At 34.2% G+C, this 139,750-nt stretch overlaps 1 protein-coding gene across 1 annotated transcript; it reads right to left on the bottom strand.

Moving 5' to 3' along the window:
- Positions 1-28,785: 28,785 nt before the first annotated feature.
- Positions 28,786-119,677, bottom strand: LOC132558027 (glutamate receptor-like). The gene is made up of 18 exons (XM_060222546.1): positions 119,593-119,677; positions 118,461-118,610; positions 65,699-65,944; positions 54,387-54,580; positions 50,610-50,663; positions 49,804-49,965; positions 49,045-49,242; positions 47,151-47,258; positions 45,578-45,685; positions 42,456-42,528; positions 41,934-42,073; positions 40,018-40,373; positions 35,005-35,203; positions 34,199-34,446; positions 31,311-31,422; positions 30,800-30,931; positions 29,262-29,387; positions 28,786-28,902 (listed from the first exon to the last, which is right to left on the bottom strand). The coding sequence occupies exons 1-18, from the start codon at positions 119,675-119,677 to the stop codon at positions 28,786-28,788; spliced, it is 2,808 nt and encodes a 935-aa protein (XP_060078529.1).
- Positions 119,678-139,750: the final 20,073 nt, after the last annotated feature.

Genomic DNA, 139,750 nt, shown 5'->3' with positions numbered 1-139,750 from the left:
GTAACGAAGATCGTTGGCGTACAAGAAATGTTTAAAATAGATGGTATCACATCAACAGATGTATTATTTGTGGATTGTACTTGAAAAAGATCAGGATCCTTTTCATTTTCATATCGATATATTCGCATCAGAAAACAGCGTTGTTGGCATTTTCTATCCACAATGTATCCCTGGTTTATGATAATATCAGAAAAAAATAATAGAAGAATTGAATAATAACAATCCACACGAAGCTTATTACTATGTATATCCAATGCGTTATGGAAACATGTTTTCACCATACCATTTGCATTATGATACATATCATAATGCTGTGAATCACTGATAGTTAATTACTATTAATTGATAATAGTATTAAAACCACGTCTGTATTGTACTTCTAATTATAAATATATCCATTTGTTGTTGGTGTACTGATCTGATGATAGTTTACCAACAGATAAACCGGCACTGATATCAATTCCCTCATCGTCAGAAGGATATCAGATAATCTAAATCGCCATTTTTTCAATCGGGATCGTAGATACTTATAAAAAAATATTGATATTTGTGATATTTGACTAGAGACTTGCTCTTTCGGAGGTCATATGATCATTAAATTACATTTGTTTATATAATATGATAATATATTATAATAATGTAATGTTATTTTAATGTATTTACGTCTTTACTATGTTTTTTTTTTAAGTTTTGATTTCTATGGCTTCGTAAAGCCATTAATTGTTTATGATTTTGAAAGCAGACACGCCGGCTTGGATATGTATGTCCATCTCGTCAGAAAGGTATGATATACTTTAATCTGAATTGCAGCTAGTGAGTTTAAATCTTTGTAGTAATGTATTCTGATATGTCCTTTCTCTTTTCTAAAGAATGTTTTAGTAGGCCACAGACATGACGCCCAATATCAAACTATTCACTTTGCTGATGTCATTTCGTTTGTAGATGGTTGATGGTAAGTATTATAGAAAATACAGTTTCAACTCAGTATTTATTTTAATTTATTTGAGACCAACAAAACGTTTTCAGATGTAAAAAATAATGAATAATGATAATAATAGTAAAATTTATATTAACTTCGCAAGGTTGACTTAAAATAATCAACCAATGAAGACCGTTTGGTAAACCCATTTCGTCTTTAATGTTAAAAATAAAGAGTTTTGATATGTTTTATACTAATCAGAATTAACATAGAAAACTATCGACGTGTCATCAGAAAGTTGATCCAAACTCAGATAAGAAACTAGGGTAAAAATGAAAAAGGTCGTTGCTTCATCATTGAGGTCCGCCATTTAAATCTCGATTAATCCAAGTGAGTAAGGAAAGGTAGGTTTCGAAATGAGAAACAGATAAACAACAACGAATAATCCTAATGCTCGGTAGAAGGAATAACTCGATTTTGCGACGTATGTAATATTTTTGGTTGAAAGATTACATTTCATTGAGGGCGGATGCCACATCTTTGCTCTAATGTTTATCGTAGTATACGGATCATTATTTCACCGACGCGAAAGTTATGATCGTTACTCGGACAAACGTCATTTTCCCTCTTCTACTACTATTTTGTGATGCGTCGTGTTTTCAACAAGGTTTCAGTTACTCGTTATTAATTATATCATTTTTGTAATTGTCATAAAATCCGAAAGTTTTCATTACTTATGAGTCAATTTTCTGCATATATACTATAAAAGTATATGCCACTTTGCATCAATTTGATCGTTCTAATTGTTTACGCTTAAATTCTGTAGAATAGTGGCAATATGTTATAATGAGAATATTAAGGCATACGTGTTGACTTTTTCGATATCACCTATCAGCTTGCGACACAGTGTCGGTACTTAGTGCCTATAGCTAATTAAATGGGTTCCGCTGATTATTTTTGAAATTGATATTCAGATATTGTGTGCTTCCACTTTATTGAAACGAGTCGTTATATTCATATATGTTCTTGACCAAACTTTTTCATCCGTTGGTTATGATTTGTATTAGTGTTCAAATGAATATCTATGGATTAAATTAAATTGTGTGAACATCCTTCTAAATCTTTCATCATAGGTAATTTAATGGGTTCTTCTCTAGTTGGCCTCGAAGATCTCTTGCAGATGCCAAACGAATGTGGAGAACACATTCTTGGAAACTTTGCTCTAAGTATATTCATTTTAAATTACTTGCGTGTCACTGATCGTCTCCCGTCAGGGATTAAGACAGAAATAGAAGAATTACTAACATCTCGATAAGGCCAAATACATATATATTTTTTGTATGTCTGTTCGGAATTAGATTACCATAGATATGTTTACCAGCAGTAGGCTTAAACAACACAATATGAAGGTAAATCTACAAGTTACCGTCTCATACGGGTTTTAAAATTTCTTAAGATCAATTTCGATTTTCCTCAACTAATCCCAGAGGAACGAAACCACAGTGATAACAATTTGGCTTGCTGGTATCTAATTTTGAATTTGATTGATTGGTGTGAGATTTTGTGTAAGTTTCGCAACTAGGAAGCTTTGTATTTCCTCGGTGTATATACGTATATGTCTACGGCTAGTTGCCTGATATGCCAAGTTCCATAAGTACATTTAAATCTTATTGTATCATGTGACATTTAGACAATTACTGCATTGAAAACTTTTCATATACCTTTTTCAAGGTATCAGAAGGAAATGTATAACAGTCGTATGGATGGATCATCTAGCCAGTTTGGAGACACAGATCCTGGTGGAAGCATATATGGCAAGCTTCGTATGTTAGTGTGAGTTGTTCGTTACTTAAAAGAGTATATTTGTTATGTACATATCTTTAATCGTCAGTGACTAATTCAGATAGAAGTAATAAATAACTAGCATAAAAACCCACAACTGCAACTAAATGTAGCGCGGGACGTCCAAACGGGCCAAACATTTACAATATGAGCAGGGGGCCCTCGGTAAATGTCCTACAGGGTAGCGCCAAGCATCTGCCACAATACCCAAGTTTAGATAAAGTTAGTATGGGTCGTCGAGAAATACAATTCAACACCAATTCTTAGATTCGGACGACATTATTCAGAATCATCAACATGTAAGATAATGGTATCAGTTCACATGAACAGCACGTGCCATCATTCTCATGTATTTGATTTTGGATTTTAATTTTGTTGACAAGTTGGTATTTTGGCATTAATGTTTAAACTGAATCCATTGTAATTAATATGTTATGGCCTGTAATATGGTACTGTAAGGTTAAACTTTCATCTATATATTCATTAACTATTTTTCCGGATACAGTTGTCGCCCTTCAAGCGTTAGCGGGTCTGGCAGAGTTGCTCTATGATGATAACTCTGTGTCCACAGTTAACGTGCAAGCTTCGTCCGGTTCGTTCAGCCATGTTTTCACGATTACAAGTGAAAATGCTCTGGTTCCTCAGATGGTTAAGGTATACACATAATGATATATACATATATAGCTATTTACATTTAAAATTTACTACCACTTGACCTCTGTCAATAAATTTGAACGATATCTACCCCCCCCCCCCCAAACCCAACCCCAACCCTAAAAAAAATGTTTGTATCAGCCGTTTCGTTTACCAACGAAATGTTCCCAAGGAGAGGAACTCTTATCTGCAATTAAAACAAACTGAAGTGTGTTATACACCAAAATATAAAAGGAATTTATTTCATTGTAATTCCGAAAGCTGTTTATAAATTCATTAACGGGAAATGTCATTGGGTAAAAATTAGGAATGCTGATTTTTGAGATTATGAGCATTAAACTGCAGATGTGTCTTCCTTTCCAATGAAATATGGTTATGCTTATCACCGGGATATATGTATTGTTAAAATATTTTAATTCATTCGAATATTGACATAGTTCAGAATATACACATGTACTTAAAATGATCAGATATGTGAAATGATGAAATTTATCGAATTATGGGAATTTTGCACACCGTCTAGATTTTCAGCCTTTAAGGCTTCAGAATTTAGATATAGGTTAATATATCAACATACAATTGTTTCGTCTTAATGAAGCACTTTTTTCGAGGAACTATCATTGTGATGAAGTTTCCTCTACCATTACAATATAAGGATTGCTTTTCTCTACGTAGATCAATGCATATTGATGGTTGGGTAACTAAATGGTGTCTGCTGAGCATTAGCGTTGAATTGAACCTAAATGCTTATAAATGTTGGTAACCGACCAAATTTTGGATGCATATTTCGACATTTATTTCCAGTAATCAATTGATTATCAGCAAATAGAAGTCACCAAAAATATTAAGATAATAGAAGACAGTTTTTGTACTTGAGCTCTGTAGAATCTCTTGTTCAAACGGAAGTTATTTCAGATTAATATTGAAGATGATATCTTAATTTGCTTGATTGGATATGTTGCTAAAGAAAACATGTTGTGACCATAAGTTATAATTATCGGAGTTATGATTTGATTGTCTGTCATAGAGCGATATGAAATACTTAAACATTTTTATTATCATTCTCTTCCATAACAAGATTCCATACCAGGAAGATAACCAGGTAGTGACTGTCAATGTTGCTGAAACAGGCATTTGTGTATTGGAGGAAAATTGATAGAATTACTATATACATAAAGAAAAGTAAAGAATCTACGGAATACAATTGAGACAGGTGAAGATTGAATAAGATAATTGAGGATTTTAATGATCATCTCAATGTGAAATATTCAGTTTCCTTATGTTATATGAATATGTGTAATTTCTGATATTATGCCCGATGGATCCGTTACTTTTGACCTTGTTGTCGTTTGAGAACGTGCCATTAATTAGAATGACGAGAATCTAATTACGAGTGCTGTCGAATAAACAGAAGAGGCTTGCGTGCTTGCTCATCTATTCGGAACACTTTTTCTTATTCTCATTTTCCCACCGAAAGATCTTCTTTTTCTCATACTTTGTTATCGTTCCGATGAGACTTTTTTTCTATTTAGATTCAGTTGACATTTAAGCATTTCTTCTGCTGTGCTAGATATCATATGTTTAGAATCACGAGAAACACTAAATTGATGCAGAATACGTTATGCTTAGTTCAAATTTAGACGTTTTCTTTTTATATAATGGTTAACGTGATTGTAAATTTGATAACATAAAAATGTCTATTTGATGAATTTAAACATATAATTAAAAACTGCCGGACATTTTCGAAATATGTGAAATCGTTAATCTACGAGCCAATCAGTGAGATGTTCCTAATTTCTTATCAATGTCATTTTTAAGGAGAAAATAATTTTATCGCTTGATATTGTTTTGAACTGTGATATAGAGCATACTTATTCCTTTTCTAGCCTTCGGACTGGTAGCTGGATTTTCAAAGCAGGATATAGCAGGAAATTCTGTTTAGTTTGATTAGAAATTTATCGTCAACAAATCATGACATTTCAAAAAGATCACAATTAACAAACGTAACAAATGCAATATTCTGTTTATCACACCAGAAAAGTTACTTTCTTACAAGCACGAAAAATATATGTTTTTATACTACATTTTATATATGACGTCACAAAGTATAATAATAGAAAATAATACTGAATTTCAAAATTCATTTTACGGTTTTAAGGCACTTTTTAACTTGTATTAAATAACCAACTATTGTATCTGATGGAATAACACATGTTACATATTCGTTGAAATAATTTCGTTATGTATTTATATAGGATATATAATAATTTTTAGCCAATGACATTTTTAGGGTAACACAAAGTGGTGTTTTGAAAAGCAATACGTTGAATTACAGATAAATGCATTTCACAGAATGGAAAGGACTTTATCAGCTATAACAACAGTAAAATGGAAATACAAGGTTAATGATCATATGGTTTTAGTTCTTTCTCATTTAAGATGCTTTTCTACCAGGTGTCGGTGTTCTTTAACGTCAGGATCTTCGTGAGCCAGCATTCGACAAGAACATCGCGTTAAGTGACAAAATGATGGAAGGTTTTATACTTGACACTTGTTTCAAGTAAATTTTAAGACAATTGAAACTATAAAGAATTTGCCTTATCACACAATTATATACTCTGTGTTGTAAAAATGATAACGGAATATTACTTTGTTCCACAATATTCGCTTACCCTTGTTAGCAACATATATGTCTTTTTCCCTGTAACACACACACGCACGCACGCACGCACGCACACACACACACACACACACACACACACACACACACACACACACACACACACACACACATATCGATTGATCGTTTCACCTCGCCTTGATTCCGTAAGTTCTATGTCGTATAATGAATATCATGTTTTATTACATTGCGTGCGACCTTCTGTATGCTGTAAATATTGTAAATCCTTATATCCCTCCTGTTCATTTTGAATAAACATAATGTACACTAAAACCAGTGTTTTTATCCTTCATTTACTTCATGAAACTTTCGCGAAATCCATTCAATGGCGAAATTCACGAAAATGAATGCCAGACGATACAAGATTAGTATACAGTACACACTATATTTCTTTACAGATGGGTACGTAAGGGACGAAGTACCACGGCCATCTTGAATATAGGTTTCCCTAAGGGTATGGAGGGAGACATCGAGTCAAGTGACACCAGAGAAGCCCCAACCTCCAAGCAAGCAAAGCCGAATGGTGATGACATAGCCATGTATTTTGATTACGTTAGTCGTTATAGCATACTGAATAGAATACATGTTTCTGTTGTTCTTCCCACTCTGCTCGGTGACAGTATAATAAAATTGATTTACATGCTGAGCATTACAAATCTGTTTCAAATGTAAAACCATTGGCTTCGACATTAAGCATCCGATTTGAATTTCCAACGTAACACAGGTATATCGTGCATAATGGTTTAGACAATAATTCCAAAGGTTGGTGTCAACTGGATTTGTATCTACCTTAAAGGTAAAATTAGAAGTTCCTTTCCTCTATGTTATCGTTCCTGAATTGGTTCTAGACGTTAGTTGTGTACTTCCTTTTCCCGTTGTTTTAATATCTCTCATGGAACCCTTACAGGCGACAAACAAAGAAGTATGTATGACCGTTCCTGTGTTCAGGAGCAAATACTGTTTCATATATTATTAATACGTACAATTATATACACTGCTTGTATTAATGTTTAATTATTAGCTGTGGTTTGTGCTTGATCTAAGTTGAATTCATGGTCAAGTTCACGAAATGATAAACAAACATTGACATGGGTTACGTTATAACTGGATCTTGTAAATAAGATTTATCCAAGTGCCGATGAAAATACACATTTGTGCAAATCCACATTTGCTCCCGACGAATCCAAAGATTTTGCCGTATGTTGCCAGAATAGAAAAGTGTACATTATCTAATATACTTGCAGTATGAAACTATGACCTAAAGAACAAAGAGGTTGATGACATAAAGGAGCAGATTTTGTTATATTGTCACTGCAAATTACAGACCTTCACAGAAACAACAATTTGAACTGAATATGAATAAAACTCACACAGGTCAGTAGTGTATCATCATATTGATACCCAATAAAATAATGAAATGTTTTAACTTTTTGCGCTGAGAACTGACAAATTATTTCGAAAGGACTTAAAATGGATCAATTGAATACATTAAACACTGTAATTGATTTAAAGTATTATAATATACCAACAGCGGCGATTTTTTTCTTATTATAATTAATTGTTTAAAATAGTTTCCATAGAAGTCGTTTAAGTATTCATGATAAATGCGCCCGAAATTAAAAAAGCTTTAAATTAGCTGTTCGATGAAGAAATGAACAAGCAAAAAATGGACGAATTTTCAAATCAATTAAGAAAACTCCAAAGAGATTTTATTAATTTTACCATCCTTTTCTATAAACTTATTTGATTTTATTATTTGGACACTACCATATCTCAGATTACTATGGACATTTTTATTACTTGGATTTAAGATATTTTGGTCAAAGAAACATGAGACGAACGGTCGTGCAAGTCTATGGTTGTGATTCAGCTTTAATTTATCACAAAATATGGAACCCTTTTAATCCCATTTTTCTAATACAAGAAGGATTTGCGATTATCTTGGTCATGAGTTTTTGAAAAAAGGACTTCATTCATGTCAGAATGATCTCAATACTAAATCATAAACACACTGTCGTCCTCAAATAAATTAATTGCTTTGTGGTCAGTAAAGTAACACCCACAAATCAACTGACTGACGTTTAAATTGTTATATATTTCAATTTCTACTCAAATCAGACTCAATGAAACTACTAAATGTGATCTGTTTCATTTACCAATGAAATTGACTAGATACACATTGCCAGTCCGTATGAATACAAATATAAGGTAAGGGGAGAAAACTCCCCAACTTCTACTAGTCTGGCAATATACCACAAGTATGAGATTTAAAAACATAAAAACAAAAATTTAAAAACTATTGAAAACTATCAATAAGATTAAAAAAAGAAGAAGAATTGTGTGTGCTATGGTCATTTTTGTAATTACTTAATATAATTCAACATTTAAAAACTGTAACTTTACGTTTCAAAAGATGTGAAGCGACTGAAGCCTGATATTCTTGCTCTCCGCTTCGGTGCCTGTAAAAAAAATAAATAAAAGGCCAACACGGCTTTGTTTGCGAACCGGCGTACCACGTCTAAACGTTATTCTTCCCCAAAGAAAAATGCATATTGTCTTTGTTGCACACTGTTATTTAAATTTTCATTAAAATTGTCGAAAAATATGTTAATTTTTGTTCTTATTTAAGTTTCATTGAATATAAATATAAATGACGGACTATTTGCTTGTATGACCTCAGACGATATAATGTCAAGAAACGAAATGAAATTAAAAGATGCGTCAGTTCCCATGCTATAGAAAAAGACGCTTGAATTCAAATATAAGGATTGAATCTTGCCTATGTCGATTTCATGTGATGATGAATTAAGTTGGTATTGAGACAAATTCAACACGAACTGCTTCGCAGTTCATTAAATTGTCTCAAGACCAACTCCTGAATTCATCACCCCATGAAATAGGCATAAGCAAGATTTAATCCTTAAAAAAAATGCTATATATTTGAAACATGAAAAATGTATCCTGAATATTACTTACGATTGACAGATGTCATAACTCCGGACTTTGTTCTTTGTATTTTCTATTGAGTTGATGATGTAATGAACTTTTCGTGTCTCAGTAGTTCATGATGATTTTCCTTGAATATATGGTAAATTCTTTTTGCTGCAGTAACTTAAAATTGATGCATATTAGTTCCTATTCTTGTCACTTCTCTTTGGCATTGATTTAACATATCTTCCTGGTATATTAACATGGTAATGCATTTTCGTATTTTCTTTTTTGTAAATTTATGGGTGCAGTCTTCTCTGAAATTCAATAATGAGAATACGAAACCAAACATTTAAGTTAATTTGGATCTGAAGGCAGCACCTGGATTTGCGATACACGTAATAGCTATAAATAAAAAAGTACCCCTACGGAAGAGGAGAAACGATGGAACAAGATGATATACGTGTTATGCATATTTTGACATCATTTCTGCCATCTTTATTTCATTGGATAAGTTTTCAACTATGATGTATGCATTGTTTCCTCAGGTAATCGTTGTTAACAAACAAGCGGAAAAGAAACGCAACGGGCGATACATCACAATCTCAATGTATTAATGAATTATAGTCCATAGCACTATGACTTTGAAATAGGTTTTATCTTTTTTTATCAAATAAGCCTTGCTACACCAGCATTTTGTTTATGAGATCTAATTTTCTATTGTCACGGCTCCTTGTTGTTTTACTACCTTGCTCTTGAACACTGTAATCTACCACGTTTCCGGAATCAAAAGATTTAAATTAGAATTCAACCTTTTGGAGTCAGTGAGACAGTTTTTAAGCTCCCCGAAGGGAGAGCATATAGTCGCCGCTTTGCCCGTACCTCCGTCCGTTCGTCATAATTTTGTTCGGGGCATAAAACACAAACACTATAAAAAGTATCAACATGAAACTTCATAGGTAGATAGATCACAACGAGGAGAAGGACAGTGCACAAGAATCATAACTCTCGTTTTGCTCTTGGTCATTTTTCATACTTAAATTTTGTCTGGAGCATTACACTAAAACTAAAGGAGACATCAACATGAAACTTCATAGGTAGATAGATCACAACGAGGAGAAGGACAGTGCACAAGAATCATAACTCTCGTTTTGCTCTTGGTCATTTTTCATAATTAAATTTTGTCTGGAACATTACACTAAAACTAAAGGAGACATCAACATGAAACTTTCTATGTAGATAGGTGTTAATTCGCCTTTACGATAATTCGTTTAATATTCTATTGTGTTTCTTCCAAAGATTTTCCATTTCGGTTTCTGGACCTGATGATCCTTCCATTTTTCAGGTAATTACCAGTTGTCACATATCTATACAGAACTTTGTCAGTTGTTCATATTTCGCGCGCTCATCTCTACGAAACTTTTACCTGAGAGGATGTGACGTGTACGCATGCTTTTATGCATGACAGAGACAGCTACCGTGTCAACATTGCCATTGTTTGAACCATGATATAATATTCACCGTTCACGCAAACCACAGCTTGCGGTGAGTACCCAAAACCCATGAATTATGATTTTTATGTTTTATGCATTCTGTAATTGTTGTAAATATGGTTTATTCAGTGCTGTGTAGATAAACAGCAATATATTTACCTGTGCCGGTATGTTTGTTATGAGCACGGTTTGTGTACACACGCACAGGTGCGCGATAGTGTTACTATACCATGTGTTTATTTAGGGTGTGTATGATGTGATTTTTACCGGTTAAATGTATAGAATACATGCATAAATATCGTTTAATTACCAATTACTCGTGATTTGATACATGCACGTGAAATACAGTTGTTTACTTATGTATCGTAATAACCATTGTGCGACGGTCTATTAAGGCGTCGTGCACCGTACCTTTACCTGTAAATATGTTCATAATTGAAATGACAATTATCTATTTCTTGTATCATTGATCATTAAGTGGAGTCAAATGTGGTAAATATATGTTATAGCATTGAGTATTAATGCGATTATTATCAGAATTAATAAGGTTGTGTTAATTCAATTATTAGTTAAACTAGTACAGTATGACAGGTGTTATATAGGGAATATCTATTATTGTAGTTACACCCTGTCTTGCTGATGGGCTACTATTCTTTGCCTTGTTGACGGCTCATGTGGAATGGTCCAGTGAGACACCATTCATGGCTTGATGGTTGTCCCGCACATTCTGGCAGGGGGTCACTTGGTGATGGATGATGGTGGACAAAGGTATTGCCTGTTGTGCCCGACCGAGGTTCCAGAGGATGGCGGATGGTTACCCCCTTGTAGTTTTGGAGCTGTATGGACTTTCCTGGGATCATTGATGTGACCATGTGACATTGTTGTCACTACAAGTAGATATCAGCCTACTTGGTGACATTCTGACACTTCCGTCGTAGATAGCTGCCTACTCTATAAGTGTATCTAGTATTTGATTAGTGTACCTGTATAGTGGAGGAACACAGCCCTCCGTTGTCATTGTTAATATTGTCTAGGTTGGATCCTGTGTTAATTGTAAAGAGAGTAAGAGAGTGAGCTTGTCGACATTTTGTTAACCATGGCTTTGTATGTCCTTTGTGTTTTGTATATAAATTTGTGTTTAGTGTAAAACAGCTTGTGTCTCTTATTCTTCTGAGAATCAGCAATTGCTCTTCACGTTACACCAGTTTCACTTGTACATATATGCAATCGTACTTATTTTGAGAAGAGAAATATAGCGCGTTGATCAGTATTAACCAAAGTGGTATCAAGGTCTATATATATTGTTGAATGATTAGCCTTAAGGTCAGGAGATTCGCTGTGACGATATATGTAACACATAACAATAATGATCTTCTACTAATGAGTTGGAAAAATGTCAGTACACGATACGTTTGAGATAAATACATAACTTGTACTGACATGTATTAATTTAAAAAATCATAGAGAGAAAAAAAAATATAGTATTGGTACTATCTGGTGTTTACGAATTGAACATGGATATACTAATTATGATATAAACATCAGCCAGAAAAACCTAAATCACCTCAAAATGACCCAGATTTTCACTTTCAGGATGCTGGAGTAGGGTTAGGACATACGTGACGAAATACAGATTACAGATTAACAAATAAAAAAATTCCTTTGCATCAAAATTAGCATGAAATATAATTTTTGTTGATATGATTCTAAATGAAAAATGTTTGAATATCATTTCCAAAATACCAAAAGCAAGCATTTAATAGATAGATAAAATTGGCCATGCTTATAACGAATTTCATTTACAATAAAAAGCTGACAAGTTAAAACGTTTCCATTTTGATAATAATAATAATGATAATAATAATAATAGAGAAAAAAAGAAAATCAATGAATGAAAAAAAATTAAATTAAGAATAAATAAAAAAGCAAGAATAAGTAAAAAAAAAAAAAAAAATAAAAAAAAACAGAAAAAAAAAAAAAAAAATGCTGTGTCCTATAATAACATACGTTCCGGTCATCGTTTCTCAGGAGAAGGCAGGTATTTACGTCTAGGTCTTGCTTGGAATGGAGTACGGACAACCACGGGTGTAACTGACTGTCAACCAGTATATTATCATAACACGCACGTGACCGTAAAAGAGTGCACTCACATGAGGACCTTGAAGTGGCATGAGTAATTCCTGTATTTCTTAGCTAACCAAAATAAAATAATAAAAGAAATAATAAAACACATGCTAAATGATGACCTATCTTAGATTGTTTGAATTTGACTGTGGAAATTTTTGTACGGAAATATTAGGAAATAGATGCTTTTAACGCAATAATTTCTTCCATGTTATTTATTCATTTGGTTAATTTTGTATGTCTTTGTCATAAAAAACTCTTCTTCTTCTTTTTACATGTTCTTCCGTTGTTCGGAAGAAATAATGCAAGCTAGAAAGTTTATGTTATAATACCTATGAATCACATTTTTGGCGTTATAGAAATAATAATAACCGACTGGTTTCAGTCCTTTTATACCCTGAGGTGCTGGTACATATTTATAATCAAGGTTTCAGCTAAAATGTCTGTCATTTGTTTAGATACGATGACCGGAAGAAATTGTTAGTTTCAGAAGCATTATAAGAAATAAATATATATTTTTATCTCTACGTATAAAGGTTTTTAAACTTGAAGCTTTAAGTGAAAGCATTCAATGTCATATTTGTATATTCAGCAATACAGTAAACCAGTACTACGTCATACAGAAATGCCTTCACGTCTGATAGGCTGTAGAATAAAGGAATGAGTATCAAAGTGTCTGAAGATACTGTTAAATTATTAGGTATATAGTCCCAATACAGCTGAACATATTGTAAAACCATTGTAAAAAGAACTGATTCCATTAATCATGAAAATGTATCATGACACACACTTTCCTCTAAAGAACTCATGAAAAATGTATATTTACCTGTTTCTATATAAAATAATACTAAAATACAAACGTAATCATAACCCTTACTCCAATTCAACTCCGGCAAAATATGAACAAAAGAAAAATCTACACAAAGACTCCTTAAAAGTACATGGGTTCCGGAAGAGTAAACATCCTCTGCTTCATCGATAATGCCCACCATGTAAATGGTAATTGGTCAATCAAAGTGTTTCTATTGTCTTGTTTGGACACTGGTGATACCCATGAAGCACAAAAAAAAAAAAAAAAAAAAATATATGAGGCAATGAAAGCTCAAAGAAAATTATGTAAGAGTTACTTCCATGTACAGACTGTAAGACTGTAAGAGTTACTTCCCTTCGTGTTGTAGACTGTGAAACTGTTGTCCTACTAACGAAGCCAATGGCAAGAATTTTCTCCTGAAAGTTCCTCGATTTCCTAGAGTATAGGTTTAGATAAATGCCTTTAGATATTTTTCTCTAATTTTATAATTGATTAGTAAAAATAAAAAGGCACTTTTTGGAAATAATGTTTCCAAATGGTAAACAAAGATTCACAAAGAATAAAATAGGTTCCTAGTAAACAATCTATTTATCTGTTTTATTCACCTATATCAGCAAGGCAATTGAATAGATAAAGGTATGTGTTAAATTCAATAACGAAAAACGACAGGAGATTTAAAAATATTAATGCGATCAAAAAGCCAATTAAAGCTAAAGTGAGTTGCCTTTATCATTGAGCTCATGCCAGGTTTGAGTTTTGTTTAATTTCAATAATTAAACATCTGTAGCAATATCGCAAGGAATGTGGCGGAAGACACCCTGCGTGAATGATCACAATGTCATTCAGAAAGTAGTTGTGTAGTTGTGTTAGAAGATATCTACGGTAATTATAATTCACCAACACAAATGATTGAAATGTAGTCAATACCATCATTGTTTCTGCTTTTAAACATATATTGGCAGTTTTTTTTGTAACATATTAGGTCACAATTTTGTTTTCATATATTCAAGGTTATTTGGAAACGATATATAAGTATCATTGAAATGCAATATTCTGTTTAATGCAAATTCATATAGATCTATGAAAATTTACCTACAAATGTATAATTTACCCGAGGATCGTGTGTCCGGATCAGAATATATTCAGCAGATCTCACACATAAGTTCAGTCCTGAGACTTAAAAATTATTCTGTATACTTGTATACTATCTACTTAGTTTGTTTATATATTAACCGACCTGATGGTAATGGTTATGTGCTTGTGTCACCGAACACCACTGATAACACTCAAAAGGTGTAATATTGCTATCAAATCCTGAATTTTTTTTGGGTTGCACTGGTACGAAAAATAACCTTAACATCTGTAATATTGAAAAAGTTTCAGAACCAAAATGTTTCCCAATCATTAGGACTAATTGTTCAATCGAATAGTTTTCAAGTAATTTGGTTCGTTATCTAACTTCATTTTGCATCTTGGGTGATATTATTTGCCCTTCTGTGACTGGTATCGAGGAGCTTTTGCAGATGTCATAGGACTGTGGAGACCAAGATCCTGTGAACATAGCGGGAAATACTTGTCCTTTGAGATATAAACGAATAACATGAAACTGTGTCACCGTCCCGGCGACGAATTCGGCTGTTGTAGTCAAGAACGACAACTCAATACCGCTTCAAGTTCGCGGAGTGTTAATATTTCACGGTATGATTATTCCCAATGTAATTAGTACAAAATATCTCCGTGCCACCAATCGCCTTATTTCAGATTTAAAAACGAAAAAATGAAAGTTATTGGCAGTCGTCTTTTGTGGGATTACAATAAATAAGTTTGAGTATTGGTTTTTGGCTGTTAGGTGTTATATATAGGTAAACTTAACTTCTAACCTTATGTATACTGGATCAAATCAATAACTAAACCTCGCCACAGATAAGCTTTTAACATGGCAGTAAGTATTCAGTCGTTTCATTTTACTAACTTTTGATTATTAGTCGGGAAGGAATGATATCATGATTGTTCATCCCGAGATGTTTATAATTAGTAGTGAATAGAGAGTCAGCTGATCCTTCCCCCTACATATTGGTAATTAGAAATTAGTATCAGAAAAAGACTGATTATTTATTAGGAAATGCTAATCAAATGACTATTGATTATCCCATAAAAAGCAATATCTTGACGAGAAAGATATTGCAAGCCAATTTTAAAGAGGAAAACATTTTGACTATTACATTGGTTCTTTCGTTCATTTGTCAACACTTTCAATTAAGCTCCGTTTCGTTGATACTTTTTCTTCAATAATCATTCGTTTTCCCGTGCTGTTCTTCTTTGATAGTGTTACACCATCATGTCAAACGAAGATGACGCTGTCATATACTTTTGGTTTCACTGACATAGCTTGCCTAGTGTACTCTTATCTAGAGAAGAGACTGTCAATAAAGGTTTCTTCAATTTTAATTAAGGTATTTTTATTGCAATTTAGGTATATCACAATACACTTGTGTATATATAGATTTTTTTTTGCATTTGCAGGAATACCGGAGGAAGCTGATTAACAAATGTTCTTATTGATCATTCAGCACATTTCGGAACAGAGGTAATAAGAATGCATTTTCTAAAATATTAATATATTATTTGAAATGATATAAACATAATCAAGCCAATCAAAATGTAAGTTCGATTGTCGGCCATTACCTCCGACAACTGTCGGCCTTGAGAAGCGAATACCGATCTGACAATGGTAAAAACGTGTGCATGGGGAACCTGCACCAGCCGGAAGTGGTTGATGGTGTGTGGAAGACCCCGCTCAAAACTGAACACAACAAACACCGATCGCCACGGTCATATGCTCTAAGGTATATTAAGGTCCGTATCAATATATTGAGCAAGTCATGCTGTCAACGTTCGGTATAGTATCTTCATGTTACAAACATGTAATATTTATGATTTAGCAATCGTGATAAAATAGCGACCAGCTGTAATTCGTTTCACAAGATCCTATACGACAACATATCTAAATGAAAGTAGAAGCTGAAGGTTTGTTGGCACTACTGTGTACTGCATTGTAACTAGCATTTTGTACATGTATCAAAAATGTGGGAAAAATCAGAGAGTTGATTTTTACACTTTGAAGCAACTAAAATACTCGTATGTATTGAAAATGTGATGCACGGATGGCTGACAAACGGTTTACAATACAGAACAAATCTACCAATCTTATCTCAAACCCTGGCATATCTCCACTTGGTTCCTCTAGTTATCAGTTAATCTCTTCATATATCAACATAAATCTGACTATTGCATTCCATTGAATTGATGTTGACAGAGCTAACCACACAGATAAGAATTTTAAGCATTATTTCAGACTAATTTCCAACTTGTGTCCTGAAACGTATTAATGGAGTATGGACTACATGCTGTTTACACGGTGACAAAATCAAGTTGTGAAGTCAAAATAGTAAAGCTAATTGTAATAAAAATAAAAATATGAAGCACAAAAATACCTAATGAACAAACACTGATCCCAGGTGCTCGGGGATGAGGTTGCATAAGACATCTGGAATATATGATAGACTTTATTCTCTTGTGTTGGTAAATTAATTGCAAATTCTTGTATAGCAACTGTGATGTAATAGATCATGCTGTGAATGAATAGGAAATATGCATATTGACGAAACTGAAACGTCAGTATCTTTCCGATTTTACTCTTTTGTGATTTTCGTGAGGTTTGACATCACTATATACTCTGTTTCACGAATACCACATTGTTTTTATATCCAAGATGAATGTGCCATGTATGAGAATTACTGTTGCATGTCTGTACAGCAGCTAGAATTGTTGACTGGTCTTGACAAGTCACACAATATGGGAACAGTACCATTAAGTAGAAAGTAAACAGAGATTGCAAATTATTCAAAATAGTAAATTATTTTTCTTAGTTGCCAAATTTGAAGTACTATCCATGCTTTCATGCAGCTTTGAAAAACTTTTGAACGCTAAGAAGATTTGGAATGTCAAAGTGTATAAAACTTGTCATATAAATAATCAATGTACATGTATGTTTATGCCTAACTGTTGTTTGGACAGTTGTCTATTACGTTATAATATACTGGCATAACACGAAAGGGCTTTTAATATTAGACAAACTGAAAACATTTATGACTTCTGCCCGTTATCGACGCTCTTCAGATTTAGACATTTTGACAGTATAAAAGAGTCGAACACAAACTAGCTATAACTACTCAATATATCAATAATTCAATTTGTTGGAATATTTAACTTTAAGTGTATAGCTGCCTATGGCGGCTTTCTTATTATGTTTCATAAAGGATTTTATCAAGTGTATTAATTATTTGAAATCCCTTTGACGGTATACCATAGAAATATTTCTAATTAATTATCAATAAGAAATACCAATATGTCAACAGAATCATAACTTACACTCACATCCAATAAAACTAAGGCTAAAACAAAAGAAAGATTTACAAATGGACAACTGCAAAACATTCAAGGAAAACAAGACAAGGGGTTGCGGAAGAGTAAACGCCTTTTGCTTCATTGACAACAAATGCCATGTAAATCTTTGTCATTCGAAGCAAGTAATGTACGTTCCAAAATGGGAAAAAGATATTCAACGACGGGATCAACAGTTACACTAACAAAGCGAAGAATCAATTCCAAATCAGCAATGGAGATTTCTTTAAATGATAATGTGAAAACATTTGAAAACAGTTGTTCGACCATCTTTGATTCTCCAGGGATGCTAAGGGCCTAAACAGACGAAACATAGGAATGTGGTAGCATAAGAAATAAAAACAAAATAAATAAATAAATAAATAAACGCCATCATTTCAGATTTCAAGGACGAAACAATAAAAAAGAACGCCCTATTAATGTGTATATTCTGTACCGTGCTACTATTCAAAATTAATCAAAACGTGATATATATGTTTCGGCCAGAATCAAAATTGGAATATCCATCAGCAGTGTGTACACCAACCTGCCATATTCCTTCTCAAAGTGAGCCTGTAACCGACAATTATAAAGAACAACACTATAAGTACCACTTCCCTCTAAAGTTCCAAAATGTTCCTCAGTTTAATCTTCAGTATAAGATTGTGGTTGAAAGCTGTCTTCTCAAGGTATTACTATGGCTTAATTTTGAAACAGCAGAATACCTGTCCAATCGTAAACCGAAATAACTGATAACATGTTGTTTTTTCTCTATCACGTTCGCAATAGAATTGTTGTGAATCTTTCATATTTCGTCCTTTCTGTATACCGATTAAATATGCCCTTTTGCCTTGTCGATTCCATGATTCTCCCTGTTGTTCCGAGATATCAAGGTTTCACAAAAAAAGATTGTTGACATTGTTAAACCCTGCACACGCCAATGAATCACAAGATGAATTATTTTTCATTGTGACGTCTTATTCCTCATTGATATTTATTGCCCGCACGCTACCACACGTTAAATATGAACGATTGAACACGTGTTGATAGACAAGTTCTTTCTACGTCGAAATTAGTTTTGAGACTTTGTTCAATTTTCGGCGCTAAAAGTAGCTTTATATTTTTCAAAATTAACATAGTTTTATAGTATATACATGAAACCATGAGAAAATACCAAACTGTCAACATTAGTCCAAGGAAAACAAAAGCAGAGGTATTGAACGTCCAAAGAGCACCGACCTTCAGCACAGATGTGGGTACCTGTAACCGACCGATCGATATAAAGCAAATGTGATATTAAAGATACCAGATACTAGAATTACCAATTATATAACTACTAGATCACTGATTTAGTTTGTAATGGTAGCGCAAGCAGAAGCAGAACGAATTAGCAGAAAGAACAGTAAGATATGTTTCGTTCTGATATTTATAGAATAACAGAATGGTAAAAAATAAACGATAGTGTCTTTTTAGACCGTCCAGTCGCCCTTTTTCCTTCCGCCCGTAAACATTTTCTTCATCGTTATATGAATATATATATATATACATCAAATATAAATATATATGTATGTATGTATGTATGTATGTATGTATGTATGTATGTATGTATGTATGTATGTATGTATGTATGTATGTATGTATGTATGTATGTATGTATGTATGTATGTATGTATGTATGTATGTATGTACTCCTTGGTCATTCATTGCACATGCTCATTTTTTAAAACTGAAATCTCTATTGGATTTTGACTGTTAAAATTTCTTATCGAAACCACTTGGTCAGTTCTAAATCTTTTGTTTTCATATTATATATATATAAGTCTTTGGTTCCCATTTATACATGTTAAATTTAAGACTGATTGAAAACGAAATGGCCAACAGGTGACCCTCTTCGATTTTGACACGTTAAAGTATATATCCACTTTTGTTTGAGAACCATACACCACTGTGGAGAAGATATGAAGTGCAAGATAATTTTTTTTAATTTAATAATTTTTCGTATTAACTTCTGGAAGAGCATAAGTACAAACTAATGAGCTATCTAAATCTGCAACATACGAATATCGTCAAGGGATATATGGGCCTACTCTTTATAGATTTTATCTTCACAGCTTATCCTCTAAAAGTTAAACCAAGATTGTATGTGGTAATAGATAAATCAATTTCCCTTGTGCGACATTAAGAAACATAACGTAAATCTTAATTGCAATGGTTCAAATTTGCTCTTTTGTCCAGTATTAAGTCCAGACAGTAGCTATATTAAGGGTTTAAATAAAAATTATCCTCGGCTTCGCCAAGAAATAATCTGTGCGTAGACAATATCAATTGCAGATTTTCTCAACTATTGACCCTTTCATTAGTAGATCATATATTTTCCAGTCCCTTGTTGATTTCAAATCAACTGACTGAATTCTCTATATATAGTTAGAATTATCCAGACTACTTTTATTACTCACATATCTATAGTCATTATTGCTTTGCCAAATTCACGATAGTTCATTGGATTTTATATAATATCATAATATTAATGTTAGATATACATTGCAATTATTGAGCATGACTGAAGTACTTATGTATTTAATTCAATACTATTGTTTTACTTCAGATATTGTATTACTGTTTTTAAAAAAAGTCTTATGTCTAAAGTGTATTATTGAATTATCTAATACCGATTGTTTGAATTAAAATATCTCTAAATTATGGCATAGACGTTAATACAGTTTTACAAACGAATATCACATTTTGGTAATATTCAATATTAACAATCATGAAACATTGCAAATATACTAAATTATACTTCAATTTTAATTTGATATTGATGATGAAAATTTGGCCAAATTTGGAACAAAGCAAGTTTCACTGGGGTGTCTCAAAAATATATAAAACAATTCTAAAGGCGATAATAACTACTGACAAATCATTTTGCAGCAATTATATTCAACACACCCACACCCACAACCACCCCCCCCCCCCCCCACACACACAACACACACACACACACACACACACACGCACGCTCTCACACACACACACACACACACACACACACACACACACACACACACACACACACACACACACACACACACACACACACACACACACACACACACACACACACACACACACACACACACACACACACACACACACACACACATTATAATCCCTTTATTTGTCTACGGATTTAGATTTAAGAAGCACGTTTAGTAACGTTTACAATTTTTTCCAGGCAGGAAAAAAATATTTGATTCTTCCAGAAGATCAATTCAAAGCTGTGTCGCCCTACAAGTCAAGTTGGCAACCACAAATAAAATGTCAACAGTACATCTGCTACGCTACGTGGAGAAAAAGACCGAAGAAACAGCTTGGTGCTATCACAACAAGACTCACGATGTGGATTTATTTCCACACAGGGGGAAAGGAATAGTTCAGCTGAAGGAACTATACAGGTTATGCTTTACATTAAACGTTATATTTAAACCGTAGGTTGTGATTTCATCACATTTATTTACCTGAAAGAATAGTGTAGAGTCGATGGCAAACAGTATCGGTGAATTACACACATTTGCTTTTTCCAGTACACAGTTGTCACCCTTCACGCGTTATCGCGCCGATTGAGCATGTGTTTGTTGACAAATTCACAATGACAATCACATGAGTCCGGTTCGTTCACTCCTGTCTCCACGACGAACAGTGAAAGTGCTTTAGTGTTACAGATAGGCGAGTATACTGATGGTTTCCAATGGATTCACGTAAAGTAGAGGATGTAGTTTCACTGAAAGAAGAAACATTCAAATATCCTCTTTTGTATAAATGATGCCTTGATACATTTGTTCATATCGGCAATAGATAGAGTCGTTCGTATTTCAGTTGTTTTCAGCACATTCAATATGTCTGAGGTATGCCCTTTATTACAAAGGGGATAACCCTGGAGTACAGGCATACGGTATGTACTGAAATGGGAACATAAAATGACTTACATGTTATCTAGAAGTTCATGCGTTAGACGGAAACGTGTCTTTTCATTTACGACTATTGTTATTTTAGTCACCCACTTAATGTTATATAGTCTATACAAGTATGATGAGGCTTTTTCTCCTATATATTCCATTAACATAAGATTATAGACGCATCTTAATCCACAGATTTTGATATTCCATAGACCTTTGTGAATGTTCTTTATAAGCTTTCACGTTTGTATTGGTGACAAATTGCCTCTTGGTGTTTCTAGTTGAAGCAATACACGAGGTGCATTATTCTATATTATTCCCTGTGTTTGTTTATAACAGAGACATATATTGTGATGATAAGTAAGGGAAAACTAATGTTTGATACGGCATAGTCAATTTTTTGGTTATATTGTATCTCATTCTAAATTCGATTAAATGCGCTGTTAATTTTTTTGTGATTTTTGCTCGATTTAAGAGATAGAAGGTGTTAGACTGCAGGTGAATTTTCAGTCCCTGAGGTTTGCCGTAACCTACACGGTTTAATTCAATCGAATTGTGGCACGGTAAGGATATTCATGTGCTTCTCCGACGAGATATTAGATGTAAGAAAATTACATTTTTTGTTATTAATTACGGGGCTCGTGTACCTCACCAACAATATTTTGACATTGCGTTCGATCAATTTGGGTTCCTATCAGTCGCCTCTTAAAGATATATGTTGCGAGATATAGTTATATTAATATCTTTATCTATGGTTACCAGTCACTTTTATAAAAATACATATCATTGATTGTTTCCGTTATAAAAAGATTCCATGATAACAAAATTACCAGGAGGTGACTGCGGATGATGTCGGCACAGGTATTTGCTAAATGGATTTAAGTTTACAGAATGCTATTTGATAATTGCATAAAGGCAATAAGATATATGTGAGAATTTACACAACTTTGATTAAATAAGCAAAATAATGTTGCTTCAGTCGGGATATCGCCTTAATAATTGCCCAATTAGTAAATCAAGTAAATGCGTTTGTCTACAAAATCATATCAGTTACAACTTTGGAATTGGATGTTTTAACACAATCTACTAACTACAATAGAGCACGGAGACATATTTTAGTTTAGTGCCCAACTTATGAATTCGTTTCCAGATCGTTAATAATGATTATATATAAAGATACATTTGTTTAAAAGCAAGAAAATACCGACAAATTCAATAAAGCTAGGACAAAACTCAAACAAAGAGAAATATTTATATGAGGACTCAAGGAGAATAAGACAAGGTGTTCCGGTTAAGTAATCAACGACGTCCACCATGTAGATCTTGGACAAGTAAGTAATGTCAAGTTCTCAAATGAGATAACAAGGAAGGACAATTTTCATCAATCTGGTATGAAATTAAAACGAATATATATTTTTTTGTATATCGCACCAGAAAGATAGGATTGCTGATATTTATGTTAAGCAAATATGAATTGTGTAATTTTACCTTAATTTAGTTTTGATATCTTAAAGTGACGAAAATGAATCATGTTGTAATCTGTGTAGTTTTTCATATGTCCAAACAGCGTCGATTTTGTAGATTCTAAGTTGACAGACAAACCAACAACCCAGGCTTTCGAAAGATGCAGGTTGGTGATTATGGAGAATTCTTATGGTCATCACAAGGATCTCATCGACAAATATTCCTTGTTTTTAGCTCGATATGGAGCGGGACGTGTTTGATGCGTGTTTGTTTAACTAGTCGTTCCGCTGTCAGTAAAAAAACTTTCAAAATGGAAAGTTGCTTAAGTTATTTGTAAAAAAAGTATCTTTAATCAGTTTTCGTTGCATATGAAATTCTATGCAAATCGCCTTAAAGCAAAGTCCATAACAGCATAACAGCTTTTGGTATTCGAAAATATTCGAAACAGAAATATATTTTAGACTTCCTATACTTCCAATTTGTTACCAAACATCATTCTTTGATGTCACGAATTCTTTAAAGATGGTCCTGGAGGGACTAAACACAATGGTTATACTTATTTTGGGATTCCTCAATGGTATGGAGGAGATAATACATCAATTGTCACCAGGGGAGCCTCAACTCTCAAGCAAGCAGAGCTGAATAGTGGCGATATAGACAAGTCATCATATCCTGCGTATAAATATCTTATATGATATTTGATATTTTGCTTGGTAATTGTGAAATGATATCATGAATTTCGCCCACTGTTCCTGTCACTTTATGACTTGATAATAGATCAACATTGTATAACTGGAACCCGTAGTAACAACATATCACTCTGCTTTTTGTTAGTCTAAAGATAACAATGCGCTTTTATTAGATTAGGACTGTTATTGTTTGATTTACTCTGAAATTTAAATCTCTGGAGATGCAAAATTGCTTTTTTACATTTGCCAATCTAACATAAGGTTTCTAAAAAAGAAACGTTATCTAAAATCAATAGTACCAATGTTTTAAACTTTTTATTTCTATTACAAATGTCAAACCATGAAATTTGACATTTTCGTTTTGATTTGAATATCGACATAGACTAGGATGCATATACACAGTTGAAGAACATCCTGGTTACACAAATCGTTACAAAATGACTGCATCACCTGGTTTCGACTCTACCTAATGGTTGTATTTCATTGTCTTTCCCTTTATGGTGTCGTTTCTGCTGTTCCAGCTGATGTTGGTGCTTTCGTCCTTTCATGCAGTTTTGATGTCTCCCCAGTTATTCTTGTTTTGATGCTCTCAAGGTTACTGTTGCTTTGATTTCTACTCGTTAAATATTGCTTAAGTGTTACCACGGTCTCTGTTATTTTGATGTTTTCTCTCTTCATGTTGTGATGGAATCCGTTTTGTTTGTTTTGCGTTTTAATTCGAGTAAGTGTTCCGTGTTCGGCCTTGCCTGATGACGTTGAGACATATTTTGTTCTTGCAAGGAGAAACTGCATATGCTAATTCTATGGTATATTAGTCCATGAGAGTTTCAATGGTGAAGTATTTATGAAACTGTGAATTATTTATTAATGTTACATTTTACAAAATATGAAATGTGCTTATCAGTTCAGGTACTGAAGAGCAGTATAGAGGCCAATACTTGAGTGGTAAGTATGAGACTGTACGCTTTATATTTATATCCAGGTAGTAAACAGATGTAGTTTTTGAATACTTACACACGAGATTAAAAAATTAAAACCAGATATGACCGTTTATAAGCAAACGCGGAATCATTTACATTTAATAGATTTTTTTGTTAATGCAATGAACATTTATGAATCTCATTCCAATATATTAACATTTATATCTTAACTGTTATTACATGTGAAATTAATTTTTACATATACAGATTGTGTTACAGAGTATACTTTAATATTTGCATTTTTACTTTTTACGTTGATATATTTCATTGAAAGCGCAAATGTGATTTTACACTAAAATTGTAAATATTTCGCTTCCTTTCACTCTACAATATAATCACTGGCTTTTTTAAAGGTATGTATGTGAATTTAATTATCTAAACCCTTTATTTTGCCTTCAGCTAACACTCAGACAGTCTTTTGCAAGTTAACTGAGCTACCCTTCACCACATGATATGTGTGTTGATAGTAATTGTTTTAAATTTCAATCAGACAAAACGTTTACCGAAAATTAGAATGAAAATGTTTAAACGCAATAATTGATTTGTTATATAACTTTATCGAAATAGTCGTTCTGACAGTAGGTGAAGATTTACACAATTGTTTTTTACTATATCTCGAGCTGAAACCGAAATAACTATTTCTATGTAAACCTACTCTCCCGACTTTTTATTACAGAAAATGCAGACAAGTGTTGACGCAATGGCGATTTTTACCTCCAAAGAAATATTACCATTATTTTGGAATGCATGTAGTTCCATACTGGCTTTGTAAGTCAACAACCACAAGGATTAGAGATTGTTGGTATACACGATGGTCTGTGAAAGACAATAAAACTCTGACAGGGACGAGTTACGTGATTCTTTAGATCTTCTCTAGATAAGGCAATACACTTTATAGCTTATATACTGATACGTTTTGATTGGAAATATGACATATGACCTTTCTGATCTTAACGTTGACCTTCAATACAATACTGTAAGATGCAGCTACAAGATATGAAGATGTGCATACTAGGAGTGACTATTTAGAGATAAATGGTGAAATAAAGGTTGGATATCTTAGCTATTCACTGAATGGAGGTGTCTGTATTTAAAATAATGGGGTTTAATTGTGATTAGATTTAAACTCATTGTCAAAAAATTATAGGTATCGAAAATGATGCTTATGCCGCTGCTTTTGCCTGTTCGTTGGAGACGATCTTACTAATATCATTTCAGGGAAGGGTGGAAATCATGAACCTGGAGTGAAAAGAAGTCACTAAATGTATACATTGTATTTTTAATTATATCACACTAGAAACAAATAAGATAGGAGACAAATATAAGGACAGCGTAAGTATATATTAACGAAATTAGAGTGTATTCTTTTGAAAGTATGCCACTGATATAATTCAAAGAATAACTTCTTAAACAGTTCAACGACGAGAGAGTGTATTTATTGAAGGCATTGAAATCATTACGTTTCATTATGATGTGTCAAAGACAGGATTATAAAAGCTTTGAACATGAAACCTTAGTTCATAAAGTAAGAAATAGCGGCTATAGAATTCAAAACATTTTGAAAGTCTGTCTGCAATACGTCTCAATGGAGTAATAGAGCTAGGCGTACTTTTGCATGTTCCTTTATTACGGAATACGATTGCATGACCAAATCTGGAAGCATGTTACAAGCTGATCCCAGGATGCAGTAAATAACACAATAAAATGTAAAACGGATACTGGACACTTTGGATAGGATTTGAATGTTACGTGTGTATCCGTGATAAGAATGTGTATCGAACAAGTTTTTTCCCGTGAAATTAGCAATAAACGCATAAAGCACACGGTATTTTGTATGCTAAATTAAATATATAAAATATAATTTCACTAACATGGCCTTAACAAGGCCATATACATCCTGTTCTTTTTTCGAAATACACTATTACTAATGGATATTTTACTCAACTGTACATGTAACATTTCCGACGCCATCATCGTATTTGGACGACATAACGTTTGCGCCTGTATTTTAATTTGACAATGGCATCTCTACAAGCATATTATTCTGACAACTAATATTATTGTGCATCGATACGATAAAAGCAATAATACAGAAAACAAACACTTTTTTCAAGCAACAGTTATTTGCTCCTCAATTACAGAATTGATGTTTGAAACTGATGACAACAGACAGCTTTAAGCTTTTACGTACGGATGACATTAAGCTGCAAAAACGGACATTGTCCGTAATGGAATAAGACTAAAGTGTAGGCGTTATATTTCGATTCACATATACGCCAACCACTGTCTCGCTGCCAAATATTTTCTCTAAAATTAGTGTAACTGGCATTATATTAAATGTCGTTGAAGTCATTTTTGAAATTATGCTGTAGCCAGGTGTTCATATAGAGTACTACTGTACTATAACTACACGTTCAAATCATCGGTTGTCACGCCAGTGTTTGGAATGCGATTAGAATGCATGTACGTAAGTATGGACCACTCGTCCATGTCCCAAGCGCCGCCCTTTCCCCACTTCACTCTTACTTTGTCTCTCGATGGTTACACATCGAGAGAGACATATTCCCGTCACCATCACAAATTCCTTACTCTGGAAGTTCCTGGTTTATCTGTCTAAGACAGTGAAATAAACTAATTTTAAAACACTGAACTGCGATGTGAAGTCTTATGAACCTACGATACAGATTGCGCCCAACGTGTGTTGAAGCCATGTTCTTTCCGCTACTGTCCAAACTGTACCTGACGGGAGTTAGGTCGACCCTGTAGAGGAAGTGACGTTTGCCGCAGAGCCAATGCGAGGAACCGGCATGGATTGAAAGGGAATGAGCCTGTAGTGTTTGGTAGTTCGGGGACGCTGCAGCATTTCCTGGCAGTAAAGATTAAACCAGACTTAGTGCAGTAAGATGCTGTTCTGATTGTTATTTCAGAAAATGTCGAGTAGGCGTGTAACCTTTCTGATTTGTGACTGGGACGAATCGTCCTGATCTGTCAGAAACTCGATCTTGAACTGTGCTCACATTATTTTGTGAATGAAGTGTGTTAAGCCTAGACAAAAGACCGTTGGCAAAAGCAGAGCCAATTTCTCTCTCTAAAGATAGTGTAAGAGGCATTATATCAAATATCGTTGAAATCAATTTTGAAATTATGCTCTTTAGATATTAGCATTTCCTTTCATTTCCTTTATATTCTTCGATGGTCTCTTTCTTCTGATAGCATAAATCATCTGCAACGCGACACTAATTTGTCGTGGATAAATCCTTCAAAACTTTACGAGTTTCGTTGGACTTTTAGCAAACTTACACAACCATTTCTGTAGCCATAAATCAAGAAAACATTGATGAACGGGAGTAAAAATAATTATTATCTTGCTCTCAATTGTTACGTGTGGTATATGCGTTACGTATTTAGACTGCCTTCGATATGGGCGTATCGGTTAATTGGTATCAATTACTGTTAACCAACCTTCTTTTGTGTGCATTATTTTCGACTTTGCGATATAAAAGAATCTCGACAGCTCCGAGTTTGTTGTGATGCGAGGATCTCGGAATGAAAGTAGCATCCAGATAAATCAAGTTCAAGGTGTTACTAAGTTTACGATGAAAATTCATGAATTAAAACCTCTAGTTCACAATAACAAAGGCAATGCTGAGTTGATGCCTGTGAAGATCATTTATTAAGATTTTAATCATGTTGCAGTGAAAAAAAAACTCTGAACGAAGTTGTAAAAATATATTTGATATAAAATTTATTTCATTTTTATTCTCATTCAAAAAAAAAAAAAAAAAAACGGAATTAATAAAAACATTTATCGATCGTGCAGTGTTTTCCTGTTGTAAATGTTTCCGTATAGTTCTGACCGGAGAGTGTGGTTGGAATTGTTACTATTCTCGCCTGAATGTAGTTTGCACGTGTTCATTAAAATCTGAAATTAAAAAAATCATATTAAATATACCGATAATGCAAAGAATTCAGAGCTAGATAAATGTCTTTTAGTTGTTTTTTTCAGTTTTTGATTGCAAAAAAATGAAAACCCTGTTTCCGTATCTTAAATAACTTTGACACACCTTGCAAAATCGCCAAAAGTAATGAATTATTAAAGGTGAAAAATTATTTTTTCTGAAACAATGCCATTCAGCAAACCAAATCATTTCCAGTTAAATGATAATTAGTACTGTGAAAATTTAAAACTATATATAAACGAGGATAAAATAAGGTGTTCAATATGAAATAGCCAATTACTGCAAATGCAGTTTTGTACACAACGAAAACGTCCATACGTACTCCTTTTACGGGAACAGACTGATGAACATCAGATGTGGCTGTTTGTCCATTTTCGTTGTTTAATGGCGCTTCTCTGTAGTCCGAGAGTAAAGATCTCGCGGCATCATTGTTTATAACGGGTACACCCTGTTATTGAATTAAAGAAATAAACTATGAATTTCTCCTATTTTTTGTCGTATACAATATATGATACTTATCAATTCGAATTTTAAATAAATTGTAAAAACAGAGAGTTTTGATCTCAATAAAACATTCATTGCATGGCAGTGATCAGAAATTGTCCAAATGATTGAGTAACAAGAAACCTCGGATAATTCAATGAAGGGAAAATTACCGCACAGCCTTTATGAATGCTTTTTATTCTCGACATAATTGGTGATCCATCATAAAACAATGCAGAAAACGAAAACTCAATATTAAATACATTTAAACGACGGAGAGTTAAAAGGCAATAAAGATATTTTAATTTAAATGTCAGTTGAAAGCAAATACGCACATAAAATGATACGGTAATTGCGTTTTTTATAGATTCGTTTTATGTTGTCTTTTCACCCACCATAGTCATATAGGACCAAAGAAAAATGTGTTCGACACACGCTTACAAAAAGGCATAACAACATAACATGTTTTAATCTGTGCATTTAGAGTGTAGGAGGTTATCTCAATAATAATAATGATAATAAGGATGCTGATTGAGAATACAACTACAAGGCTATTCTTTTAACTTGTTGCCCTCTGTTTAAAATATCTAAACAGATGAAAGTTGGCAGCGATCATATATCATATTTTTAACATAATAATGACTCATTTGCGTTTATTGAGAACAAACCAAAGAAGAAGTCATATATATATGATGATATAAAGGTATATGCATGTCCTAAGAAAGCATACTTCATCACAACATGTCGAGTAAGACTAGTACTAAAAAGGCAACTAAGAGATTAAAAGATTACATAACTTTGTATATCAAGTTAAAGGTGGCATTTCTTTTAAACAGATTTCCCTGATAATAGAATAGTTTAAAGTGATTACTAAGGCAAGCCTGTCGCGCTTAGACATGATCATCTGAGCAAGGGTACATATCATGATAGCAGGATTTATATATACCAATTCTGCTGAGATGTTCTCAATGTATAAAATTGATTTGGAACGGTATTTACAATGAGGGGCAGACAGACGGACATGGGTTTGTGCCCCCTTCGATATTAAGACCGACAAAGAGATCGACAGACGGAATAATCACGTTAAGCCAAGTTCACACGAAGAAGACATGTATAATTAATTGGAAATGGCTTGAATATTACCTGCCTTATCATGTAGTTTTGCAATTTGCTATATGTAAATTCAAATTAATAACAAACGTAAAAGGATTTTCTCAACTATGCAAAACTTCTGCGGAATATATACCACTAGCGAAAAATCGATATCTTTATCCACGTCAGTAAGCTTGCACAAAGGTCTGAGAAGGGAATAATAGAGTGCAAAATAGAGGTGTAGAATGATATTAAAGATACTGCATTTAGTGTAGAATCACTTACGCCAAGTCTTCCTTTGGATTTGGAGCGTAGAAAATTTGCAACGCCAAGAACTATCGCCATAACCAGACCTCCAATAAGGATAAAGAAAACTCCGGCGACATTGCTTAAGGAAAGCGACTTCTTTTTCGATCCCTATGTCAGAGAAAAATAGAGATAAATAAAATAAGGTAACTAAAAAAGGAAAGGATATATGAAAATAACAGAGATAACAGAGAATGTCGAAAACAAATATATAGATATATATAGATTTCTCTTTCTAAGTGTATTATGAACGATGCAATGTAATAGTGTCTGGGAACGTGATGATATTTTTAGAATCACTCTTCCAGTGATGGATTACTTAGTAATTTTTCAGGCGCTATCAAGACGTTTTAACTTTATATTGTATATGGAGAACATTTAGAGAACACAGAGCAAACAAAGCAATTTTAATATTTTATCCCTTTATCTTTGAAAAAGAGAATAGATAGACTCAACATTTCCAAAATTTGATTCAAACAACATTACGTACACCATGTGAATCTGCTGCTCCACAAGTTCCTTTATCGACCCACCATTTTTTCTTTAACTTTATCAATGTTCCATCTTCAATAAGTTGTAGAACTGCGATGGACAATTTTTGCCTGTAAATAAATAAATAAATATGAAATGAGACTGATGAGAAAAATGTCTCAACATCCATCGATATTTAATGTTGTACTTTTTATATTTCAATTTTGATAATATTATTAAGAGAATATATAATCTTTAAAGATGTTTGTATTATCACCATTAGTATACTCAATATTTGTATCTGAAATATTATTAGCAATATTTTTATTGATATTCAAGTCCTCTTTTCTGAGACTGAAACTACGTTTTATGAATTTGAGGTCCTTATTTGAATGAACTAAGTTAATATTCATGATCGAAAACAATATTATTTTCGCGATGGGGCTAAAGTTACATTTTATTATAAATCGCATATGATACTTGCTTTTGTCATTATTTCACGAATACAGTTTTCAAATATAGCACCTCTTTATAAATAACTGCTTAGATTCTACTTCAACATTTCTTACTTTTCATTATAGCACAAAAAGATTTCATTAATCCTTTGAAATCAACTTTATGTACCTGTATTTTGAGTTGCAGATGCTGACCAAATAGTGAAAGAATCATATGCAAGTAACTATTTTAATGTTGCTTATTGGAAAAAAACACAATACAATCGTTTCATACTCTCAGACAGAAATTGAATTATGTTGCAGATCATCAAGTTGACACATTTCAGTTAAGATAACGTTAAGGTTTTGGACTGGAACGAATTAATGCTAAATGGTTCAGCCATAAAGTGTACACAAGGTTGAAAAGGCTAACAAATTGAACAGTGCTGCCACATTTCTACACAATATGGGACAGAAGACCTCTCCAGGGATTCAATTCGTCTTTATAATGGGAACGTTTTCAGGAAAAGTGATGGATTGTGAATTACGGCAAGGTTTAACGAATACGGTCAGGACTCATTGATGATACCCTCAGGGGATGCATCGTCTCACGGTGGCCAGCTTTGGCATCGATCATATTCTTTCCACAGATCGTCATCCATTGTCACTATTGCTATGCCTTAAACGATAGACGATTTGATCGTGTCGGTACTGTATTGATCGTCGTTACAAAGATTTGTCATTGTAAAGTTCCTTGACAGCTTTGGGCACCTCTAGCGATAATCACTACCTGTGTATATATATATATGGTCCGATAGAAATTGTCTTGATTGAGCTAAATATCGAGGCTGCAATCCGTCACAGTAATTACTAGTAAAGATGTGATGTACTCCACATCATTCCTGGAATCCAAGGCCATAGTAATGCGTCTTTGTGTTATTATTATCAATTGGAAAGATTTCATTCAAATTTTGTACACACACACGTGGGACACGGCATCCTTCAAAGATATTATACCCTTCGGAATTTCAAGGTTTTTTTTCTGACAGTCAAATTGAGCTTGCTTTAGATTGGGAATGCGACAGGTCGTATACCTACCTATAGGACTGCCTACCAGATAATAATGTGTATATAATATGGCATATTTGTGTATTGTAGTATATGCAAATCTGGTATTATCTTAAACACGTTCATTCAAAACATACGTTTATCACATCTTTGCCATGAAAATAAGAAAACAACAATTTGAGAAAAAATTTAAACGTCACTGCATGATATCAACACCACGAGACATCTCTAATTAGCACAAGTGACGCTTTTCCATTAATTATATAACTGTTTCAAATTTTAAATGTAATGACGGTAAGTTCTCTTCAACGTGTTGGAATTTGTCGGTCCTGTTTGGTTTCAACAAAACTTCCTGTAGATTTTCTGTCCTAGTCAAAACAGTATAAAATGGACAGGTACAGCAGATCCAAAATGACGCTGCCATGGTGTCGAGCGTTACGTTTTAGCTTTGTGATGTTAGAAATCTGCATTTTTTCTCCCTTAAATATTTGATAATTTGAAAATGTAATGATGTTCCGTTCAATCTGATGTATTAATAGTCGAATAGCAGTATATGTTGATAATTTGCGGCTATTAAATAAAATTCATTTATACGAGTGAAAAACATGCATATACATGTACCATATTGAACGGGGAATTATCAAGTCTATTATTCAGAAGGGTTTCGTTTTCCAGAAATATATTATAATGTATCAGTATCAATCTTTTGTTTGTTGCATCTTAAAAAGTCCACATACGAGACAGTACTTAAGCTTGTGATTTAAGGATGGAATCGAACCCTGAACATCTAGCATAATATGTTGTACTATTAAAGTTTCAGTCTTCTCCCCTGCATGCAATTGTAAGAAGCAGCCTATTTTTTCCAAGGATGTGATGACCTCCATCCGAGGAAAGTTTTTCCTATTCTGAACGCATCGATAGTTATTGTCAATATTTGACAAATCCCTTCTTGGCCGCCAATGTAGTTGAATGTATCATTTAACACTGTCTTTAATTTGTCACTATTATTGATTAAACATGGGACACGAGACATGTCTTATGTGAAAAAGAAATTATAATTTGCGGGGGTTGAAAGGAAACAGTTCAATATCATACCAAATTGATAATACGATATGATTACATATTCAAAATCAATTTCAGATTAATCCCAGAGAACTGTTCAATATCATGAGAAGATTTTGGAAATAGAATTACAGACACACGTTAACACTAATGATCCAGAATCAGAGGAACATCCTCTTAATTTTATCAGAAGGATGTGTCCACATCGAAAAGTCTTGCAATAATAAACATGAACTTTATATTGATATATCACAAAATCTTGATGTGTTTTTGCTACACATAAGAAAATCCTTAGTAATTGGGGTCTTTGTTACAATATTACATTAACCCTCTCTCATCATACCTTAATGGGGACCCTTTCGGAGTGGCTATTCCATAACCTTTGGAGTTAAGATTCTGTGCGACCTGCATGGTGTCACATGGCTCCTGGTTCATGAAGTATTCGTTGTATACTGATTCCAACAGAAAAGCATATTTTCCTTTAGAAGTACGAACACGTCTCACTCCTTCAGCGGAAGATTTGACGAACACCGAAGGGTAGTGATTCTTCATGAAATCCCACATTTTTCTGTACGTCATGACATTGGAGTTCTAATAAAAGTAGAAACGAATATCATCAGAATAATTGCTTGATCTGTTAATAATCCATGTAAGCGAGAACGGTATTATGACCATTGGACAATAATTAAATTAATGAAAAAATAATATTTTCTTAGTAATATTTCAGAAGGGTTCAAAATCGACCCTTGTCCAAATATTTTCTTAAAATCCTTTGGATAAACATTTAATATCTTCTATACATTGTATCATGATTTATAGATATCGTATTTCCTAATTGATATAGACATTTTGTACTTAAAATCCTTTGGATAAACATTTTTTTGAATATCTCTCAATATTGATATAATAATTTTGAGTTAACTTTATCATTTCAACAATAATTAACACAATTTGGCCAACTTATAGAAGAGATGAGACAAACTGATTAAAATGCTCAATTGATAGTAAATACTTTATTTTCTTTTGTATCTAATATTTACAACTGTAATATATACTATGACATATAACTCAATTTGTCGATTTCAATAGTGTCCGTTGTTGATTTAATGATATCTGTCGAGATTATCATGCTAATTTAAACGACTCAACTTCAAAGAAATCCTGTGTTGATCCCGAGTCCAATGTTCCGTAGGACATGTCAGGATGATTCGCAAGATCATCTGCTGATGATATTGGAGTAAGTAACCGTTCTATAGTTAGGAATGCCGCTAGGTTAGCAGTGTATGACGAAATCACTATAAGCACTACCAGCCACCATGTCCCTCCTATAATCCGACCTGCGGCGGACCTACAAAAATAGACGAACATCCATACCATTAGGAATTAGAAAAAATCAATAAAAAACAGAACACGAGCAAAAAAGCCATTTTAAAGGTCAACATAAAAGGTCAATATTTTAAAGAAATGATAATGAGCAATTCGTTTGTCAGTTGGGATTAAATACATGATATTAGTAATTTCTGTTTAAACTGTTAAAATTACTGATATTAGCAAAGCATTGTCTTCTTCCCAAATTAAAACTTCCGACTAAAATGTCCTTACACTAAGGCATGAAATCAAATTCCATCCTCAAACAATTTGGCACTATGGCCCTTGTCGTTTCATATCGGCTATAGTTTGACATGTATTGGTCATCTACTATGTTTAAACACACACATGATAATGAGATACAACACATGTAGTATTATTTGACATTTACTCATTAGCGCAAATGAAGTACTGACACAATCAAGAAGTATTCGGTGCTACCAACACGAGCCGCTTCTGTGATAACTAGTTGGCTAGATATACAGTATATATCAATTAATTACTAAATGACCCTCTACCTTTTTGGGAAACCAGCAGACTAAAACTAATTAAAAAAAGGCAATGGGCAGTTAGCGACCCTCAAAGATGCCAAAGCTATATCAGTCTAGCTATCCTTATGCTTTGTCTAGAAAACTTCGTTGTTATAAATATCAGAGAGAAAAGTACAGAGAAAGGAGTGCAGGATGTACAACTGTGAGACGCTATGCACGTCATTACTCTTTTGTGTTCGGAATATGTACCAAGTCTCGCTGTAATGAGACGTTAGTTCTTGAGAAGTGTTTTAGGAGAAAAAATGACTGATCTAACAAAAAATAAAAATTTTAAAAATGAACGAAAAAAAAAAAAAAAAAAAAACCAAAAAACTTATACAAAGTATTAATCCAATCTGCCACGGTTGTATCTGCAATATGTACAATTTCCTTGGTTTGTACAATACTATCAGACCTGAAGAGAGATTGAATCAAGGGCAACTCGTAATCCTAATTAATGGTTGTTCCGTAATATTTCCACACAAAAATGCTTATACGAATTTTATAGTTACTTTATGTAGACATTAATGTTTAGACAACGCTTTTAAGAGGGTATTGAGTAGAGAGGAAATCGGAATTGCAATGAACCCACAAAGAATATTATTAATCATCCTCCCAATTCAAATGTTTTACTGCATGAACGGTTTATGGAGGTCGTGATGGAATGGAACATCCAGCTTAATTGGGCCACTGTAATTTAAATTCCACTGCCGCTGGTCTGCCAATTGAAAAATCAGAGTTATCGATTTTCCGTGTTGTCACATGATTTCTAGTTAGTGAGCCGTATTCAATTCGTGACACTACTAAGATTTAATTCCATTCGGCTGGTTATATTGCTACGATGCTATCGAAGTGGTGAGTATTCAGTCTATTTGAGTGGATAACACAGATGTTTATACCATTCGGAAGTGCGCTCTTGTTCGAGTGCGTGTGCTCCCCTATAAAAAGATAGGTAATACAGTTTGATTTTGACATCTCTGTCTCAACAAATAATACATTCTTTACAATTTAGCAAGCCAATCAATTACATTTTACTTGAGTGAAGCTGAGTCAGAGGCTGCATATTTGACATGCAATAGATTTTCTTTTACATTACTGCGGTGGCAACTATTCTAATTACAAATATATCTATAAAATATTTAGCTGAATAGATTCCTAGGGACACCTTGCATGTACTCATATGATCAGTCAAGGAACATAAAATGTGTTAACACGTAATTTGTAGTTTCCTTGACGCAGAGATCATTCATGTGAAGTACGATGTACCTTGAGTGTGCAGAGCGTATCCATTCTGTCGACTTGGGGATGCACAGACACGTAGTCAACTGGCATTCTTATTCAGTAAAAGAACCAGCCGAAGTAGGACAATTAAAGTAAAACGCCTATAAGTACATATGTTTAAACAGTTATACAATTAGTATGGATTCGTGTATTCAGAACACGTACAAACCTCGTTCAATGAAAATGGAATGATGTGTTGTTTAGAATAATGTTCTTTTCTAATTACAAGATTCTGAATAAATTGGTAAATGAATTGTACGTTGCACTTTACGATATTGTCTCTACTGTAAAATAGTTGTGCTGATTTTGTCCTTATCTTGAAACAAGAAAATTGAGTAATGTAATCATTTTCACTCATACTTTTATTTCCAAAATAAAAGATAGCATTCGGTTATTTAAGATAGACGTGTTTGATGCTCGTAAATTGTCTATTGATTCCTTTGTTTATACCTTGTTCTCATTCTAGAACGTTTCTTGAATCGTCCACCTGGTCTTATTCTCCTGGTACTTTTTCAGGAATCTCCATGTTAATCGTTCTTTAGTTCATTTTCCCACAAGTTTTATTTGTCTGATGTTCTCATTTTATTTTCTTGTTGTTTGCGTGAAGTATTGATTGCCGCAAGCGTAACAACGATTTTTCAATGAATTCGACATGTGCCTCGCACATGTCTCAGCTCAAATTTGCAGCTCGTGTTGATAAACAGAAAACCTTTCGCCACAAAACTTGTCAGAAAAAAGTATCTTCATGATAAAAGTGCTGTTTTAATGATGCAATCCGTAGAATCTTCTCTGAGGCACTGGGTACCAGGTCATCAAATGCGAAGACCAGTGCTGATGTAACAACCCAGATACCCCTTCGAGCTTATATAAATTAACGTTTATCCGTCCTTATTTGATTCACTAGGAACACAATTTCTCTTTGTACCTCAAATGTATGCTAGACACTACAGCAAATTACAATAGGTGTAGTGAACAATTGCGTACTTTCCTAAAATATTGATTTAAACTTTGACAAATATAGGGAAATGTCTGGCAGAATATCTGTTAGTGTTTTGTCAAAGATCAATTACTTAACATGTGCTTTAAGCTATTGTATATTAGGAAAGTGGTAAACTTAATGGACGGTAAATTCAAAAATCGGTACATTTCCCAGACTTACGTGTTGTAAAGCAGTAAAAAGGTTCTAAATGATTAAATTCGCAGACCATCTTGTACTTTAAAAGTGCTAGAGCATGACCCCCTAACAGGAATTCCCTCCAAACAAAGAAATCTCATACATTACTGGTCATTATCCGCTTGACCTCTCAACCCGTGAGTGCAATTGCATGGTTTCTAAGAAAACGTCAAGTGAGTAATCTCCTAGACTTTACTGGAAAACCTAATTTTTTATTTAAGTAATACCGAGAACATGGAACCTAATGTACCTTTAGGGTATTTCTTGGTCATACAGTATGTAATTTCGTTGATAGGAAATAGTTTGCGTTACTTTTTAAATGATTCCTGTTGCTTGGTCCTCTTAATGTAATGAAAATCACCATAGGACATAGTAAAACGGGCCTGATTGATAGGTCACATGAAATCAACTTGTTTCCGGGGAAGGAATATACAAACATTCAAGATTTGTGCACTATCATAATAAAACATACAGAGATGCTTTAGATATCATTTTATGTGTGACCTCAGTACAACAGGACTTTTTTCCCATCAAAACAGAGCCACCTCTTATTTTCCAATGCATTTGGCGTCGTCTTTATTTTGTTACATCAGTTTTATTCTTATGTAGAAGTTTTTTTCTGTGATGCAATGTGGTAAACATCAACAATATCGGCGTTAACGAATGACTGTTGATACGATGTAGAAGTACGTGTGTCCATATGAAATGTATTGCTTTAACGGTGGTCTTATTTGTGCATCTTTTAAAATATCTTTTCTTTATCAGTAAACGTATATAATGATGACAAGTAAGATATACTGTATGTCAGGATATTTTTGTTCCAGATTATTTTCGCCGTTATACCATTATACATGAAAACGAATTGTCGCCCCACCTTGAATTCCCCCTCCTTGTTCATGGACGAAAGGGTGAAAAGCATTGTTAGATGTTGTCACTATAACAAAATAATTGACATAATATTATTCCGTTAGAATTAAGATCTACACAGTCATGTGAAGAAAACTGCTGCCACGAAAATATCTAAACATAGTTTATATGAGATACCCGTATGGAAAGTGCACAATAGTAAATAACATTACACAAGGGCAACATTTCAGGAACATGTAGTGTGCATAAAATTTCGTACGAAAAAAATGAAATTCTGATAATTTAATCAATGTTCATGCATATTACTAACGCAATTTCGTGCTGATTTCCCACATAAACAGTCATTAAATCAAGGTAACGAAAGTTATATAAGACACTTTCTTTGCACTACCGTGATGACATAGAGTAGCAGTATCTAGTATTGACAGTAGAGTAATTAGAAGCTAATGCAAATTTCTATACACCAGTTTTCTTTATCGGTTACTAATATTTACGATTCATTTTCGCTAAACAGATTATACGATGCTATACTCTTATCCCTATATAATATTCATAACTTAATTAATGACGATTGCCTTTCACAAATATATAATGACAGCGAAATTCATAGGCGGCCATTTATCACCAATACCTTAATTCACGACAGTTACATTTCCCATATAAATATCGATCGCGAGTTCGCGAAAATTAATCGTACGCTGATGTTTATGAGCTGGCGAAAGTAAATTCTGCGATACAGTTTATCACCTATATCTAATTTCACAAGGGTTACCCTTTTAAAATATCGGTCGGGGATAAAAAATTGCGCGGTTTTTCATCATCCATAGCTTAATTCACGACGATTGCTTTTCAGCTTTTATGGCGGTCGCGAGAATCACGAAAAAACCGCACGCGAAAGATAATTTACTTATTAAGGACATAGAATAGTATAACATTACTTACCTTGGACAGGTGTCACTGCCCTGTAGCATAAGGGATCCCATTGAAAACCACAGGGAACTTTTTAAGGTAAATTTATTAAGGTATTCTGTTCCGGTTCGCATTCGGATTCTTTTCCATTCCGTCGGACTAAAACGACTCACTAAAAAAATCCCAAAACTGACCACAAAATATCCAATCACTATGCACATCCATAGGGATACAGAAAATGGTTTCATGAATGAAAACACTCCAGGTTTTTGTTTTTCTGGTTTCTTTATCATAATACTTATTCCAGTATTCATGAATGGTTTAGAGAAGTCCACTACTTTCTCGCGCTCCATCGTTATCGTAAGTGGCGCTGCAGCTAAGTCGGCCTCCTGTGACAAAATTGAAATAATCAACATTAGTTTAATTTTCTCACATCAATCTATTGATCAAACATGTCACTGTGATTTGTTTTAGACGGCCGCCATAATTGATGCATAAGGTTGTCATCAGTGATGTCAATGTTGTCATCAGTGATGATAAAGGTCGTCATCAGTGATGCTGAAGGTCGTCATCAGTGATGCCAATGTTGTCATCAGTGATGAAAAAGGTCGTCATCTAATGATGCTAATGGTGTCATCAGTGATGCTGAAGGTTGGCATCAGTTATGCTAAAAGCCCGTCAACATTGTTGCTTGTAAAATGTTGGAGGCAAATAATCATCCATTTTTATGTTATTTGGTCAACTTATGGGATGCTTTTGCGTTCACGGATGCATTTTTCGCTAATAGTCTTTTGTCGATCTTGCTTGAAATATTGTAACGGAAATTGCAATTTGTAAATATATTGACAATATTCATTTGTTTCTCTTATGCCAAAACACTGTGTCATTTTGGAAACAAGGTTGCACATAATTCAATATCATTCCAATAAATCCAAGACGTCACGGCAATTTCCGAGGAAATGTACTGCTTGAGACTTCTGCTAAACCACTGTGATTGACAAGGACTCGGTAACGAGACGTCGATGTTCAAAAAGACACTTGACAAGAGCACTTCATGGGCTCTTCGCAAAGTTAAGGATACTCGCACACCAGTTATCAGATATAAGTTTCGTTCATATAGGTTTACGCTGAAGAGCAATTAGAATGTCATGCATTGCATTCCCTAATTGCATCCCCTTTCCCTCAATACGTGTCTGGCTGTCATTTATGGAAGGACCTGTTCTTTTGGTAGAATATAAAAATATCTCTCAGCGTTAACCTAATAATTTGCCGTATTCACGTGCCATTACTCGCATCTGCTAGACTATTTTTGCTTTCACTTTTACATCAATTTGCTGATGTTTTAGAAATTATTCAACACTGTTTGGCCCGTATATGCACAGAGCAAAAATAAATTAATATGGATATCATGGTGTGCTTCTCCGAAATTGCGGAATTTATTTTTTATTTTCGTTGATTTGTTAAATATTGAAACGAAATAAAATGTATCTCATGGTCACGTTAATGCACTATACATTTCTCCTCTAAAAATGACATTTATTTTAAACCTTTTTAAGTGATTGATCATAAGTACGATTTGTTTATTAAAGTAATAGGACATTTTTGAAAACAAACGTTACCTAAATGAAAACAAGCCGACCTGAAAAATAAGCCCATTCTAAACATATAAACATATAAACCTATAATTTCTTACATGAATAATTCTTCATTAACCTAATATTTAGAAAAAATCAGCCGTGCCATGTTTTCGAGCTTGTAGAATGTGTGCATTCTAATTTGTATGCACTTTTATTATATGGATGATATATATTTTTAAACACATATGTATAATCACAGGGACTTAATTTGACTATTATGCCACTACTAACCATAGTCATTCACGGCATCCAAAATTTTACGTATTGCAAAGTTTTTATTTCTTTATCAAATGAAATAATTGCATAAATTACCTCTTGGATCAGTTCGTTGATCATTCCATTCCAGGACCCATTGTCAAATAATTTTCCGTAGACTCCGTTCTTATTTGGTCTAATTTCGTAACTAAATCCGCATTTACTGGCGATGGAATGTATAAGGTCTGCACAGAAACCTGCAATAAAAGACAAAAACGTTTATTACAGCCTTTATAAAATGAACGTGTTTGTAGCTAGAGGTGTTAAAACTGGTGGAGTTTTATTTATCATAATGGCACACAAGACCTGAAAGGAGATTGGAACATTATGTATCTAACGAAATAGATAAAGTGAGTTTATGCAGTGATACTACTTCGTTAAATTTCCTTCTTGCCAAAACTTCTTTTCATTTTTGTATGGTGATGGGTCTACTCCATCAAAAATGGGCGAATGTTTCATTGTAGATAAAATTGTCAGCTCTAGTACGTAAATAACGAAATGAGGGTCCCCGCATTAATGCACATTTATCACCACCGGCAAGAATAATCCACGTTTGTACCAGAAACTACCATTCCTTACCTTCGTACTTACTGTTCCCGACAAGTGGTATCCCATCTTTTGGAGTGTTCTTAAGCATCAGAAATGGTTTTTCCTGGAAATGGATTAAAGCAATGCTAAACTTTTTTAATGCATGAAAACATTCTCCATATACAAATGTTGCGCATTTCCTAACTTAGAACACCTATATCTAGGAAAATGGATGACAGCGTGACACTTCGCAAATTTATATAAACATTAGGGCGCCGTGCTCGAAAACAATACAGTGAGATGAAGCAATTTATGACAATAGGAACAGAGATTATATACAAAACAAACAAGTGAATAACACTTTTCCACTAGAAATTTAAAAGTAGTTGCAGCTAAGCCAGTGCTATCAATACCATTAGGTGATTTTATTTTTAAAGGAATTTTTTTTCTTTAAAGCATTGCATAAAACAATCAAGTAAAACTTTCATCTCCAAGAGAAGTAAAAGTTTATTTATCATCTCGTCACATAACTATCTTCCGCGTATCTTGTCGTGATACGCAGCTGAAGTAGGCTTGTATACACTGCATAACACAGTAACCGTTCCTTCCGATGGGTCACGTGACCTAGAAATGAAGCAGATTTAACACGGCTCAGGAATTTTCCATAATTTTCCACGGCGCAACTCGTATATCACACAACCTGATTCTCATTTGCCTTGTTAAATTATTTAGGAATACTGCAAACCATATTTAGGAACAGTTGTAACTCCATATAGATAAGTAATCATTCATATACTAACCAGTCAGATTTCCAACAAGGTCACATTTTTCACAGAATAAACACCTTTACGTGAAAACGAGGAACTTTTAAAACTGAATTTACATATCACTATTTATTGACACATGGCTGGAAAAAGTTGGCACAGAAACTATTACACAAGTAGCAAATTGAACATGGATGCTATTCATTGCGACAATACAGAACCATTTTTTTTCTTCATTTCGATGATGTTATTCCATGTACTGTATATATAATCATCTCCAGGATACAACATACGTATATGGAAAGTCCTCTTAAACTGTAACAGCCTATGTTGTGCAAAATATTGAACCACTTAATTCACGGTGTATTCGATTGTTCATGCCAAAGCTGCATTCGCGTTTGGTATCACACGATAGCACTTGAAATATCGTGTGATATTTTCCTTCGTATGATGCAGTTGAATTAATTCTTTGGCTCAATTGTCTCTCACTCCAAATTATGAAAAGTGTTATTTACCTGTATGTCTTTTGTACAATCTTAAAAATGCACCGCACAAAATTAGTACAAATTCGCATGCATGTTCAGATACACCAAAGGAAAAAATATATAGAAAAAATAAAAACCACATGTAGACAAATATATTTTATGATCAATTATAGTGCAAACGTCTTTATCCCCATAATGTAAACATTCCTTGACGAAAAACCATTAATTTGTGGACAAACATGTAAGTAAACCTGTTGGTTCATTGTTGAACGTGTTACTTGACCTGACCAAGGTAAACATGGCGGGCGTCGCAGGAGATGTTTTTACATCCGTGTATGTATTTCTGTTGTTAATATTTTGCCCTAGTTTCCATTGATTCATTGAATTTGAGTTTGGTTTATGATTTTTTCTGCTGCCATGTAGGAAATACTTCACTTAGATATATAGTATAGTAAGAACATTGGTATGTTAAAAAGGAATAAATTCCCACTCGACAAATTTCCATGATGTCTCTCGGTGACAATACTTGTCAAATATTTTCTGTATCTGATATATTGCCATTTTAAAAACTTTTTATTGAATATGTGATAAATAGAAAGACATACATTTTCCATTATACTTACGCAAGCTACATAACGAGAAACAGTCATTCCCTTATATATGATGGATGAATTGAATTGAATGGATTTCGGGAAACGTTAATCATTTATACTTGATAAGAATATTAACTTGATTAACACGTCATTCTTAAGATTTATCACATTGTACAATATCGATAATGGCATAGGCGAATGTCATCGTCTGCCAATATATCATACAACAATAAAAAACTTAACTTATAGCCTCTCTTCATTGACATACTTAAGTGTTATAAACGAACTATATTTTGGCGCTAGCCATCATGTGAAAGAATATTTCCTTGTACGATATGTAATTTGGCTAGATAATCTATTTATTTACTTAAATATTGATGTTTTGCCCGATGGATTCGAAATTGTATACAATCAAATGCAAATTTGAAAAATTAAACATTGGAATGTTATTCAAATTAAACAATGTCCTACATTTGCTTACTGGAAGAGATCCGCTTAAAGCTATCAGAAGTATATATATATAATTAAAAGACTTGAAAACTCGATGAGCTGTGAAACATAAGCGCTTTCATTTCTTCTTCAGATGTTTTACATAATGTACATAGATACAGTTGTGACGTCATTTATAAAACAGTTCAATAGTGACGCCATATTTATATGGGAGATAATAAATGTACAATTGATAATTCTAGGTTTAACTATTTAGTTGGAGAAACTAGTAATACCTTACAAGCCCGAGTTCGCGTACATAAACAACATATAAATATACCACAGTATCGCCAGATCAAATTAAGTAAACATTTAGATATATGTGGAAAGAAGAACTTTCATATATTTCCATTTTATAAAGTTTTATCAGACAGTCATATTGTTAGAAAAGAGACGGAAAAGTATTTCATAAAAACATATAAATATGACGTCACTATTGAACTCCATTATCAATGACGTCACAATTGTATCTATGTACATTATGTAAAACATCTGAAGAAGAAATGAAAGCGCTTATGTTTTACAGCTCATCGTGTTTTCCAGGTTTTTAAATTGTTTATATGTTTGCTGGGCACGGAAAATTCATCACATTTTCACTATATATATATATACATTTTTTTGTGTTTGATATTTTGTTCAGTCAATGATTACATTTGATGTTGAAGGAATTCCTGATACGTAATTTTCACATTGAAGTAATTCATAATGTATAAACACTTGTGCATGATCAATATTTATGGCAACATATCGTTTGTCAATGGTCGCCTATGCCACAGAGAACATTGTTCAGATGGAAAAAGAGGAAGTGGGTTAACGAATCATCGCCATAGAGAATAAAATACCAGTATACTTGTGACTCTTTTAGTCTCTTCACCCATGATAGAATCATTTTTTGATTCGTTCAAGTTACTGATGAGCTGGAATCCATCTTTAGGCCGCCATATCCCGATCTAAAATAACAAATCATAATAACAAATATTTCCATTCTGAAAGGAAGTTAATACCATATGACAAGTGATAGTGCAATCATCAATTTAGACATCCCATTTCTGGTCATTTATTACTTGATCGATCAAATTACTATTGCGCTACAGGCAGAAAACTATTTTGGAGCTTTGCTGTTTCGAAATCTCATATATTTGCTTTCTAATGTCTTCAAATAGCTGCAGTAGAGCGACTTAAAATAAGATCGTATACTATAAATTGGCAATGTCAAGGTTGAAAAACAACTGAAAAACATACTTTTGGCCGAAACGAATACTTTCATACATTTGTTACTTGCTAGGTTTCATAACAAACCTAGGTGATGCTACATGTCTTGAATACACTATGCAAGTCAGTAACTTTAGAGGCCAAAATCAATCAAACGCATTATACATGTACACTTATACTTGATAAACTTAAGCATCATTTTTTTCATACCATCATAGCAACCTATATATATATACTGCATGTGATTGTATAAAAATCTATATAAAATACTGTGACGAAACCCATCGTTAACAAATATCATATTATAAAACAGATGTGTTTGTATATCTAAACCAAAAAAATTAATTCACCTTTGAATTCCTGTACTACGTGAATGATAACAAGAACTATCTGTTATTGACTGCTAAATGTACTTTTCGTATTGGCCTTTTACCCTACCACTAATTTGTATTGTGCTCAGCTGAGGACTCTCATTTTATTTATTTTTATTTATTGAGAAATTATCAGCTGACCAAATTAGAGGTCATATCCTCATCTATACTGATCTAGCTGACACTTTCGTCTTGTATGAGAGAATTTATCACCATATCACACTGCAGTACATTTCTGATATATGAGATATGATAATTTTCATATGAATTTAATACAGGGCCAGTAACGTATGTACCGACATCAGACTGTTTCTAGGTGTACATGTTTTGTTCCGCACACATTACATCGATAGTTCAAAGGCAGTAGATGCCGATAGGAATGATATATGTTTGTCTACACAATAGGTTGAGATCATTTATGGATACTTTCTAGACAACGACGATGTAAATAAATAGTCACGATCAATCGTACTGTAGACAATTATCATCATGTACATTTGTATAATGATGTATCTAGCCATGTTTATTCAGATAGGAAAGAGTTGTCATACAAATGAGTCACTATTCATAAAGGGCGCATATGAAGAAAAGCCAGTTATGTTAATAAATTTGAAATTGACAAAAATAAAAATGATTATTACACATTTCATGACAAATTGAACCGAGCATAATGTAACCAATTCTTCGGAAATCTTCTACTTGAGAAATGCCATATTTTATACCTTGAAGTGGTCATAACGGAAACAGCCCGATGTGATTATTATACTTAACAGTTACAGGCATTAACGCTAATCAGACATGTTTACAATATACACTTTACATAAATACCAACCTGATAAGGACCGTGTTTGAGGCCGACCTTATATACATCAAGTTTGTAACCTTTACGCATTCCCGTTTTGGTGAATTCTAAGTGTCCAGTTAGACCTCTAGGATCAATCTGAAAATGGTCAACAACATCCAATATATCTAACTTTGGCGACAGACATTAATACATCCTATTTGACATATTGAATGACCGATATTGCGGCAGACACTATAATAATCAAAGCAGGTACATATCAGATTGTTTCATGTACCAAGATATCCCATGGTCACTGCATATTTCAGGTCTAACAAAGTCTTTGATATAAAGTGAGATGTCACGCCAGAGTTTGGAGAATATTATATAAACCTTCTGATTTCCAACTCTTTTAGGCAAAGCATGCTCCTATAACGGACTGAAAATGGATATTTATTTTGTGTAAACTATAATAATATGCTTCCCTATTACAACGCATAGGAAAATAGATTTTATTCTTTTTTCCCCTTTTTCATCTCTCTGACTGTTCGTAGTTGTTTCGCGAATATAAATTCTTAGGAAAAAAAAAAAAAAAAAAAAACAGAATATGTTTTTTTTGACATAAATTCCACGAACTATATTATATTTGGTGCTATTCTGTTAGGCCTGTAACCACAACTGTATACGTTTTAATTTTTTTTCGTATTCTTATGTTTTATTTTTGACAAATGCCGTTTGTTCTGTTGTATTTCTCCCAGCCTTGATTCATATTTGTGTTATGATGCAGCACTTTATTCAAAATAAAATGTACATTTGCAAATAAACCAAGTAAATTGCTTCAGAACCCAAGACTGATTGATCATCCGACGTTTCTTGGGGCGATTCAAATGCAATTTATTACAGTTTATCTATCGAGAATTACCTGATATAACGGAATTCTTAGGCGTGCATGATAAGATCTCTAGCCTTTTATCACAAGGGTCAGAGATAGAATGTATATTTTTCGTGTGACCTTATTCCTAGTGTAAACCTAATTGTAGCCAAGCTACCACTAGTAACACGATCAATGCGAACGTTTTAAAGCTAGACTATATATTTCTGAATAGATCTAATAAGGTACACATTTTTGTCCCGGTATATCATTGTGGCGATAGCAATTTGACATTTGAAATTTGAAATAAAACGATAGATTTTAATCTCATCAGCTTCTCCAGACATATACATTTATTTCAAATGTATTACTTGGCGATACAAAATCAACCCATGCCCTTCATTGTATGCAAAGCCAAACCCATGTCATCGTTTTCCTCGGGCAATTTTAAATATTAATTTTCGCTGGCTTAAAACCAAATTAGGTTCTATGATTTAGAGATATATAACAAGTGCTTGATTTGTTGTTTACAATCTCATTAAAAGTCATGACACTTTTGGTCACTGTATTATCACGCAAAACATGCCCGTAAAACAAGACGAATGGAAACTTATCCCTTATTGCTAAAACTAGGAACGTCAACTGCTCAGGCAATATACTTATCCTATTTCATTGCAATGACCCTCGGTAGTACTTTCGGGACCCATTGGTAGTAATTATCATCAGTTATTAGTATATTAAACATTTGAAAAATTTTCATTCTGAAAGTTGTCCACAGTGTTAACTCTAAGTAAATCCTCGGTATACTTTCAGATACTGTCCCTCGTTTATCCCTACAAGTCACTGTAAATGTATATTTTCTCTCGTTTATCACAACACTTTGAAACAAGTGATATAATGTCCCTCGTTTATCCTGAAATCAACGTGTAGCATTATGTCCCGTGTTTACTGTGTGCATCATCTGAATGCATTCCAGTAAAACATTGTCTTGATCTATCGTAATAACGTATAACTTTTCATATAATAAATAACCGTCCCAATTAATAATATTTTCTATGCAAAATTAATTTTTACCTTTTTTATGTAATGTATAATAGCGTCACCGTGCATCCAAGGGTTGCCATCATTACACGGAATACCTTTGGTAAGATTATTGTTATATACATCTCCTCGCCGAAATGTTGTTCGGAATACTTCGGTATTATTCTTCAGCATGGCTTGAATAGTTCGTTGAACAACCGTTACAGCATCCACAGCTAGAGCTGCATCAACCTAGAAATTTTCCGAAAAGGTATTAATAAAAAAAAAAGTATAAAGCAAACGGTATTTGCTTGATATATCAACATTTTAACATAGCATTAATTCAATAGTAACATTTACAAAAGCAACGCCAATCTTAATGATGTCAAATAATAGAAGTCCAATCTAATCTTCTAGTAGATCACCAATAAAAAGGGGTTTTGGATGATACTAGTGTTTAATCACAAGTTATGTTTTTTTCCAGGAAAATACTTTGCAAGTTGCATATAGTATTGACTTTAAAAAAGTCTCAGATTGGATGTCCAAATGGAAGGGGAATACACATTTTCTTCGTGCAACATTTCTGGAGGTTTGTAAGAATCTTTATCTTTAATCTAATATATATCAATTTCAACATGCATTCATATATATCGATCTCTTTATTGCAATATTTAAAGATTTAAAAGAAATATTTTCCCTGAAACTTACCCTATGTCAAACCGAACATAATTCATTCATTAACTGATTGTTCTAACATTATCGTGTGTTTTGTTTCTGTATGGAAACATGGTCAATATTAATGCTATAACTCACTGATAGTTGATCTCTTCCGGCTCCCTCCCAAATATTTGGTGGAAGTGATCGCCATCTTGTAAGAAATTCCATTACATTTTGTGCTGAATAATCCAATAATTGAAATCCGGTAATGTTCACTCCTCCATGGGTAAATCGTTGTAGATTCAGATTCAAAATATTCTGAAATCAAACACAATTCGAATTAAATTTTCTCAAGTTAATGCAATATATCATGCACCTGTCCATGTAGACATTGTAAATAAAAACCTATCCAAGATAATGGGCATCGAGAAAGCTATCTTCCAAAGAATCCCGATATCCATATTTCTCTATACAAGACACAGAAGACATATTTTGACAACCATCTCAAGCTTATATTATCTTATAGAATTAAACAATGCACTATTGTATCACAAAACGATTTAGTTATTGGAAACTAAGGGCTCAAACCTGTCTTATCCACGCTCAAATCCCATCAAAAACTATTCAATAGACAAAAACGTCATTGTGAAGTTTACATTTGACAAGAATACAATGAGATGTCATCGTTATCATTGCTATAAAAGGTGAAAGAGTAACTCTTTTTCTTAATGATCAATCATCAAGGGAATATACGTAACATGCACTTAACTAACGTGTCTAAAATGTTAACCAATGTTATAATGGAAGTAAATGACATTTATTCTTTACATACAATAGGGAGTATTCAGTATAACGAAATGTGAACGATTCCTGGCGAGTGTAATTATCTGTCCATCCTCCGATAATCCTACACAGCAGGTAAACAAAATGTTATCTTCTGAAACATATTATTAAATACTTACCAATGTTCCTAGTATATATCTATATCCTCTTTTGTTCATTCCTAGTTTTCTTATCTGAAAATTAAAATCCATATTTATGGTGTTTAAAATAATGTATTAAATGAATTTTCAGTATATAAGTCAAATATTTTATAAATCATTTCTCTGTTGTATAAATGTATTGGGTGCAAGACAGGCAAAGTGACACTGATCCGATGACATTCATAACTGAATCAACTATTGCTTTGTGGCTCCGTTGTTAACCTGGTTCTCAATTCAGTGTCCAGCATTGCATTCGTGGATGCTCCAAATTTCACATCGTGTTTGTCAGAATACCTGTTCCTGTCGAGAAAACCTGTTCTTATTCTCGTTTCAGTTTCCGCGAAAAACATTCTTTCGTTTATATTTTTCGTGTTTCAATCTAAAATTAAATTAGATTCTGTTGATATTCCATTTTTCAGTATAAAAGAATATCGGTACTTTGATAAATATATACATTTGCACTCATTTAAAGTCCTTCATACAAACTTATTTTACATGGTGTATTACTTAACTGGTTCACAAACAAGTATATTTACAAGGTCAACAATGTTCTAGAAAAGCTAATTTATCTGTAAGCAATTTGACTACATGTTATTAGGTTTATGTTGTAATCCAGAATCAATTTTAAAGAACCGAATTTGTATCGATCAAGTTTCGGTTTTAACAAATCACCCTCTGAACTTATTAAGTTCCAGGCAAGTAACACTGCAATAAATAGGAACTCTAACTTTCAATTAGAATTTAACCTAAACACACAAAAGTTTGATATATACTGGAAAACGTTTTCGGTGATATTGTGAAGAAACAAATTGAACATTTAAGAAATAACCTTGGTGTTCTGCAATACGTCAATAGTTTGGGAATGAATTTTGTGTCGGTGCCCGCATTCGTTTAATCAGCTGTACGTTATACCATGATGTATGCGCTATTTTCCAACCGTAGACAACTCTCGTAATCTAACCTCCTTCATTGATATTAAGCGTTTCCTTCGTCGGTGTATGGCCGCAGACAATTATCGTTTTTCACTATACAACTTTTCTTTCCAGCATATTAATGGCATTGATTAGGCCGGCTTTGTTTGTTTGCTGAATTCAATACCTGGACAGCCAGGATCATTTTGAGGTTGGGTTTTATCGAGGTAGTTTGGGCTACCACAATGAAAACCATACACGAGGTCCGTCGCATATCGCCCAGATAATATTAGTTTGGAGTTGATGAAATAAAGTATTTTTATGACAAATTTCGATTTTATACATGATGAATTAATATGGGAAAATGGTTTTAAAATTTGACTCGACCATTGCACAATTCGTAAGATTTGTATTAATTTCTATACAGATCACCCAAGTAAACCAAAATAATATTCGATATTTTTCAGTTAAATTAATCTTCTGTGTAGAATTTACCAAATCAGGCCGAAAGCTTGAATATATTTTAATAATATAATATCTTTTATAATGTAAGATCTGAACTTTGACGAAATGATAAAGACAAGAAAAGACAGTAATCGACTATGTTTCATAAACATTTGCAGGACGTTGTTACTGAAGTAGAAACCTCCAAGTCAAACGGAACCCTTAAAACGATCGCCTTCACAATCACAGACTAGCAGACGTTTACATTGCAATGAACCTGCAGAAGGACGATCCACTAAGAAGCACTTCAACATTTTAAAACAACCGTATTGTCAAGTCTAATGTCATGAATTGGACAAGCCAATATCTTTCGCATATTCTTGGAAGAAACGAGTGCATTTGGCGCAAATACCTATTTTCAATTTTGACTGAAGTGTTGACAAAATGTCATTTAGCAAACGAGTTACGTTCTGTATATAAGAATCACTTCAAAACCCATTAAGGCCTGCAAGAACTATGATGTAATTCTTTTTAAAGTGATGGTCTTAAAATGAGACGATCAAATGAAAAAAAAAAACTAAATTATGTGGAGTTTCGTTATTGCAATGCATTCTTAACAGCAAGTATTTTTGAGCATTTTTTAGTGATTTCATTCTCTTGTTAAGGACACGGAATCACGTTAAAGGAAATATTGGTAGAATTAATAGATAAAACAGTGATAATGTGAACGACGTTTAGATGTACTTAAGCACTCGATAAGCTTGCGACATGTACCTTTGGGTCATTGTGGTATTAGAAACGTACTCTAAGACGGCAATGTGGCGCACTAATAATGATGTATCAACGTGATGCCCATAGGCTAATACACACTGACGGAACGTACAATAGGGCTTTGGTTGGTGTGATTAAAGAAGAGGATGATATATTTTTTGTTTCTTTTAGGGTTGTAATATGAATTTTACCAACGTTGATAAAACTTCTATAATACTTCTGGTTTATATTCTCAGTGTTCGGAGGAGAGATACAAGGAGTGTGTTTTATTTTGTATTGATATCTTCACCTTGCGAACCTTTCAATAATATACACTTCGCTTTATATCTAGTAGTATTTTAAAAAATCTAAATACACAATATTTCCTATCAATGGGTAATTCTTAGAAACAATGCACATTACTTTAGAAAATATAAATATTTCTCTCCTTAATAAACACACTTTGAACTAGGGTATCTCTTAAGATATCTTACAATCACTGTAATTATCACCACACTGTAACGAAGTGTCAAACTTACCATTGGCATGTACGGCAAGAGTACATTTTATTGTTCTCTTTCACATTCGCTTCAGTATAAAAAATCCACCGGCACCCTTGTTAAATTGACATTAGTATTAATTAACCAACCAAATGCGCTATACGGAAGAGTCTTAACAATACAGTTTGAAGGCTTTTCCTTCTCATGGAAAGCAACTAACAGTAACATGCGTATTTCTTAAAAACGTCCTTTTGTAACTGGTAGCTCTCTTGAAGTACGTTGACACTAATGCTAATCCTAACGATTAGGCGCAGAGTACAGTTAACCAAACTAACGCCATGGAAAGTCTGTTGACAAAGCAACATAATTCAGCTCAGGAGTTGTTCTTGTTGGAGAACTTAATCTTAACACTAAACCCTAATCGATGAACTATTGTTGAATAACGTAAGTAATGTCTAAGACATATGTAACCAATTAAGAAAAATGCTTTTGAAAGAGAAATCTCTTAAGAATGGAGATCATGAACGACAATGCCATATCAATATATGCTACAACTGACGTTTGCAATTATGCCTGACGATTACTGAACATATTATACAGGAAATAAATGAGAAAGGTTTTTTTTGTGCCAACTGTAAATATGAAAGATCACCACTTCCAATGGATATTGTGATAGCTAAAATGTAGTTTTTGTTATAGTAAGGAAGCCGCATCTACGGCTTTACCAGTATAAGATTTCCTGGTCTCACTCTAAGTTTGCGAAAGGGGAATTCCTCTTTCATGATAATGCCGTCAAGCCCAACATATCAAATACTGAGATAACAATTCGAAACCCAACAGGAGAAGAGAAAATAAATAATTAATTCCCCTTTGGCTGATATAGAAGAAACTCAACACTCGGTGAAAGATTATTTAGTTGCAAATACGCGGGAAATCATGTGTTAACCAGTTTAACGATTTTCGAATTCTATTTTACATCACCCTATCCCTCAGTCTCGGGTTCAAACGATTATATTTGTCTGTAGTTATCGAATGACAGCGGTACAATTAGAATGGAAGATATAAGTAAGTAGAAATAAACTATATGTCATCTCTTATCCCATGAGCTTTTAGAAAACTTGATAATTCAAAAAGTGCAGAGATTTACTAACCTGTTCCAGCACCATGTCATATGCCGGCTCTGAGTTAAAATCCATGAGGATGGAACTGTTTTTGTAACCAGAGTACACACGATCAAGTTTACGCAAGTCTTCATGGGCATTGGTGACATCACGAAGACGGTGCCATCTGACCTTGACATCAGTTCCGTTTAATTTCTTTAATAGTTCTTGAAGTTTTATCATACCTGAAATCATCAAAATATGCCAGTTACAGTAACAAATACCAATATGACAACCAAAACCATATATCTTTAGATAATTATCATATTTGTTCGGGTTATAACACAATGGCATGGAATCAGCTGTGTTTTACTTTAACTAGTAGTGGTACTCTTCGTGATATCGAACCCCTTACTATATTGAAATTACGAAATAAAATAAATCTATTTAGCGCTAGAGGGATTAACTATCTGCATATGAATAACTTGTTACAGCTCGAGTGTTATTCAAGATTTAAAACAACTATAATCTGAAAACAAAATTCCACATTAACTATCAAATCAAAAATTGTGTAATCTTTCTTGAAACTAATTGGTTCGTATAATAGTCCTGAAGATGATGCGACTTTAGAGCCGTGCTTTAATAATAGAGATGATGATTTTATTTCAGGTTTGTTTTCTTCATTACCTGAAATGTAATGCAGACAACTACTATAGATCATGATCATCGGTTCCAAGAATATCGATTCCACATTCAGACACTAGACACATTTTGTTTCAGTAAACCAAACAGGATTTGTTGACTGAACAAGTGGTTACACTTGACCTAGTATTTTAGCACCGACTCTTAGATAGTTCAGTATGTATGGGCTTAAAGCAGAACAAATATTTTATCTTAGTAATAAAAGGGTATGTATCATAATAAAAAGTATAATGAGTGGAATTTAAACAGCATTTTTTTTTTCATTTTCCACTTGGGATATTTATCTTTCCTCGGATCTTTATCTTTTTTTGCCTTTATAAACATGTTTTGCTTTCAGATACCTCGATTGAAATTATCTCATCTAAGGATAAGTTAGAATCTACCAAAGAAAGACAAGAGAGTTTTTGTCCTAAAGCTATGACATACGAAATATACGGAAACAATCCTTTCTACTGACTCTTGTCTCTTATCTTTAATAACAATAGATATAGACTTGCTAGAAAATATGGCCTGGAAGGATGTACTTTAGATCATGATATTTCAATGTGATGACACTATAAAGGATTCGTCACTTTCCCCATTATCTGTGGATAAAGGATTGACTTCACAGGCCCCTCCCTGCTTGAAAGAGGGCTTAATGACCTAACAAGCCAGTAGAAGCCGTAATGCATCCATTTGCTCATGCAATGCCTTCAGATACGCACATTTAAAATGGTTTTATCTGTATATAAAATGCAATTTTATCCAAAACATTACCAATACATACACAAGATATGTCATATTGGCATGCAATTCAGAATATGAAAAGGGGATACTTACTATTCTTGGACTTGCATAGAATGGATAACTGATATTTATATTTTCCGCCAACAATTTGATATATTAAAAAGTGAAATACTATCACAATACTGATATTCCCCCATTTTCATATCTATCTGTAACGGAATTAAACACAAATTAAACATAAAGTACAATACGAAATCTCAGTGCGTCATATATGCGACAAATAGCCCAGGACTCATATGGAAATAAACGAAGAAAATAGAAGATAATTTGTGTTGACACTTGCTAAAATCCGTTGGGAAGTTGGATACGGACAGAACGCCCTTCATTTTGATATCGACCAGTCATATAAATCCCCAGTGATGTTCCGTTAGCTTCTATCACAGTGCGTTTCTTTTCATATACTTGTGCTTTTGGCAGGACGGATCGGCCAGACGGGAAAATTATTTTTTAGAATACATACATATCTGTATAAAAGGGGCAGTTTCTGTGCCCAACTAGCTAAGATCATATCAGACCTATGCCTGCTGTTTTAGACTCTACCGTTTCTTAGATATGTTTCAGCGTATCAGAGCATTGCAGTGTCGAAAGGAATAAGACATGGTGTTTTAGTACCTGATATGGACTCTGGAACTTTGGAATATGTTATTTTATAAATTCAATATTGTTTGAATGTGGCAGTTATCAATAATGAAAACTGAAGTCGAATGTATTAAGAGTGAAGTGCAGTATCTCGCATTTTTATCTTCGCCGTAAATGACAACTTTTGGAAGGGCTGTCGTGATACCTAGCTCTTCAATAGTATGTTTAATTGCCTGCTATGTTCACATCAATGTTCGCTCACTCGCCTGCTTTCTATCTATATTTGAATTCTTAATCTCTGTAGTTCCACTGATCATTATCGCAGGATTTCGCTGTTGCTATTGTTTTAGTGAAATAGCATGAGATATTACCAATATTGTAAACATAAACAATTCGCTAAGATTTTTTCTTTCTCCCTCCCATCAAAATAAATTCGCCATAAATGCGTAATTACATATATTTCAGCTTTAACCTTAATTTTTAACAGCTATCGTACAGACAAAAGAGGCAAGATATTTAAAGATATTACAAGAATATTATCAAAGAATCAAAGAAATATCAATAAAACATTATGAAAATGATTAAAATTTTATCATGGTTGTTAATGTCAGACCTATTTTGAAATCTATGGGAAAAGGAAAAGAGAAAGCGTCCTCAGAGTCAACTGGAAGTTACATTGATATTTAAGTAACGGATAACTATCAGAAGATCAGTTAAATTTTTAATAAAATCAGGATCAATGGCGGTCTTAACCTCAGGACTCACGCATTCTATTACAAGACTTAGACAATGTATGCTTAATGAAAGTCCTCACAAACAAGTTAGAAAACGAAATAGCTCGACAAAAACATTAACCATAAGTGGTATATACTTATAATGATGCCGTGAGTGAAAATCATCAACAGGAATTTAGAAGAACAAAATAAGATAAATATCAACATGTGAACATAAGCGTTATCAAAGCTCAAACTCGATAAAACTGTGGCAAACAATCAACAAAAGAATGATTTTCATGGAGACTACAGACGAAATAGTACAATGAGAATAAGACCAGATGTTCTGGAATAAAAAGCGAAGCAGGTATACTAACTATCAACAGCACGTCTAGCTTCAATTGTACAGAGGGATAGAGTATTTTCTAATGACGCCAGTAAGGCTATACCACAATACTTGATATCGATATCTTGGAATGCACCAACAAAACACCTTTGGTAATGGACTGGTATATCATAGATTGGCTATATATATACTGGAAACACAATGGTGTTGATCCATATTTTAAAGAAAGCTATCATTTATCTATTCTAAACAAAATATTACGAAATTTTACATTTTATTTCCAAAGCAATTGAAGCAGTTTCATAACCAGTTAAAAAATCGAAATGAAAAATTTTCACAAAGTGATAAGCATAAAAATTTAATTGAAAATCTGAAAGCTAATAATGATGGCTTTTTCAGTTTGTGTATATGATGTTAAATTTCACATATCTATGTAACGGCGAATGATCACAGGACTGGAACAAACTGATAATTACCTGACAATATATGCATTTAAAAGTGTATCCAACATTCAAACAAATACAAGAAACTTTCATTCCATTATCATGCTTTCAGAACAAAATGCTTTTAACAGACATTTACTTATTTTCGGATAGATAAGTTGTGTGGCAGAAAACCAATACACTAGGGATTGTATTGTCAGAGATAAGGATAAGACAATCACCACTCTACAACAATGCGGCTATGAAATATGTCCTAATTTGTCTGACACCATAACACTTTAAATACAGTTATAAATGTAAAAAAGGACCCTTTATGAATGCATTAGGAATTACAGTTTTAGCTGTCTATGACATGCAGATACAATCACACGTTCAAAGCCTATTTGATTAATATGTGGTTATTTGAATATCCTTGCATTTGGATGAGCGTGCAGCAAGCGTTTGCTGCCTATTAACATATGTGACGGAAGAGAATCAAGGCTATTGTAGTAGAAGATGTCGTAAACAGTCATCGCAATGCCAACATCATGTACTGACTCTATATATACTAGCCTATCCCTTGTCAAGAATGAACCTAATATTTCGACCCTGACCCATCATTAATGGAGTAGCGTACTGCTGAGGGAGTGTTCCCTCTAAAATCGGGTTTGACTAAACACTGGGAGAAGAAGCCATTGGAACTAAAATCTCGAGCAAGACTGTACCGAACCCATGTCCATTATCATTACTCTGTGATAATAACAGTCATTATTGGAGCCCATATACAACAGAGTAGATTTGCCTTCCAAAACAGGTTGACGGCTTAATTCCGAAGTTATATCTAATACTGTTCTTTAAATATCTTCTCGAGACCTTATAAAAGTTAACCGCAGGCTTTGCAAGGTTCGTTCATCCTTCAAGTATAATTAAAATAGATTTCCAACATCAGGAAAGGTAATAAAGATTGATTCGTACCTAGACGTGGCTTTGTTTTATACTCTGTGATGGGGGGTGATTTTACTACTTTTATCCTAATTGATAGATTGATGGAAATTATCAAGAAAATGCTGTATTTCCTGATGCAGTCTCATTTATATCGCTTAGATCGACTGGGGTAGTAATTAGACTTTTTGAAATGGTTCTTTATGAAGATCGCGTAATGTAAATCTAGCAAAACCTCTTACTCAACTTCGATTCTTTTGAAATATATGGTATTTTGGTGTATGGTTACCGAGTCTTTATTGCCCATCGTCTTACACAACTTTTATCATTTCCTTCCCGAGACTGGCTCATCAATAGTCTCGGTCAGTCACGATATTATTGTTAGTGGTTCAGGCAAAAAAGAATTTATTCGCCAAGCTGTTTTACTAAGAAATATGAGGTTTTTATTCGTTGATACATAATTTGTGTACAACACTTGCTCAGTGCTTACCACTAAAATCGGGAATTGGTTACCTGTCTTGTCACGGTGAAATAAATTGTCCCTGAATAAGATAAATGCTATGGTGTCAATATAAGATGAAACCAGATTTGAGCAGGAAATCGCATGTACAAATGCATCCAAACTCCCTATATGTTTATTGTTAATTGAATCTGTTCATGATAATAGTTCAAAACGTTTTGTTTCTTTTAAAAATAAGGATGACATTTGACCTTTATTCTTGACCATTGACCACCAAATTCTGTCAAAGTTAAGAATGTGATGTTGTAATATGATAGTGTGAAAACAACCAAAATATGTAAAAGTTCATTAGGGAATCTTGTAAAGAATGACCTTTCACTCTTATCATTGACCAGCGATCTCCGAAATGCTAGACATATCGTGATGTTAAAGTATATATATACATTTATCCAATTTTTCCGTGGTTTCATGATACAAATTGTCCAGAAGATTTTTTAGATTTAAAAGTGGTCAAGGGTAACCCTTCGTCTGTTCTTCAACATATATCCACCACAGTATAACTGGGAGTAAAACCTGATGATACGATGTTATGGTGCGAAGATGACCTGAATCTGTTGAAGCGTTCATGAGATATCATATGCAGAGACCGGAAGATGCATTGTTTATGTGGTAACTATTCACGCCCGTAACTAAGTGCGATGGAGAAGGGCAAAAAATTATATTTGAAACATTATGGCTTGGCCACTGTCAAGGTCATAAAACAACCATGGGTAATTGATGGAGGCATTTATGGTGCCACAGCACTGAAATGTCGACATCTCATCGGTTACATTTACTGAACCAGACTTTTTCCATCCCATGAAATGCTGAGCTCCAATATGTAACTACGAAGTACACTTTTAATGAATTTTGTATGTCATGACTTGGGATAGAGCCCACAGCCTTGACTGGATTGACTCTCCACTCAAAGGGCAAATGAGAAATAGTATCAATGTTTAAATAATATGTTGTTTAACGACAACGCCTTCTACTTGTAATGCCCTTTTGTGTATCCTACCTCTTTTCAAACGTCATATTCTCATAGTGAATACTTTCATCAATCTTTCTTTTGTATTGCCATAAAATGCTTTATGTCTACTCCCAGGACACAAATAGTTCAAGTAAGTCATCCAAGACGACTAATTGATCCAGTAATTGGGTTAAAAATGCTGATAGAAGGCATGCTAACTACCTTCAGCATTATGTTGATAGATTATCTTCTCCAAAACATGTCCAAAATTGATAGATCAAATAATTCAAGACGACGATCAGAATGCTTTTATAAGGCTGTTGGAATTGCAGGGCTTGGAATCTCTTCAAGCTGTTACGGCAATATTTCATGATTTGTAACAGCTTTTATGGATCAGGCGTAAGCTGTTGCGTAGGTGCACTGGCCTTAGCATACACACAAATGACAGAACTGCCTAAAAGAGATCTCGAAGTAGTAAGCAAAGAGTTTTCAGTTTCTTTATGATGAGAAAAGGGTGTACGTTTCTCTTTCCAGTCACAAAAAGAAATATGTAGGACGGACTAGTGGAAGTAAAACTTCGAATTGTTAGTCGGAAATAATCATTGGCTGTTTGATAACAAATAAACACCGAAAAAAGTATTGTTTCAATGGAAGGAAAAAAGGCTCCAGTTACATAAATAATACTACAAAAAATATATATATTAACTAGGTAGCCGGTGCTACCCAATGCCACCAGCTTGTGCAAATTAATAAGGTTATTGTCATGGACATTAAATGTCCTAAACCGCAGCATATACTATTAATCGAAAACATTCAGCAATGTAACATTGTCAAAATGATTTACATATATTTATACATATATCAATCAAATTGACGAGTCATATTTGATTATACATTGCACGTTATACAGGGATTACTTATAACAATTTAGTAAAATCATCGTAAAGTATAGTCGCCTATATTGTTATAATTTTTACTACATGTTCAGCTTGCGCCTTACAGAGGTGACTATAGGGAGGTTTTGGGGTCACTATTATGACCTAATTTGAACTTTGTTTCTGTAATATGAAGTGAAATTACTTCCATGATATTCTATGTTTTGGTGTTTATTGTAGTCTTTTTCTCATTTGAGCATCAGCTGGTGTCGCACATGAAACAGAGGACGCCTACCCTTCCTGTGGACTGTTTTAGCTTGATCTCATCAATATTGTTTCATCGTTGAACGATTGTTTTATTGAAACATATCTCACCCTAAAAACAATTAAGGATTGCACACGATGGCCATGGCATGCAATATGCTTTTGAAGACCATGATCGCAACAATTATAATTTCTGTTGAAGACCACAGCCAATATATTTACGATAGACACCAAGTTAGCTGTAGACTGTGATCCCTGACAAAAGGTATTTTGAGAAAGTTACAAATGATAATGATTTCTGTAGGCAATGACCCCTTAAACAGAATTCTGAAAATGGTAATCACATACAGAAGATTTTATGAAAATCGTGACTACAGACATCTAATATTCCTTAGACGGCGAAAAGAGACAATAAGTTTTCTATGTTGTGTAACTACCACCAAAAGGTTTTTTGGATATGTGACAATGTTTATTTTCTGGAGACGATGGCTACAAGCAAAAAAGTTTTTTTCTGAAGGTGTGGGTTATTAAAATATGTGATATTGCACAATGTTTTATGTAGACTATTGCGACAGAAAAAAAAATTCTTAAATTGTGAATTTTTCGCTGAAAACATTTACTGACTAAGAGACAAGGTATTTTTCCTACAGATTTAAAGGTGAATATTATTCAATCACGACGCACTAGGTACGATTATTGTTCCGTTCAGGTAAGAAAATCCATAATTGTTTTCGTTCGAACGTATTCTCAACCTTAAGGGTAATTATAGAGACAAAATTTACGTTTAGTTCGGACACGGACGGAAAGTAAAGCGAATTTGTTTAGAGTACTAATTGTAGTCTCTTTTGTGACGAAAGAAGAAATATTCACTTCAAGAGGGCTTTCACCACACGTCACGTCGTATATATATGTATAATACATTTTTTAGCCATCGCCTGCAGAGTTGACAAAAAAGTTTAGAGGGATGGAGGGGTAAGTATAGAAATTTCTGTATTTTACCTTCGTTTTTAGGCTTAACGTACTCAGTACGCATAGCCTATTGCAACGGCCTTTCAGACAAAATTTACTGATCCTGGCCTTCTCATTGGCTGAAATATCGAAAAGAGTTAGAGCCCTCTAGTGGCAATTTTCGATGTAAATAATGCCGCGATTTTTCAAATCGCTATTTTAAAAGCATCCAACATTAGCTTATTTTTTTATAACAATACGATTACTGTATATTTCAGAAAAGAAGCACAGTGTGACTGAACTATTGATAAATTTTGACCAGTATATTTTATGGCTTGGTTTGAATTATCAACTAACAGCACTTATAAACAAACAAAACTTACAAACAGAACATCAATTTTGCTTTAATCCTTGTCGTTGTGGCAAGATCGTCTGAATATATAACATCACTTTCCTCATTAGACGTCACAAAATTGGACTGCGCACACCCTCCGATATGACACTTTTTCGGGATTTTCACACCCACCGACATGACACTTTTTCAAGTTTTTGAAGATAAAAACTTTGCGCTTCGTAGGCAAGTTACATTTGGTGCTCATGATTTATGAATGATATATTTTAATACTTTACTGAACATGATGTTGACTTTGTTAAAACTTATATTTTCTTTTAGTTTTATTTGATGAAGGTTGATTGTGCTGACTTCTCAAGGTTTGTTAATGTGTATCCAAGTTCCTTGAAATGAAAATATTCCTTCAAAAAAAGCGCGTATAAAAAACCCCAAAATATTCATGTTTATAATTATCAATTAACTAAAACGAAATGTTTCCATAACATATTTATTCATTTAGCGTGTCATGGTGACATTATCGAATGCATAGGATATCTGAAATAGTAGTAGCTATAGTGAAAATATTGTATTTTTGTATATATATGGAAGTCTGGTTTAATCTCATAGAACTATGCCTTTATAGACATAATTACTGGAAGAAAAGTCTAACCATGATACTTCAAGGAAGATAGGCATGTAAATACATTTAATGTAATTACTTACACTTTTATCTATCTGAAATGCTGTGTATACCTTATCTACTTTCCTCAACTACAAATATAATTATAATAAGTAAGGACTATTACTTTGCAATACATTCAAAATAAAGAAGTAGGTATAATGTCCTTTCAATTTGTTTAAATCCTCATATTGATAGAATAGTAATTGCAACATCTTGGGTATTTCAAAGGTTTTATTTAGTCAACTTCATCATAGAGCTATTTATCATTTGGCTTGTTGGCGATAAATATATGGTTGTGTGTATTTTTTTTACCTATTTTGATTTATTCACATTATTGTCGTCAAATTTGAAATAAGAATTAAAGAATTATTTTAGTAATTTTTGCATTCCAAAGTGTAGGAGTATGGGGAAAGTAATATAGCTTAGCGGTTATTTATGAACATTTTTCAAAACGTTTAGCCTCTCAGTACTTTCATTTTTAATGTTGATAATTTTCTTAATAATGATCTATGGTTGAAAGACCAAAGCTGAAGATTTATTTATGGGGTTACATGTATTTAACGTCAATACAAAATATTTCTTTACAACAAACCATGTTTGAAACTGCTTATATGTATTAATAAATCTGTTGATAGGACAAATGATAATGCCGCATTATTAACAAATACAAATTAACGGCAAATTGGACGTGTTTGAAATGGTCCAAAGTTAATCAGCTGTTCACTTGGCCAGAGCGTAATTCCACGACAGAACTTAGAATACGCAAGAAGCCGGGAACAGAATAAAAACAATTACACACATCCCCACTGAGCAAGAGTAATTAGTCGGGGCCAAAGGAATGTATGTGAACGTTGAAATACGTTCACCGCCGCCACACCAAGGTTAATATATAATGCTTTTCGTATTTAATAATGCATAAGTAATACTGTTTTTGGGAGTCTGGTCCACTTTCCAACACGACTGATCTATGCTTTTCGAATGTGTTTGCTCAGGTTAGTGTCTCAACGGAAAATACTTTCACATAAGTGATATCTGTTCAGATTTCTTTTGTTTACAACATATTCACACAGAAACCAGACATTAATGTGTTCTACTGAAACGAATATAAGACGATGTTTGATTTGCTTATGCTCTCGTATACTCTGAGAAGCAAATATTATATAAATATATTCAGATATCAAAGGTTGCACTAATGACAGATACGTGAAAAGCACCATTGAATACAAAGTTAGTAGAACTAAATTAATGTCACTGTATTATATATATACCAGTTTCGTCTTGCTTGGACTCGCCAGTGATGCTAACGACCTGAATCGTTAAAACCTTTATTTAAAAAATGTCAACACCAAAACAAATCTATTTCAAAGAAATAAACAACACTCCCCAACAGAATAGATTGAAACTTGATGAGGGATATATTGCACTATTTGAGCATCAATGTCATGTAAAGAGCACAGAGAAAACCATTTTTATGTGACCTGCTATACAAGGCAGCAGAAAGTTTCCTAAGGAATAGAAAACCTGAGATAAGAATATTACTATATAAAGTCTGTGTATATAGAATTCTTTTGATAAGATTGATAAACACACACTACACTCCAAATGTTACATACAGATATGTTACGGATGTTATTATTTCGGTTATTTCATGTTCACATATGATGTGTATATATGTACAGAAATTATGTGCTTAATTGGGGACCAAATGAACACTGATACGTCAGTTTTTAAGGACAAATATTAAAGAAATAATAATGTTTCCAAGTGAATCCATGGTATACAAATAATATATGGATGTATATTTATGTATTAGGCAATCTGAATCCTGTATCGTGATGAGGGGATATGTATTGAGAAGTGACATAACCCCTTAACCCGAGATCAAAATGCATTGGTAAGCATTCATAGCAAATATCGACATAACAGTAGTCTCAATAGATAACATATGCAATAATCATATATATATATATATATACAGTATAGAATATCATTCATTTCTCAGAGAAAACACTTGGCGAAATGAACTCTTGTTAGTGCCTACACCGTGGTATAATTTATGTCAACGATTAAAGAGTAAAGTAGAAAACAGCAACCTGCGGGCAGTCGTCAGCATAGAAAATCAATATGAGATATTACAATATTCTTTAATAGAGTTTCTGATCTGCATAACCTTACCTGCATTGGCTAACATTTATTACCACTACTTCAATATTCAAATATGATCTTTGTCCTACCTTTGTAAGATTAAAGAACAAAGTCTATTGACTTGTGAAATTACAAATGTATAATCAGAAATGACCATACCTGCATCAGATTCATACACGTAATGGACATCCTTTAATTTGTATTCAAGGATCATGTCTCTCATGGCCTCGGTAACAGGAGGCTTCATGTAAATTTCATATCCACGGTGACCTGCCACTCCAGTCGGTATACTCGTAGTTACATATGGCATGGCGAATTTATTCGTGTAAGACTTGATGATGCCCTGAGAGTGAAAAGCTCGGCTACCCAGTAGGACGAACACACCGCTGAACAAATGGGAACAGACTGAAATGACAAAGATAAATTTTGTATTATTTAAAAGAACGTTATGTATTTTCCAGCGTATCAACTTTAATCATCATGTGGTGCTGAGGAATCGGTACAAATAAGAATTTCAGACGCATAAAACGTTCTTTAGGATTCCTTAATATCGAACACTAACGAAACAAGCCTCACAAAACGAAAGAGTAATGACAAACGCCACAGATAATATTTACCCAAGCTACTCTGGGACGTCGACATCAGCAGTTCTTGAAATATATATCGTGCTATTTGTTTGATAAAAACATCATGGATTGGATACAGTTAAACATGCCAAGATTAATCATATTAGTATTAATATACTGCAGAGAATAGTATAATGTGTTAACGTGTGGTTGACGTGCTTGTATGCAGCTAAAGTCAAAAGAAGTAGTATTGTCCGGATGATGGGTTCGTATAAACTATTTCACTATTGATACGGTGGCATGACTCTCCATGCGGTTGCATAATCTTTTCACTGACTTACTTTGAAATCAGCAATTTTCGTGAAAAATTTATTTTCGTTGATACCGTTTGTTCTCATAATCTAAAATTCCATACGTCAACGAACTGTTATAATTAGTATAGGTACAGCTGTAGAGTTATATCTATTTACGAAATAAAATATCATCGAAATATTTTTCAAAAACCAGAAAATTGAGGCCCTTCAGAATTTATTATTTCACAGTATAGCTTTTTCAAATGTTGGATATATTCAAACCTATTCAGATACATTAAAATCAGAATCTTTGAGTTAGTTTCTGTAGATATTCTAATTAGATAACCTGACGTTGTAAATTATTTAAAAGACAATTCACTGAGTCAAGTTGTTGATCCTAACCAAAATTATGAGAACTATGTTTATCAAAGTCTGTTGACAACCAACCAAACTTCTGATATTAAAGTTTTCTTTACCAAAATGAACGACATTCACTTTTTGACGTTAAAAGAAAATTGATCTCTTATTGTAAGTAAGGTAGGTCATTACTCTATAACACGAAATGTGACATAAAGAAGTTACTGTTGAAGAATGATGCTCATGGTTAACACACACACGGCAATGTATATATCTGTTCTGATGTATTACCAGAGCAAACAACTAAATATGTTTGCCATAAGACACATGATGCCCAGTACTTTCATGTACCATCCTGATACTGAGAGTCAGCAGCGATTTGACAATATATATATATATATAACTTTGTATCTTTAAAGCTAATACACTGCTGAGCATGAAAACAGATATTCTCTTTGGTGAAAGTAAGTATTCTTCAAATAGAAAAGTCATGGATTTATATATCTATGTGTTATGCCAAGACATAACACACAGATATATAAATCCATGACTTTTCTTTCAAGCTGTGACCCCATGTATTCAGGGCATTCATAAAAATATGTTCTTTAAAGGTCGATAGATATAGAGTTAACTTTTTATTTGATAATTATCGATATCAACATGACCGTCCCTACCAGACTCAACTGGATACCATTGCTATCGGAAGTGACGTATATACATTTCTCTCTACATTACTATTGGGTTTGTAAACAGTTTGAATGATTGATAAGAAACATTGTATGTTTTCTCACCGGGTTTGATCTGAAGGTACGTCCGATGATTTATTAACGGAAAGCTGTTGGAGAACCCAAAGGACGACATAAATGTCATTGTCTTAGAGATAGCAGAACTACAACAGAATCTAGGAGCTGAGGTAGATATCAGACAGCATTAGAGTCTCTGTTTTCTGCTACCAGTATATTCCTATCGGCGTTTTCATGTACTTTAGGGATCAAATTTTACGTTAATTGTATTTGGCTATTCATTATTGACTACTCTGCCTCGTTCTGATATTAATTAGCAACATTCCGTTTGAGATCTTATCTCCTTTTTAAAATGTTTCCGTTTTGAGCAGAATGCTTTGGGTTATTATCAACATATTATTCAGATTTTCAATACCAATATCTTTGGAATTAGCCAGACGTGTGAATATTACCTCGTTTTCATGTCATTTCTTAAGGTATATGTGGTCTGGACAACCATAACAACATTAGAATCATGTGGATCTCTAGTTTTCTGAGCGAGCTGTGCTTCTCCACAAGAAAGAAAATCGATATCATTTCAGGCTTTTTTCACTTACCCAAATGTTAGCGTACTGTACTTCCTGCAGTGTTTCTGTATCGTTTAATTTTCAGACAATGGTTCAAGATATTTTGTATTATTTTTATTCTATCTTCGATGAAACATAAAACAACATTTAAGATCTCAGATTTTTTTTTTTTAAGAAATCTAAGTTTTGTTAATGTGAACCAATACCGAACTGTGTGAGAGACAGTCTAGTGGTATTTCGTGGTGGCATGCCTGGCATTTCTTCAGAGGATAGTATATATGATCCGATGATTAAAATTGATGCAATTAGTTAACTATTGTTAAAACGAAAAATACTCCTTGACATTTTTAGTTCTATAATCAAAGTTAATTTCGGAAAAAAAATACCCATGATTTTGGTGTAATGTTTTGCATGTCAACATACGACGTTCTAGTTTTTAAACATATATGAATGTCGTAACAGAAATTATTAAAACAAATTGAAAAAAAACATTACTCCGAAATCAAACAAGATAGAAAACTTATCAAACATTTATTTTTGTAACTTATTGTATTTTATCATTTTTGTGAGGCTGGACAGATAAAGGAATTAACATCAGATAAGAAACAACGGCGATAACATCTAGAATTATACAAAAGAATGAAAAAAAAAAAAAAAAAAAAAGGAACTGGCCACGTGATTGATAAAGATTTACATGGTGAGGATCGATGGTGCAGACAACACTTAAGGAGCACTAGGCCCTATTCTCCAAATACTTCTTTCATCGGTCTTCTTGTAAAATTTTCTGTTAAGTGACATTAATATTTTCTTAAACCATACTTAATTTATCAACAACTCATTTGCAACTTGACGCAGTGTTTTTTTTAAGTTCGTTTAAAAATATTTCTCATTAACTATTAACGCACTTTTGATTAAATTGTCTCATTTTGAAAAAGAAAATTGTCTTAAACATTTTCTGATTATAATATAAAACATAATTATAGCAAAATCATATATTTTCACTTTTTGCACTGATCACATGATCAGATTTTGGGAACCAGAAACATATTACTTAAGCTATAGGACGTGGCGACGGACAAATCTCAGGAGAATTATGTTCTGACAGCAGGCTACAGTGACAAATTGACTGTATTATATGTATACCCCATGTAACGTTTCTGTAAAATTATTATTTTTGTCGATGTTTTATTTCCGTTGGAATCATCAATCATGTTGACTTTTAATCCACGAACATTAATCTTCACGAATTGAAAAAAAACAAATGACTTGAGATTTAGCTATTCTGGGATCAGTCGGATTTATTTACGAAGTCAAAGGCAAACGAAAATGCATATTTGCGAAAAGCATGAAATTGCAGTCCAACGAAAATACATGAATTGAGAGTAAACTACACAGACAAATGTAGAGTAAGTGTACAGGGTTCATTTAGTCTTGTATGACATCGACACTTTTACAAAAATGTTTCCGTATTCTAAGACGTGTGTGGGAGACATTACAAGGAAATCGGACGGCAATCAAATTAATCATTTAAGGAACGTCACACCAGAAAATGTCTTTCTTATCCACCAGCCGTCCCTACGAGGAAAACATGTTAAAGTTCTTCAAGCAGAATCGGTCTCTGGAGTTTGATTAATTGTATATATAACGGCCCTGGTCAATACCCACTCCTAAGTATTCCTGTTCGCATTATCTACAATATCACACTCTAGGACAGTCTACGCAGATATACACATACGGGCAAATCATCAACTTTGAGAATTATTGGTGTAGAACTCCTCAACCTGATAAAACAGCAGCCCTCCATTTGACTGTGCTGCTGTCTTAGTGTGATTTTGAAATACAACAGTCAAAATGAATTGCCATACACCAATATTGTTTATGCAGAGGAAGGTCAATATCAGATTTGCTCATTTCCATTATTTGAAACACCATAGAGTGGGACAGCTTACATAAAAAAGACGGCAATGAAAAAAAAAATAAAATAATAATAATAATTCAAATACGTTCCTCTTAATGTTTGGCTGCAAGAAGTCATATGTTGACTTCATGTTTTCAGTTTTGAATTTCACTTTGAGCCTAAATTCATTTTGTTTTGATTCAACCTATTGTAAGAAACGTCGATTGTTTATTTTCATGCTGACGCAAATATCACTGGCGAGTACTAACTGTCGTAATACAGACCTACCCACACACATTTCGTTTCAATCATAATCGTTATGTGTAATAAAACAAAAAGGTCAATTTACTCGCAAACTTCTTTCTTTTAAGTTTGCAATAAATCACTTTAATCTCACAACAAACAGACCTCACGACACGATGGTTATTGTTTGAAGTCGACATTTCTAGTCGTTTTCGCGATAGTAGAATGTTAAATAAAACAAATGACATTTTCCTCTGCCATATATCAACCTGATATATCACTATGCTGACTGATTTATAGATATAATAGTCTGAGACGGCATGTGTCGGCTCGATCAAACAACATACTTCTTGAAAATATGAATCCGGATCTGCACGCCATCGTACGGAAAATATTCCCAAATTCCTATGCAGCCACTATTCTATGTCTGTAAAAACAAGGAGTGCAACCGAGTGTTTTTTACATATGATGTGGCAATTGCCATACATTTATAGTCAACTTAGGACAACTTTTTGAAACATTGAGCCGGCCAGTAAGAACTCTCCCAATTGACTATTTTTGATGAAGTGGTAACTTCTTTCAGCCCAAAAGTGATATGATTTGGTCTAATTTTGAGACATTTTTAAATGAAACTCTAAATTTCAGACATGAAATAAGTTTTTCTACCCATTTCAAAATATGTAATGAAACAACCAATGCCACATTCTCTTTAACCTGCTTTAACAATACGTATACAAGAAAGCAAATGTAAAACATCGTTGTAAAATCACCCTGTGATTAACGACGACATATATCTTACAGATGCAATACGGATTAGAAAAAAATATGATCTCGTCAAGAAAAATACAAATCCGTCTTCTTGTATTTCTCATAAAATATTCCGTAAGGGGCCAAATGCTTAAGCGCTTCCCGCCAGTAACCACCAGGTGTCGCCACCACATATCAGTTGTCTGGTTATTAACAAGGGATTTTCGATCAACCCAAGTCTCTGTTTTCCTAATGTATCACTAGACAGCGGTTAATTGGTGCCAATTTACCCCCGATGTTTGCGAGTCTGGTGTCTGAATCCCCACCACGCGTAATGTGATTGATTCCAGTCATGTGATCACGTTACGACATTGAACATGGTCCCAGGTGGATTGGAAAACCCTATTTATCATTTGAAAAGTCTCACAAATACAAATACACGACACGACCTCGAACATGTTCAATGGAGTGGCATGTCTTTATTTAGATTTTTTTTCTTTCTATATATACACGACACCACGTATATACTGGTCTACATAAATACATGGAATGTCTAGCCAAGTATACCGAATTTCCATAGACTCTGAACAAGAATAGAAAAAAAGTTTTCCGTTCATAAAGTATATGCTTGTTTGAATAATAGATGTTTAGTGCCGGCGTCAGATACTTTATTTCATTCTACGTGTAATATATCAATATCTATTTTGTGGTTCTCATTTTTACCTCTTTATTCGCATTCAATGATTCATAATTTGTGTAAATTTGAATATTTGGTTATAATAGCACTCTCCATAGTGACGTCACAAACGCATTTACATATCATGCTAGATATCTATTCCTCCATATAAAACGAATCGCCAAATATATACCGTAATTCAGTTATTGAAATAAAATTAGTTTCATAAGTATGGGTTTGAAGCTGTACTTGAAGCAAACATATAAGTTATTTATAGTTTTGTTGTGCACGTCAATAACATCCCATTGCTTTGATGTCGAGGCTATTGTCAATCTAGAATGGATCTTCATTGCTAAAACTTCATAAAACGTCCACTAATAGCCTTATCCTAACCAATGGTCTGAAAAAGGATGTTTTTAAGAAAACATTGTAGAGAGGGAGCAGCTAAAAGAGGAAAACGACTAGAATGTAAAATCCGGCTCTAGGTATTGAGATCATTCCATTCGGTATCTGCAAGGATGCAGAGGAGATTATAGAGGATACGGCAGGTGGCAGCTTAAGATCACTATATGGAAATGGAATTCGGATTAATTCCTAAGTATACTTTACTCTTTCTGTTCAGGTTGTTTGGACTGGTCAATAAGGTTATATAAAGATGTTATCTACCAACGTTACCACTAAACTGGCATCTTACTAACATATTACATCTTGTCTATTGTGAATGTTGGTTTTAATTATGGTCGTCAAAAGGACGCAAGGTTAAAGATAGGTTTGCGGTTTGGAAAATCAACTTAATGAAAGAAATATTTCATTTTCTAACGTTGAATATTAACGACAAGAAAACCTTGTTGCTGATTTATTTTGAACTAAATATTCCTGTTTATTGGGTTTTTGTTGTCAAATAAGAAACCATGTCAAATTGTTAACGATTGACAATTTCTAGGAAAATCAGGACTATTGTTAATACAATGCCTAAACTTTCTAAACTGACAGCTTCAATGATAGAATACATCAATATTAAAGTGAAAGGGCTAAATATCCCAACATGGAGGAATAGTGTAGCCTGAGAAACGTTGATACAGGTTAATAATATGGAAGATAGCAGTTTTAAAATTCCACAAAACTTGATTAAAAAAAAGTAACAAGCACGCAATCTCAAGAATGCGATCTCAGGTACATGTATAGGTTATTATGCCAAAAGGTTAATATTTCACCAAAAGTACAATAGTTTCAAGATTTGAAAATCTAAACAATTTGGATATGAAGACATGGGTTAAGATAGGGGATTTTGTTCTTAGCTGTACTTTTAACAGCTTTATTCTTGCCCGTATGCAGTATAACATCCGCTGGCGCGACAGTTAGAACTTTTCATGGTGTCCCAATTAAAATCCAGTTGAAGTTGTCTCCATGTAGAATTAATTTCATTGATGATTTCTTTTTCCCTCGAGTTGTGTACTATACAGCAGTATAGTTTGCCGATCACAAGCAATAACACATGGTCATTTGGACTTATTTCGTAAAGAATATTTTTAAAGTAAGGTATAGTTCTCTACCTTCAAGCTCTAATCTGTATTTCGTTTCGTTTAAATATAAGCTTGTAGAAGTATGATTTCATATCCTTTTTCTTAAAAAGACTTGTAAAGGAGGTTCATATTTCGTAGGCTGTAATTTTCGCGAGGTTCTGTTTTCGAGGATTTGATGAAAAGAGGAAGAAAGGATACATCGAAAAATAAACAACAATGAAGAGACAGCGATTATTACCTTTTTTACACAAATGTTTAGGGGAAACTTAAAAAATTTGAACCACTGAAGAAACGAATTTTACAGTATATAAAAAGACATTATAGAGCACAAATATGACGTCAAGAAGTTAAATGCATCATTCTGTCAATCGTTGCCATATAAAAATCGTTTAATGTTACATTTTCTTTGAAAGGAAATCGTGTGATCTCGTGTTAGATGGATATTGAAAGTTCCAGGATTTCAAAATGTACATAAATCACACAACCAGTTGTTGCTGTGTCAAGGACAAAGTACAAAACATTGCAGTAACAAGGGGGATACTAAAACAAGAAACGAGGCATCATAAGACACATTAAAATCCGGGTAGAGAACAAAGTTCTCAATAAGGCTTAGTGTTTCCTTCCTTTATTGTGTCACCATAATGATTCTCTGTTTAGTGAACAACGTTAACCAACAGTCTGAGGAACAAAAACATAGCCTATCATCAGGGTCGATACACAAATAGAAACAGGGTCGTAATGAAAACCGTAAACTAGACATTATAGAATTAGATGGATACTAAACACAAATGACATTTTCTTTATACTTTGGGGAGTCATGTGTTATTTATTTCATTCCGTTATCTTTCGCCATTGTTGGTATACATTTCATTGGTTCATCAATGCAATAATGCATATTTAATCCTTTGGATATCTTTTTATTTTTATATTTGAAAAATGTTATCGAAAGTGAACGAAAACAACTTTTTTTATTGGGGGGTTGGGGGTGGGGTGGGTGAGGGGGGTGTCATACATTCTACTCATATGTGCATCAAAAACAACAAAGAGAAATACCGACATATCAAAACAATCATAACACAAAACTCAAAAACCCACTACTGAAAGATACAAGGAAAATAAGACCAGGTGTTCCGGAACGGTAAGCATATTCGGCTTATTCGATAAAACCTGCCATGTAAATTCTAATTAATCCAAGTAATATCATGCTCTCTGATGAAAAAAAATAACAACCACAAAACAGTTAGCCACACTAACGAGCAACAAACACTTCAAGCTGCATATCTTATTTCTTGCTATAGCTATTAAAACGACAGTAAAACTCTCCCGTACTGTTCATAAACATCCTCAAATGTTTGAAATATGGTTTTAAAAATTAAACATGTTCAGCTCTTTGATCTTTCATGCTAGGTTTTTTCTCTCTTTTTTTGTTTTGTTTACGTCATCAAAGAGACACTTTTCATTTGACGATACTTAAAAACGCTCACAATCCGCTTCCGCGTATCAAGAGAATCAAGTTTCTGCAAATTTCATTAAAAAGAGAAATTGGAAAAATAGAGTTATACGCCTTTTTAGATGTCGTTTCTGCGCAAAATGATTTAAGAAGGTTGCTCATAATTATCAGGTACAGCAAAAAGCAGGCATGTCATAGGAAGCTGGTAAAACCCGGTGGGTATGACATCCGGTTGTCACGATGACTCGCGAACTTGCTGGGTTGATGTATATGGTCGTTCTCCCTGCTGCGTGTGTGACTTAGCTGTTAGATGACTACACCGTGTTTGTTATATTACGATGTAAATCATCCCACCCAATCAATACAAAACCAGACATAAGCGACCTCTCATATTCCTGGTGTTGGTTGCGACATTTTCGTCGTAAAACATTTGACAGATTTATAGACGATGGTGTAATATCGAGTTCACTGTTCATACACCAGCGCCCGTTAAAGCTAGCTTTTAGATACCATAACTATGTTCGTGTAGACGCTGAACGGATATGTACAGATATGTAGCGGTCTGACTGCTCCATATACAAACAATGTTAGAGTTTTTGTGATACTGGCTATGCATGAATTTCCCGAAAACACCATCAAAGGGTGCGAAGGATATTACAATATCTTCTCGTTATGTGGGTAGACATTACCGTGTTGTGTGGTAGTCCTCTCGCCACAGGCGTCTAGACATGAAAAGCACAATATTTCCATTGATGTTCTTGTCGTAAAACTCTTCATGTTAACGTCATTATTATACGTTTGCGATTAGCTCTGCGATCACCTTCTCATGCTAATATCATGCCTTACTTGTATAGGAATCCGTTTTAGTTACAAACCTGTTATATAACAAATACATATATCACATATACACGGATTGATCTTGATGAAATTTTGATAGAAGTGTTACAAAATTTTAATAAAAGGCTGGGAATGAAATTTTCTTTTCAGTATTTTTTATCCGATTACTATCGTAGATTTCACCGATAGAAAATAGCTTTTTGGCTTCCAGACCTAACATGGATTAATCACTACCTGATAAGTGTTGGTCATTTTTAGATGGGATCGGCTGGCAGTAGCTGGTGGTTATCTCTCTGAACAACACACGGGAGACACGTCGCGTACGGTCAAGATAACTTTAATTTCGTGCTCAAGAACACAACTTCTTTAATTTTTGCGTCTTTCGTTTCTCTTTCTGTAGCTAAATGGATTGTTTATAACACACACATAGAAAACCCAGACCCTTTCAAATCAAATACAAAATGCAGTACATGACAAATTATGATTCAATGATCATCATACACATGTTTCGTATTTTTACGGAAATATATGAATATTGGTAGGAACCGAAACATTGTTTATCTAGGGGACGAGTTAGGAATATCGAAATCGGCTAGCACAATGGTTAAAAAAATTGCTTAACGTCCTTACAAAAACCATGGTAATTTAAGGATGACCTCCAAATATATGCGAGGTGATTGCAAATGTTGCATGTGTATGTGTACTGAGGTGGAGAAACGTTACTGCAAACTTTTTTGTGATCCAAAGCTAATTTTATAATGCTATCACACTGAACTTTAACGCCGAAAGCCTCCAGCATGATACCCCATTATATCACTTACTGCCTGTGGGTAACTCAGTCGTGAAACTACCACAATGCTAATTGTTAAGCAGGAAGTAGTATACTACCATTTGTAAAGACTGGTATATCTCGGTAAGGGACCAGAATGCATATCCTCCTTCAAAGAGACGAACACCCAACAAAAGCAACATGAGAAAGACGAAAAATCTTTTCAAAGGAATATGATGTATAAAGAACCCACGCTTAGTCGTCTCTTACGATCACGCAATAGGGTCAGCAGGTCAGTTCTTGATTTTGTATACCTTTGACTCATTGTTACAATTACCTTTGTAATTGTTATTGTTTGTTCTAACTAATCTGTGCGAAAGTTTTATTGGTTGGTGAAAGCTGGCTACGTGCTTAAGGTTAGAAATAGATCTAGAAATCTAAATTCAATCTCCTCGTTTCTTTATTTTTCTATACAACTGGTCTCGAAGATGTTACCAAATTTTTCAGAATGCTTATACTTACTTCTATGCTGTACATCAAAGACTTCACCTGATAGACGTACATATACATGTTAAAAGGAATCCTTTTTTGTGATAAAATTCAGATGAGATGACAATAGTGTATTTAAACACGTCCAACAAAAACGTCAAAACACAGAGGAATATTACACTGGTAACTACGTTTTTAGAATCAATTTCAAAGAAATTTTTGTCTTTGTATTTAGCTTTGAGACGGTCTGTATTCTTTTCTTGTATCGAAAAACACATGCAACAAATGACAACAAAACACAATTATTGATGAAACAAGACTGAAAACACAGACAATTTACATGTGTTGTCCTGTACGATATAAATCAAGCATGTCTTGTTATAACCATCCAACACAACGTCGGTAATGTTTATCTCAAATAAGTTAGATGGAAAATAGATTAAGGAGTTATACGGTTAAGACAATGCCCATGTCTACTTTTCTTAAGGCACGGGTCGTGTCACGTGATATTAATTTGTTATGGACCTCTCGCGAATAAAGATAAAAATGTTTTCTTCCCGCCTCTCACGAGAAGGCTTTAAGTGGGTACAGGTGTCAGCTGAGCTTACGGAGATATCCCCGTTAGAATCTAATTTCGTTGGAGACACTAAACGTTGTATTAATCCTTAGTAATCCTTTGAGAACCAAGCATTTACCGCCTGCAGAATAAAAAAGTACCAACATTATTTTGTTCTCTGATGTTTCCATCAGTGTGTTCTTTAGCCTTTTGTATTGTTGCAAGTGATCGGTCCAAAGAACAACACCTTCCTTTATATAGGGTATAGCATGTACATAGTTATGTAAATAACTTAATAAAGTTTCTTGTAGTCTATAAGTAGACACATGACAATTTTTGTTGTCTAAACAAAGATGGTTTATAAGCTTTCAAGGTGCAGCGCACACTAATTACTGAGAGATAAAATGTCATTCAAAATACTGATATATCTATAAATAGAGTCACGTGCATTGCTTTTATCTATTTATTTATTAGTGTATACATATATGTTAAATCATAATGCCGTTGAAGAATTCTGGAAAGTAAACACAGCGGGGAGCTTACAATGACATGACAACAGATCTAGAACATGTCATCTACGTTGCATGTAGCCAACACGAAATCGGAAGGCGCTTCCGACAGCGTAAGGTTTTTAGATATTAAAATTTACAATAACAACAAATCTGATTTTACACGAATCAAGCAGAGACACTGACATCCTATACAAAATCATTTTCGATTTTTCTCAATGGATGTTTATATCCGAAAAGAAACAATGTACAACAATTGATAATATAATTCGCAACTTAATCTACCATCTAATGTAGTTCCTTTAGTTTTTAAGAAGGACCGATGAGACTAGTGAACCCACTAACGTATCTAATCCATGAAAAAGGACGGAAGGGAGTAGTGAACTTCATAAGATTTGTGTATAAATCGGAGAAAAATCAATAGTGCAGAGGAAGTGGATGTCGGAACAGATAAGAATTAGACGCCAAGACTCTGCTATAAATGCCTGTATTGTTACTGCAGCATAAAAGAAAAGTATCGACCTTCTCATTGCGATTTACCGACTTCGCAATAACAATAAATAGTAAAGCAACCGTCTTCATCTGTTATCCTGATTACGTTTCTATAAAATGCTTTTAACTTATAACCTTAATATTAATGGTTGGTATGATTTATTCTGATATCTGATGTTAAAACGCAAACTAAGATGCATGACACACAGACATAAAATTCTACTGTTGATATTTCTCCTGTTCACAGTTCTTTTCGGTTTTTGAGTTACAGTATTCTCAAGATAATATCTATTTGATTTATGACAGTAACATATTTTTTGAATTCACTGTATAGTAAGATATTGATTACTGATTATAGTCTGAATTTCCCTATATTATTTCTATTTCTTTGAAGATAACCGTTGATCCGCTCAAGTAAAACCACCATTACACTAGATGCTACGTCATTAGTTAGTGACACGTGATCCGAACACCTTCTGTTCATCGGCTGCCGCCACGGTAATGCAATTTCTGATCATAACGGCTGCATGAGAGAATGTCTTTGATTTACGATATCACACCCTATTGAGTAATCTTAATCGATGTTATCTTGCCGATATATTTATCTGTCTCTCACGCTTTACGCAGTGTAATTTTCAGCTGAAGGTGAAGGCCATTTAGCCCCAATTTAGGTTTAATAACACATGTTGAAATCTGATGTTAGCACGCCGTCTCCGGTTTCTGCAATTACAGTGAATTAAGCACACTGCACGTCCAAGATTGCTATAAAAATAGACGACCTACAAGACAAAATAAAATGGATTTGTTTGTTTGTTTCCTGTGATGGGTCTTGCAACATCAGAGGACAGAACAGATAGCTGTCGGTCGGTCGTGATATGAGAGAACTAACAGGCAAATAAAACATTAGACTGGACAAATGGAAAAAAGAAAGTGAAGAAGACGTAATTTAAAATATTGAAATACTTGCAGCAGATATACATGAAAGGAAATTTTATGGCATGATTCATATTAAAGACATTTTAATAATTCAGCATGCTTGGACACTTCTGTATAACTATTGAATATGAGATTTGTCTGGTGTTTTACGTCAGTGTAACACTGGAGACGACAGTCGGTCATGGTCCATGGATAATCGGACCCACGGAAGAAGGCTTTTATAGTTCTATCACAATGAAATGTCATAACCAAAACATGACAATACGAGCCCAATCCGGTCTTATTGTACAAACAACTGGCTTACTGATCCTGTGCATCTCATTCAACTTTGAATGACAAGCAGGGCGGATGACATGCCATTTCGATCGCTTTTGTCTGTTACGCATCGCGGTGTTAATATGAAATTGTATTCTTTCGATGATGTAAATAACTACTTCTTTTTAAATTTGAATGTTGTCAAAGTACAACACATCCGTCAACAGCGTCAGTGATTGAAAATGTAGTAGGTCCCATATTAAAAAACTGCATGTTTTTTGTTATAGTCTGTATCACAACAAGGGAAAAATATTTGATAATTCACCTTCTTATCTCTATAGGTTGTGTTTTGGATTTCATACAAACATACCATCACATATACAAATCATGACACTAGTTTTCATACATTGATAATGAATCTATATAATTCGCCGACAGTTTCCTTGCCACACTGTCATCAAAGTCTTCAGCGGTATTCAGCAAATCTGTACTTGATGGTATACAACATGTAAACATCGGGCCGGAAGCTGACGTCAACAATGCTTAATGGCGGAAATTGTCGAGTACCGACCGGGAACTATCGAACAGTAATGAGTAGTGACGTAAGCAGTCAACATCGAGATGTTCACCGGTAACCGTTGTTCTTCGGCAAACATTCGGAATTTTTGACTTTATTTACTATAGAAAAGTATAGAGACTAAATAGTAAAGGTTTAACATTCGATTTTGTTTCGCCCCTGGGGAAATCCATATTGTGTTTTATCTAACACGAACGGAATAGCTTTGACCGTTGACTGCTTAGGCATTCTGTAGCTGTTTCGTTACTTTAACGATGAGAAGCAGAAACTATCTAACATTGCCCGTATCATTAGTTTCTTCAAACCCTTTTCATAATGAGGTATACATCTCTCTCCTATGATGAGGAATCTTTCTAGAGATACTTCCCATACACATTACCAACGTTTTACTACATCTACACAAACACAGTTTGACTTGTTCTAAAACACAAATTCAAATTCTAAACCACAGAGAATTAGATATACAGTATTATATATGGTGTTCTCAAATCGTGACAAGCTTACTGATGCTTCTAAATTGAGATTTAGCTCTGCCCTTATCTGACCCTTTTGCCATATTCCACGTGACGTAATGACATCACATGAAGGTCTCTGAGTCGCATGTGATTACATAGTAATTCTGAAATACAGGAATGCGTTTTGAACTATTTCCCCATGACATAAGATCATATCCTATGCTTAGTTTGATAGTTAAGTAATAATTCATAATTGTAAACGATTAGTCAAGCGTTTTATAAAGGAAAAAATATTCCTGGAATAACATGCAATTCCAATGATACACTAATTAGTAACGGTAACTACGCACGTATATATCATAGTGACATGTACAGGCCCTTTAGATCTTTTGGTCTATAATGGAGTCAGTTCATGTTAACCATCAATGGTAATATAATGTCGGTATGTCAATGACACTTTCACAGAGAATTAAAGACATCCGCATCAATAAATAAACTTAACCTTGAATCATGGTCTTTCCTTTGACAAAAAAGTCATTTCAAATTAATTGCTGTCGTTTCACATTTCGGCAGCGTGAAAATTAATCTTGGTAATGAGAATGATCTTCGTAAACTTTAAGGACCCATGAATATTCTCTTAATGATGGTGTAAAGTTAAATTGTAAAATATAGTGTTCGGTTTGTCATATAATGTCAGAATTTAACTGTGATACATCATTCTATCATCAACAACCTTCAAGAAACAATTAAAATGCTACTTAACTAGGGTAGAATTACAAATCCTAAGGCAGAGTAACGATGAATATCATCGATGTTTAGATAACTGTTCTTACTTTGCTGCGGTTCCTTAAGTAATCAATTTTGCGTTAAATTCAAAATGGATTTGTAATCTATTAGATAACGTTCGAACAAAACTAATTAAAGAACACGAGATTGACGTTTAAAATTATCACATTTTAAACCATTTTACACATTTTTTGTTTAAGGGACGTGGTTTATATTCAAGCGTTCCCTTAATGACCTTGAAACATTGAATTTGAAATATAATTGACAAATTAGTTATACCAAAGGCTTAGGAATGCTTCAGCATTTTATGTAATGAATGTGTGAATGGCGCTTAAAAGACTTTGTTACAAACAGAAAACAGGCTTACATGCCTATTTTCTGGCAGAACAGGGAAGGGTGGTTGTAACTGCCAACAATGTGACACAAATGGGTAATTGGCAAAATTATAGCCTACTTAAATCTCCATAATAAAGCAGAATGTTCACACCAAATCTAATGTTACTACCAGTGTGTGTCATATGAATACAGTGAACACCTCTTTGATTGTAATTCTGTCCAAAACTGAATCAGTAACGAAAGTTCATAGCATCTCAAGACATTTCGGATTAAAAAAAAGCACACTCATACTTAATGGCATTGTGTTAACAGAGTCAACACACGTGTATGATAAAGACTTCATTTCAATAATATTTCGAGAACATGCCACATAATATAATGCTATTTGGTAAATGCCGTAAGTGTTTAGGAAGCTCGTTAAGATGGCTTGTGATAAAAGCGATGTTATGTTGTTACATGTATACAATGTCAGCTGTGTTATCTCTTTACAATGCTTGGGACATTTGTGCTATGGCAAGATTTGACTTTATTGTGAAGTACATTTTTGCCATGCCTGTAGGCTTTACTCGCCTATGCTATAACTGAAAATGTGATTGCAATATCTGGTTTTGATATCAGTAAATATCTTAAGTCAAATACCTATATTTGCAAATAAACATCACTTTTAACGAATATTTGATTTCTCGCAAAATCCCAAGTCTGAGCAGTAACAATAGGTAACAATAGTGACAGAGAAATTAATTTCATTAAATGTTTGTAAACAAAGAATCGCAAGTAAATACATGTAGCACATTTTAATACAATATCAAACTAACATTTGAATTGCAAATATTGTATATATGAATGTCACAAATACTATATAACTTGATTCATATATCAACGAATAGCATTGCAACTATGTATGTGTATAACTGATTTAAGATGGCTTAATAGTAAGTACGTGCGTTTTCTAGTCTGAATTATCAAATAAAGAAAAATGTTCTTCGTAGGCATGTGAAATAGGTTTTTGTGATTAAAGTAAAATACGTATATGGAAATTATTGAAGTCACAACTAATTGCATATGCACATGCTTTCATCCGTATCACTTCCGGCTTCAAAATACTCACACTAGATATTCCTACATGCGATTATAAGATAAAAACAGTGTCCTTGATTGGTTAATATACTAATTATAAAATTAAAGAATTCATTTCCCCGTAAATCAAACTACAAAAAAAAAAAAAAAAAAAAAAATCAATAAAGTACAAAAAAACCACACACTAATACAACATATACGGGAGACGCAATCATTTGCTCTATCCATTTAAGTGAGGCAAGAGATTGAAACACAGAGCTGAATTTAGTTAAAAAATTAATTGTTTAAGAAAATTGAATTAGTTCTTTCCAATCTGTTTAATCTTGTTAAGTCATAACAGGTTTGGAGGTGTGAAAATTCCAAAGCATTTTGAGTCAGACTAACAAGTTTTTGAAAGCTATCTTACCTGCTTACTTATCAAATTGACACCAAGATTAACGGAGGTGCATGCTTGAATTTTGAACATTTTGTTGAAACGTTTTCATTAAGTATATATATATACATTTGTGGTAACGCGCAACGTGCCAAAACTTCAGGCGGACATCGTGACTGCATTGTCAACACACACTCACGATACAGTACAAATGTATCGAGCGCACAAATGTGTGTCCTCAGTAGGATATTGGTAATAAGCGAAGCGGAAAGCCAGCAGACCATAGTAGAGATAAGATTTCGGGAAATAACTATACTATTAAATATCCCACATCAACCAGGTTTCATATGTTGAATTATAACAAAAATACCGATTCAGAAGTATATTTTCCATATCGGTCAGTAAACAGGCCATCTAGTACAGACAAAACGTTCGATCTATCAAATTCACATCCCATATGGACGCTCGTTTTCATAAAGAAAATGACTGGATAATGAAAGTAGAACAGAAGAATTGTAAATGAAATTACCTTTCTGACGGTCAAATATTTAAATCATCATTGCCGAGACTATACGAGACGTCCATTAAATATCAACATATATAATGTATATAGAATAAGTGTCAATACACTAAGGCTGGTCGCGCGTGGCACTTTGTAAACAAACCACTCTTAATTTCGAATGCAAATAGCAATTCAATCGGTATCTAAAACATCTAAATGGGCCTGACCTATGAATATATGTCTTAATTATGAAATATACCCGGCTAAACTCTTATAGATCTAACACATTAATAACCTTATCCCAAACCTATTCCTATCTATTCTTGAATGTATATGAGCCATAAAAGAATCGCGCATCTGTGCGATAGAACCGTACACCGTGTGCACAGATGTGTTATAGCAAATTTTGTTGTAAACAGAGCTAACTCTAAACCAACAAAATGAAAAACCAAAACTGAACAAAAAAATAAAAGAAACAAATAAATAAAAAAACTTAAATAAAATCGCACTGGAAGTGATGATTCAGTGTAATAATAAAACCAAATGTCCGTATAGTTTAACGATTTTTGATTTATCGACGTCACACCAAATGTAAACCGAGATCATCTCAAAACAGTGTTAAAAAGGCAAAGTGACATCGAGTTGAAATCCCAATCAGATCATCAAGTCCACCCTATTCATCATCAACCTACATTCAACATTCTATAGCAAAGGTCATCAGAAGATCGGCCAATGGGAATGAATGTTACGTCATCGACAAACCTGTTAAAATACATTGTCGAAATGGTTCCTGCAACTACTGTATACAAATTTGGATTTGAAAAAAACTTCCTCTTTCTTGATAACATTTTCGTTTTAAGCATTTCTTAGCGTTGCTCATGACACAACATCGTTTTTAACCTTTAGTTGAACGTTTCTGTCCCCTGACTGAGACATATCAAAGTATCTAAAAATGATTGCTACCACTCCCTTCTTGTGCTAGAGTCACGATTTCTTTGCCTGTTATCAATATGGGCCATAACAGTATGTCCTGTTGTGTGCCTTAAGTAGCAATGCTTCAGTGTGGCGACAGCATAAAGTTTCCATCAGTCCCGCACAATCACAAGGAGTCTTACCTGATCATATCAGGAATAAATAAATAAATAAATTTAGATAGATAGAATTACCATTCTATAAAAGTGGCACAATAACGCCTTTGATTGGCCTAACAATCTAGAACGTCATCTCCTCAGGACATGCCACGATGCCATTTCTCAAACCAAGAACTGCCAATTATAAATATGGCATTTAAGAACTAAAATGACAATCACACTGAAAATTTCACTTGGACATGGGTCAGTTGGGTGAATCAGCCCTGGTAAAATTATAACGGAAACAAGATGGCTACCACAAACGATTTCAAGCTTTATTGTGAAAAGAGAGTAGAAAGTAGCAGGTACATTTTATTTTAACTTGTCTCAGGTTACAGGTCACAGGTCAGAACAAACAACTTTCCTCGTTTTTGGACTGCGAATCCCCTACTCATTGAAGACTTTTTCAAATTCCTGTCGCCTTTTCTTGGATACTTCAGAATCTACTTTTTATCATTAAAATGTTTGATATCAGTCTTTTCTTCCTTAACTACCTTATTTGTTGCTAAAAGAGGAAAGCATGTCTACTGTTGCATAATGAACTATAAATGCGACCATAGAAATTGAAATTCTTGTTTTCCGCAACGTACAAAGTTTTTGATATCAAAAAATCATTTAAAACCAAGTTTTCATTCACCGACTTTATCTGACTGTCTGGCAGAGGTGTTGGCAATTGGCCACATGAGTGACAATGCTTGTGTTCTGTGTACTTTGTAGTCATTTTCATTTACGGGTTCAACGTGATAACCTGACAATGTCTGAATCGATAAATGGTATTTGTCAATACGTTCGGGTGCCCGTCTGTCTTTTACGCTCTATTCACTTCTAAGATCGGACATGCTTCCGCATGGTGAAATGCAACAGCTCTCTAAATGAAAGATACTATAATTATGATGCATTCGATTTGTTAATCGACTGAACTCATTTAAGGGTGTGAATTTATTGATGCGTGTCATCAGCGGAAGAAATCATGGATAATTTTAGAATTTTCACTCAAAATGAAAGATGCTGTTTGAAGAATCATGGGAATGTTTGCGAATGGATCAAACTTGCACGAAGTGAAAAGCAAATAGCTAGAGGTGGCAGAACTCTTCAACCGAATTTGATCATATTAAATATTATGTAGTGATTATACATGTAATTCAAACGGCAGCGTTGAATGTTGTGCATTGATTTAATGAGTTTTTCATCTTTTTTGTTGTTTATTCAAGAGTTTACAGTTTTTTCTTACTGAAGATATCAGATTGTTTCACTGCAGTTCTGGCGACATTGCTTGGGATTTAACAGATTGGATTTCTTCGTATTTAGAAGCAAACACAATATTATGCATGGTTTGATTTCCATGTTGTTCTGTTTTTAACATTTAGCATTTTAATATGCAAATGAATTGTAAACAGAAAAAAATGGCAATGATGAATGGTTTCCATTCAATGTTCAAATGGTGATATCGACTTTAAGACTACGGTAAGCACACACTGAAATACAGACAAATTATGAAAAAAAGGATTTTTTTTTCTTTTCGGCTAGTTGTTAAAGTTCAAATAATGGTATTCTATTTTGGCCCTGAATATTGGAAACAGCCTGTCTTGTTAGCCGAAAGGTATTTATTGAAATGCATTAGAGTAATCAATAGCATGTTTAATGTTTTGATGACCTTTCTCAAACAACCAATTAAACTATTCCTCCTTGAACTGTGATCCGATAACTAGAAGAAGCATTTGTTGACATTTCTTTAATGCTTTAGTTAAAGAAGCCCCCCTTCCCCCTTAAAAAAAAAAAAAAAAAAAAAAAAAAAAAAAAACCCCAAAAGCCAAAAAAACATGCATGAAATGTAATTGGTACACTCTTTTATGGTTTATGAAAAGGTCATGGGACACTGAAAACCATTTTGAGTCCCTTTTCAAACAATATGTCAATGAAATTTGTCTTGAAATAATTATATTTTTCATAAATATGTAGTCACAACTGCTGGATATATGCGAGGTTTTACGTGGCTTAAAACACATATTGGATCCAGATTCACACTTAAGTCAGTGCAAATAGTTCAGGTTCACAGAAATCACAACGAAAGATTTACGAAAGCATAAAAGGGTTGTCAAATTTTAAAATACCAATTTGATATGTAAATCCCATGACTTAATAACATCATTAAGGCAGTGCCATTAAAATTAACATTGTGTGACCAAATTAGTTTTAAACTGTAGTATTGTTGTTTCAACCGTATCACACTACTGTATCCTTACTGTGTAATATTAATGTAAATCATACAAAAACCTGTTACATACAGCTTAAAGAAAAGACATAAACTAGAATTAGATGCTGTAGAACTAAGTAATGAAATAAACTGTATCAAACAACTGTTTCGTCCTCCGAGGACTTGTCAGTGATCCTCAAAACGTTGATTTTAAAAAGCAGGTAAAAAATATCAAAATCCAGATCGGAAGGTGTTTTAGTTCTATAGTTCAATAAATTTCGTTATTTTCATATATCTAATAGTTTCAGTAGAATGTCAAGTGCATGTGTGTATACTCGGACCTGTGCCACTATTGAACGGATTGAAACGTGGAACGCAAGTTACATCAAACCTACATGACTTACAGGTTCAAGTGTATTCTGGAAGATTTTACAAAAAGGCACACAAGTGAATAACTCGTTTCAATGTAAATCTAGAATTAGATACAGCAGTAACGAATAACAAGTAAAATGTATCATACAGCTGCTTATGTGACTCCCAAAGGCAGCTGGAGCATCCAAAGTGTCCCTGCTATTCTGTCTGTATATTATTTTGCCCAAAGACTCTCGATCAATGACAAAGGAATGGTACTTTGCCCGTTATCACAATACTGATATTGTGTAGTGTATCATGCTACCGTGTAGAAAATAGTACATTTCATTGGGATGACACTTTAAAATTGTTCGGGTTTATGCAGAATTAACCTTTATACAATTGTCTCATTTTATATATGTTCACTAGCCATAAATGGTATAGCAATGGACCAGAAATTGGTGGCCTTTTCAGAATGGAATCTCTCCTATAGAAGTGACCTTTAACACGGGTTTTACTTACTGTACCTTTAAAGCTTGCATCTAGCATTATTTTAGCCAACATAGAGTAAGCATGCTCTGAACAGGATATAAATCTAATCAAATTTCCCGTGAACGAAATAAGCTTTCAAATCGAGACATATGTTTCAAACCGATGTCAAAAAATGGGTCGAACTGCAACAGGACAAGATAATTAAAGGATTTCCTGACTAAAACCAATATCTGAGGTCGTATTTTAGTAGGGGTACAGAAGTTAAAGATATGTGTTAGAATCTTCACCTGCTCTTTGCCTGTGACAGTCTAGTTTTTCCTACCCTGAATTAGCTGGCACGCTACGGTTTTACAGGTTGGGTTAGAGAGTAAATCAACTTGACATGCTATCATTAGTGTTAAGGCTCCCCTTGCCTGGTTTGTAGGAAAATTACATGTTTTTCGTACACTTACCGTCCAAAGTATGTGTTAAACGCACCGTATGACAGATGAAAGCGATTGATGAACTGCACATGGCACGGTCGCTGTAAATTTAAATACATGAGTGCTTGTTTTGGGAATGAAAAAAATTCACAATAGTACGGCTAGCAACTGTAAATTTGTAAAACTGGAATTACAAGCCATGTATCTATATTATCATTCAATTTGTGGCGTTCTAAAGCACAAAAACCCTATAAGTCTTAATTTGAAACGTGTTATTCTATAAATTGTTAAAATTAAAATGTAACTGCGTCCAAAATGGAAACGCTCCTGTATGAAGTTACTTGACGATTATATTTTTAACAGAATATATTTCATTACCTTTTTTTGTTCTTGCTCTTTTTGAGAGTAATGACTTGTCATCATAAAGGTGGCGTACAATGTAACAATTTGTTTCATTATCGAGATTACAACAAAAAGGGCATCATTTCGCATTCTTTTTCGTCAATGTTACACTCAGAACATTACATCAAGATCATCGTCTTTTAAAAAGAAAGCACATTTAATTACTATATTTTGATATCAATTTCCACTTTCGGGTGAAATGTAGCGCGTGCAAGGTCAGAGATTATAGTGAGTGTGCCACTAACATTATAATAAACGGTTTGGAAAGCGAAGGTCGAATCCATACAGAAATTGCAGTTACGCTTCCGAATGTTGTTATTGATAAACATTTTAATGCACGTGTTGTTGCTAACAAAATTGCTGAAAATAAAGAATTTCTTTAGTTGATTGGTTTTATGTGTTTTCACAACACTGAACAGATTAAGACAAGAATGGAATATTCAGTTGAAAGAACGGCAGTTTAAACAGCATCTACGGATGGTGCAATCACCGGATCACTTTGAATTTACATCATGTAGCTTGTGTACCAAATATAACATCGACTTGCTATAAAAAAAATTGTAACAAATATAACACCGACTTACTATTGAAAGTGCAGCAAATATAACACCAACTTACTATTGAAAGTGCAGCAAATATAACACTGACTTACTATTAAAAGTGGTGCTTCTACACAGTAACTGAAACCATTAAGTGTTTTATATATGACATATTTAATAGAAATCTTAATAAACAAATATCAAAATTTGATCAGCAGTTGTTATTACAATTTAGAGCATTTAAGTAATAACAGATATCGAATACTAATTTTTCTATATAGACATTTTGTAAAACTTTGAACATACTGTGAACATAATTGATTTAATGCAAACAAATTTAATCGCCGTATTACTGTTTGACAAATTAGCGCAAGGCTGGAATGACTCATCCACAGTGATTGTAATATTACCAATATTCATATATCGCGTTTAGCGCAATTCGTTCAACGGGAAAATCTGTCATATGCTAATACCGCTGAATTAGATATGTTTACTGTAACCTTGATATGGAATAATTACATCTCGTCTTTTAATTTTACACTGGCTAATCAGTGCAGTGTAAAGTTGATAGCAGTTGCAAATATACAACACTAAGTCAGTCAAAATTAACATTTCATCAAGTGAAGCGTTCAGGAACATTATATTAAGAATGCTAATTCACTCGCCTTGTACGAGTCAAAGCAATTGCATACACAATGCAGTGATGTCAACCAGTATGAACCAAGTATTTGTTGATAATATAGGATTACTTTGAGATAATGATAAATCCAATTCAACAAGTCAGATAGATATTAAAAACTTGTAGTGATACACGTGTTTTCAAAGTTTTGGTAGTAAAAACTAAATGTGCAAAGACATACAGCAGACATAGAAACACGAAGCCATTCATCTTATGTAGTATCATTACAACAACCGCATTATGACATTGTTTTGTTTCCTTCAATAAATTGTGTGTGTTATCAATGGAATCGAATAGACATTTTGCTGACTTCGTAGTGTGTCGGCGGAATGGCTAGAATTTAATCAAATTTTGAAACACGTTTTCTCTTTCTTTCGATTTATGTTGGTCCGTTTTCTGTGTTTCGAGACTGTTTTGTGTGCTTTTGAAGTGCCCTGCAGACAAAAATACCATCGCATTCTAGGAAGTGAATGTTTTAAAGTAACAGTACCTTATCAGGTATAGCTAGCAACACAGAATCTTGGTGGCATGGAGCCGAATGTGAACGATAATGTCTAGGCTGATAATTGAATTAAAATGTGAAACAAAAATTGGGTAGCTTTTTATGAGTTTAAACCAATGAGTAACTGGTTTTGAAATATTTTATCAAGGCTTCATATTTCAAATTATTTCTAGTTTCTATTCGTTGATTGGTTCTCCGGTATCTCATTCTAAATTTGTATTATTTGTTTTTTTTGTATAATCTTCTATTCGAGACTGTTGACTACATAAGGCGATGCCACAAAGACACATCCATCCTCATATGCACACAATCAAAATAACACATGTTGCAACGAAAAAAGGTTTTATAATATTGATATGTATATAAATTGTAGATTAAAAACAAAATCAATTGAGATACCTTTTAAAATCTAAAAATAAATATATATTGTTTTTTTAAAAGTAAATTACAAAATCAATTATGCGTTCCCGTGTTCTACAGATTATAAGGATGAGGAAAAACGTTAACCCTCCGTTACTGAGTGTCTCTATCGTATGACCATTTTTTCAAAACACTGATCACTGATAACAATTTTCCTGTACTACACCAGTCCTCGTTGTCAGCATTATTTTTTCTTCACATCATTGTTCGTGTGGTCTAGTCTTCCAGTGGGACTTAATCATCCGTGATCTCAAATACCATAGATGTTTAAAGATTCTGTAATAACAATTTATATCCCGTTTGATTCTTTCTGACGTTAAATCTTGTCTATCAGTATTCTATTCACATGTTGTATACTGAATATTGTATTGTTTTGGGTCAGTGACTCTTTTTGCCTTCGATACTACTACTCCCTCGGTAACATCCGCGAGAAAAGAGTTCCCTGGTGAAAATAACGTAACTGAATGTAAACGTATGAAAAGGATACCCTAAACTACAAGCTATGGCAGAAATGTCACTTCCGTTCGTAAGGAAAGGATACCCTAAACTTCATAAGCTCTGTCAGTGAAGAAATGCCATTTCCGTTCGTATGAAAAGGATACACTAAACTACACAAGATATGACAAAAAAGAAATGTCACTTTCGTTCGTGCGAAAAGGATACCCTAAACTATTAGCTATGGCAGTAAAGAAACGTCATTTCTGTGCGTATGAAAAGGATACTCTAACCTTCACAAGCTATGCAGAAAAGGAATATCACTTTCGTTCGTGCGAAAAGGATACCCTAAACTATTAGCTATGGCAGTAAAGAAACGTCATTTCCGTGCGTATGAAAAGGATACTCTAACCTTCACAAGCTATGCAGAAAAGGAATATCACTTTCGTTTTAATGAAAAGTTTAAAAGAAATAAGACTTCCGTTGCTTTGTAAAGAATACCCTAAACTTCAGAAGCTATGGCAGAAAAGGTATGTCACTTCCGTTCGAGTAAAAAATTCTATATGAATTTGGACTAGTAATATGGTATCGTATAACTGATTGCGCAACTTTGATGCGGAAGAGAAGTGCATCCCTTAACACCAAAAAACGTCTGCTGACCTTAACGATCGTCTGAGGAATTCTACTCTCTGTACATGTACACTATTTTTGGCTTGAAGCAAACAATCTATTTTCATCCGAATCTTAGTATCGATTCTGAAAGTTTTAAATCTTTGAAAATCCCATATGATCCAACTGATGCTGCTTGTATAATTTTTACTGTTTGACCCATTTGGTTTCAAATTTCGAAAGAGAGTCATCCACTTCACGAGTATAAATGCAGATCCATATATGATAAGGATCTCGTTCTGACCGCGTAAGGAGCATTCCATTCAAATTCGGTAACCAAAGTCTTGGACATTACAGAATTCCAAAAAGAAGTCGATTGAGGTTTTTGCAATGAGACTCCAAATTCAGCTTTCGTGTCCACTATAAATTCTTGGTTTGGTAATTTCTACTAAATATGTCAAACTTATTTCAGGCAAGTTGAAAATTTGTAAAGACGAATCACAACGCCCTGCTTAACTCCTCTGAATGTAAGTCTTCGGTAAATAAATCATGTTGTTCGAAAAAAATGTTGATATTGACAAATCTCTATTAGGGTTGGTCACATGACTTTTTCGCTAGTACTGTTAAGATTTTCTTTTCAGATTTTCACCGGAATACTGAAAACTTGAAGCAGACTATTCTTTTTTCGCAGAAGCCATAAACCAGTATAATCAAAATATGTTCAACGATTTCGGAATCGACCTGTGGGTCATCATACATATTCAAAACAACATAGTAAAATGATACCGGAGTAAGTACACTGTAAATTCCATAGCTACATCAAATCATATAATCGAATTTAAGATTAAAAAAAATGCACTGAATTCTCTTCTTTTTTCTCTGTGTATATCAAAAAGGAAGCAATATAATTAATGAAGCAATGTTTATAGGATGGAAGTTGGATGATAGGTTCATAGCTTCTATAATACAATATATTGATATTTCATGTCTGTCTTTACATTCTGTAGACAAACTATTTCGCCCGAAGTGGTGACAGCTGATCGCGTGTTATATTGCGGCCGAGTGATTATCATATAGTCTACTATCAGTATTGAGAGGGCAAAAATCTGACTATGTCATGAAAAAGAGAGTAATCTGTGCTAGAACATTTGTATATCACAATAAGCCACACAAATTTGCCACAACTTCAGACATAAGGTCACCGACATATAGTTCGGAAATTTAAACTAAAGGCTTTTAATACCCTTTTCAAGATGTCTTGCTGAAAAAAAATTGAATCTACCAGAGTGAGTTACATAAAACAAGTCCATCTCTCAATAGCCAAAGCCAGCTGATGGACAGTTATACAGTGCGATCAGTGCCAACTGAACGCTTGAATCTGCGTCTTTTTCAAGTTTTCAAGTGACGTCACTAATGCGGGTACGTCATCGTGCAATAAAAAAATGCAACATTGCACGACCACACGAAAACTTACCTTGCAAAATGTTGTTTTATTTGATAACAATATCGCCTGAGAGGTATGCATCACAGAATGGAGTCGACTATATAAAGTGTATATCATATGAGACAGAAACATGAGCGTAAACATGGCAATATTTACCAAACATTTTATAGATATTTATCAAATCCCGCAATATTTCTGCCAAAATTCGTATAATTCCTCTCTGAGAAAATGATTTATCGATTAAATTTTCCGGAACTAATCAAATCTCAGAATTTAAGACAAATCGGAATTGAAATGCAATCCGTTAACAAAAACACTGACATGTAGAAAATGCCTGCAAACTGTGGTCTCTTACAATGAAACTGTTGAGCGTGCGGTGTAATCGGAAACATTTCTCCCCAAAAAGTTTTACATGACTGTTTTCCAGGATCGATGCAAAATTAATCCCTCACCCACGAACACAATACTTAATTACTTTCGTCTAAGCTTGTTACCCGTGGTTCACGTGATATTGGGTTGTCTTTAATGCTATAGCGGATAACTAGTAGTTATATTACGAGATTGTAAACATGTCCAAAAACAACTTTGATAATAAACATGTGTAAGGAAAATAAGGTTCGGTTCTTCATTTGAAATTTAGCGGCGTACAACGAAAACATATATTAATACATAAGCAGTAGTACAGAATATCAATATTTAGTCTAATAGGTTGAATGTATTGCAGAATTTAGTATACAAAATCTACATAACAGGATTGATATAATAAGACGTTACAATATCGGCTATAAGCGAAATCCACATCTTGCGTCAGAGATTTAGTTTTTGGCTTTCTAAGTTTATTATTCTTTGTTTTTTTTTATTAAAATACCTGTACTTCAGTTTGGCGATAAACAAACATCAATGGTCTCTAAATTGAAAATTAAATGTTCGAATTATTACAAAATGTCGATCTGAAGAGTGTCCTAATGTTCGAAACGAAACACGATATTTCCTAGAGGAAGCGAGACTCCATGAGATCGCCTATTTCTAGCATTACTTATGAAATGTTTCAACAATTTTTTTCTATGTTGTGGATGAATAGGTAACTAAGAACGGAAACACATCTATGGCGCTGCTTTCATGCCATCAATAAATCAACCGAATGCATAACAGCACATCGGCACAAAGACCTTCCCAACTAACGATTCCACAGACTCATTGCCAACAGATCAGGTCTGCTTCCGGACTAGAACTCCACCAGAGCGTTAGTTACACTTGACTTGATTTTATAACTTACCGTCACGAATAAGGGAACGGGACTTTTTATATCAGTATAGCTGCGATTTTAAACAATCAATTTGTCGCCAACACATCTGCAGATTATCTTTCCAGGAATTCTTCATACTGTTCATTCAATGAATTAAATGATATCATAATATATCTCTTCTATTTACTTTTATCTATTCTCATGATATCATCGCCGATATTCTCATGAACTCTTCCTCTAGCTCCATAATGGCGCCCATCTTTCTGATTGGACATTTATTACAACGGCACATTAAAATCTGTCATTGAAATATAAAGTGGAGAGATTAAAATTAATTATCTTTGTGACTTGTTTCGATTGACTTTTCTTCACTTTTAGTGAGTTTATTGATAATGTCAGAATGTCAATTAAGACTATACTCGTTGCTGTACTTTAAGGTGATAATCTCAATCCAGGGATCAATTTCAGTTATGATATCACCATGTCACATGACATTGTCTCCGTTACTGGATAATAATACAGAAAATGATACATAAACTGAAACCCAATCTCCATTTGAAAGAAAAGTACAGACAACTTCGGATGAGTCTCCCGTCATGATCTCTTGTCGATGCCTCGCCATAACGTCCGTTGCTTAGGAAAGAACTATCTTTACTATTCAGAGATAGACATGTCAACTTTTGTGTATGTACACCAGGGAATTTCTCTAACAACGATTTAGACAATTAATCCACGTAGAAAACATTTAAGCAATTTTCATATGCCTCGACCTACACCCTGACCCGAATATATCAACAACTAGACTGGAAAGTGGGCGGAGCTTCTACGTCATCAATGGTGTTGATCGGTTCAGCCAATGTGAGAGACCGTCTTATTTTTTGTTTAAATTCGTTGATTATGCAAATTATTTTGGAATCGGGTTAGTGTTCTTGTTTGTATGGTTATACTGGAAATCAGATCATCATAATTTAATCTCCAGAATATGTAACTTTCCCCTAAATATAATGTACACACATGCATTCCTAAATAGTTCACACTGTATGTATATGATACAGATAATTAAAAAATGTTCTATCAAACATGCGTTCTTATATCATATTATTTGTTAAGTTAAAACGCGACGTTTCGATGACTACACTGTCACCTCCATCATACAAATGACCACTGTGAAGCGTATTGCATTGCTATATAAGGGCAAGTTTAGTATTAACATGAATGCAAAATGTCTTTAACAGTCTATATCCAGTCAGCACTTCCTATATAGAGGACGCTTTATGGCTCCAGACAATAACATACTCCACTAGGAAAAGCACGACGAATTATCCTAGAAGTATTGTCTGATATAAAACACTGTGTAGACAAATCTGAACTTCTTTATTTTCTCTTGCCTTACGGTTACATCTTCAGCAAATACATAATCACTTTTTATATACAGTGCATCAGTCGAATCAGAAATCAATAATGTGTATCGCGAAATTTTCACCCGTGTTTACTTTTCGCTATTTTCGTCCATGGACTGGGAGGGCGAATTCAACGTGGGGGAGAAAAATTGTTACACTTTTGTTACCCATTATTATATTCTTCAGAGGACGAAACACACATTCGTGTGTAATGGTACAAGGGCGAAAGTAACCATGGATTTTGGTAATGTATTTCGACCTATAGTAACGCTGTCTGCTTTTAATTTATACACACGCGATATGCTGTTATTTGATTATCCAGATATTGGAATTAATAAATACAACAACAGTAAACAAAATGATAAGTACGGGTTATCATGGGTTCATTTATATTTCACATCCTCAAGAGCCGAAAGTCTTAGGTCTGACAGCAAAATAGTCATATTCTTTTTATCACACATTTCTTCCGGAACACTTGGTTTTTAGTCTCGTTGAACTTTTTTACAGGAGTATCCGAGTAAATCTTTCTTTCCTTCATATTTTGCTCCAGTTTCGTTGATGGACAGATAATAGTTATCAGCGAGGGCTGACAAAAATCCATTTAAAACACGTGCAAAATTATATTATCGGAGGGAGAAGTGTGATAAAAACCCCATAAACCTTGTACGTGTGACAAGAACATGTTTATTTGGATGATTATAAAGCACATTCTTGCTCTCTGATGAGGTTTCTTTGTGTATGAAAACAATCTTCCCAAACGTACACTGTGGTTATTTACCAGTGAAGCAAAATTGACATGATCATCAGGCCCATGTTATTTTAGAAAGCACTGTATAACTATGAGTTTCAACATAATCACAATATTGCTGCAAAGCTAGACTCCGCAGACGTTTGATCAGCGCAGGGACGGAATGGCAATATTTGGTTCCCTCATGCCATGAAATGAAATGTCTTGTAATCACAGGAATTGCAAGAAATACTTTTTATCAATATTGAATAAAAGGATTTAAAAAAAATCAACCCTTTCTGTTGTTCAATCGTGGTGGAATTTCAAATTTTCAAAAATTGTTTGGAGCTATATTTTTCTCTCCCCCCCCCTATCTTTCTAAATTCTCTTGCATTAAACGGGCCTTGTTCTGGTTTGTGTTGACAATTTCATTACATTGGTTAGTCTTAAAAAATTGATATTTTTCCCTATTTTGTCAAGTGTTTATTTTAAATGAACTAAAACGTAGCGCCGGCTTCTGGAGAAAATCGATCACAACGTCCACTTACACAGCGAAAATGTGACGCAGGCTCTGGGTTTCATTCTGTTGTCGATCATCTTGATACCCTGTTGTACGTTTTTGTTGAATATCGTAATAGGACTGATGTGATACTAGATAATCTCTAAGAGACATAATGTATACTTAATGCCTTTATAATAGTATTATTGTAAAATGTGTCTAACGTCTAAGATGTCCCAAAGTACAGTGAGGAATTGTTCGCCTACGATTTCGAACTATGACATTCACTACAATAATCTTCTTTAGATAAGGTCAAATAGTGTTGTTTTTATATGTCATGTAATCTGACTGTGTATTGATCAATGGAAGTGTTGCTGGAAGCAAGACAGTACCATGTTTTTTCAAGAAAATTTATTATGTACAGTCTTTACATATTGTCAACCAACCTTGCTTTACATATCAATGGCCTTTGATAATTTTTGCCGTGCTGTAAAAACTGGAGACAGTCTGACGAAGATCCCCGAATGCTTTCCTATTTTAAGCAAAAGCCTTTCGGTAGTGAATTAAAATTACTCGAACCTGTCCCCTTGCAAAATTATTGTTAAAAATTTTGCAGAAAATGGTACAAAAGACATGCAAATGAATAGCACTTTTTAATACTTTAGATTTACATACAATATAGCGAAACTATGAATAAAACTGCACCATACAGATGTTATATCCGTCTAGGACTCGTCAGTGATGCTATGGGTCTAAATTATGAAACCTTGGAAGTAACTAAGGACAATACAAAGCGATGGAAATAAAAGTCAAAATTTAGACCTAGAGATGTACCAGTCTCATAATTCAATAAAATTACCAATCTTCATATATCGGATAATTCTAAAGCGACGTCAAGTACATGTGTATATTGTGAACCGCGAAATGAAATGTGGCAAGGAGGTTATGGAAAACAAATTATTTTTAAAATACCTCAAAATATGTTTAGCAATTTTTGGGAATGCAGGAACAAGGATTTAAGAAATCGTATTTTATTAGTAAATGCTAGAAATGAGGAGGCTGGGTGATATTGTTATTCCTATGTTATGTAAGTGCTTACAAATTCTCTTATACACGTCATTTTTCAATATTTGTTTGATAATTGATTACCATTAATCTGAAGGAAACTAAATAAAAAAAAATGAGACGGTAAAGATGTGAAATAAATATCTTTATTTCTGAAGATTCATGATGTCTAGGAAAAGAATCATATCATATTAAGTTCATAAATTATCAAAATTTGAAAAGAAAGTGTAAATGTTATGAATAAATGACCATGCTATATTATGTTTAGCGATTGGCCGATGGTCAACGGCGAAAGAAACAAACCTCTTTAACTCAAATGATATACAGGGTTCTTAATATCGAACATCACCGAGATAATAAGCCAGATTAAACTCTCAAGGGGAAACCTTTGGTCACCATATCTTCAAGAGTGAAATGAGATTTAATATAAAAAATACGATATAGCCAAGGTTTCTTTCTTGTACACCATTAAAATACCAGAAGACAAATAAACATAATTTTGATTAAGTTTTAAAATGAATAGACTAAATAACAAGTGTAAATAAAACGAAAAATGACACGGGGGCCCCTGGAAATGTACTAAGAAGATGGGTGTACGTTTCCAGCAGGGTAGACGTCTACTGCGTCATCGACGACACCATTCATGGATGTTGGTTATCGAATATCATTGCAGCAAATATTTTCTTAACGCTTACTACCATGGCGGTGTATGCACTGCCTTATAACCCAGTGTAAAAAAGGCAGAACATAGCCCCTGATCTATGAATGCCGTATGACCTTCACAAAAGTATTGATGTTTTTCTTTCAGATTATCACACATATGGAAACCCAAGAATTATCGGAATTTTCCAGTCATCACCAACGCCAAAGGCATGTAATTACATATCATGCTGTTTTTCTCATCTTTTAACAAAAAATGAAATTACCATATACAGGTATTGGATAGTCAGGTTCAATGCCGCCATTACTGGGTGAAAGACTTACCAGAATTAGGTTATGGTACTGTCTGTTTTCTGTCGAGGCAGACAAGACAATGACATTCGTCAAGTAAATTGACAACTCGACACCTTATATCGCTATTGAAAGGGTGCAGTAGACCAAAGGAGAGAACGTGAAAACGAGGTGATATGACGGGACTGTAATTGGTTTCCTTACGGTAGGATCGACTACTATAGTGAAAAGGCAGCTCCATTATGCGGGATTGAGTGATGCGCTGTAGAATTTCACCTAACGTGTTGCTATAATAGAACGTTCTGTCTGCGCCGTCCGATTAATTAGATTTCAAATGTATGTCCGTATGGTGGTGATAAAAGGGCTCATTATTCATATGCTACTTTGTGATAGTGTCATAGAAAGTACAAGTACAAAGAAACCATGCAAGCAAATCGAACACAACACACTACAAAGATTAGAGATAAACTGCAGAATTACAAGACATAGTCAACCAAAAATTTGATCTATTTTGTTCCTTATAGTTTCACAAATAGTAACAAATAATATCATAATTCTTGGTTAGAAATATGTTTTACTCAAATTCTGACTTAATTTGTCTTTTGTATTAATGAAGGGGCAAATGCTTTCCAAATGTACTTATACAAAGGGGTATGTAGACAAGGGGCATTTATCGATCATAGATCAAACCTGCGGGATGCACAAATCACTAGCTTGATGTTAAAATGCTCTGCTTTAGATGTCCTATGGGAGGTATACGTCTCTGTTTTGTGGTGATATAAACCTTATCAAGACGTAAAACAGTCGGTGTTTGGGAAATAATTGGCCGAACAGTAGGTTCAAATGAAGTATTTGTTGTACACTTGATTACCAGTATAGTGTCCTATTCCAGCAATAAAAATGAATCGATAATTTCTGAGAAGTTAAGAGTTACTGAAAACACAAAGAACCCATAAACCGTTAATGTATCATGACAGTATTGAGGATAACATGAACCCTGAACTGTGTTTTTCATTGTAATCTGGATTGTATGTAAACAAATATCTTAATAAAGAGTTGAAGATCTCTGGAGCATCCCATGCATGCCCCTTCAAAGCGCTGACGGAACGTGTTATTTAAGTGAAGTTTGGGCGTCGATAACTGGTCTGTAAGATACTAAAGGTTTTCCTGTGTAATGACAAAATTGGGTTGGTAGCGCAAACTTTAAGCCATCGAGTAACGTGCCAACATATCAGATTTTGATGGCATCGTTTTCTATATGGTTACATTGTACGAGATTACCTGCATTTTCCCCTTTCCATATTATATAGGAAGAATCGTCTGGGCAGATGTAGCCAAGACTGCCTTGCATAGAAGTCTCATCGTATTATTTCACACCTCCGTGGATGGAGTACGAGACTCATTCTGAAAATGTAGCACTTTTTAATATTGAGACAAATTGGCCCATCTACATTTTTTTACAAGGAAACAAAAAGGCAAAATCACAAAAATAGCTCTGCACCATCTCCAATTATCTAATTATGCGGCTGCTGCACCTCCCCGTCTAGAATTTTCCCTTTTTTTTGATCACTTTGTATTTTTCAAAGTCGCCTCACAGGCTTCAAAGTTGAGGTCCTTAGCGTCATTGACGAGTCCTAGAAGGACGAAACAGCTGTATAATGCAAATTCTGTGAAAAACTTGCCGTTGAAAAACAAACATGGAGAATGAGACTAGATATTCCACGAGGGGAAGCGTCTTTTGCTTAATTGAGGAAGTCCGGAATGTAAACATCGGTCAATCAAAATATGTTACATCGAACACATCTAGCGCTATCGTAAAGAGATATCAATAGTTTGGAGATCACGACCATAACACTGATCTTCTTTGTGCAAAGAAGGTGTTCAACGAAAGTATAAAATTTCCAAAGTAATGAATACCCAAAACATTTCTGACTATCAGATCTTGTTCATCTGGTAATATATATGCTTATACACGCTATATGACAGTGAAAGTGGTGTTTTTCCCAGAAGTAATAAATCAATTATAACTTTGTAACATTAAACTCGTCGAGATAAGCTATCACCATATAAGTTAAACTATGATACATGCCGGTACACGAAACCAAGCAAAAATGATATATTTAACTAACTTGCCACATCGTAAATTATTTCCGCATATAACTGCCCCGAACTCTGTTCCAGGAGAATTTACGAACATAATGTATATGTAAGGAGGAACAACGTTATTTGGTCATATCACATGTACCTCTGGGAACATTGAAATACGGTCAAATGTCGTTACATGGTAAATGTCAGATCTCGGGACTTCTTCTCGAAACAGAGGCTGTCAAGCATAATTGAACAAGACATACAGTGTGTTCCGTGGAGTGATTTGGTTTTCTTGTCATGACATCAATAACACCAAGAGACCAAGACATGATTGGAGGTCGTAGACATTTGCCAATATGATGAAGAGAACTTGAAATGTCTTTAGGGAATGTTATGTCACATTTCAAAGTCTTGCAGATTTGATAAACATTTCAGGTGATTCGGAAACCTTTGGTGAAAACCGAATATTGTATGCTTCAATTCACTTTAGCGCGTTAAGGTTCTTGTTCTGTACTTTATGATATTAGTTGTTTAGAAACCTGCTTGCAGGTCTACTTAAATGTTGTATACGCTAGTATGTTTGATGTATTTTATAAGATTTTTTTGAATTTTGTACTTTTCGTTGGTTTGTTGTTTATTGTGTTATTTTCGGCAGTTTTGTTCTTGGTTTACTTCTAAAATGCAATGTATTTCACAAATGAAGATACAGTAATATGTGATTTTATACTAAAATTCAATTTAAAACATCTAACACAACGTAAGACAATGCATATTTATTTTCATTCCAACTTAAAATTACATTTAGGATCTTAAACTGTCATTTCAAAATAGATATTACGCAACGTGTCACGGCGGGCATAAGTTTGATAAATGAAACGAAAAATGTCATGTGAAATGAAAACAAACTGAACTCAGAAAAAAATTATTTCGATAGGTTTTAAGATAAAAACAGGATGTACAAAATCAAATGAAGGCAAGTGTTTCATTGTGCCATTTTCAATTCATGACGTACATGTAACTTCATTGTTCATACTATGGTATCATAATCGAATTTTGACCGAAGCAGCAGATGAATAGCAGTAAATAGTGACATATGTGCAAAATTATTACGTTAGTAAATCCACTCCATGTAGGTAACAGGAGGATGAAACACAACAACATGTCATCACGAGGGGGATAAGACCTGGCATAGGAAAACGTTGTCCCTGGACGGCGTGGCTACCAACAGAAACTCTGATGATGCTACTAAACGGACACTGTAGCATGACAATACACCTATTGACAATATACTGCCTATAGTTTAAATTACACTCACAACGTCCTAGCCTTTACTTGTGGATCCCTTATAATGCTGAGCAAGGAAGATAAATTGCCATTGGTATGTCAGGTATTGGAGACCAAAAATATTGCCCTTCTCTGCTGCCCTTCTATGCGACTCCGTCTAAAAGCATTCATCGAAACAAGAAATACAGACGTCATTGTGGTGTTGACATTGAAATCATGAAAGGAATGATTTGATAAATTGATTTCATTTCGATTACTATTATCAGACTGGGGATTAAGACATGAAGAAATACTCCATCTTTCAACTGCAACGAATTCAACCACATAGACGAATTATTACGTTATACTTGAATTCTACAAATCAGACAACAACATTCGTTTTTGAACCGTTTTGCAAATATGACAACATCACATGAATTATAGCTAACATGTAAATTTGATTTAGAGTCGGATTATATTGTTATTATTCAGTTATTGATATGATATCGGAGTTTTATTAACAATATCGATTACTTCCACTTCATTATGTCATATCGTTACCTGATCTTCTTCCACCGAAGTATCAAGCTACAGGAAATAGGTTGATTAAATTTTCTGTTGACTCAGAATTCTGCGTAAAATGATAACTGATCAAGATTGTATGTTTGTAATGCTGTTTTGCTTTACGTCAAGTTTTCTAAGATGCAGAAATGTTGATTGTAATACAGAATTGCTCGAGGTTCATTAATACCATACCAAACAGTAAATTCAAATATAATGTATCTTAATCTTATTGCAGCCATCCCCATGCTATTAGTATTGAACGCTAAAAGATGATTGCACAAGCTACATGGTATTTATTCATCATTTCACTAATTTACGTAAATAAAACATTTCGTTTACACTTCAACAAGGTCGTAACTTGCTAAAAGAACCGGACGTCAACCTGTATGCACCATTTTTATATATACATATATTTTCTTCATTCTTTTAATTAATAATGACAATGAACTTAATATTAGTATTAGTTTAAGTATTGTATTTCGTAAACCGTAGCTCAATTTCAGCATCGAATGGTTTTATGTTTTTCTTGTCAGATTGCACAGCCGATGCATGTCCTTGTCTGTTTGTCTTAGCTTAAACATTTCAATACCTGCAACATTTGTATGCATAATTTGATGTCCAACATAAAACACAAAGGTAATTAAGTAAGCACTGTGCTGAGCGTAATTAAGAAGAAAACTATCCTCTATGTATATATTCTCTCAGCAATATTTGTTAACATTTCCCATCTTTAGCAGAGGCGTTGAAATTCCATTTCGCGATATGCATGCTTGTAATTTCATTCCCTTATGGAACTCTGCTCCTAGACAATGAGAGCATACCAATAACATTAGGTTTGAATAATGATGCGTTGAACAGTACTATCTAAATATGATTTATGGAGAAAAAGTTTAATTTAATGAATTGTGAAATGCTGCGTATCTCCTTTGAACAGAGGAACATGTATGTGACGTACGAAGAAGCTTTGAGACAGGACACCTCGTAAACCAGTCCTTTTTGTATTCTAACCAAATTGTTAACTCTCCCGAAAGTGGATCTGCGTTGAACATGTATTTCCACTGTGTGTAGTCGTTGGCAAGCACACCAATCAAACGACCCCTACTAACGAGGACCCAAGAGCATTCTATCTCATGATTTCAGTTCTAGTTACTCATAAAAACAAAGTTTGCAGCATGAAAAAGCAATGACTTTTTATTACTGATATGACTGTGTTTCGGAACTTTGTAACCATTAATCTTAAACAAATGAAAACAGATGAACCGGAAATCCTGAAGGACAATCCTCTCAAACGAATTGCTATAGAACAGGGAAAGCGGTATCGTGTTAACGTAAAGAAATCGTAGAGATAGATATATTAATTTTATGCATAACATAATTCCCGGAAGCATTTATACGAATCTGATGAATATTACGTTTCGAATTCAATTGCAGCTTGATAAAGGCAGTTGGAAGCTTTATCAGCAATGACCTTGTTGTTCTTTATCTGGAACGTTTTCTCAATGGAAACATTATATTTCGTTGATCGAAATTTTTGCTCATTCTAGAGCCGTGATGTTTCCTTCTCATATGAAAACCAATATCAAAATTGTGAAATTGCCCAAGCTCTGGTTTGGTATAACTTTCTCTACGCCCTATCGATAGCTAGAGTCACTTAAATACGAATGTAAGCAACTTGAGTGCATGTAGCATGTTCGTTATGTTCGTGTTGGCCTCTTGCGATAGTATGGATCTTAGACCGACTTAATAGTGTTATCACACTGAAGTACACTACCGAAGACCTAGAGCAGAACTCCCTCTGGTCACATTATACTTACGACCAATGCACCCGTCGTTACACCACCATGCTGAATATAAAGCCATAATGATATTTAAAATATTTAATTGCTGCTGTTAATGGTATTCGTTTTAATTCGGTTAAAGATTTTGAGCTGGAATAAACCTTTTTACAAATTAGATGTATCTTTGCTTTCGTGTTGATGATTTCCCCCACTTTGTTTGGAAGATAAAAAGAAACGGGGGTCGGGAAACATGATACAACTATTGTTACCTATGGCAAAAACGGCAAGAACGTAAAAGGCTTCGATGCTGGGCTTGGCAGGGAGGCTTGTGGTATTGTTCTCTAACAAAGCAATCAGCACTTTTAACATTAGCACTTAAAGTTCAAATTGATATCGGTAAAGGCAACAACGTATTTAACCGGTTGTTGGAAAAAATCGACTAAGTGAGATCCTGGCTTTTCTGTGCCCATATGGAATTTCCAGAGTGTGATAGCACTAAAGCGGTTCCTTCAACACTCAAACTATCGTTTTTGCTAGGACACTAAAAAAGATAAGACTTACAAAAGACACACAAGTGAATAGCACATGTAATGCAGTTTAGCAGGTAGAAAGAGTATAGATAAAACAAAGTAAAATTCATCTTACAGCTGTTTAGTCCTGGTAAGACGTGTCAATGATGCTAAGGACCAAAACGTTGAAGCCCAGGAGGCGTCCAAGGAAAATCCAAAATGATCGAGATCAAAGTCAAAATCTAGATCGGGAGGTTCATTAGCATTTTAATTAATTAACTACGACCAAACATAACACCTCCCCATCCAGGTCTAGATTTCTTGCCCTTATAAGGTGCTCAATGCAGAAAAACAAAATCAATACATCAATTTGTCAGCTTTAATAAATAATGTACGAAACAGGCACACGTAAATAAAATCTTTAAATACAGATTTCTAAATAAAAATGCATAAATCTGGTTTCATCAGAATGTAACTTGATGGGGTGTCGTCCTGCTGTTTGTTAAGTTTATTTCTTGCAGTGGTATGGCACAATAAGCGCCATGTTTGTTGCCACCATCCGTGGACACCGTTTTAATCTGAACCCAGCGATTTTCATGTCGTAAAACACCAAACACCTACTCAACCGCCCCACCCCTCTCCCTTTAGGGGGGAAGGTGTTTGTTGGATATCATTTCATATTTCATTAGGTTATTGCGATTCAACAGCGACTAGGGATTCTGATAGCACAAGATGCATCTAATCACAAACGAATTACACAGAAGTGTACATTGCCTGCCTTCAATATTGTTCAAGTAAGTCTGTAAATAATGAATACACCTTTTGTGCGAGCAGTTAAAGTTATATGCCTGGTTATCTTGGTTTATCGTATCGAGAACAAATTTGAAGAAGGCAGTGGAACGATGCCAATTGGAAAGGCTTTTTCAGGACAAATGTGATTGCGATCGAAGAGCAAATTTCTGATAAAGCTCTGTTGAAGACCGATAAAAGCAGTGTATATAGATTTCCGTCTTCCCCGCTCCTTATAGAATTCGGCGCGCCTGACGATAATTGCGAAAACGATCATTGGGTTAATTCTCTTGGTCTTGTTATATTTCTCTGTGCTGAACGTTCATCAGCAGACAGGACGGAAGAGTGGAATTATTTACACACCATATGAATGATGATTTGGAAAATGTAAGATCGATAGTAATGGATGCTCCCGACACCCCTAACCGTTTTACGGTTATAATCATTTCATCTCAATGCTCTATTAGTAGATCGGAAAAGCTATCACCGAACATGACCTACAGCAAGCAAATATCGTATATTAGATAAAATATTCATATCATGAATACTCTGTATTAATTTGATCGTCCATACGAGCAATTACTCTGGCGATTTTACAGGAAATTAATGCTGTTTGTGCTTGAGGAGGTTGTCCGTTATCTTTCCCTCTCTAAGTTTAAACCCTACTATCTGCACTTCTTTTAAATGTTCTTAAAGAAGAGCAGTGAAATTACTCGAGGAAATGTTAATTATTTTGTATTAGTCGACAATGATATAGTTGCTAGCCCTTTGAGGATAAGCGAGCGTGTGTACATGTAACTTAATTCACATAAATCTAATACACAATACTTCATGCTATCTTTATTCATGTAACACTGTTACACGAGGAATATACTGAGTGTTGTTCATGGATTTTCTATTTTTGAGCAATGGACTCCAGTTCATAGATAGCATATTATCAAAATTGTAATGAATATCTAAATTATGTTCTATGTAACATTGTTGATGAGCCTATAATGCACATTTCTTCATGAAGTATGCTTTGTTTGAAAAGCTGTCACCCATAATTATAATTTTGGTTAAGTTATCATTCAATGAAATATGAAAATGTGTCCAAATGTTAGATAAAAGAACCCAATATATGATATTCTAAGTGAATTTACTTATATTTGATAAGGTCTTCCCGAACTAAAACCATATTGTAAGTACGTATTTGGAGAAAAACTAACACACATTTGTGTTAAATGTAATAGAAATCCTGCATGGATACATGCTTTGTCATTGGTGTTTTATTGATAGACGAGTCTGAGAAGACAATTGCAAAAAAAAAAAAAAAAAAAAAAAACAAAACAAAACAAAAAGCGGCTATATATTTTTACAATTCACAAGCTGTAATATAACGAAGATTCATAATGAATCACTGACAGCAATGAACAATAACATGATTGAAGTTTCGTTTATAATTCCGAGAAAGATTACGTCTGCACATAGGTGTATATCAGTTGGAGAAATTCAAAGTGTAATCTTTAAAAAAAATCATGTTTCTATTTAAATCGACATTCCAAATACCGTTTGCTTAGTTCCTATTTAATCCTCAATAACACACAGCGATATATATCCGAGCAAGTTTAAGTGAAATAGAATTTTATTGCCTTTGAACTATGCGTTACTATAGTGTTTTCTGGGAATCACCATGGAGACGGCGCAGGTGGGTTGTACAGAACTATGTCTCAAGCCGCAGGAACCTTATCAGGGAAAGGATATTGATAAGAGGTCTTCGCTCCGTTAGAGAATTCCAAAGACGCTGTCAATCGGTAATCTTCACAATTTTGTGTCCTTATTTATTTTCCTATCCCTGGAAATGTTCCTAGATTATGAGATAGGGACCGAAAGACAAAAACAAGAGACCCGCATTTACAGAAAAAATATTCAAGATAAAGCAAGGTTTGACACTGCTATGGCCTTTATACTCATAGTTAAAGGAAAGCGCCAGAGTATCAATTAAGCGCTGCAGAAATACTTGATAGTCCATCATCATGGTAGTCTCGTATAAACCAAATCGAGACACTCTGTCTATATATCATTCGATCTTGTGCATACAAATTTGAAACCTTTCTCTTCCGTGATAAGTGTGATCTTGCGTTTAAACATGTTCTTCGAAAAGCAGAATATGAACAATGTGTCGGCTTAATACACATCTCAGCGGCAAGGAGCCTGAAGTATGTAATTTAGCTACGACCCGACGAAATAGCTTTGTTGAAATGACGCTTGTCGGGAAGCCTTAGAAATAGTTGCAATGCCTAGGAGTAGGGTGATTTGTTTTTACATTAATGGGATATTAGAAGACGTGAGGGTAGCATATAGGATAAAGCTACGTCAGTGTTTGTGTAATATCATTCCTATCAAACGTCGTTAGCTGTAAATCAAAGCGTTATTACATACTTACACCTTAATAAAAGAACACTCGGTAGTTCCGTTTTTAAAATTTGAAGCTAGCTTCATTTGATTAATTGCAGGAAGCACAGTCAAAACATACATAGATGTTAATTGGTTTGCTTTGGATATCACATCCTCAGAACATTTAAGGTTGTGTAAAATACGTGTCTTCAATTATGTGGGAATTTGGACTGAAAGGTTTTAAACTCATTGATATTTGTAGACCTTGACACAGAAACACCAGCTGTTCTGTCACATTTTAAACCGACGAGCTATAAGAAGAGAAAGTCAAGAACCAGTTATAAGTGTTTGATTGATCTCAAATAGTTTTAGAACTAAAACCCTTTCTTCTCTCTTTAAACACTTAATTCAAAGGTCAACGCAAAGTATTGCTGAGCCTTGAGAAAGTAGGAAAGGTAATATAATAGAGGAAAAATAAATTACCAATAGGCGTTGCAGCTTTTGGCACAAATGGCTTCCATTACAATTGCTTTTTTAAACTTAAAATATTTGTTGTAATATTTTCAATTCATGTCATTTTGTAGTAGAAATCAAAGAGACACAGATATACTCAAGCCTACTGATTCTGTGTTATCATTTTAGTGGTCGTTTTCCCCTAAACACATTGACCTTGACGAAGAACCACCACACTAACCGCAAGCACGCACGCAGACGCACTTAAGGACAAAATCCACTTACTTTCACCTCTGTTTATATTGAAGTCTGTATCCGGAAATTAATTCATTACGTAATACAATGTCACAAATAGATGACAGATATTCGTGTCAGAAATGGGAAAATCATTTACGTTAAATAATCACCATTGAAAGGAATTCATTAACAACCTAAATATTGTTAACAAATCATATCGTGTTGATTATCTTCTAATTTTAAAATTATACAACCAAGCTATAAAATCAGACAAGTTCTCTTTGTGTTAATGTGGTAATATTGTTTTATACAGAACCAATGCCTCTCGTTTGGTAAAGATTCGTATAACGGTGATACCGATCGCAGGCAACATATACATAAAAACAGTACTACTCACGATTCCAATCTTGTATCGACTTTTGGTTTTTTTCATCGTTTTCATGACGCTTGGGTAATTTACACAGATGGTGTTACCAATGTCTCAATTCATTTTACTTGCCCAGGGGAGGTAAGATAGAGAAATATATTTTCCGTGTAACTCGGGCTCCCCAGCCTGCTATAAGGATATTCATTCAATTAAATGGAATTAAATGAAATGCTAAAACCATCCAGAACAATCTTAATATACACGTTAGCCCACTGCTAGCCCATCATATATTATATATATTAAATCACAATAGCGGTTCGTAACGTCCTATTAAGTACACGGTTAAACACGTGTCTGTAGAGCTGTGTTAAGCGGCGATGGGAAAATCCGTTTTGTAAGCGATGTTTCAATTTTCAGCGACATGGAAAGTAATTTCAGACTATGTCTCAAACTGAGGCTTTCTGTCAATTATTCATGTCTAGCTGATGGAATCGCCATCCTATTTCTTCATCATTCTAATTACGCTTGTCCTTGCCTAACCTTCCTCAATTTCTTTTATTATTGAGACAAATGGTAATATTATCTTTTAAACTATGCCCTATTGCTTTATCACTGGATCCAGTCTTAAAAAATCACCTTTACTGACCAGGCATTTGTGTCTCTAATTGCGAAGCAGGCGGTCCCCGGAGAACTCTTAAATACCATAAACATACAAAGTTGATCAATTTGGAGAAATCCAGGCTTCCGAAATGCAGACGAAATGCCAACATTATATAGGTTTATCTGGTACAAGGAACAAATTAGTTAAAAACCTATGCATAAGACAAATTTATAACTATTGTTTTAATATAGCATATTATTGATCCTATTTATACCTTTACGCAGTGGCAGTGATAAGTATTTCTTGCTGAAATATCCATAAAAGATGTTGTAAATCAAAATATCGTTTATGTGAACAACTTATCCGGATACAGTTAAAAAATCTATAAATTTGGAATTATACATAATCCTTTTTCATGTCCATGGACAACAAATACTAAACATTTCATCGTTCCACTAAGCGTTCTCACTGATACAATAAACAGGATGTGTAACCTCAAGATGCTGGCTAGGAAACAAGATATTAATGTAATTAACATTAAATTACAATAATGTCCTTTGACAAGGAGGTCAACTGGCTATAAAGAATAGATATTATTTTTCATATTGTTTGGAACCAGTCCTTTGTTTGTGTAAGGTAATTTTGGTATTTGACAACAACATGAAGACGTCTCCGGTATTAATTTGTATGGAACAATCAAAAATCAGTTTTTTGTTATTACAGTGGGGCCAAGCTAAGAGGAAAACGGAATGGTGTATTTCTGATATTAACGTTTATATTTCTTTGCTTACATTATAGTTACCACAGAAGTAAAAAAATATTTTAATTAAATACACTAGATATCCACTGAATGTTTAATAAAGATAGAACGTACAAATATTTCTTGAAGCTTATCATGCAATTTACTACGACTTATGCTTCCCTAAAGTATATTTTGTAAAATAGACACCGATATTGTAATACATGCTTATTAGGTACACGCTGATTAATGCCGTTACAACACTAGCGCAAGGAAGCTAACAATCAGAATGAATACAAATTATTCTGCACGCTGTTACTGTGTGTCATACTGTGTTTTGTGTGATACTTAGGGGAGCCAGTAAACCATAATGGAACTGATATTGGATTGTGTATTTGTGCCAGACTTGCAAAGGTACATCTTGTGTCCCGACAAAGCCTGCCGCATCCATCACACAGCACACGGAAGTGACGTGCCTCTGATTCGCACTCTAGAGGCAGACGGTATGGCTAACGACCAAATACTTTGGTGTCCAAATGTCTAGAGGATAATAACTAACAGTTCGTCTTGGAAAAAAAACATTTTTTTTTTTACTAAAACAGATTTGAATCTCTTCAATTTATAATTCATTTAGAATTCAAATAAGAGACTTGTTTTGCAAGTATAAAAAACTAAAGCATTTTCACGAAAGTTAACTTCCCCTACAGTAATGGCCCATCTAAGTTGTTTGCTTTGTCAGAATATCTTTATCCTTACCCTAACTCGACACAATTGTGCAGTAAATACACATGAAACATACACAATGTATTGAAATATTGCATCTCCCCATCTAGATTTTGATTTTTTCCGACCACTTAGGATTGTCCATTTAGTCGTTTCTTAAGTTTTGAAACTTAGGACCTTAGCATCACTGAGGAGTCCTGGAAGGCTACATGATGCAGTTTACTTCTAAGTTTGGTTCTGCTGCATTCAGTCCTAAATTTGCAATGTAAGATGATATTCATTTGTCTTTTGTACAATATTTACAATTGAAATCAACACTAGGAATGGTTGGATTCCTCTATAAGGAAGTACTAAATGACAATTAATTCAATAAAGCATTTGCATCCAACGACACATTCAAAGACAAATAACTCTTAACATTAGTGGACTAAACTTTCTTACTTTCCAGAAGAAGGGTATTTCCAACACGCAAGATTAGACATTCAAATAACATAAACCAATATGACATAATAAGCGTTTCCTGTTCAAACATCATCCATGTTAAAATTAAAGGAAAGGATCATACACAATATATAAATGACAACGGGCACGACAGCTTTGGTATCAATGTGACGTTTGTTATCTCTGTGTCTGCTAACCCTTCGGTTTGAAACTCTTCTGCTTTTCAAAAGATGTTTAAAGCTTCTTAAGAGGTATTTTTGATATCGGATTATATGTAATGTTGGCCTGGTCTATGAAGTTATAATGCTACTTAGCAAAATGAAATCAAGTCTTTAAACAGTCACTGTTTTGCATCTCGGTCCAGGATGTATAAAAGCAAACTGAAGCTTTCTTGTATATACAGGATTTCAATTTCCAATTTTAGGGTCTTTTCTGCAAATAAATGGACTTTTACCCAGGTGATTGATGACTCTAATCAATATAAATATGCAATAATTATATTATAGACATTTACGTCATCAAAAGTTTAATTACGTCGTTAAAAGTAAAGCAGCTCTCAGCTTGGCGATTCTCGCTTGTCTATAACTTACGGTTAGAAACGGGAATCATTACAAGCTAAACGGAAGACAAATATGTGAAATGTGAGGAGGAAGTGAGTACATCAATCAATCACGCTGTGATGTTTAACGTCTATGTGTATGCGATGTTCCGACCTATAAGCCTTCACTGCGGTCAGTTGTTCGTAAATTTGATCTCACATTGCTATTGTTATGACAAAAAAGGAAACAAAATTGCACAGAAATCCTGGCCAAAAATGAACCTATTTATATAAAACCCAGTATTGATTATATATAACATATGATCGTCAATAAGTGAACACAAACAATTGTGTTCATGTGAAATATGTGTAAGTATTGAATATCATGCCAATATATAATATTTTATCAATGTTCCATGCCTACAGTGAAAAAAAAAAACCCGAAGCATGAGATTACAGAACCTTATATGTTCATGCAGATGCCAACTTCATTGTAGGAATGATAGCGGTTTGCTGAATCGGAGCATTGAACTCGAAAACAAGACGGCGGAATATATATCACTCGTTCACCAAAGTGTTACACGTGGACAAACGAATTACTTTGGCACTTGTGCGATTTTTTTTTTCATTTGTCTTCACAAGAGAAAAAACACTGCACTTTGAAGCTCAACCCGAATAACGATACAACGTTACCTAAATGGTAGCGAGAGCTATCAGAATAATTGAAATATATGAATTCGGCAAAATCTTTATACATTGTACAATAAAGAAAATGTGTCTAGATAATTCAATTATAGCGTAACCATCCCGCCTTGCAGAATGCATTATTTCATTAGTCCTTTTTTTGTTGACAAAGGAAGAGAGAGAATATAGACATCGGAAAACCGTATGTCTCGTTTCCATACATCCATTCCGTTTCCCCATTCGGAACATCAGCTTTCGTCCCTGTACAAACCGTTATTTATTTAACAACAAAATAACATTACTTAAACGATTAAAATCGACTTTAGCATTCAAGTTCTAATGGATGTAAAATTTGATTCAATAAAACATATACGTCATTTCCTCAAATAAATCCGTCATCACTACCTTTTTCTTGTTTGGCACCATTTCAATAACATGAAATTCATTTTAAACTGAATTATTTTACACACCAGACTATTATTTGAATTTTGAAAATTAATTAAGTTTTCATGATTATTTATTATGGCCTTTCTGTATTGTATAAAAGCAGATATAATTAACGACAGTGTTTTACAGATATAATTACACAATATCTACATTTCAACACAGCATTGTCACTCAGACCCGTTTGGGAGGCGAACTGTACTCACTTTTCCCCGACCGCAAACAAAAATAAAATGGTGCATACTATAATGTTTTTACCTATTTTAGCGATATGTAATTGAATGATATTATATACAATTAGTATCTCATTGAAATTGATAACTAATGACTAAATTTGAGGTAATTATTACAATGTTCAATATTCACCATTACCCAATTGGCAATTTAACGCCTGCTTTCAATTAGAATAGTGCTAGAGTAGTATCAATCAGAAACGTGGACGCTAACAATATATACTTGTATTTATTTTATTCCTGTGCATTCTAACCGCTGGATATATCATTTGTAGGATCTAGCAAGAAACATCGTCTGTAGGATCCAGTATCATTGCTTGCTTCAAACAAACCAATCTGTGTTTGATGTGAATTGTTTTCAATTTAGCTGTATTGGATGTGTAATGTTTTCAACTAATCTCTGCTAGGTAATCTTTGCTGGGTGTGTATTGTTTTTAATCAGTCTGTGTTGGATGTGTATAGCTTTCATAAAACAATTGTATACAACCTGACGAAATATGATGGGATAGCTTATAGATATATACATAAAGGTAGATAGTTGACTTAAGTCGTACGATATAATGAACCGGAAGGGATAAATCGGAAAATAATTTTATTATCGTTGATAGGCACAACAGTTTAGGAGTAACAATTTCCTATATGTAAAGGACTATGACGTATCCGTTTTCGATTGTCTGTATCCATGATTTTACATTTATATATACTTAACATGTAGAACATGTTTATATTGCCTTTGCTCTTTGTGACCACATGCCGTTTGTCAAGATACATTACATCAGAGGGAATAGGTATGATATTGTCCTCAAGTCTGTTCTATTGCCTGCGTAATCAAGACTTCAAAAATCTGCATTTTATGCCATAGGTTTTAAAAGATGTAGTATAATACCTTAAAGACGTAAAGAGAGGGATCAGAAGTTAAACACTAGCTAAAACCCAACTTTAAAGTGTTGCACTGAATGCAGCGTGTTAACAGACAGTGAACATGCCAAATATTGTGGGATCCTTATGAAATGTTTTCGCTGCTTTATTTTAGCAGGGAAATGGACCATAAACTAGTCCGGCTTAATAAGCAAGCCCTCACCCAAAACAATCATAATTACATTTGTACCATTGTAATCTGGAATTGCACCCATCCCTTTTAAAATAAATGTCGATATTATGTGCTATATAAAATATTACAAAATAAATAAATAAATAAATAAATAATAATAATAAAATAAAAACAAATATGGATAAAAAATCACTGGTGAAGAGAGAACACAAAACTATGCACTTCAAATGTAACAAAAGCTTCTTAAACCATTTTTATACAAGGCATGATCTTGTATACGTAATTAATATAGCACAGTACCATTCGTATGCGGGTCTCATTGAAGAGTCGACATTTCTCTTCTGTAACCCGACGAGACCAATATTAATTGGATAAACATTCATACATCATTGAGACCCCTGTCTTTTCTATATGACCTATTATCTTACTTCAGTGTCACATCCATCTGTTTTTTTTCAGTTGTTCAGCTGTCATGGCCTAGAGAGGAGTTAAACTGTCATGGCAGTTATGCAAAGTGTTGAGATATGATCTCAATATCCTTCAATATCAATGGACTACACTAAGGTGTCGTAAACCCACCTCAATTATTAAAATGGTTTTGATTTATGAGTTTTCGAAACAATATTAGTCCTAAGTAAGCATAATATAGGTCTTTGGTCTCAGTTTTACTAAGCTGTTGTATGTCCTGTGCGTCAGAGCGTGTGAATACACCAGTTTAAGTCAATAAGTATGAAGTTCAGATCTGTAGTAATAAAACGAGTTAGATCAAAGAAATCCATGAAAGGGGAAAGTACGCCTCGCTATCCTCCCGGAGCAATAAACTTCCTTCTCTCGGGAATATTATCACATCTTTGGATCTGATGCTTTTATGTGTTCAGTAGTAAATCAAAAGGATGAAGAGGTAACATTAAAACTATAGCTCATATATGTAAGGATGGACAAAGATGTCTACATATATGTTTAACACATTGTCCTTCTTTAAAAATGTGTTATTATCTTGATGTCTTAAAATGATAGATTAGTATATAATGTGGCCTAGAATGTCGATGTCTATACAATAACATGATTTCTCATCAAGAGTCATAAATTTGTATCTATCAGTATAGTAACAACACTTTTCAGCATTTATTCCCTAGAGTGTCTATGGAAATATATACATTTGAGTCTCGCTGCCTTGGCATTGTTCCATCGTAGTTTATGAAGTTAATGTAAAAGCAATTCGACCTGACTTCCGCAATACTTGATTCTGTCTTTGCTCCTGTGATATTGACTTATAAAGAGGAGACCGCAGTGTATGTCTTAAGGCTGTCTTTACCATATAGTAAATATACATGTTGTAACATCCTGTGAAATTAACATTACAGCTTTGTGAATTGTGCCATCTAAAGCAATATGAAGACAACTTCTGTTGTCTTTTGTCATGTTTGGGGAATTAGCGTACTAAAATGTAAGCCAAGGTCATATGAAGATGTTGGTGTCTGGGGAGATCACCTAGAATTATGTTTAGCGAATTGTTTGTTGTTACTGTGTCTGCAGTCTCATTACAACTAAGGTGATATGAAAACGTTGCTCCTAACGGATGATCTAGAAACCAAAGAACAATTTTAAGATGTTGTGACATGACACGGTAGTATGACACACTTCACTCAGCTGTATTGCACTAACTAAAAAGGTAGACATTTGGGTGCAACGGATACATTCAACATTTCGATCTATTTAACGTGTCAAAAATAGACAAAACAAAGGGAACTTTGAAATCTAATATAATTTTTTATTCAATATATTGTTTTCTTTTAGTTTTTTTTTATTTTCTCCATGTTTTTACCGATGTTGATTTCGAATTTTTCACTAGTGTTTAAACCACGTGAAGCAGCTTTCCGTTATTTGTCAATAAAAATCTTTTAAGAACTAATACGTGTTTCATATTTTCTTTTAATTCTTTTGACTAATCTGCAATCAGATCATTTGAACAATCACATCGGGACAGCAATTTCACCTTCAACATTTAGTGTCAAGAAATTACAAAGAATATCCAAATTAAATGATGATGAAAACAGTTTTAAGAATCGACATTATCATCAGTATCAAAATGCTTTACTTGGAAAATGTAATCCTTCGTGGGAAATATTGATAGATGGTAAGTTGTTCGGTTTTTATTTTGTTGATAGGTTATGAAATACGACAAACAAACTAATTACAGTTTTGAGATATGACAAATGCATAAACCTCGTCACTGTGATTGAAAACAAAATAACTCATATCTACCATCTAACATGGAAGAACGAGAAACGATTTGCTACACACGGCAATTTCACCGAATTAAACATACATTAAATATTGTAAAATGGCCATTACGCGACCTTTAATATAACGGAAAGCAAATATATAGATAGAGATTGGTAGAATCAGAAACAAATAATATGTGATATTTCAATTGAAGGTCAATGTTTTTCATTATCCTTTTACAACCTTGTCTTTGCACCAGATGCCAAGACGAACCCGTTCCGCTATCTATATTGTCGTATTCAATACTTTATCAACGAATATTAAGTAAATCTATCTGTAGGTCATCTGTTTATAAGTACGTATCGGAGAATAGGGAATTGTTTGTGCTTGTATAGGATTACCTTGATATACAATAGGCCATGTATGCGTGTTTTCCTACAGACGTTCGGATTGCCATGGGCGACCTCGTGCGATAGACGTCTCATTCGTTCTCTATAAGTTCTATTACCGTTTAAGCTCAATGTACCACGCCTATTACTGGTCAATACATATCTAGTGACATCCTTTCGGAGGAAATCATGTGGAAAACAACTGCAAGTGTTCGGGAATTATCCAGGGAGGAATTCTCCTCAGTTCTCCAACTGCTCGAGTGAGCAACATAATCTCGGAAGGCTATGGATTAGATGTCCTTGATTGAGTCTAAACAACGCCATAGAGCCGGATTGTCAATCCGGAAACATAATTTAGGAAAGGGCACGTTAGCTCTCTTCTTACAACAGACGTTACATACCGCATCGGTAACTTATTTGAATTCCATCATTAATTGACAATGAAACTGGCAGACTGATAAAAACATATATTAAACATCAATCAAATGGAAGATGTAAATGAAATTTAAAACAGTTTTTGATTTTTAATTATGTTTCTTCTGGTGTATGATAGTATGAATGGAATATATTGATATTTTACAGAAGTAGACGACATTTGATGAGGCATTTTTTAACCATCTGAATAACACACATTCAATGTTTAATTTAATAATAAATTGAATTAACAATTTTATGAGACAATTTAATGGAATCCTAAATGTGCGATTTTACTTAATGACACAATATCACATTATGCTTCTATGAATGACATTCTACCAGCCCTCTATTTTGACATCAGAAATCGGGTTGGACGCCTTGAAAAAAAATAAGTAAAGCAAAATAATTTTGTCTTTAGCAGTGGGATATATTGCTTCAAACCTGATCGCCGAGAATATTTAACAATTTAACTTTGAATCAAGAATTAAACTTACTTGATGTTGCCAGCTTAAAACTGTCTTCGACATCTATCACTTCAACAAGGGCAGATAACTCGAACTTTTCTTTCGTTCTCTCTTTGCTGTGAGCAACAGCATATTGAAATCCCGTACTGGTCTGAACATCATCAGTATCAAAGATAGCACCTAAAAAGTATAAGAAAAGGCGTTGCTGTAGACAAAGAGGGTCAAATCTCGATACTAGGTCTTAGACAGAAAAACATTAAACATTTAAAGGTCCTTGAAAATAAATGTCCAGGGAAAGCGTATCTATAACACATGAGAGTTTTTTAGATAGTGTTTGCTTCGAAAGAGAAATATAGGGTGTAACGTTTTCTTTTGTACATTTCTCATTATCAATGGTTTTGAAACTCTCTTTATTATCCCATGTATTCCCCATTGGCTACGGAATGCAATTTCGCTAAGTTGATCTTGTTTAAAACGACCCAAACACCATCACTTTGTTTAAGAGAGAGGCGGCACAATGCAAACAGTGTTCGGCGCAGCTATGGCGTGAAGAGCTTGGAGTCACGCAAACGTATAACACGAGAACTTGTTAACAATAGAGAAATATATTTCAAAATTGCAATGACGGTTAATCAAAATATATGCCAAATCACACATGATGACGTCAAAAGTATATGAATGAATTTGAAAAATCGTCAAAACTATTAAGATGGTTGAAAAGGAATTATTCACATTTAACATGAAAGTATGAGTAAGACATTTATTCAAATGTCCGAGACCAATAAGTAAATCTGATATACAGATGAAAATTACATTGAACTGTTCAATGTTCATTTATACCATGACTATATGCATAGATAATTGCAGAAAAACAATTCTAACTACATTGAGTACAAGATAATGAGTCTATAAATGTAGAATAGCAGCAGTAGGCTGTTAAGCATTTACAATCAAAAGTTAGTTATTTCACATTTAATTTTATTTCTAATGATCACAAGTTAAATATACACCAAACCTCATCGATGTCTTGAAGGGAGCAATACCCCACATAACATAATTAATTAACTTAATTAAAAAAACCTGCAGACAACTGGAGAGGTACCAGGTATACTGCAGTATCAAATGGAACGAACAACAAAACAAATAATACAAACAAACTTACCGATGGGAATCCTCCCTTTGAAAGACTCGCTGACACATAAAAGATGTAAAACTATTGTTGACAACTGAAGCAGAAAACCGTTCATCTTGATGTTGTTGGCGGACAACAGTATATTTTAAGGATCACAGCATCACAATACGAAAGTATAAAACAAATATAAAACATCAGTGCTTACATCATGAACCCCAACGCTAATATGAGTCCGGGTTCGCTTGGAGTTGAACGTCATTCCTTTTAAGGTAGTTATTGATTTATCGTATTTACTCTGTTCTCGTAATAATGCCGTGTAAAAACAAAAGTAGCTACCCTAACAGCGGATCCATTTAAACGTGGAACAAACTGATTTGTTATTAAAATGAATCAGTCCGTCACGGCTGGTTTCCTTTTACGGCTTTGTGTTGTTATGCCGTGTTGGTGCTACTGCAGCATTTAGCATCGTGCGAAGTTCCCATACTCCGTCTAAGTCAAGATTCTGCAATGACAGCACGCGGTATAACAGCGACAGCCTAGGCAGTCTGCTTCCATCACAAATTACTAGGTCGTAAGAAGGAAGCAACGCGCTGCTTCAATAACTAATAATTTGTCAGAATGTGTGTGATTTTTGCTACCTTGTTGAGGGCAAAGCAATTACCAAAATGAAATTATTTTGTCAAAGTATCACAAGAAGTATTAATTTTCAAAAAAAAAAAAAAAAAAAAAAAGAATATGTTATATTTCCATGTGATATATTTAACAATCTCTCGAGTCGTCAAATGGATGTGCGTGTAAGTATTCAAAGCCAAGCTGGGACAAAATTAGAAGATTGGCGTTCTGTTGTGTGTCCTATGTGATTCCATCGCGCACCGTTCGCTATCTCACAGCGCATTGTATTGGCCTCGTATATACAATATAATGAACCTGTCAAGCAACCTCGCAACCATTTTCAATCACTAGCTCCTTGCTGCCTATTGATATCACTGCAACGAACGTCGGTTGCCGTCCATTACCCATGTCAACATGTTCGGGTCGCCTGCCTTTCTATCAGCATAGCGTTGTCGCTCTCGCTCCCCGCGTCTTGGGATTACAGGTGATTGATGTAGACTGGTGACACTATCTCATAGCACTGTGGGTACAGCTGCTGGCGTCCTGGCTTTCAGTTTCAGGATTCGATACACACGTGCGTGGTAGAATTAAACTCTTCTGATTCCTTCTTCTAAATGTTTTTAAATGTTTGCTCGATAAACCGAAACTTCGGTAAATCGGGTTACCGGCAGTCACACAAATCCATTCTCCTGTCTCTTTAAAGTAAACACGTTTTATGATTTAAACTTATAAATGCATAAAAGAAATATGTTGTTCATCTCACCATTTCGCATGTAGTATTACGTTCCCCATAAAGAGGCAAACACAGCCAAGAGGACAATGTTTGAAGATCCACGATAATCAGCGGTACTCCTTCTCACGGCTATGAAGGAATAAAAAGTCTGTATAACTCCAATGAGTGGTAAGAAATCGTTAGTATGTTGTTTATATAAAATGATTTGGTTACGTAACATGATACCGAGTCTAAGTTCTTGCATTTCAGTGTGATGACACTATACTATGCCATAGAGCTTCTCATTAATCTCGATTAATCGTAATTCAAATATTCCTGTCATCTAACTAACAAAGAACTCTCCGTCACTTTTGTGTGTTCAGCACAAGGCTCCACGTTCAGTATTTAAAACGATTTGTTTGTTAAGATAACTTCATGAATATACTATGACTGGAATGGAAGAAGCATTTGTTTTGTCATATCGAAATTGCCGTTTGATTTAGTACATACATGACCATATCATTACATAACATAGTCGACGTATGACAAAATTTCCTACAAGAACGAGCTTGCAAAGATGAAACTTTATCGAAAAATGTTTCGCTAATGCGACAGTTTTCGTCTGTCTTTTCCAGCATAATACCGATCATAGTATAAGGGATCGAGATGTATTCTCTCTTTCAGTGATGTCCTCGGGGCGACCGTCGTCGAGTGTCAGTATTATGGGGGACGATCAACCTCAAACAAACAAGTCATTTACATATTAAGCATCGATGGTGATTGTTCACGAACCTTAGCTCGACTAACACAATCTTGAAATGTCAACCTATCTCTGTATCCGTGTGTATCTGACAGACACTGTCAACGGGGAGTAAATTTTTTTGTGTCTGTAGGATTAGGATATCAATAATCCTGTTGTATTTTTATATTTCCGTCAATTGCATGCGTGCTATTGGTAGAATACGTTTTATTAATGTTTTTTTCTTGCAACTTGAATATTCTGTTTGAGGATGATATCGGTAATTCTAGTTTCAGAATATTGTTTCCAGTGACGTGTAAGCTGCAGAAAATAATATTGTTATAAAATTTCAATCCTCCAAAATACATACATGCATGCTTACATTCAAATGTTGCATATAAAACAGAGTTGGGAGGATGTAATGATGACGTACATTCGGAAGTCTGGAAACATATCTTGGTCAACATTATAATTATATCGGTTGTATGGTATTATCGATCCGTGTGTTAAAAATGCAAACACCGCACTTGCTTTCATGTGTGATATGATACACTGATTAACGTGTAAAGTGACATCTTTGGTCTTGACACCGTAGATTGCCATAACAAAACGAAACATCGTTGTTATAATGCATTGGTAAAGCGGTAAATACAAGAAATGAAAATAAGAACAGGTTTTACCTGAGAAACCAATATAGAAAACAAATTAACACATTTTCAAAAGCGCTGTAAGGAACTGAGAGCTTCTGCTCAGATGTATCTTATCAATTCACCGAAACTAATTCGAAATTGCTTTGATTTTTTGGATTGTCAGTCGACGAGAGATCGACAAATCAATATGCTGAAGTAGTTTGATAGCATAAATCCAATGAAAGATACTCCAAACAATATACAATATGTCACTGGTAGAAACAGGATGGAAAATCATCCAATCTGTTATTCAATATTTCGTTACGTGATATTAAATGGTTCCAGTTGTCTAGGTCTATGAGAGCCTACCGACCGAAAATCGTCTCCAGCTATACAGACTGTTACTTGCTATAACCAATCGCTCATAACTAATGAAGAAAGAAAAAAATCGGCATTTTTTTATTATTTCGGATTTACCATTCTCGTATTAGTCGGGATAGAACGAGAATTAAGGGGCCAATCAAAGAACGTTACGTGAAAAGGGAACGAAGAAACAAATTGAAAATAAGTTTTGTGGAGGTTGGATTATCATAAAATGTATTCGTTATTATTATATGAGCTCAGCAGAATCGCTTATTTTAGTACTGTCCTTTTGACTTCCATGTTCCTGTTATTTGATCTATTGCTTCAGTTTTGTGTTGCCCCAAGAGTATCTTTAGAGAGCACGTTAATATAATTGTATTATGTAATAGGTTTGTCTTGCAGTTGCACTATGGATAACGTAACTATCCATCCTTTGTTGTTATGAGGGAGACGAATCTGAACAACAGAATACGTATAGTTAGCACATACTTGTACCATGCACTCGTTATCAAGAATATCTAAAGTGGTACATTGTTACATAGAAATGGAAGAGTTGAGGCAATGTGATTTTTATACTTGATTAACGTACATATTTTAACATGTAGCCTGGACAATTGTACAAAATATATGCAACTGAGTAGCACAATTCAATACAAATTAAGAGTTAGAGACAGTAGAACAAAGTTAGGAGTTGAACAGCTGTATCGTCCTCTTAGAATTTATCAGTGCCGAGGGCCTAAATTTTGAAGTCTAGGAAAAGACTGAGAAAAAAATCAAAATTGATAGAAAGTAAATTCAAAATCGAGAAAGTTTTGTACACTAACCCAACAATTCAATAAATTTCGAGTTTTACTTTTCCCCATAATTGCAAAAGAACGTCAGGAACAGGCCTACCGATATTCGAATTATTAAAAAAGGGGCATGCAAATTCAGCAAACCTCGAAGACATCAGCCCACCAAAGAGTCTACCACCTGTAATCCAGAATAGTTTGCAATGAAAGTGGGTAACATTTACATTTTTATTTAAGTTGGAAACTTTATTGTTTTCTTTTGAAGTAAATGTTTATAATTAATGCTGATAACATTTAGACTAATTCTAATTCTACCAAGCGGGTGATTATTCTTTTTGTTTACAATTTTTGTAAGAAATTGTAGCTTGTGTTAAAAGACTTTGAGAGGGTATCACTGACCTTTCATAGCAACCTAAATATTTCTTAATCAACATTATTCTATAGAAAGCAGTAACCAAACGTTTTGTTCTGCATGTTGTTAAATGAATGTGTCTGACGGCTAATTCTGTAATGATCAAATAAAGCAAGACCATCTGACTTTTGACCTATGAGTAGAGTGTTGGCCTTCATGAGAAATATCTTCAGGTCGTGGCATGCCACATTCATTAAACCTGTTACTTAAAGCCTTCGCTTCTCGCTCCTCACTTAATGGCAAGTTCATTGAAGCATAAATGACCCCGTCCGATGTCAGTATGATTGATCGGGAGAGATGTCATGCCATTGTGCATCTGGTATTTAAATGGCAATTTACACTGCTCCCTAAGTTGGCTTCAATCTAGAAGACACGATATGTAAATGACCAAAAATATCTGATAGGACGGGGAAAAGGTTAAAAACTATAACTGTATTGATCGCTTACAGTCACGTGATATCTTTTAATTTGCATGCCAATTTTGAATATATATATATATATAGATAGATAGTTGCACAGTGTTCAGAACATACACACACATTTGGGCATCTTTTAAAATCATCAGAAACGGAAAATTGATTAATTATAGGGATAGCATACGAGTACTGATTGAGAAATTGTGAGCCTCATATTTAAGAATTTGCCTTTTAGCGGACATTCTGTATTATTTTTCAACATAATCCCCTTCAGTATATATACACTTTTGCCAAAAAGGTTTAAGGGCGTCAATGCCATTTTTTAAAGAAGTACTTCATATGACCGTTTAGAAGTCCTCCACTGCATGTATGACGTCATCAACTAACTGAAAGTGGGTACCGATAATGGGCTTTTTCAATTTTGGAAATAGATGAAAGTCTGATTGAGCAAGATTGGGCGAAAGCTCAATCATTTCAAAGCCGCAATCGTTAATGGCAGCCATGGCGATGACAGACTTGTGAACAGAGGCATTGTCATGGTGGAACAACACACATTTAACTTAGTTTTTCACGGCGCTTGAGTTTAATATTTTCTATTAACTGCCTAAGAAATGATGCATAATATGTGCCATTGATTGTTTATTCCTTTTCAGATATTCTACCGTCAGAATATAATCAGTATCCCAGAAAACCGATGTCGAAGTCTTTCTAGTTAGTGGAACAATCTTTACCTTACTTGTTTAGACTGTTGTTTGGTCTCTGGACTAAAATAATGGGTCCATGTTTCATCCATAGTCATAAACCTCTTCAGAAAGTTAGCAGAACCTACTTCAAAATGGATTAGATTAGCACACGACAAAGTCCGCCTGATGTGTTTCTGATCATCTGTCTATATATCTCTCTGTACCTGTTAGCCATAACAATATCATGGACTTTATTTACCATTTATGGGGTTGAAACGGCGACATCAAGGGAAAGGCGTCATCCCCATGGCTCTGCTTTCAATGCTTAAATCCCGCCACCTAGCTTTTCACTGCAGCATATGAAGGTATATCATTTCCTAGTGTTGCTACCCTATCAGTATGGACATCTATAGGTGCTAGACCTTTCTTATTGAATCACTGCTCTTCCAGCGATTTTGTCCATTTAGTAAACTACACTTGCCTTGTTTTCTTTACAGTGCTTTTTCGAACGAACAAATGACACCAGTCTTAGGTATACAGCCTTATAGAGTCAAGGAATAGTAGGGCTTGAAAAGGGCATCCCTGCTGAACTAACACAATATAAGGCTCACAACTTATCAATCAACCCCCGTACATTTAAAATCATATCTTAACAGTTATTTCGGCCGAATTCAATTTCCATTAATTATTTTTAATATTCCAAGACTCTGACCCTAGCATCACTGACAAATCCTAGAAGGTGCATTTTTTTTTAATAATATTTGACATACCGTCTAGCGTGTAGATTTCACGGGTACTAATTTTCGCGATTTTGTGAAAAAGGTCGATCTATATTAATTAATAATATAAATTAAAGTGTTCTCCTTAGATTCATCGTACGAAAAGGTTGCCTGATATACTTATAACCATATTTCACCGTCCTCATGTACTGGTAATGTAATACAACCATATAAGTCAATTGATTACAGCAACACTGAACATTAAAAAAATCTTTATATTGCTATGCATTTGTTATAATAAAAACTATCATCACTGACTATTATTTAACAGTTCTAAAAGCTTGTACATATAAATTGTGCCTTCATTCACTAGCTTCACGTGTAAAGCTAATTGCAGGTCGCATTATCTCAATGTAAACGTGCAATATTTTGTCGCAATGCTGGTACCGACAAGGAACCAGTGACCTTGAAATAGGTAATTAAGACACATTTCAAGAGAGCTTCTACAGTTGTGTTGGTTATCATGCTACTTTTTTCTGACAATTCCACGATGCTAGTGTATGTAGTGTTGTCAGTAGCCTGTTAATTTTCCCTTGGAAATGAAAAATAAGTTTTGCATGCATATACGTACGTTGACTTAGCAATGCCTTTCTCAGATCGATTACGATGATAATATGTTATGGATTTTAATTCTTCTGCGATGGCATTGATCCCGGGAACAAGAATCTCACGATCGTATATGGATACATACTGACACATCAGATGCACCATGATCCCCTCTTCGTGTTCCTGGCAAGAAAAAAAAGAAAATTTAATGTAGTGTCGAACGAAACATCCACCATATCATTACGAGCATAATGATTGTGTGAGTAGTGTGTTCGCTTGTTCATGATTAAACATTATTAAGTGTTCTTGCAACTGTTAATGATATATAGGGACAGCTGTCAGGTAGGACATTACGAGAACAAAGCGAAGATAACATTTAAAGTAATGTTAGTAAGAGATATTGATGTTGGTTTTTGTCCATGTATGAGATGAGGCTAAAATTACTAATTCTGCCAACCATCACCATCACATGATAGGATGCAGATATTGAATACAGGAACAATTTATTATTTTCTTTTCCTTTTCCTCCTCCATATATCATTCTCTGAGTTGTGACACATTTGATCACTTGGTTTTGTCCCCTGGTCGTGTAGTCCAAAATTATAAAAATCGAACCTCGTTATCTCGATGTCGGCGGGAGAGTAGGAAAACCTCGAGCTATCCCAGTATTTGTTTTAAGTAAGTTCGAATGTTTAGTTTGAAGTTTGGCCCGACCAACGAACTATTTCGAATTAGACTGGGTCTTGTTATATGTTATATGAGTTCTAGATAGCGATGTTCGAATGAATGTCTTTGTGTGGTATGGCACTAGCTATCACATACATGGTACCCACAAACGGCCATTTAACAGTACTTGGTTCAAACGATTAACCCCGTATACTGAATGCGAGGCACAAGGGCAGATATTTACCCTATTCCATTTTAATTGTGCTATGGTGTTAGGAACGTCTGACTGTGTTATAACATTTTAATGAAATAACACTATAAAACACCTTACGATGGGTTGGCGGATCGAAGATTTTTTTGTATGCGTTTACTCTGCACTGAAGACATTAAAGAAGCCGTCTCTCATTTGTCTCTCCAAAGCATTGGGTTTTTCAGAGTGTCCAAAATATCTGTCTTCGTAAAACCTCAGCTAATTCCAACGTGTGATCTGATGGATGGTTAGCTGCCAACCAACTTTCAGGGTCACTAAATGAGATTTTGAAAAGAGGAAAAAACCCGCAGCGCACAACTCACATTACAATGTCTTTCTATTGATATCTCTGCCCTTCAATTTTATACCAGTAACCAGGACAGCGATAGTGAAAGTCACGACCAACTGACGAGGGTCCATACCTTTTACGTCAAAACCAATTTTGCGATATGTCATCTACCGTTAGACGTTGTTGCATCTCGTGCTGTTGTGTTGACGTGCTATTGTGTTCCACATGCCATGAACAATTGTTATCATGTTGACATCATATGAAATGCATATATCACTAGTACGTGATTTCTACACCAATGTTGTGTTGGTTATCCATCCTTTCCAAAAATATAAGTTCAAAACTGCCTATCACAGTTACTCAGGAACTCTCTGCATACCAAACTATTCATCTAATTTATTTTGTCTTAATTATATTGATATCGGTTATTTCTAGTGACACCTATTCGCTTATTTCCGTGACTGGGTCGGTTATTGTGGATGTTTACTCTTTCATTTCCGTGATAAGCTTGTTTATTTCCGTGGTTTTCGGGTTTATTTCCGTGATGTAGTCGTTTATTTTTGTTGTTAACTTGTCTATTTCTGTGTTTTACTCGTTTCCCATGGTTTGTAGCCTGATACACAATTCTTTGAGAGAAATGAACTAGTAAAGGTTATATGAAGGCGGTATATACTTACTACAACACCTACAGTAGAGGTATCAGAACATTAACAAGACAGAGACAATTTCATTGACGTTGGTCTGTCTTATTAGGAAAATAGAACCTGGACAGTTTGTTATATAAAGTTTCGACTTCTTTGGCGCTAAAAGCGTAGAGAAAACAAGTGGTATAACCAAAATAATTTGTTTGAGTGAAAGAAAAGAATTCAAGATATTGAATCTCTTCATCTCTGCCAATCCATGCAATAAGAATGAAAAAGACCAACAGCAAAATGCAAATCTAAGCAAAAAAAAAAAAAAAATAAATAAATAAATAAATAAATAAAAAAAAAAAAAAAAATAAAAAAATAAAAAAACTCTATATATGACAGAGTCGCAAATGGTTATTTGAAATTCTTTTTGAAAGTAACACCAAGATGCATTGATACAAAACCTACGTCTTGATGACGACACAAAAAAAAAAAAAAAAAAAAAAATCTTCGACAGTTACTGAAATAGTCATATATTTTCTTCTTTTACCTAATCATTTCGCACCATTCTTGAATATTTATATCGAAGATAATTAGATAATATTCATTTCCAGACAATGAGGTATCTCTTCCAAAGTAGTCACGGAAGGGAAATTGACAGGAGACAAAGTCTGCTGTATGGCCGTGTTACAGTGTATATTGTCTGAGCCTGGTCATATCTAAGGATTTTCTTCACTATAACGACCGTGAGATATGTGCTAATATTTGTATTATACAATTTATTGCGCTACACAGAGTAGATCTCCGTCTGGCTTGGACAGATATTGAATCTGTCCATATTCTCATGGGTCCTTTGAATTCACAGAAAAAGACAGCTCTGAAATTATTACGGTAGTAATCTAGCAGTGTTCTAACTCCCAAGACGCGTGAAAGCCGCGAGGTTATCAGGTCACAAACAACGTACTTGTGTATGTAAATAGGTAAAAACTCCAATCTGATGGATGATGAAAACGAATTTTATGTAGTGTCGAAATTCCATCGAACATTGCTCTTATTGTACTTATCACATCAGTATCATCGATATGTGGTCGGATTGCAGTGGTAACACAATCGTCTTTCAATTAGCCGCCCGGGGTTCGATTCCCGGAACGGATGTGAAAAGGTATGGGGTCACCTGCCCGACCACGTGGGTTTATCCCGGGTACCCCGATTTTCTCCAACAGTAAGACCCTTTTCGCGCTTACATCCAGGCCAACAAGAGTGATTAATATAAGTTGGATAAACTTGCTTCGTATCTGTGATAAGATACATAAATTATATTATTATAGTACCATCAATCTTCCTGAATTTGTAATCATTTTTAGATCGTGTAAAAGACGACTGTACAAAACATACACAAATCAAATTGCATCGTTCGATACAAACTTAGCATAGAATAGCCAAAAAATAATTAAACTGCATTATGTAACTGTTGTGTTCTTATAGGACTTGTCAATGATACTAAGGACCTAAATTTTGAGAATTCGAATGAGAGATTAATCTTTATAGAAATACATATCAACGGTATTTTATTCATTTGAATAGCAGCACGGCTCAGAATATACATATTCACCAATATTCTCTTGGAATTTTCCGATATTAGATAAAAATAGGTCTACTGAACCATTGTGTTCCTCTCAGTCTTAATGTAGATGCCATGCTGACATAATGAAAACGATTTACTAAAACGTAGGAGTAGCGTCCTCGCTACTATCATGGCCATATATCAAAGACTGTATTGTGACGCAATAAGAGGATACAGACTGAAGGAAAAACGAAGACATGATATCAACATGATCCAAAGGGACATGCAGATCATTAACGCATACGAAAAACTGAGGCAGCTTGGGAAAGAAGGAGGAGAAAGTTTGAACAACAAGTCCTCTCATGGGACATGTGGTGAGCCCGCACTCGATCTATCAACCATGGTTACGGTCTTATTTTATTAAACTAGTGCGGGAATGCGTCAATTTCAAAATGTAATCGCATGGAGACCAACACAACGATACTATGGGTGGTTTATAAGAGGGGTGTGCGTCTGTAATCGTGTATAAACGAAACATCAACACAATATGCAATTTTATTGAATTCCTCAACCATATTAGATTTTCATATACATGTAGGCCGAAATCATTAATAGAAGTTTTCGCATTACGTTAATCACATGCATGTGTCTTCTGTCTGTTTATCTGATTGCCTTAGAAATAAATTTTCTGAAGGTTACTGAAGATTAGATTTGAATTTGATTTTGCCTTAGTGTCGTTTAGAATAGTATACATTGTAGGGGTCTCCATTGTTTCTCATTTCTCTGTGTTATTAAACATTTCAAAATAAATTAAAATGATTGATGCAGTTTAAACAACATTAAAATAACATTTCCTATAATAAAACTATAGGTTAAAAAATTAAAGAAAATGATTGGAAATAACAATAAAAATGTACATATCGTAGAACCTTAGAAAGCTATATGAGAAATGTTATAAACGTTCTCAACATTCTTAGCTTGATAGCAACATGCTGGTTTCCCTTCCCAAATGACTTTCTCTTTTGTCTTTGGAAGCTTTATATTTTCCAAAAAAATGTTGTTCACTACCTATCTATCAAAACAAAAAACCTTAACTTTATCTCAGATCTAACCGTTCATTTCGTTTCCGACGCTTTATGGGATCACCCATACATTTCTTTTAATTTTGCGTTTCGTTAATTCCCTGTTGCCTTATGTACCGACACCGATTGATGACGTGCTCCCGTTAATTGACGCAGTGATAATTGGCACCATTTTATTTTACCGCTGACTTATGTAATTCTTTTCTGGGATTAAATTTTCTCCACTAAATAAGGCACTTGTAGACTTTGTATTTCCATGATATGTAGCATGCTGGTGTAAACCTATTTGTATCATAAAACGTATCATTTGTACCTACATGATGATGTTGCGAAAGCAATTTACACGAATAAGTGAGACAGACGATCAGTGGCACTTTAAATGACAGATTACATTCTTAATCCCATATAAATTTTCTGCACTTTAGAAGTTGCATGTGTATTACAAATTGAAATCTGTTGGGAATGATTATAAATCACAGTTAACGGTTTTTGTTTAAAAAATACGTGTACTTTATACTTATCAACCACACAACATTATGAGTCTACACAGTTAATGGCTAACTCAACTAACAGATTAAGAGGTATTTTCCAATAACATGGCCAGTTTCCAATCAAAATCTCATTATCGTTTTGCGACACGTGGACCAAGCCATCATCTCGTTTCGCCGAGAGTTCGTATATCAAGAAAGATTTCCATTGGTAATTGCTATCGTAAAAATAACTAATGTTGTAATGGGTGAAAATGGCCACCTTAAATGAAGATAAAAGCACGAGAGTACAAAATGGAATGAACTTTGTATGATACAAAATCGATTTCTAATTTGTTTAAGATGTATTGTTACCATTTTACGGAGCATCAGCTGATAAGAAAGGCTTTTTTATGTCTCTGTAACATGCACGAACATGCCATGATATAGCCAGTAGCCTGAAGCATTTCTAATCTTGTTCTCAAGGTATAACGTAAAAACAAGAGATCCAGAGAAACCTATCATGTTTGTTTCGAAAAGTTTTAGCAACATGTTTGCTTTATAAAAGAGAGTGGAATTAGATTTGTGAAAGTGAATCAATTGTGTTTTGAATACTAAAGGAATTAGATTTGTGAAAGTGAATCAATTGTGTTTTGAATACTGCAGTTCTTTAATATTGTTTTACTGTGTTGAAGAGCAATGTTTAATAGAAAAGTCAAATGGTAGAAATGATAATATAATAGAAATATAATGTTATCATAGCGTACAAATCGTGAAAATAAAACATGGCTACAATGTAAATACATTTACATGCTGAAGTCAATAGTTGCCTCTCATCATCATCATCATCATCATCATCATCATCATCATCATCATCATAGTTGCCTCTCATTATCATCATCATCATCATCATCATCATCATCATCATCATCATCATCATCATAGTTGCCTCTCATCATCATCATCATCATCATCATCATCATCATCATCATCATCATCATCATCATCATCATAGTTGCCTTTCATCATCATCATTATCATCATCATAGTTGCCTCTCATCATCATCATCATCATCATCATCATCATCATCATCATCATCATCCTAATTGCCTCTCATCATCATTATCATCATCATCATCATCATCATCATCATCATCAATAACAACATTTCCTCTCATCATAATCATTAGTAGCAGCAATCGCTACTCAATCAGATTCGATCTTGTCTTAAAACTAAGGGCAGCAGTAAAGATAGAAATATTCAAGTTATGATACGGAAATAGATCTGTTGATGTACACATACACTAAGTTCATTCATCAGTCGAGAAAATAAAATTACCTACAGATGATGTTGACTTTAGAGATAAGGTAAAACATATTGGTCATTAACGCAAATTAAGACATTTATATTTTGTGAACTAATATGCTGTCTATCACATTTGAACCGTGTGTAGTATATGACGGTCATTGACCGGCATTTAACTGTAGATAAATTCTTTTATTAGAAATACTTACAAGCTTTACACACGGAATGGCTTTTGATTAAGGCATTATGATGACAAAAAAGTTTATTATTGCTTTACGTCCTATTAACAGCCAGGGTCATCAAGCCGCGGTTCCCGTAGAAAAATCTAATTTTGCCAAAGTATCTACATGTATTAGCAGTTTTCACAATAGACAATCTTCAGATATTCAAGATGGTTTCACGCAAAGTTCGCCTCTTACGAGTAAAGCATTCAAATTTTTCATCTCGCAGTACGTCATTGTAGAGATATGTAATGGAAGACTGCAGCAGAATAAAATTTCCCGTGCCATCTGTTTGCGGGTCAAACATGAAAGCGAAATAGTTTCCAGTCATATTGCATAATTGTACAAAGCACGTATCCATATTATCACAAGAAACTGCTGGTTCAAACCTACACTTACCTGAGTAATATTATAAACACTGTTAGGAATCTACAACAAGGTGTATTAATGTTTTACTCCCGTACTAAATACATATACAGCTTTTAGACTAAATACTCTGGAGGAAACGTTTCTTCTTGTGAACACCATTTTAGACTGAAACCTCATGGTTACTGCGTACCGACACTGCTACGTTTGCTTGTGGGAAACTATGTCTTTGAGCTGTAGCTGGTTTGTATGGAACAAACAGGCAATTATCTCCTTGTATAGACAAAAAGTAGAAAGCTTGCTCCATGTGACCGAATTTCATTATCGATTTTCCCAATTGTTTATTTAATATACGTAGGAGTAAAAGGTCAGTAAGCATTTGTACTAGGTACTACCACTGTTACTCATTGTCTACTTCGTTTCATTCGTTCAATAACTAAGCATTGCCACACAAATTGCAATTGGTAATAGAGTGTTGTAATAAAATTCTCATAAAACATTTATCAAATTCATTCATTTGTAGCCGTAAAAACCATCTATACACAGTTGCTCTTGTGTTTTATTCTTTTGTCGATCGATATGCCTGTATATACATATAAATAAAACATTCCATTATGATAGTCATATATAGATATGGCTATAGAAAGCTTTGTATGCATATGCAAGGATTATACAAAAAAAACACAGGTAAATTTCACCTTAAAAAAATCGAGGTAGATCAGTTGATATCATTGAGCTAGGAGTTAAATTTAGCGTAAAAGAATGTTTATGTTATAACCATATTAGACAGCGGTCATCATTTTATTGTTTCTTATTTCATTGGTCTAGCTGAAGATGGCGTTTATTAACCTCTTTTTTCTATAGTTTAATAGTTACCTTGTAATTGTATGAAAGTAAAAAACAATCGCAATGCTTTTTATTATATTCTAGTATTAACGCTGTTTGCGATAATTTAAAACGTACATGATAAGGACAACTTACGTACATGACAAACAAATCTGACGTAAGATATTTTGTTCAATACTGAATACATGTTTGCGTTGAGAGCACTAGGGCTCATAATGAATTATGGAAAAATTACCGAACATGAAAACTTTTGGTATGTAATTTGGCTTTCTGATACATCATTCCAAATATTTCACGGCGACGAAATGCACCCAGAATTCTTAATAAGTACTTAGTACCGAGACCAATGTACCAGAGAACCTAGCTTTTACAGTGCAATTAGCCTCTGGGTCGCGATCGGCATCCGTCATTAACCTCTATTGCACTTTGTCAGCACCACATTTATTATTCACAAAGAAGCATCCAAGTTCAGAGCTAAACTTGAGGTTTACGTTGTTATCCTTCTAACTGTTTATCGTGCCTTATCCATGCAATGGCATTTGTGAATTCAGTTTCGAGGTTGATGAGAACGTATCTGCATGCTACTGGAATTACTCGCTGTTCATTTGTATTGACTAAAAAACAGTGGAAATGATACATCGCGACATTTGTGTTGTAAAAGCGCTCGGTGCAATACCGTTAACGGTCTTTTATTGTGAACATTCAACCTATACCTGACCTCTAGAACTAAACGTTTAATTAGCTGGTACACGCAGTCATGCCTTTATAACGTTGCAATAATGTTTAACTACATTTTAAAGTAACATAATGAGTAACTTTATTTAATTTGAGATCTTTTGTTAAAAATTATATCTTAAAATTTAAAAAGGCATTTCAATTTTAATCATTTAGAAAAGAAAAATGGCAGCGCTCTCCTTATTGTATTGTTCGTAATATTCGTGAGTTTTTCAATCATTTTCGCGGGCAATGAAGATATTGCGAAATTAGATAGGTAAATACCAAGGCATTGTTTTTAAGTGAATCAAAATTTTGAAACGTGTATGTTATCATCCCTGTTGATAACAAAGTATGACAATATGCAAAATTCAATACCCGTGATCTTGCCCAACCCGAAACATCGCGAAATATTAACCCCACGAATTTAGCAGTGGACTCAGACCTTACAACAGATTCAAAGAAAAAAAATGTCGTTGTTACTTCCCTTGCTTTCATCTTATTTACTAAGTCGTTATTTTATTTTGATTATCAATGTAGAAGGATTTAGATTGTTTCGCTCACACACGTTGTTTTTAATCAATTGATTCCGGGTTTTGCTGACCAAAATGCTAGACACTAAATACATGATGGTTTCAAGAAATCAAAGGAATGACATAAAAAAAATCAAAGCAATTATATATATAACTATTCAGTAATACGGTTCGGATTAGTTTGACATTTTTACTTCATGATCAGATGAAAGCTGTACTGCTTCTCCAATATTAACCTATCACGATTCATATTTTATCAACTAATGTATAAAAAATAAAACCTTGATATTTGTCAGCTTTCTTAAAGTTCAACGTATGTCAAATTGGAACACTAATCAGCATCTTAGACAGTGCCCAATAACTCGTCAAAATATTTTTTTTAAAAAGAAATAAAGCCTGAATATCATACAAGAATATCGCCATCGTTTTCAACAGCTTTGTTGTTACAAAGCGTGCCGATGAATACACAAAGGCATTGACAGAACCTGGCATATCGACTCACCCCAGGAGTCATATGAAAGTCTCTACGAGTACATTTTATCTCCTAAAGCTTATTTTGAAAATTAGAAGCAAACGCGATTACACGCCATCAAGTTGTCGTGTACGCATATCACCACTGTCTGGACATTGAAATGCGACACAACAGATCGAAACTCCAGGTAAGGTTGGTAGCTTAGCATAAGATACAAGACAGAAATATTATTCGCAGCAGTGAAATAGGCCGCAAGGTATGTATCGAGCTTGTATGAGCTGTATTCTTGTGCTGCTCGTGGCATTTAAAATCAAATGTTCTTATGGGTAAAATTGGTGCCGTCTATCTTACTATGTGACAGCTGTTTGGATATAAAACTATGACGTCTGCATGTCGCAGTTGATTCGATATTCAAAGACTCGTTCCCATTATCACTATTTTCGTACAAGAAATCGTAAACTAACGAACAAAAATCGTAACACATGTGTTCAAAAGGAGTAGGTTGATGAAAATTATTGGGAAGTTTACTTTAATCTTAGTGATCTCATTTACACGTGTTTAATGCTCAGTATGTACCCCCAGTGTTGTATACCTTGTTCTTTAAGAACGTGATATCTCTTAATTGGAATGACCAAGGTTTACATTGGGGAAGTCGTCGATGAAACAGAAGACACTTACTCCTCCGGAAAACCTTGGCCTTTTCTCCTTGTTCTTTTTTAGGAATCCCCTTGACAATCTTTCTTTTGTTCATATTCTGCCGTAGATTTAATGAATTTGAGCTTGGATTATGCATGTGTTGACATGTTAATATTTTCTTGTTGTGTTTGATTGGCTGGGGTGGGAGATCTCCAGTTGAATTGCCCTTTCAATAACACAAATTCTGACGCCCATAAAACTTACTCGAAGGTTTGATATTCTCCTTTATAGACGCCGTTGAAACATTATTCTGCTTGTTCATGCATCGAAGTGTATTTGCACTGGCTTTACTACGTATTGCTTGTTGTGTGGTACTAAAATATACGGCTTAGTAAGCGCCAGTCAGCGCCGCAAGTAAAATATGTGGTTATCCCAACGTCAACGCCTTTCGATGGACGCCCAAAAAATTAATAACAATCTCTTTATTCAAATTTTATAGCAAGGGATTTTCAGGGGAAAATATCAATATTACCTTTACACATTGTCAGAAGGGGTTGTATCTTATTACACCTTAAGCTAAAAATGGCTCCTACTTTTCGTCATTGACAGAGGCTTAATTTATAAGATAATACCAAGAGAAAACGACTAGATTGATGAATTTTATTTTACTTCCATGTTTTTATATCACATCACGTTACGTATAGTTGTGTTACATGTTACTTAAATTTATACCAATATTTTATACAGTTTAGTGACATAAGTAAACATTATCAATTTACAATTGTTCTAAGTAATGACAAGACTGTATACTTTTTCAAAATACTTATCGAAAACATACCTTCAAACAAAGTCGTTGTTTTTTTTTTTTTTTAAATAATATCAGGTCCAAATGCATCATAACTTTTATCGACAATTGACCCAAAGAAAGATATTTACTTTCTGTCATCTTCAAAGAGAAAGTTTCATAAATGTTCATCATTGTAACGAAATCGCATTTAGAAGTTATATAGAATGTATCGTCGTTGAAGCAGAGGACGCTTATACTTCCAGAACCACTGACCATTTCTCCCTGAACTTTTGATGGAGTCCCGTATTGATTCTTTCTTTTGTTTATATTTTGTCCTTATTTGAATTTGGATTTTACTTTTGTTGACATGATGGTATTTTGTTTGTTGGTTTTGTTCTTGTTACAAGTTTGAGAACGTGACATTTTTTGGATTTCATCTTTATGTACATTTAAATTGATTTTGTTATCGTAATGTCGACGTTCGGTTAGAATTGGATTTTGTACGAGAAAAGGTTGACATTTTGTAAAACAGTGCAATAAAGGCATTTCTATGCCACTTTATTTGCTAATGGTTTTGAACAAAAGTAAAACATAGTTATATAATCAATTTAAGATTACATGAAATCATTCCGTTGCATTAAAACATTAGCAGTTGCATATACTGGCAAGGGTTGTCCAGGAAAGGTGTGCCAGCAAATAGAAACAACTAAGCAAGTTCCCCAGATGACAATAAAACCTCGAGAAGTACATACCAATTTATTAACCCTGCTTGTAACTACTAAAAGACAGAACTTCGACAAAAAGAAAAAAAGGACTTCGCGACGTTAGGCAATCTAGATTCTACCAACCAATTGTCTGTAAGCACGTCGTTCGTGTACAGACAGCTTCATATAAAATATACAAAGTGTTTTTTTCGTTTTAACATTGCCTTAATACGAAACGTTTTACGAATAAATTAAATGCTGTTAGGAATGATCAATAGTAAATAGGAAACAATACAATTGTGATGACAGTCATGTTTTATTGCTTCAATTATTCTTTTTGAAATTATGTTTGATTCTAGTTCAAGCCATACAAGCTTTGGCATTCTGCGAGATGGTCCTACAGACCTTTCCTCCCTATTTGGATTGACGGACACTGTGTCTGGGGAGCGATGTCGATCACTTTCTGAAGCCTCACAGACAGATGGAGAACATTTTTTACTTTCCTGAATCCTTAGAGAGAATGGTTTGGGTCGGTCCGACTGTGACCGTAGTTCAGGAATAAGATAACAGGCATGTCATTAAAAAAGTCGGCACCAGATTGCCTAATTGTCTACCTTTTAGAGTGCGCGACTTTATTCTGCGTGTGTATGGCTTCTCATACGAACAGAGATTACACTTTCCTCCCTTAAAACAAGGAAAATCCATATGGCTAAACGGTTTTGTTTTTACAAAAATTGACAATTCACATGCAAAGAAGATTTCTTCGTGATAATCACGACGTTCAATGGTTTTTAAACCATCATTGTTTAAACATAATAACATATTGTAAACTCGTCTTACTCATGCTAAAGTTATGAAATGAGTTTTTGGTCATAAACTAACAAGTTACCGATGTTCTGTTTTGCGTGCAAAGTGCGAATAACACATTGAGTGTATGATACAATGCATTATCAGCTAAAGCCATAAAAGTTTGAGTAAAATGGTATATCATACAGTTCCAGAACTGCAAGATATATTTTGATGGTTTTCCCAGCAATTACGAATGACGTGTTGCTTGTTTCTATTAAGGCGACACATCTCATGTTAAATCATCATACTTACATATACATATACAAAAACATGTCCGGTGCGAAACATTTTATGTTGTTGTCACTTGTGCTTCTTAACGTACACAATCCTCTTATCACAATATCCTTGTATGAACTGCTTATATTTGAAATGTTTTCTAAACACAAACACTTTGTTCCTAAGTATGAGCATCTACAGATGCAAAAACTGATTGCTAAAGATTGTTTAATACAAACGTCACCATCATAGTATCGTACATCAAGAGTAATAAAGATATCTATCAATCCGGGTAAATGATGCCATGTTCACAAAGGAGAACCAGATTAATAACAACGAAACTACCCTTTACCGTAATGAGGACATGGTACTTCATATTGCACTTGGAAATAGATACCATGATGACTAGTTTAAGCCTACTTGATACTCTTTATTTATACGTATCTCTGAACGCTACTGCACGCTGTCGAAATCACGATAAAAGAACATGACCTTGAGTACTGAAGCAACCGCTAGTGAGTGACAGAAACCACAAACTCATTTGAATGGGTGACACTTGGCTTTTTCCTGAATTAAACTGGTATACAACACGCACACTCTAATGATATAACCTATAACCCGGAATCGGGCAGAAGATCCGGAACCTTACTACACAGGAGTGTCGAATGGCGGCAATCAAACAGCTTACGTAAGACTTTTCTTCGGGCTGGATGTGCAAATATTAAGCTACAGACGCTATTACAAGACAGAATAATTGACATAGCCTCGAATCCCATGCATTTACATCATGTAACTTAGCCAAGGGTATTACGTAAAAAGAAATCATGCGAATCTGAATCTAAACACGAACCAACAGAGATTCTCTCGTAACAGCATACAATTCGTATTATGTAGCAATTGAAACCCAT

The sequence above is a fragment of the Ylistrum balloti genome, unplaced genomic scaffold (genome assembly GCF_031769215.1).
Source record: "Ylistrum balloti isolate Yb309-2 unplaced genomic scaffold, AGI_CSIRO_Ybal_v1 Utg370744, whole genome shotgun sequence".
In the NCBI taxonomy this organism is placed as follows: domain Eukaryota; kingdom Metazoa; phylum Mollusca; class Bivalvia; order Pectinida; family Pectinidae; genus Ylistrum; species Ylistrum balloti.
The sequence above is the reverse complement of the archived record's forward strand: the minus strand, read 5'-3'. Positions and strand labels throughout refer to the sequence as shown.

Coding starts and splice junctions, on each gene's coding strand:
- LOC132558027 (XM_060222546.1), bottom strand. CDS start 119,677: ATGAACGGTTTTCTGCTTCAGTTGTCAACAATAGTTTTACATCTTTTA. Junction 54,581..65,698: donor CGTGTATGAATCTGATGCAG/GTATGGTCATTT, acceptor TGATGATTTCAG/GTATGATAAAACTTCAAGAA. Junction 49,243..49,803: donor CCGGAAGAGATCAACTATCA/GTGAGTTATAGC, acceptor GAAAATTTCTAG/GTTGATGCAGCTCTAGCTGT.